The sequence below is a fragment of the Ochlerotatus camptorhynchus genome, unplaced genomic scaffold (assembly GCF_037179485.1).
Source record: "Ochlerotatus camptorhynchus isolate MF236.1 unplaced genomic scaffold, CSIRO-AGI_Acam_v1.1 ptg000498l, whole genome shotgun sequence".
Taxonomy (NCBI): domain Eukaryota; kingdom Metazoa; phylum Arthropoda; class Insecta; order Diptera; family Culicidae; genus Ochlerotatus; species Ochlerotatus camptorhynchus.
In genome coordinates this window covers 833,779-977,957 of record NW_027040983.1, presented here as the reverse complement: position 1 = coordinate 977,957, position 144,179 = coordinate 833,779, and the positions used below count along the sequence as shown (strand labels likewise).

At 40.0% G+C, this 144,179-nt stretch overlaps 1 protein-coding gene across 1 annotated transcript; it reads right to left on the bottom strand.

The window, feature by feature from the left end:
* Positions 1-33,056: 33,056 nt before the first annotated feature.
* On the bottom strand, positions 33,057-93,927 carry CCHa2 (CCHamide-2). Its single transcript, XM_065235589.1, has 4 exons — positions 93,505-93,927; positions 73,233-73,330; positions 33,972-34,303; positions 33,057-33,912 (listed from the first exon to the last, which is right to left on the bottom strand). The coding sequence occupies exons 2-4, from the start codon at positions 73,300-73,302 to the stop codon at positions 33,790-33,792; spliced, it is 525 nt and encodes a 174-aa protein (XP_065091661.1). The 5' UTR covers positions 73,303-73,330; positions 93,505-93,927; the 3' UTR covers positions 33,057-33,789.
* Positions 93,928-144,179: the final 50,252 nt, after the last annotated feature.

Sequence of the window (144,179 nt, the reverse complement as noted above, 5' to 3'; positions counted from 1 at the left end):
TAACAAAATAGAGAGTCGATGGAGAGAATCGATTAATGTAGATTGGTCTATTTGAAAAGCGAGGTGAGTATTAATCAAGAGTCAATTTTCATTATGTCAAAGTTTTTTTTTTTTCCTTTATTAACGAGACTTTCAGCCTTAGGCTGGTTCATCTCTATTTAGATATGTCAAAAGTAACATTCGCACCGATCCGAGAAAAATAAAGTTTTGTTTTGATGACCGAAAAGTTATTCCTATTTCACATTAAACACACAGGGGAGATGGCAATAATGTTGGCCTATGGATCTAAGATTGATATTTATCAATTTTATATATACGGACGGTGTTGGGACGGTACTAATGGATATTTTAGGTCGCTATTGAAAATTTAGTCGATTGCTGAATTTATGTATGGGCCCAATTAGGGGCATTTAGGCTGACATTACATCCATGTTCCCTATAATCACATAGTGATAGCAATGTTTAACATATTAAGCAGGATTTTATTCATACAAAGCAGAGCGCTAGCTTTCATGCTAAAAATACTGGTCAGTCAAAAGTTATTATTATTGGGATGGGAGGCAACAATTGCCGAACCCAGCAGCGCAAAGCTTGTTTGCGTGCTGTCATAGCGAAAGCACAAATTAAAATGAGGATCGCTTTCCTATGCGATCGCACCGTCTACTGCGATCGCCTATTTTGCTGATTATCGTTTCTTCTCTCGAACTGTACACATGTGTTTAATAAATCAGTCAAATTGCTTTTTGACGTAATCACCTTCCGATCAAAATAATTTTCGATGTTACTTAAGTCACCCGATTTCTATGGAGATGCCGTTTGACTTAAGTAAAAGCGCAGAGAAACCCGTGAAAGTGTACGTTCGTCGTTTCGCTTTCTCATTATTAAAGTGAATAAATCGAACTGTTTGTTGCTAAGATGATTTAGGTGGTTCTAAAATGATAAATGGGCTGCACGTAAGAAGTCTCGATTGATAATTCTCCCGAATATCCTGGTAAATACACTTTGACTAAGTAAGATTAGGGGGGCACCAAACGACGTATAATTATTGGGCCTCCCTTAGCTCAGTCGGTAAAGGCGCAGCTACAAAGCAAGACCATGCTGGAGGTGGCTGGGTTCGATTCCCGGTCCGGTCTAGGAATTTTTCGGGTTGGAAAATTTCTCGACTTCCCTGGGCATAGAGATAGAGTATGATTGTAACTGCCACACAATTATACTAATGCAAAAATGGTACAGGCATCGAAAGCTCTCAATTAATAACTGTGGAAGTGCATCTAGAACACTAAGTTGAGAGCACGCAATAAGCTAATAATGCCATACACAATAAGCTTGAAATGCGAAAAAGAAGAAGACCTATATTACTTTCGACGTAATGAAAATTTACTCTTGTAATCATTATCTGCTAGGATTTGCAATATCCTATCCCTGTTGTTTCGTCCAATCAGGTCACCCCGGGAGCTATTTGACAGCTCCAGTGTAATGTAAATGTACCCCGAAAATTCTGGAACTCTGTTCTGTCAATTCGAAAAATGGTGGAGTAAATTTACAATTTGTTTTATATAAGATCAACTCTTTTTTCACGTTTTAGAGTGTTTTTTTACTTTTTATTAAAACATTTATATTTTTCCTAATAGAGATCGCAATCGCAAGCGCGATCTCACGGTGGCGTAACTAGGGTAGGGCAGACAGGGCACTTGCCCTGGGCGCCGCAGTCGAGGGGGCGCCACGGCGCCCCCTTGGCTGCGGAAATTTTTTGGGTACAAAACCATTTTGGGCGCAAAAAGCGATCACAAAAAAACCCACTCTAATGATATCTAGAAATTTTCGCAGTCGAGGGGGCGCCGCGGCGAATGACATTTGGGCGCGTAGCACACCCACGGAAAACGAAAAGTGCGCCCGATGCGAATGAGCGGCGCCCGACGTTGCGGAAAGGTTCGTTTGGGCGGATTGCTCCCCCGCCGGGATCGCTGATCGGCGGATATTTAGTTTGTAAGGTCATAAAAAATTATCGCGAAAAAAACTAACTCATTTTTTCAGTATTCCATCGACTGTTCTCATAAATATTAACATGCTGATAATTATGACTGTAAATTGACAGTCCGCAATGCGCTGCAAGCGCGTAAGCTAACGAGATTTGTGATCCTATTCTTATAAGCGGTTTGAAATCTCCCGCATCGCGGTTGATACCAGCAGTCGTAACTGGGGGTAAGCAGTGAGTGAAAGGCTTCTACCATACCGACCTCTCATGTAGATGTCGGTTCAATAAAAACAGTAGAGAAACTCTGTTTACTTTTGCGCCCAGATTGTTCAGAAGCATTACCAATGCATATTTTCGTCGTCGTGCTTTTCAGCTCCGAGGTAAGCAATTGATCATGAAGTATGTTTGTTAATTAATGTCTGCAAGTAAGTATTTATGTTTGGGTATTATCGTGATAATGAAATACCATATATGTGAGAAGAATGTCTCACTGACGTTTTTAAATCGTTTCAACCACAGAGAACAGACGTTCAAGCTCGGTCAGAAACTTGTGTAAAATAAGTGGGAACGTCGCCGTTACGTGGTGTTAGCATCTCCTGATTTTCTCTATAAATTTTCCACTTTCGACCAATTTGGCGCTAGTATCGATAAATTTTCTGTTGAAAATTGCCACTTGGCGCTACCAGCACTTAGTGTCTAGTGTAATTTGTGCAACGCCAGCGTCATCATGTTGTCAAAGAGGATTTTTAAGTGGGGAAGTCGCCGTTAGTGGCGCTTAAGTCGAATAGGAATCTTTACACAAGTTTTTAGAGAAATTTTGTTCGAGCCTCCATGTCTGTTCTCTGTGTTTCAACTACGTTTAAAATGTAGTCGAACGATAGTCAATAACGATATGAGAATGTTTTACATAAACGTGTTGAAAAAGTTTTATGAACTTGAAAATCAAACATTTTGATTTGTTCACATTGTATTTAAACGGTTTGAACGTTTTGAAAACGTTTTTAAACTTATCTTATCTAACGTTTTAAAACGTTGTGTACAGTAACGTCCAACAGTCCTCAATAAAAATTCTACTTCCGTAATATCCTCGTTGTATCACTAACGCTGTTACTTTTGCTTCAGATTGTCATCTAAAACTTAGTTAAATGTGAGGTAAGAATAATAAGGGTCGTAGTTCGTGAATGTCAGGTTTGAAAATTATTCGTCTAATCAAAAACATATGCATATTATAGAGCGTATAGAAAACGGCGATGAAACGTACGCTTGTAAAGAAAAAGGAGTCTGGTGCGGAGGGGCGGAAAAGGCGCAAGTTGGAGACAGAGGAAGCCAAAAAGTCAAGTCAGCTTCTGAAGAGTTTTTTCGGAAAGCCCGCTCCTACAGATCCCCTTTCATCGTCGTCAAGTTTGGCTGCTTTGAACTCTAATGCATCAGAGATGGAGCCAGAAGACCAAACATCAGACAGATCCACCGAAACCACTGAAGATCACGCTGAACCGGACACTGCCAGTTCCACGGTTGGAGATGCTGGCGACGCTGCTCAAGATCCCAGGGGACCCGTCATTCCAAATGTCATCAATAGGCACGACATTGGACTTCTGGAATTCCACGGTGCTGCCGGAAAAGTCAAGGTTGCTGATTCTCTGAGAGTGGAAATAGTCCAGTTGGGTTCCACCTATTTCCAGAACGACGAAGGGCCGTTTGCACCAACAAACAACCGGTTGATGAACAAATCCTGGTTCAAAAGGACACTGGCGAACGGGGAGAAGGTGACTCGGTCCTGGCTAGTTTATTCTCCAGCAAAGCAATCAGCTTTCTGCATCTGCTGTTTGCTCTTTTCTCGATCAAACCCTCAGTCGAGTTTGGAGCAAGAATGCGGATTTAATCATTGGAAAGCACCTGAGCGCATGACTGTTCATGAAATGTCGAAGAATCATCGTGAATGCTTCACTCAATGGAAACAAATGGAACGGACTTTGACCGAGAACAAAGGATTGATCGATGTGGAGCTGCAGTCAGAGATTGATGTGGAGAAACAAAAATGGCGAGACATCCTGGAACGACTTATTCACTGCATCAAGTTTCTTGCGACGCAAAACCTGGCTCTGCGAGGACACCGAGAATCCCTCCAGTCGGACGACGCCTCTAACGTCGGGAATTTTCTTGGACTCCTGTCGTCCCGGATCGACTTCTTACCTCTCGGCAGCCACACAGAACGAGTTTATCCATTTGATGGCGTCTACTGTTCGCGAAAATATGCTCGAAACGATCCGTCAAGCGAAATATTTTGGTATCATGTTTGATTCGACCCCTGATCAAGCACACCGTGAGCAAGTTTCAGAAGTAGTTAGATATGTGGGGGCTTATTACGGATGTCACTTCACGGTGAAAAGTTGTCACTTGTCATCACGGTGAAGTGATTCCCATTTGATTTGTACGGTAATCACGGCTCTTATTCTGAGTATCACTTGCTTATCACCGTGTAGTGACACCCGTAATAAGGCCCGTGGACGTGGATTTTACAAAGAAAACGGTACGTGTTGCAGAATCTTTTCTAGGATTCATCCAGATCAACCTGAAAGACGCTGAGAGCTTAGTTGGGACCATTTTGAGCCAGTTGGAGAAAGACGGTATGGACCTCCAGGATTGCCGGTCGCAGTGCTACGACAACGCTGCTGTGATGGCGGGACACAAAAGTGGTGTTCAACAAAGGATCATCGAGAAGAATCACTTGGCAGTTTTCGTGAACTGCGACAATCACTCACTCAACTTGGTTGGTGTCAACGCAGCCAAACAGGACGTTATGATGGTGACTTTTTTTGTGACAATTCAAACTCTCTACGTATTCTTTTCCTTCTCGACTCAGCGCTGGGAAAAAAAACTCAAGATTGCTGTTCCTACACGCAAACCAAAAATCTATTACAATGAATGTTAGTTCCAGTTCCTATCATCCTCTGTTCATGAACATCGCAACGAATGTTAGGAATTGACCATGCAGGCGATGTAATGGTTTTTTGTCTTTTTTTATTTCGTGTTCCATCTACGCTTTCGACTATACCAGAAAGCTTGTAGAACGACGCACATTGTAGAACATTGTAGAACGACGCACACACTTGTCCCGAATCTCTCCAGCAGAAAAGCATACGAAGTCGAGCATTTTTATTTCGTGTTCCATCTACGCTTTCGACTATACCAGTAAGCATTTAGAACGACGCACATTGTAGAACATTGTAGAACGACGCACACACTTGTCTCGAATCTCTCCAGAAGAAAAAGCATACGAAGTCGAGCATGCGAGAAAATGAGCGCTTTATGTTTGCTTTTAGGCTAACCATATTCAGAAGCATGGAGAGAGCAGTGGAGAAAGCACAGGTCTGATAGTCGCGCAACGTCCGTGGTTCGAGTCCAGTTGCGGCAACCTTATTTCTATTTTTTCAGACATAATTAATTTCACTCACTAATACACTCCACATTTTTCGGTCTCCAATTTTCTTACATCGGACCGCAGCTAGGTATATCGCATCCTCGGTTCATGCGGTCTCCACTAACATCCTCTGATGATGAATCCCACATAATTGTAAGCGAATCTTACATCCACCGGTTGGGTGTAAAGTTGTGAAATCGGATTCAACAACCAGATGGAGCGCAAGGGTGGAAGCGGTGAAGTCCATCAACAACCACCTCGACGAGATACTCCAAGTCCTTCAAGCCATGATGGATGGTGCCACGGAGACCACAGACACACGGAGCGAAGCGAGGCAGCTCTACAACCGGATGTTGACTCCTGAATTTTTGACCCTACTTGGATTTTGGACCAACGTGCTTCTCCCGATCGACCGAGTCCAGAAAAGGTTGCAAGATCCGGCGATGAACTTCCACGATGCCGCGTTAGACCTGGAAAGCCTACGATATCATGTCTACAACGAGAGGGAAAGACTAGTGAGTAAAGCTCTGGAGGTTGGGCTTAATCTCTGTCAAGAGTGGGAGGTTGAGACGGAAAGGCGACCAAGACGAAAAAAGACAATGGCTGGCGAAACATCTAAAGATGTTTCATTGAAAACAACGCAGGAAATCGAACGAGCTATGAAGGAGACGATCGACCGCCTGCACACCGAGATGGACGACAGATTCACTCGTTTGCACGACTCTGATGCGAAGTTTGGCTTTCTTCTCGACGTCGAGGGATTATGTACCGGTATCAGCAGGGACATCTTGAAGACAAAGTGCGAGAACTTCGGCCAGACTTACAACCGTGATGTTGATGGTGAGCAGCTGTACGAGGAGATTTTGGACTTCAGAATGATGATCAGTACGAGGACGAACGTCAAACTAACACGACCTGAAGATGTTCTGCTGTTCATCGTGCAATACGGAGATGAGAGCGCGTTCCCGAATCTTCGAATCGCCATTCAGATCTTATTAACGATTGCTGTTTCGATTGCGAGCTGCGAAAGATCTTTCAGCAAATTAAAATTGATTTTAAACTATCTTCGAGCCTCCATGGGACAGGATCGGTTGAGCGACCTTGCTTTGCTGAGTGTTGAACGGGAAGAGGTCGCGAAGATTGATTTTAACTCCATTATCGATGCTTTTGCCGCAGCGAAGGCGAGGAAGATACACGTTTAGAACGGACGCAGACGTCAGTTTCTTCTAATGTACATGATTGTTAATATACATGATTGAAAATATACAATGTGATTTATTTTGTGGTTATACTTATTTTTATAGGTTAAAGATAATCGGTTGATACTTCAATGATTCAGTACATTTTCATGGGGGGGGGGGGGGGGTGCGATCTCAGTACTTGCCATGGGCGCCATTTCGCCTTGTTACGCCACAGACTCACGGGCACTAAAATCCAACATCCATATATAAAACGAAAAGAAGAAGAAGAACCAAAATAGTATCGCGATATTGTCATTTATGTTATATATTCAGAACCTTCACGTTTCTTATGCAAAAACAGCAGTATACCACAGAAGTGATAGGGTTCTGTACCGTTATGTTATGTCCACCGTAGAGCTACAAACACATACATACAAAACAAGGCTGACGGGATGAAGGAAAATTTGGAGAAAGAATGGCCATTGCCCAAAATCGGTCTCTTTCAATATCAGACGTCCGTGTGCTAAGACGTATTTCAATTTACTAGTGCAGTGGTTGGTGTTTTGAACGATAACCAGGAGAACCCCCCCCCCCCTAGCAGCAGCTAGTGTGCGCTAGGGAAATTTAAAGTTCAGGACCTCTTTTTTATATTGGACCTTAAAAAGGTCATCCGTCAAACACTGTTATCTGACCAAACGTAGGCCATAATCGTAAAGGAGTTTTCCCTTCTCGGCTTGACCAAGGTGGCCTTGCCACGGTCGGCCGATCGTGCCAACGAAGGACGACGCCTGCCATCCCATCGTCCAGCAACGCCCGCTGGCCCGTCATCCGCTCGCTTCGCCAATCTGACGAGAGTTCCGGCCGCACAGTAGGACAGGAGTCACTGTGTCGGCTATCCTGATTCACCATCAACGGCAGCAGCGGTATGTACCGGTACAGCGAACAACGCGATTAGGCTACACGACACATATTACACGAAATTATGAACACAGAACAACACGCACATAATACAGAAAGTGGCGAATAAACACAGAGAACAGACGTTGAGGCTTGAACTAAATTTCTCTAAAAACTTGTGTAAAGATTCCTATTTGACTTAAGCACCACTAACGGCGACTTCCCCACTTAAAAACCCTCTTTGACAACATCATGGCGCTGGCGTTGCATAAATTATACTAGACACTAAGTGCTAGTAGCGCCAAGTGCCTTTTTTCAACAGATAATTTATCGATACTAGCGCCAAATGGGTCAAAAGTGATAAATGTATAGAGGAAATCAGAAGATACTAGCGCTACGTAACGGCGACGTTTTGACTTAACTTTACACAAGTTTCTGACCGAACTTGAACGTCTGTTCTCTGTGGAATAAATGCGTTTAAAGAAAAGTGAAAGTTCTTCGTTTTTTGTATCGCAAAATCCTCTGATTACCCGGTACCTAGCCGACCCTGGGTGTTCCGGAGCTTGCTCTTGTCGCCTGAGTCGACCGGGTGCTGTATGTTTGATCCGTTTGATCTCCGAGTAGGTAATTGGTGAGTGCTGAGTTCTTACATCAGTTATAATATCACAACTACTTAAAAAGGTAGCGCGCGGTCTCACGCACACTTTTGTGCATCTGGAGAACTCTATGGGGTTTTCCTATGGTCTTCCAATCGACTCAGCTTGATGGGATCGGAAACTGTATGTCTGTGTATGTGTGTGAGAGAGCACGTAGAACAATTTTCTTAATCGTATTTCTACACATCCACTCTACCGAAATTATCGCAACAACCACCAAATGAAAGGTACCATGATGTTATAGGATGATATTTAATAGATTTTCAATCGATTAGCGGGTTCCGGATATATGGGTGGAACAAGACCCGAATATCGCGTAATTCAGGAACTAAGTGGTGTTTGTTGGCAACCACATAACCGAATTAAACGAAACAATCAGCAAATAAATGACGTCCAAGCAAGAGGAGCAGCGTGTCAAAATTTTGCTCGCGCAGCAAGCGAATCCAATGTTCTCACACGGCAAGTTGGCAAAATTGCAGGATGTGGCCAAATCGACCGTGACAAACGTTTTAAAAGTGTTCGGAGAGTGTCTGTCAACCGCCAGAAAGCCTGGAAGCGGATGCAATCGTAATCCGGACGTGGCAGCGACGCCGAAGAAGGTGGCGGTGAAATATAAGCGGAATCCTAACCTTTCTATCCGGGCCAAGAAACGAGCCGGGTTGTCGGTCGACTTTTAAGAAGGTGAAAGTGGCGAACCGAGATTACAAACAAAACACGTCGGCAAAGCAGCGGTCCCGAAAGCTGTATACGAATCTGCTCACAAAGTTCGACCATAGAGGCAACTCTAAGACCAGAAGGTCCCGAAGAAACGAGCTCAACTTTTTGGCTCAGCTCTGGTACTATCTTCGGTCCCAAGCTAATCGTCCCTATGATTCCTCGAAACATAGGAAAATCCACAAACCCCTCATTTTATCTGTCAAACTTTCATAGCAAATCAAAACAAACATAGTGTAGTACTGAAATTTATACTAGATTGGGGTACGTTAATCGATTTGCTTGGGACCAATAGCAACAATCAATACGAAACTAACGATTTTAAATTGGCTCACCACTTTAGTAGCCTATTGGTCCCAAGCAAATGATTAACGTACCCTATTCTAGTCTAAATTCTAGTACTACGCAATGTTTGTTTTGATTCGCTATGAAAGTTTGACAGATAAAATGAGGGGTTATTGGTTTTTCCAATGTTTCGAGGGGTGATTCGACAAGCTTGGGACCGAAGATAGTACCAGAGGTGAGCCAAAAAGTTGAGCACGTTTCTTTGGGACCTACTTGTCTTAGAGTTACCTCTATGCCAATAGGCTAGTCAAGTAATGAGCCAATTCAAAATAGTTAGTTTCGTATTGATTGTTGGTTCGACTGTGTCGTCGTGGATGACGAAACTTATCTGGAACTCAGTAATTTTATACCGCATCAGGAAAAGGGAGGTGGCTGAAATTTTCGAAACCATCAAACTATCGAAGTTCCCGAAAAAAAATATCTCGTCTGGCTATTGGAGGCGAACCAGCCTAAGGCTGAAAGCCTCCTAAATAAAGCTAAATAATAATAATAATAATATCTCGTCTGGCAGGCCATATGCATGTGTGGTTCAAAAAGCGTCATTTTCATTATTGCGGAAACCATCAATCCAGAGATCTACGTCCAAGAGTGCTTGGAAAAGCGGCTGCTACATAATAGACCTGTGCTGTTCTGGCCGGACTGGAGCGAACAACGTGGTTGTCGTATCCAAAGACCACAACCCTCCCAACAGCCCAGAACTCCGCCCTATCGAACGGTATTGGGCCTTGGTCAAACGGAATCTCAAAAAAACTAATAAATCCATGGAAAACGAGCAGCAGTTTAAATCTAACTGGCGTTCGGCGGCGAATAAGGTCGATGAGACCACTGTGTAAAATTTAATGGAAGGGGTTAAGTGGACGACTCGGCAGTTCGGATTTGGCAAACCAAAAGAATAAACGAACATTTTTTGCCTTTAAATATATGAATTGAACTACCAAAAAAAAAAATAAGAAGATATTTGTGATATGAACTTTTGCTTTAAAAAAAAACGATTTTTTATCGACCATTTTTTGCGCGTTCCAGTCTTTATGCAAAAATCATCAGAACTCAATTTTAGCTGATATTCTAGAAAATTCTGATCAACAACCACTTCACTGATATGATCACTACATTTTTCAGAGTTCTTCATGGTATATGAGTTGTAATTGTCACTATGCTCATAACTGTGTAATAAATAATAGAACATACAAACTTATGGACTCATCTGTTTCTTGAGGCTTTAAGTTTGGTGAGAAATAACGTTAATGATACGGATAGGTATAACAAAAGACAATCACTTAAGCTCATTATTTAATTATTTAATTTTAGTAAGACCCTTATATGCGTTAGTGTTTTTAATTTTATTTATTTCTTCAATTTTAAATGATTGTAAAAAATTGTCGTCTTTATCTAGGAAAACTGCAACTCGTCGAAAAATAGAATCAATTTTAACAATTTTAAGCATATGGAATTTTTTAGCATGAGCATGAGCATGATGGACTGCCCACGGTTGTTACTCTGTTATTGCCAGATCAGCTGTAAATATTTACACCGAAATCCAATAGACGACGCTTGGGACTTGCAATCATCCTCAATGTGTAAAAACTGGTGATCTCAAACTTGCAATACCAGCGCCGGCCGCGCCCGAACACAGGTCGAGAAAGGAATGGGTAGGAATATGTTGACGTGACACTCGCTTTGATGGAAGCCGAGAACACCTCTGCACTTCCACGAGGAATCACTGGGATGTTGGGTAGGAGGGTTGGGTTTGCAGCAGGGTTCGTTTTTAGAATTGATGTCCTAACGATCGTATAACGCGAAGGAGCTTGGGATTGCAACCCACGGTCTTCTCCTCAGTAATCAAAAACGTTTGCCACTAGTCAAACGAGCTCCTTTTAATAATTGAGTTGCTGTTTTTACCTTGTAGTCATATTAACAAATAAAACGATCGACCAATCTTGAATGTGGATGGGTTAGAGATTAGACTCACGATGTTCTGCTCAGTAAGCAAAAACGGTCGCTCTAATGCCACCGAGCCCTTCAAATCACATCATACCCCTATTCGAGTTGTTGTGACCATTCAAACCCGGCACCGACGACGACGACAAGTTTCGCAAAATGCACGATGAAAATCTCTTTAATATGATTATTCCTGGAATCGTATTTTATGCTCAGTAAGCAAGCCACTGCAAGCGACGGTCTTTCAAATCCGAAAACTAAAAGCTATGAAAAAGCACTTAGGCCTTCATTAAGTTCCACTATCACGCGACGTTATTTTCGATATGAAACACACACAAGAACATAGAAACACGGGAAAGTAAACTCTTTTTATTCATACGGCTCATGGCAAGCCTTCATCGCACAACTATGAAAAAAAAACAAAAATTATCTGAAGGCTGATTATATTCAAGAGCAAAATAAAATAGAAGACAGCAAAGTATTGCTATTGTCTTTTGATTATATAAGAAAATGAACCTCCATCAATCGGTTTCAATTCGTTTGGATTTATTTCATTTCATTATGAAAATCCTAAATTCGCTCTTGCCTTTTGTTTGTCATCCAAACATGGTGAAACAAAAAGTTGGTTTCCAATAGAGAAATACCATTGCAGCGGTGAAGGACAATACCTTTGTTTACGTTGATGCGACATCTACTATTTGCAAGCGGGTACGTGAAACTAAGGTTATCTATCACCATGCCGGGGACTTGTCTCGATGAAGCAGTCGATGCACATCTCGAGTGCCAATGACTGTGCCCAGGTGTGCCCAAGTTTTTGGCACACTGTGTGGAGTGACCAACCCCCAGAAATGTTTAATGGATCATCTTTATTTTCTTCTTCTTAATTACTTCATTTAACGTCGGGCTCTATTCCGTAATCTAGTGCCAATCACCGACGGACATCAATTGACGACAACCGAATGTGCTAGGGAGGCAAGTTCCCACACCTGCGAAGGATATCGCACCCATTAACACACATGAGCAGGGGACCAACAGCTGTATTTCCCTTCCGAAGGGACTTTTAAGCCTCAGAAAAATCCCACCGCCCTCGGCTGCGATTCAACCCAGACCCATTGGTGTGAAAAGTAGTCACTAGACTGATGCAAAATTTGAAATTTTCGCTCCACAGTGCTTAAATGGTTCCAAATTGGGCCCTGATTAGCTTCTCAAAATTTGAACTCATTTAGTTAGAAACTGACTTGGCACAAACCATTTGAAGTTTATATGGGAATTACTATGGAGAAACCATAATTTCAGTTCATATCTATCTCAAAATTCACCAGTTCACTCTACTTTAGAAAATGATAGCTGAGCTTGTTGAAAATTTTCTTAGCTACAACTTTGTTCAAAACCACTTTTCGATCAAATGTAAGGAACACAAATTATTAATGATTCAAGTTACTGATGTCTTATGATTATGCTCAATCAACTGTTCAGCAGGCAACATTGGTGTTTAGGCGCGTAGAATAGAGGACAAAAATCATGGCTACTATGTCACACTGCAGAATACAGTGTTGCCCACAATACAGTTGCTTAATCTTGCCATAAGATTATCAATCTCTTAAAAAATGAATAACTATTTAATTTGACGTTTGGCTGAAAAATAATCTTCTGCAAAGTTGTAGCTGATAAAAATTCCCATAAGAATAGCCTAGAAGACAATGAACAAAAAGTTTTGTTTTCCCATAGTAATTTCCATGTAAACTTCAAATGGTTTGTGCCATGTCAGTTTCTTATCAAATGAGTTTTCCCTTTTGGAGGCTAATCAGGACCCGATTTGACACCGTTTGAGCACTGTGGAGCGAAAATTTCAAATTTTGCATCAGTCTAGTAGTCACGCTTACCACTACATCACCAGCGCTGACAATCAGTCATCGAGAGCCTGAACAATTGTAATTAGTTTTTGTTTTCTTTCCCAAAGGTTTTTGGCCAAACCACCCTGAATCGCCATACAAAGAGCAGTTGAAGCTGAACTAATATTCAATGATTGTACTGAAAAAGGTAATTCGATTCATCAATAAGAATTTAACCATAACTTGATTGGTTTCCTCCAAGATTAAGCTGGTGAACTAATTTTAGAGGACGACCATAATCAAAGGTTTTGTCTTGTGTCTATAGACCCTTTGACAATTCTCTAAAACAGGCCTGCCCAACCTTCCGAAACATGCTTATTAAAAGGCTCTATCTTTGTTCGATGATCATGCTTCAAACTGCATTTACTTTATTTATTATTCATTCTGGACTAAAACTGAAAATGATGAATAAAATTGGGCTAGAATGAAACCACTGCTGAGATCCAGAAACCAGAGCACGTTGGGCAGTTCTGCTCTAAAACCTCTCAAAAAATGTCTGCATCGTTCATGGCCACCAATCTTGCATAATTTTGTTGAGTCGAGATACATGCACGACCGATGAGAGTAACTCAGTAGCTTAGTCGAATTCAACTCAAAATTGCAGAAAGTGGGGCTGCTTAATGAGTGAGTAAAATTATCTTCACTGCATGAATATGACGAAAATCTATCAAAATTTACTTAGTTTATGAGTATATTAATAGACTTAGTAAAATATAGAAACACTGAAATAAGAGACCAGCGGAGAAAAAAAAACATGAATTTGGCAACAAGATAAACATCAAGGCAGTCCTGGCATCACTTGCATTTGTAACTGCTTGCGAGTGACTTCGCCAATGCTTCTACGAGCGAGTTCATTAGAAATTGTTAAACGATTTTAATACTCCTCCCTAATTGAAGCAAACCATTTGTAAACATTGCAACAACATTGGAATCATAACAGTGTCTCCGCTGGTCTCTTATTCCAGTGTTTCTAGTAAAATATATCTAGATTTTCCTCACATTCAAGAACATTATCCAGGAAAAAAAATCTTAAGTACAGCTACCCCACGAGGAACGCGTTACCCACTGAATTTTATCCATCACTTTTTCTTGGCGGGTTTTCAACCAGTCGGTCTGATTTATTGACTTCTCGAAGCAACATCTCACTAATACAACCTAGCTAGTGTATCCGTGTAATATCGATTTGTTTATTATTTTCAACCACGAAATCAGCTGTCAAAGTGTTTGACTTGACAGCGGTTTGTTTTTCATTTTCAACCAGTAAAACGCATGTTTTAGTAAAACTGTTCACTAATACCAACGGTGGTAGAGATCTGTATTGCATTACAGTGCCAACATTTCAAAGGGGCGTAATTGCTTTTGTAAACAATGGCTTTTATTTGCGAGAACAGGACGGCTAAAGCCATTGTTTACAATTGCAATTACGCCCCTTTGAAATTTTGGTACTGATTTTGTTTTTAGTGTCAATGAAGATCTAGTCACACGCAAAAAATCAGAGCGATTGGTTGAAAACCCGCCGAGCAAAAGCGGTGGGTAGAACTCAATGAGTAATGCGTTCTTCGGAGGAAAGCTGTATGAGGAAAGTTTTTTTTTTTATCAAGTTCGTTAGCTTTACGGTGCAGTTGGACCGAATACTCGCGGCTTACCCGAGGTTAGAGGGGTACATTGTCGAAGGGTGTGATCAGGGGAGGAACTTGGGGGTGGGGTTTCATTGTCTCATCAGAGCGTTGTCACCAGTATGAACGGTAGTGCGTCTAGAGTTCGACCGGCTATGGTGACCAGTTGACGTCGATGAGACTCATCGAGACGGGGGGGAGAGACAAAAGACAAAGGAACTAAGTTCTTATACTAAACATCAGCAGAAACACATAAATCGACTGCATATAGCATAGATCGCGGGTTCCCAACACGTCTCTGATAAGGACATAGGGTTGCCTTTCTTGGGCCTCGATTGTATTCAAAAGTCGCTCTCTGGCGGCGTCATTATCCGTACATTGCCAAACTGCCTGATAGTTGTTATCGTAACCGTTTCCACACCAACACATGTTGCTGTGCAGGAGATTATTTTGAGTCAAATTTGACTCAATTTTGAGCTGCTCTCATTGGCCGTGTGGTAAGGTGTTCAAAAATCGGCACAGAACTTTACCATTCCTCTACGATGAGAATTTAATGACCCCATCAATTACCTTAATTATCCTACTCGCAGTCTTGTTTAAGCCTATGGTAATTTGCAATCTGTCCTGCGAATACTCCCAGTCCCAGCCCCAAAGCCTCAAGCATCGAATAGTCCTTAATGACGGAATATTTTTATTGTCTACCCTAGGGGAACGTCGTTGTCACCGTCGTCGTCGTCGGTTAGGTCAACGAACCTGACCTTCATAAAAAAAAAGAGAAACTAAAGTCCAATCCACCAGGGATGTTTGCCCAGGCAAAACCGCTTACCCCAATCAAGATGAAAAACTGTAACCTGACACACGTGGACCACTCCTCCGGAAAATTGCACATTTAGGTAGCTAGATGGCGGCGCACGGGCGTGTGTCCAACTGGATGGTTCCACATTCGGGCGGACAGGTCATTAATGCTGGGTGGTTTTCGGGTTTGGCTGCTTCCAACTTTCGGACACAAAGCCGACAGCCGTAATCGAAAGTCGAAACCCCCGTCCCCTTCTTGCTGTGCGGAAATACAATCGTTGCAGGAGAATCGGATGACGTTCATTGGAAAAATCATAAATCAAATCTTGGCTTCGCTATCCAGCAGTTTTGCGATATGCCTCAAGGTCATCACCCACTCTGCGAAGGCAGTCATATTTCATCATCCTATGATCTTGACTCCACCGGTTCCCCTCCAGACGCAGGGGAGTTGTGTTGGATCGCTCTTATGTTTCGCTCAGATCATTAGTTTCCGTTGATTACGGAAGAGGAAATGTGGATGGTACGTCATGAAACCGTAGAGCGAATCTTCATCGAAAAGAACGTTTCCGGATTTCTTATGGAACAATCGATCGGTTGCTAATTTAGTGCCAATCTCGAGGTTCAGAGGTTAACGGTCTGATCAATGTAAATACACACCATCTCTCCGTATGTCAAGCGGAATAATCGATTTGACTGCGATTCTGGCGAGGTGAGAAGCATTATCTAGATAGTTAAATATGTTCCAGCCAACCGGCCACACAGTTCACAGACATGCATCAAAGATTCACCTGTTGAATGTTGGTTATGATGCCACTCGAGCACACAACTACACACATTCATATGTTTTGCCGGGAAGCTATGATGGGTTGGAGCACCTTGCCTCCTTCGGAATAATAACAAGAAAACCCTGCGAAGCGATGCAAAACGATGGTTACACAACCGATGAGATCGACTCAAAATTGAGTGGTTTTTCACTCAAAATCGCAAAACCGTAGGTTACACATGGACTGAGTATAATTTTCCTCGCTTTTCCTCAAAGATCTGCTCGTAAAAGGTGGTAAATCGACCAAAATTTTACTCAGAATACGAGTATACTACTAGCTTTTCCTGGAAAAGTTGAGTTGGTTTAATCGGCCGTGTAGCCGCACATCATTGTTCGTATGTGTACCAACAGTGGGGTTGATTGAGTGGAGGCGTCCCTCCCACGTGCTGCATGGCTTTTGATGTGTAGAGCGATGGATGGTTAATGCAACTTCGGGGGTGGACAAAGTGGTTAAATCAAACCAAACTTTATGCTCAATGCAATTCATTTGTCCTACTGGGGTTTTGGCATGTCACGGAACAGAGGCCATTTTTCTACCGGTGTTAGGGTCCGGCACTATTTCGACATACCTCACTTCACTTCGGCAACCCCCTAAATCAGTCTTCCGTCAGCCATGTACATTTGGAGTTGCAACATTCGTAATTTAACTCGTGAACAACGAATTTGATTCATATACGTCATTACGATCTACATACGCTCTTATTCTCGTTTTCGATTGAACCGTATTTTCCGTATAAAATAAAATTTGTTACGGTGTGAGCGAAAACGACAATATTGGCTGGATTCCAAACGCTTTCCGATGTTGTACTCCAGAATCATTTTCCGACAAATCTGTTGAACAACTAGAACACAGCATTAAAATGCTAAATTAAAATGAACTATTGTTGGATTAATAATAGAATATTGCTATTTTTACAATAGTTGCAGTTGAAAAGTGTCTTATTAAAACAAAAAGAATCCTATTTCGAATTTATATGAATAAGTATTATTGAAACACCAAAATGCAATATAATTTCAACCGCAAATTGTTTTTTTTTTAATACAACTAAGGTTTTGTTTGGTTCAATGCAAACAATTTTCTGTCCGTGCGGAATGAATTCTGTGATTCCGTTAAAGTTGATCGGCAGCTGAACGAATCCCAGACACTCATGGACCTTTTTGTCCGCAGTAACTATTCGAAGTGGACTCTTTCGCATTCTTCTGTACGGAAACCCACTTTTTCTTCATGTCTTCTTTAGATTTGACCTCCTTGGGATGCTTCCGTAGTGCGTGCTTCATAATAGCCCAGTAGTCTCGATCGGCGGTGCGTTGGGGGGGGGGGGGGTCATGTCCTTGGGTGCGGAAGTGGCCCCGTTGGCTTCGTACCACTCCAGGACAACATTTGAATAGTGGCGCGAAGCAAGATCCGGCCAGAAGATCGTAGGGCCCTCGTGTTGCTTCAACATAGGAAGCAGACGCTTCTGTAGACACTCCTTTTGTCATCTCCAGATTCAACTTTTTGGCCACATTGCTGACCGAAGCATAGGGATTCCGCTTAAACGCTTTCGCGACACACTTGTGATCCTAATCACTAATAGAACATCCATTCTGACTGCATTTCTCCTTCCGTTCGATGCTGAGAGCTTCGTAGTAACGTTTAATCACACGACTCACCTTTGACTGCACGATTCCGAGTTGTTTTCCGATGTCCAGATGAGAGCGTTGAGGATTTTCCAGGTGCTTACGCAAAATCAATTCCCGACGTTGCTTTTCGGGTGACGCCATTGTCGTGACTGGACCGAGGTTTCCAGCCTCGGTTGCGGTTCCACGAATCTGCTGCTCCCTCTGTTGGCCCGCTAGTGCCGCTATCCCTTTTGCTGGTCGTCCACTCTCTCCACAGTCCATCCTAAGAATGCCGTCAACGAGCTTAGGTACCTCATATTTATACCTCTAGCTGTATCAAAATTCTCAAACCAATCATATTCCGTTTACATACGGTCTATCACGCTCGAGATCATGCTTCACGCTCACTCTATTCTACTCATTTCTACTACATTTCCCCCCTCTCCTACTCTCCTTAATTGACGATCGGGGGCAATTTATCAACCCTCTCGGGGGAATTTCATCTACCTTCTCGGAGAAATTTTTTCCACCTTTTCGGAGGAATTTCTTCTACCTTCTCGGAGGGCTTTCTTCTACCTTCTCCGAGGCATTTCTTCCACATCCTCGGAGGAATTTCTTCTACATCCTCGGAGGTATATCTTCTGCCTTCTCGGTGGAATTTCTTCTACCCTCTCGGAGGAATTTCTTCCACCTTCTCTGAGGAATTTCTTCTACCTTCTCAGAGGAATTTCTTTTATCTTCTCGGAGGAATTTCTTCAACTTTCTCGGAGGAATATCTTCTACCCTCTCGGAGGAATTTCATCTGCCCTCTCGGAGGAATTTCATCTACCCTCTCAGGGGAATTTCAACTGCCCTCTCAGGGAGCACCAGTTGCTTCCTCGCAAGAAAGAGGATGGTTCTCACTTACCGAGTTGCGCCCGGGGGGGGGGGGGGGGGGGGACACATCTAAATCTCAATTCTAGATGCTCAACAAATCTCACACTAGCGAATCAATCTTCGAAAAATCATCTTTCATTTCTCGCATCTACTTGCATCGTGCTTCATCTTTTTGCAGGAAATCTTTAAAATCGACATAAATCTTCCTTTTATCTACTCAGCGCGCGTGCAGCTAGCCACAGCAAAACACAATCTTTTCTGCATCGTAGATAGAGTCGTCCCCCTCGGTTGCGCCATTGTCGTGACTGGACCGAAGTTTTCAAATTTTGAAATTTTGTGTAAAACTAGTTTAGAGTGTAATGTTTACATGTGCAAAATTTCGTCACAATCTGTCATCTGGATATCGAGATGGCTTCAAAGCAAGAAGTGCTTCGACAAAAAATTATGGGAGCGGTCGTGGAAAATCCAGGCTACCCAAGTAACAATTTCCAGTTGAAGAAACGCTTTCGTTTTGATTTTGTTCAGCTGCATGTTGAATAATAATTGCACAATGTGTTCACCACAACTTTTATAAAACCCTTGTTTACACTGGTTTGGAGAACCTATACAACTGCAACACAAAAGTGTTGTCTAACGTATTCAGTAAAACGTTTACCCAAAATCAATTTCTTGTTGAAGAAACGCTTCCATTGTGATTTTATTCAACTGCATGCTGAATAATAACTGTACAATTTGTTTATTACAACTTCTGTAAAACTCTTGTTTACACTGGTTTGGAGAACCTGTTCAACTACAGCATTATATGCATACGCGGTATAGGAGTAGAAGCAACTTTTATACAACGTTTATAGATACATATTTAAACTCAAGCTCTATTGTTTTTGGTGAAAGCTCGTTTGTAGACACCTCCTAACAGCTGCTTCGAAATGTATTAGAGATTGAACCTGAGAGGCGTTTGTTGCACTCTTTTATGACTCCTAAATAATCACTATACAGCAAGCGGTGAAAAGCGTTTATAGCACTTTTTAATGACTCCTTAATAACCGTTGTGTAAGTACTCACAATATTCACAGAATAAAATTAGTTTAACAATTGTCGTGGTACGCCAAAATAATTGCTTGTACAGTTTTTATTAATTTAATTTATTTGTGCACATTGAAAAAATATGTAATTATGCCATAATTCACATTCTGTGATCATGGAGGAAGTAGTAACAAGCATCTGTTTAATCTTTGATTGATATTCTTTCAATTAATCTCTCTGATCATAAATTGAGAGAATTTATCTAGAAATGTTATCGTTGATTATATGATATATGTCTTAAATTAATGTTTGCATTTATTAACAACACCTATATATAATTTACCTCTATTCCACCGAGGGTTTCTCGAAGCAAGATTTGAACTCATGATCCCGGATTGCCAGCCACTTCTGGTTCCATCTGCTATATTCTTGAATACATATTTTGATCATATGAGAGAAGTATATGAAGCTCATCTTGAGTGACTTCTCTTGCAGTCGAATAATCATTGCCTTATGGTCATATAAACGTGCCTATCACTTGTGCTATTTTTAGCAACAAAATTGTGGTTGGTGGTTGGTCGAACGTAAACAATCATTTAAGAGTGCTCCAAGCAGCTTTTGAAGCTTTTAACCAAAAAGGCAATACAACTACATTCTTGTTCAACTCTGGAAGCTATTATTCAACGTTTGATCAACTTAGGTGTTTTATAAGAGCTCTCAATTGTTTGTTGGGTAGTCCAACAGGTGGATCGCAAAACAGTTTGGAATCGATAATTCAACCATAGAGGTAACTCTAAGATTAGTAGGTCCCGAAGAAACGTGCTCAACTTTTTGGCTCAGCTCTAGTACTCTCTTCGGTCCCAAGCTAATCGATTCACCCCTCGAAACATAGGAAAATCCACTAGTCCCCCATTTTATCTGTCAAACTTTCATAGTGAATCAAAAAAAACATTGTGTAGTACTAGAATGCATCGTAATGGACGACGAGATTAATGTACGTCACGCGTGCGGACGCCAAGCAGATCCCCGGCCTGGAGTTTTTCGTCGGCAAGTCCCACCTGGATGTTCCGGAAGAAGAAGGTCGAGAAGTACTTAGTGTGGCAGGCGATCTGTGGGTGTGACAAATTCAGCAAGCCGTACATAACGACGGGCACCATCGACGGTCAAATATATAAAGAAGAATGCCTCCAGAAGCGCCTGCTGTCCTTCCTCCGGTCCCACGAAGGTGACACTCTGTTTTGGCGGGATCTGGCAATTACGCGAAACCGGTGATGGAGTGGTACGATGTGGTTTTTGTGCCGAAGGAGGCAAATCGGTCAAACTCGCCAGAACTTCGCCCAATAGAGAAATTCTGGGTGATCATGAACGGCAAGCTGCGGAAAACAGGGAAGGTCTTGAAAAACGACAAGGATTTGAAGAAAGAGTGGATGAAAGTGTGTAAGAAAGATGGCGCAAGTGTTGCATAGGATTTAATGGCTAGCGTTAAGTCCAAGGTACGGGCTTTTAGCCTAGGAGAGGAGGTTGAACAAACCAACTTTGCAAAAACATAGCTAATATGTGTTTATTTTTCCCTGAGAGTTTCGAAATATCCGACTTAAATTATATTTTTGTTTATCATTTTTGTCTGTTACTTTTTTTCGAGTACAGTCTTTAGTCAGCTGGTGCATACCTTTCTTCCTGTCTGTCTCCGCTATCTCTTAATTTATTATACGGACGATGGGATGCTTGGTTAACGTAATCTCTGAACTTACTACCCCTTTGTTCACGTTGTCGATGGTCAGTCTAGAACCTTTCGTCTACTTTACGACCTCTGTCCTATAACGGGTTCCATAAGCCTTTTCTCGAGTCTAGAGAACGATCGTCATAACCACTTCCAGCCCCGTCAACCCAGTAGTGCTTGTAGCTCCCTGGACCTGTGCCAGTTAGGCTTTGTTTCTTCTTCTTCTTCCTTATTTTATTGTTCTTGTTCTTCTTGATCTTTCTCATTTTCGTCATCGGTCTTTGTTTGTCTTTCCTCTGATCCTCGCTTACTACCAAATTTGTTCAATAACTTCCATATTTCTCCTCCAAGTCTACTGCGCAATTGCTCTCCCGTGGGTTTCGAGAAATACTGCGCTCGACTCTAAGACCGTAATGCATAACCGTGACATGCAGTTCTCATCATCCCCACCTTCCAATTGGCGTTGACGGCGCCGTCGAAAAATTTGCACTTCCAGCAAATTTAGACAGTTTCTTATGGGAATTTTCGGTGGAGTGAAAGGATAGCACAAAGTCCGCCATGTTTCACGCACAGTCTTACGTTTGCTTATGGATTTTTCCATAGGAGTAAAGAGCTACAGAGTCGCCGTCAACGCCAATTGCTCCGCTATATTCTCAATTGTATCCGCAATATAATCAAATTCTTGATCGATTGTACATTTTCCTCTATAATGTTTCATCTCCTTACATCATCATAGAAAAGTTTCCTCAGCAACATCTGCATTACATCCAAACCATCCTTATTATCCTCTTCCCTACCCCTAATCATCAGCTCGTAATCAACCTCCTCATTTGGACGGGGAAATTTGTAAGCTATCTTTAATTATGTTATCTCAAACTGTAAGTTTCAAATACCCAATAAATGTTTTCTAAACTATCTGCAGAAAAATTTAATATTTTTAATAAATCCGAAACCACAGCACCTCAAAAACGTATCACCACAAACTTCAAAACTTCATCAAGAAACGAACTCTAAAGAACACAATAATCATATATAATTTCCAAGATTCCCGACAAATAAGAACACATTTTTAAATATTTGCTCCATATATAACGAAAGCTACATAAGACCTTTTAGTTGGGCCAATTTGTAGCCGACACTGGCCGATCTCGAATAAACATGCGCCACTCCGGTAAAGGAAACCGCATGCCAAGTTGAGGTTGCCCGGATGAGACTGCCTCAGGCAGTTCCACCTGCTTTCCGCCAGAGGCACAGCTACAGCAAAAAAGATATGCATTATAGTAAATCGGCTAGTGTCGTTTCGTTACTGGCATAGTTTTTGGCGTATGTATTAGATCTGTTTCATCCTAATTTTATTTATGGCTAATTTAATATTTACAACATGGAACGAAGGCTACAACTCATAGCTAATGAGTAACTGCAGGTTTTCCCAAATATGATTAAATTTCGTATGGAAAGAAAATGCTCTGAGTCAATTGAATTCCGTCGTTCTGGTTGGCCTGTTGAACCGCTCACGAATTTCATGGAGACGCTTTGTAGTTTCTAGCACTGATTTTGCTTTGGGAAATATACTGTTGCAGCGGTACGAAAGCACTTGTGTTCAAGTTTGCGTGCAGTAAAGTTACACGGCCGATGCGATAAGCTCAAAATTGAATTGGATTCGACTCAATTTAGCAAAAATGGATTTACTGACAAAGTGAGTTGAATTTTCCAAGATTTTCCTCAAAAATCTACTCGACTATTGTAAAATTTGACGTTAACTATACTCACTCTATAAATGTTCCACGTTGTGAGTAAATCCACTTTATACAAAATTGAGTCGATTCCAACTCAATTTTGAGTTGGTCTCATGGTGCCGCGATGCTGGTTGCAAAAGTGCTTGAAAGCTTTCTCATAAAAGCACAAGAAGGGATACACGGTCAACTACAACAACTCAGCGACTGAGTTCAATTGACTCAGAGCATTTTTTTTTCATACAAAATTTACTAAAATTTGGAAAAAAAAACTGCAGTTACTCGTAGGTAGTTTGTCGAAATTTGAGTAAATTTTGTATGGAAAGAAAATGCTCTGAGTCAATTGAATTCAGTCGCTAAGGCTCTGAACCATTTGGCGAATTATTTTAACTTTTGGTCAAAATTAGACAGATGGAAAGTTATTGATTAACCCTGCTATCCGAGCGTGGTTACTTCTGACAGAAAATAAGTTAAATTTTGACAACTGTGGGTCGAAAACCGGTCGATCAACAGCACGGGGATTTTCGAACATAGAAAATAACTTTCGAAATGTCACTTTTAACCACGAGTTAAATTTAACTCGGCAAATGGTTCACACCCTAAGTTGTTGTAGTTGGCCGTGTAGTACGTCCATTTCACCGAGTTAAATTTAACTCGTGGTTAAAAGTGACATTTCGAAAGTTATTTTCTATGTTCGAAAATTCCGGTGCTGCGATCGACCGGTTCTCGAGAAGAACTTAGCCAAAGTTGTCAAAATTAAACTTCCTGTATGTCAGAAGTAACCACGCTCAGTAGCAATTACGTTTATATAAGGTCTGGGCCAAAGGGCTTATTGGTGTTAGTGAAATGTGCAAATGTTTAGTGGTGTTCGTATTTTATTGCAATGTTTATCTTTCTACACGAAACAGCTGTTGGCAGTGACGTATTTCTATCTGTTCGCAGATGTTCAGCAATGATTACAACATTGTTGCTTCTAACACCAGCAAGCTGCCTGTTGGCCCAGACCTTATAATAAACTTAAACTTAACTCTTGATCGAGAATCCATAACGGTCGATTCAAATGTGCATCGATCCCATCTGTCGAAACCATAGAAATGTTTTATCTAGCTAAAACATAATTTGTCCGAAATAGATTAGACACGAACCATCTCATAAATTTTGTACGCGTGTTCGTGACTAGGATAAACATTTTCCGCGAACACGGCGGCAGATGTCAGTTTTGTGCTTTGAGCAGAAATTCCTTTGTAGGTTTGTCGGTGAGTTAAGTGCATGATCTGTCAAATTTTCGATCATTTTGCGTTTCACTTTCCTTTGATCTTTATATTCAGAAATAGCAAGTCGGGTAGAAAGTTCATATTATAACAGCATCATCGTGCAATTATGAAGTAACTTTATGAACTTTATCATTGAATCAATATGGCAATACATTAATATTTGATTTCAGAGCAGTCAAGTGCTAAAATACTCGGGTTTTGTCTACACGACTGTTACAATTTTTAAACGCTTATATTCTCTTACATTTGCCCAATAAATAAACGAGTCATAGTAATACCACAGACAAACAGACATAACTCTTAGAAGAAAATTCTTCAAAATATATCGTCAAGCGTATTTTTCATGCGTACTAGCACCAGCTATAATCCACATTCCCAAGCAATGTTTTGCAACCGGAGCATCCCTCGTGCATGCAATTTTTTCACTAGTTGCTTTTCCCTCGTTCTGTCAACGCGTCAGCTGTGTTGAATAAAAACAAAACAGATGGAAGTCAGTGATGTCGGTTCTAAGAAATTTTCCGAAGATCTATAGAATTGATTGAATTCTGCAGAACTACGGATCCGAAGGAAATATTCGCAGAAGTTAAGACTTTTTTTAGGGATTTGTTTTGTTTGCTTAGTATGTTTTTCTTTTGCTGGAAACAAGTTTTTAAACGAGGTAATGCATCACTTATTAGTGTCCTCTCTACCACCGCTCATCACTTCAATGTGTACACAGGAGAAAACATAATATGTATCAATCAATGATATTCATGGTGAAGTATTGAACATCAATAACTGGTAAAAGTTGATAGAATATTACAGTCATCAACATGATTTGTTCTCGAATTCTGTGTACATCATACAAGGAGAGTCGAGTTTCGAACGCCTTTGGATACGGTTGTGTTTTAAGTTTGTTCTCTGTTTTGTGCGTGCATTCATTTTCATAGTTTTTGGCTGCATTTGCCGGATTAGCGCTGGCACTCTGCCTCCCGGACGGTTATACGTGTGTGAGTGATGGTTTTCTCGCTTTCCGAGAAGTTTTAGAATCGAGAAAGAAAACATGATTCATCATGTTTGCAAAATTGCAAGCATCAGAAGATTTGGCGCTATCTGCGTGGTTTGATTTTTTCTCCCGGACCAGAAATTTGTGGCATCGCGAGTGAAAATTTTAATTTCAGTTTATTTACGCGGTGATGAGAACGGCGCTGATCTATTGTTAGGGTTTTGCAATGTGCATTGCTTTTGTGCACGGAGTGACTTGAAAAAGAAAAGCGAAGAAAAGTGATATTTAGTTGTTGTGTGGTTGGAGTCGCTGGAGGGGGAATTGTTTGGGGATGACTAGAGAAAAATATGCGTGGAAGCATCGGGAATGCGCCAGTTGAAGATTGTTGAAAAGTGTATTTGTGGTGATGCAAATTATGGTTTAGATGACGCATGGCTTCAAACATTTTGTGTATCCAAATAAAACATATTACATACTAAATACGCACAGGGCATCGTCTGCCGACCATTGCCGCGGGTTTATCGTGGGAGTCCCAGGTACCCGGTTCAAGCTTTAGTTGGCGGCGGTGGCTCTTCTTGACCTTCTACCCCCTGAGTAGTTAGTGTGAATAAGGGCCTCTATGTGATGTTTTGCTGTACCTGTTGTGGACATCTAGTGCATCCTGTTGTCTTAACTTGTTGAAGACACCCTGTCTTGCCTCAAAAGTTACCCTTTTTGAAGTACTGTAACAAGTACGCTTTTGCATTTATTTATTTAATTATTTATTTGCACAGAATTCCTATTTATACAATTTTCCACATTTAATTATATTGCATTAACTTTCGTTTTTCAAATAAATCCATAAATTTGTTCACCGCCAAGGAACGAACATCCACTAACGTAGAGTTACACTTGTCATACAAAAAAAAAGTAATGAGTTCCCTACGTTCAGATTGAAGCGCAAATTCAAATATGATAAAGCCTGTCGAGCTTGCCGACGCTACGAAGTTACAGCGTCGTAAGGTGGACATCGACCCGCCAGATTTCCATTGAAAATGCAATGACCTTTTTCCGTTCGGCTTTGCGCACTCCTACCGAATTTCGGGGAGAGAGATGACTGGACTCTGAATAGTCCGTTGGAAGAGATGCTGCAAGGCACTAATAATCGGGTGCACAATTGCGAGAGTTTGGTGGTCGTGAAATTGGGTTTTGTCCAAGTTCGCGACTTCCCGGGCAAAGGTCACAATCTAGCGGCTATCTGAGGAATTCCTCAGCTTTGATCGTCGACTTCGAATCGATCTGTGGAAGAGGCAAGAGTGGTCGGTGTTTTGTCTCGTGTCGTGGTGTGATTAAAAAGTAGTGTTAGCTTAGTGTAAAACCCTAGCAAGCTAGTTAGTAGGCGGCAAAGTGTGTGTCTCGAAGAAAGTACAAGGTTCGTGGCAGCGGAGGCCATTTGCCGTCACACCACCCTATTGTCAGAGACCGCTTTTGACCCCACCTATCGGTTTCGGAGGATTCCCGGGGCACACGTGGCCGGAAGAGGGTCGCTTTCGTCAATTTGCGCGCCCTGGACAGGCAGGCCAATACTCGTCCCATCTGTAGTCATCGAACAACAGAACAGCATACGTTGCACGTGTTCCAGTGTTCGGACGATCGAACGCATGTGCCGCGTTCAAGCGTAAGCCCGCGTTTCCGGTGAGTGAGACATTTCCAGCATCAGTCGATCGCATCCGCGATAGTTTCTGGGCCGAAGTAGTGCAATACGCAGCTTCGGTACCGCCGCCGTCTCCTCACCCATAGCACCGATGTAATTCCTAGGTTTTCGAGTGAGTACATGCATGTTTATTTTTCGTTGTGAATGTCCATGCGCTTGAGACAAACGAAAGCATTCGTGAAACATCACCGTCTCTTAAAATGGGTTACACGAAGCCATCCGTCGGCCCATAAATTGTGTAATTGAATGGGTTAAACGTGAAGCCGAGAAACACCAGGAGAGCAGGAATCGTACGGAGGAAACTCGCACCGAACACACGTATGGGAGAAGAATGAATAGTGCACACGCTAGGGAGTAGGATAGATGGTATGATAGAGGGAAAGGAAAGAACAAAGACCTAGGCAAACAGACATGTAGGGAGCAGGTGAAATACAATCCGTACCGAATAAATAGAATGGGAGCTTTTCTCTTAACTTTGTAGTTGAGCTTTGCTAGTACGGTGACAATTGTCATGTTCCGTAATAAATACAGTTAACCCCCTAAAGCCATGGTTTTTTGGATAGCGTACCATTGATGAACTGCCGAGTTAACTTCTTATGAAGGATTTTCATGTCGTTTCGTGTTCGTTTCCTGTAGTTTCGTAGAGTCAATTTACTGGGGAAGTCAGCCCTGAATCTGACATTTATTGTGCCGGCAACTCTCCAATCTTTTCGGATTGGTTCGTTTGGACTTTCAGGCTGGGCCTGTGATGAGAACATCCCCACACGTAATTGTTAGTGTTTTGTAGAGTTTCTGGACAACGGTAATTTTAGTCAGCCAGTCAGCTTTCTTCCCGTATTCGGGACATATTGACCCAATCCCTTGGATGGTCTCAGGCCGGGCAAACCTACAATCTGCTGGGTGGTCTCCTTCTAGGAGTGGCGCTTAAGCCACCCATCTAACAAACGGAAAGCTTGACGGGCTGGCGGGTTACAGTACTAGTCTTCACAACATAAAGGGCACCATTACGGAGCATGAGATTTGATCAAATTATTCGCAGTTCTACTTGTCCAACGCCCCCAGCTGGGTGAGGGATAGAGGATGACACACACATACACGCACAATTCTGTGTACATCGTACAACGTAATATTAGGAACGGAATGACTACTGTGAAGCAGTTTTGATGTAATATCCGACAACTTTTTTTTCTGTATTGGTCAGATGTGGTATGTGTCTCTAGCGGAATGCCTTGACCACTTATCATTTTCAAGAGCTGAAATCTACTAACTAGACGTGAAAAAGAACTGGCATCACTGATAAGTTCGAAATGTGGTGGCTTGCTCAATGCTTCAGTGGCGCCACCATGACAAATGAAAGCACATTCCCAACTAAAACATTATTTGCGATGAATGTGATTGTGAGTGTTATGTCTGTTTGAAATGAGTGTGAAAATAAGTTTGAGATACTGAGTTTATTCAGCAAAATGCTGTGCGCTGTCAGAATTTCTTATTGCTGAAAAATCAGTGAAGAAATATTGCTGAAACTTTTGCTGATTGTCAGTAAAATGTTGTCATTTTGACAGAAGTTGGAATTGCTGGTAAATTCTGTCGCATTATTTTGCTGGAAAGTTTGCTGATCTTTCATCAAGTCTAAAATCAGCAAAATTCTACTGAGTTTCAGCGATTTAAATTTAGTGTTTAGCTGGATCTGGAGTATTTGGTCAGGCGGATCGAGTTCTTCTACCACATCAAGACGGTTGTTTGTTGTTGTTTTGCTTGACAGCAGCTTTTCGACTTCGCATTTTTATAAGTTGCTGTGATGTGAAAAGTGAGAATGCAAATGACAGTGATCTTGCTCATTGAGCAATGTGAGTTACTCAAGGTGTCTCAAAAGCAACTCTAAAATTGCTCATGATTAGGAGCTGTCTTACCCCTTGCCCCGTTAGTGTGCGTGCGTTAAACGTCACTAATCTCTATACATGGTGATATTAACAATTATGCTTTGGTCACACATTTGAGTAACATTCATCGACAAGGCAAACCATGTCAATTGTCAATGACAATGCTGTCAGTGACGAACATGTGTAGATTTTGTTTTTAACTAAATTTGTAATGAAATTAATTGACTTGTTTCACACGAGCGTGTGCCTTTGTGTTTGTTATGTTTTGTTTTTGTTGTCATTATTTGTTATTTTATTCGAATAGTTATGTTAGGTGTTTTAAACTGTAGGATAATAATTATCGATTTAAATTGTTTCGCGTTGTATTAAAGTTAGGCCCCGTTTTTCCTCCCGCTGCAAAAAAAGACGAAAACATAATCAACATAATAGTCAAGCGTGGTTGTCCATGATTGTTACCAAAATAGAAAGTTTCGAACAACGAAAGGAGTACGACGCGTTTTTTGTCCCATCCGTTCATTTTCCGCTAAAAGTTTTTTTGACGTTGGATAACGTCTTTCGGCAACATACGGGGGTACAAACTTGAAAACAGTCATTTTGGATGCGGAAAAATTAAAAGATTTTGAACGATAATAACTCAACCGTCTCTCGATAGATTTACGAGATAATGGCATCAATCGATTGGAAATATTTCTAGCAATTTGCTGAATGTTTCAAAACTATTGATTTGATTCTGTAAACTATTGAAAAATGGTTAAAAGTAAACCATTGTCTAAAGATGGTGAAAATCGATTGATTTTTTTTATATTCTTATACTTTCTCCAACCGAGACATCAGATGCGAGTATCTGACACCTCTGATATTTTCTGTTCTACTATATAAGCGTCCAACAAGGTCGCCCGTTCCATCATTGTCTATCCGATCGTCGACCCAGCAGCAGAGCAGCAGAGAGCAGTACCAGAGCAGCGGAAGCAGAGCAACGGCAGCAGAGCCTGGGGGCGAAAGGGCAACTACGCCAAGTGCGTTGGTGCCAGTGCTCCAGTATACTGGGCCGCCGTCATGGAATGCCCAGCTGCTGCAGTTCTCAGTTGGTCGTATTCACCGTCTGCTCCGCAAGGGCAACTACGCCGAGCGCGTTGGAAAAATGGCCCTTTGGCGTTGGAAAAATGGCCACAACATTATCAAGAAAGAGTTTAACGTACGTATGCGAGTATCTGACACCTCTGATATTTTCTGTTCTACTATATAAGCGTCCAACAAGGTCGCCCATTCCATCATTGTCAACAACATCAGCCCAACAAAACGGCCCTTTTCACGGCCACCAAACTTTCGCAAAAGAATTATTAAGGAATATTCCTAAAATATAATATACACAATTAAGTACAACACATAACAGACGTTATCCAACGCCAACCCTGCGGTCGTATCTAGTATACAACCCTTCCAACTTTTTTTGTGCCGTTTACGTGGCGCGCGTCATCCCCAGCATTACCGGGTGTGTCAGTGGAGTTCCCCCGAAAACTTCCAGCCGTGGTTTTGAAACACAGCACAGTAGAGTGTAGGATCGCCATCGCGGGGAAGCTAATCATTAAGGATCTCTTCACTTCCCCGACTAAACGAAAAGGATCGATAATACACTCGCCGTTCTCGCAACAAAGGGTGAGCCGAACGAGTCAGATTCCCCTTCGTTGCTAATAGCCAAGGAAAGCGAGGCAGCAGGAACCGAAGGAGCGTTCCCCTGGATAGTACACTGCGGTGGCTATCAGGACTGTCAGCGTGGAGTTGACCGGTTCGGTGATTCGTCACCATCGTCACCGGGTGGTTCCGAATAAGAAGCCTTGCTCATCCCCCTGTTAAAAGTAAAGGACCGCTGCTAGGCAGCCAAAACTGAAGTTGGAGAAAACGCTCGGCACAGACCGTATCTGGAGCCAACGTGAACCAGTAAAACCGTAACCACCGCCGTCGTCGAAGGGCCCCACCGAGTGACACCGAGGACAGTGAGGAGAAAAAGGAAAAGGTCAGATTAGAATAGACGTAGTAAAATTACATCTCTCTCTATTTTCCTATCAATCCATCCAAATCCGATCGTTTTTGGGGGAAGTACTCTGCTTGTAGCTAAGGGGTAATCGGGCCAGATATAGGCTGGCAGGTAAGCCGAAACTTACAGATTCGTCAATCGTTATATTTGTTAATATGACTACATGGTAATAACAGCAACTCGATGATTAAAAGGAGCTCGTTTGCCTAGTGACAAACATTTTTGCTTAATGAACAGAAGACCTTGAAGAATTCAGCTTATCGTTTACCAAAACGAACCCTGCTGCAACCCCCAACCCAACACCAACATCTCAGTGATTCCTCGTGGAAGTGTAGAGGTGTTATCGGCTTCCAATAAAGCGAGTGTCACGTCAACACAATCCTACCCTATTCCTTTCTTGAGCTGCGTTCGGGCGCAGCTGGCGCTGGTATTTCCAAGTGTGAGAAAGGTCATCAGTTTTTACACATTGTGTATGAATTCTAGTCCCAAGCATCGTCTATTGGTTCTCTGTGTAATTACTGCTGATCTGGCAATAACAGAGTAGCAACCGTGGGCGGTCAAGCATGTACATGCTCTTGCTCATGTAGCTTACGTTTAGCATCCACGCCATAAATCGAATGTAGGCATGTAGAGTTGACAATCCCAGTTCCAATGTTTCTGAATTTTTCTCCCGTTGCAAAATTTCATCAATATTACTCATGATTTTGGGTGTTGCTGAATATACCGAACTATTTGGGATAATATATATCGTAGGTATATCGTATCTTACCAGCCCAGTGGCAGGCGCGTAGGCAACATATCAAGACCAACAATTGAAATGGATTTAACTCCATTTTGAAAACAAACCGTGTAAGGCCATTTTCTCGCGAACCGAAGTCCGCAAAGGCAAACCAACATAATGAACAGGTAGGGGAAATTCTCCTCTACCCGATTGTGGTTAAGGTTTGCGAATGAAGGTTTCGTTTCGCGAGAAAATGACCTTACAAGGTTTGTTTACAAAATGGAGTTAATACCCCGGACAGACTATGGCTTATATCATGTAATATAAGCTGTCTTGCAATGAGCACTCATACATCTAGTTTTCACTGGAAATCCTATGTATGAGTGCTCATTGCAAGACAGCCTATATTACGTGATATAAGCCATAGTCTGTCCAGGGTATAAGGCCATTTCAATTGTTGGTCTTGATATTATACAGTGACAGCGGGCCCAGCACAGCAAAATAAACGATTTGAACCCGGGACATGTTGCCTACTGTCAAGTGCTGCTGTTGGTGCCTTGTCACAGAGCTCCTCAAATCGCTCGTAGGCTCCCGGGTTGACAACTAACAGTGTAGGCAATAAATCAGTGGTATTCATAAGCCATCAATCATGGCAGAGCGTTCAGCAACTTTTAACGTTCTTATAATGTGACTATATAAAGAAATAGCGCCATAAAACACCGGCTTTTAGTTCAAAACCACTTCTTTCGCAGTCATATTTTTTTCATTGTGTCATTGTTTCTTGCCCCTCAACTGTGATCAGTACCCAACTATTTCTAAACATCAGCGATGAAGCTCGTTCTTACCATCATACCGTTTCTTACCGTTTTAAGCGTGTTCGTTACGTGCGAGTCCAATAGCTGTACTTATCACTTTTATACTAAATCAACAAAAAATTTAACCCATCAACCACTCCTTCCAGGGATCTGCGGCCCCAACGAACACTTTCTGGTGTGTACCAAAAAGTACGAGCCATTGTGCCAACCAGGTCCCGCCGACGGGCCATTCCGTTGTCCGATCGTTTGCAAAACAGGATGTTTTTGCAAAGATGGGTTCTGGCGAAACCAGTTTGACGGGAAGTGCGTCCTGCCGTCTCAGTGCCCCAGTGGAAAAGAGATTCAATAGATCAACTGGGGAGGTAGCGGTATGGGGGACGTTTCGAATCAGCAGTGAAAATTACATTGACAAAAAATTATTTTGGTAATAGTTAAATAAAACTGTTCCAGCCTCACGAGTTTCATTCAACTATTATCTCCACATTTTTTATTTGTATGTTCATGTTTTTGACTGTGTGTGCTTATTTTTCTTATCTCGTTTTCGGGTGCACTTTTTCTTAGTGTAACACCTTTTTAGTTATGTTTTCTCTCCTAAGTTTAAATTTCAACAACAACTTTTGCATATTGACATAGTTTTCCTTCATTTCTCCTGGGAGATTGAATGAAAGGATTCACTTTCTATACAATTACCTCTTACCGTTTCATCATTTCTTTATTTTATTTTTTTCTGATTGCACTCGAAACTGCTCTATCCTTCAGGATTTTTTGGTTTCTTTTCTCTAAAGTATATGTTTATACAATACATTGCACGGAAACAGTGCGAGAGAAAGAGATGTTTCGTGCATTCATACTCAGATTCATAATTTCTCTGTCGTGTTTTTTCCATCGTCACTTTTCGTAACATGGGGGGAGCATAAAACATTGGGATTTACGGGAAAAGACGCGCTACAAACGAACGAATTTAAAACAAACCGAATGAAAAAAATCGCTGCTCTTGATTCATTATTTATGTTTCGATGAATGAACCACCGCACAACTCACACGCTGCCGTAAAAACCACCATTCATCGATACAGTTGCTGCCTGTATTCAGTGTCAGTCAGTCTCTTCGTATCATAGCGGGAAATAGAGAGAGTGAGAGAGGGGGGGTGGGAGGGGAGGAGGGGGTAGTTTGCAGAATTTACTTTTGCTCGTTGTCCATTAGTTGCTGTTCCTGCTGCAGTTGGCCCGCTTCGCTGGGCTGGAAGTTCAAATCCGACGATGACGGTTGACGTTGAAGCGGACCTGCTTGGCTCTCTTCCAGCTATTAGGGAAAATTACAAAATTAGCACTGCTTTACTTTTCGCGAATCAACGCACTCACCAACTGTCGCAGGATGGCATTGACTGCATATCGTACACCTCGTTCGAACTTGTCCTGTCGTTCAGATCGGCTCGGAGCCGGGTAGGCTAGGGGTTCACCATTGTCCGTGGCCAGCTCGTTGGCAGTCAGTCTCAGTTCCGGTGCGCCGACGTCGTAGGGTTTGCTTCGGTTGATCAGGGCAAGCTTGGCATATGGGAGAGGTGGTATCCGATCGAGCTGACCGCTACTGAAGCCCCCCGAGCCACTGCTGCCGAGAAGAAGATTTTCCGGCAGCGATGAAGACCGTTTGCCGTGGCCCCCGTAGCAGGCATGACCGAATGCGGCACAACCTCCTGTTGGGGGAGGGAAAAGGAAATAACATAGAGGTAGGTGAGTAATTCTGAACTGGTTATGATTATTGCAAACAAAAGCACATTCACGTTCAAATATATGGGTAGGACAAATTATGGGGTGATGAAACATTTTGCAGTCTGCTACATAGCAAAACAATAATTTTGATATCACATGAAAGTGGATGCACTTCAATCGTGTGTTATACCTAATGCATGGTCGGTCCAAGGGGACCACACTCTGTAACCCTCGTCTAGGGTGACAATTGATAACCCACCCTTTTAACGTGTTTACCATGAGCGTGTGCCTTGTCTGTTATGATTTGTTTTTGTTTTGGTCGCACGCTCGGCAACATACTCACCACTGCTTTATTTGTAAATATTTTAATTTGTTATTTTCATCGTAGATTTTATTCGTGTAGGCATGTTTTTAGGATTAGAATATAGTGTAAAAATTATCGTTCAAAATTGTCTCGCGTGTAGAATAAAGCTAGGTCCCGTTTCTCCTCCCGCTGCAAAATAAAGCGAAAAACATAACCAGCACAACATTCGAGCGCGGTTGCAGGAGAACGATGGCGGTTGTTGTATTGTCGGTGATTGTCAAGTAGTACAGCGAAGAGAAAGTTACGAGCCACGGTAGGAAATCGACGCGTTTTTTGCCCCGTCCGTTTGAAGTGAAAACGAGAAGTTGGAGTGCCGTTTTCGTGGCGTGTGTCCGCTGGAGGGATAATTCCCAGCCCCGTCGCGTGGAAGTGACGTCTCCCCTAAAAGTGCCGTGGTTCGTGAGCTGAAGTGAAGGGTGTCGGATCGCCGCCAAGGGAAGCTAAATTTCGAGGATTTTTCCGCTTCCCGGCTAAACCCCAAGGATCCCCGAACACCCACCGTCCTCACTGCGGTGGCTCAGCCAGTAGAGCCAGTCTCGCCACCGCAGTTAAGAGCCAAGGAGGGACGAAGCAGGTCGAACCGAAGGAGCGTTCGCCTGGGTAGTGCACTGCGGTGACTACCGGGACCATCTACGGCGAGTAGTTGGTCCGGTGATTCGTCACCATCGTCGCCGAGGGGGTTCCGATAAAGGAGCCTTGCTCATCCCCCCCGCTAAACGCCAAGGACCGCTGCTACGCAGCTAAAGTGAAGGAGAAAACGCTCGGCACAGACCGTGTCTGGAGCCAACGTAAAGCAGTACGATCTGCAACCGCCACCGCTATCGTCGAAGGGCCCCACCGAGTGACACCGAGGATAACGAGGAGAAAAGGGAAAGGTTAGAGGATAATAGACGTCTTAAATTGTACTTTTCTTTCTCTTTTCTTAACAATCAATCCAAATCCGAACGTCTTTGGGGGAAGTACTCTGCTCGTAGCCGCCCCGCCGGGGTAAATCGGGCCAGCTATAGGCTGGCAAGTAAGCACCAACTTACAATTGGCGCCCAACGTTAACATACACAAGGAAAAAATATTCTTAAGGAATATTTTTTCTTCCGAGCGTGGGGTACTTCCACCAAAGTTTGGATTTTGGGTGGAATAAACAGTGGTGAGGCTTTTTCCACAATAGGCGCGGTTCGTTTAATATTATTTGTTGTGTTTGTCTTATTCCTAATCGGTGAATCGCTTCATTTCATCGTCTGCAGAACGAGTTGTCGTCATCTCGGAGCACTTTGTTCTCAGAGCGGGGCTTTCAAATCCTCTGAGCCGATTTGGGTTGACATTCGCAACATTTGGTGACCTAAAATCATAGGGAATCGTCAGTAAATGAAAAAGGGTCCTTACCGTATTCATACTCCACTCCACAGTTGGCAGGTTTTAATTTATCTCCGTATTTTGAATCTGTGATCCATTCATTTTTGAACATGGCACGCAGACCGTTGACGTTGACGGAGTTCAATGAGGCGTATCTGCATCTACGCGTTGATCATTTGCATCCCGACGAGGTTGACTTTGAATTAAACTCCCGTGGTGTTGTCATCCTTCCTGAGTCGGATAAATCGGGATCACAAAGACGTCGTCGATTGAGGGGATTGCTGAACAGCGAGATAGTGCTAGCTACGAATGCTGTTCGGTCGTTCAAAGGGGATGCTCAAGTCGAATTCGGAACGTGTCGTGGGAAGTTTGAGTCCATGAGGGAAGATTTACAGTATAGGTGTCCAAATAAGGAGATATTTCGGAGCAGGTTACTTCATTTGGGAGTCCGGCTCCAACTCTTGGAAAAATATGTTGTAGGGGAGGAGTTTTCGGTCACTAGGAAATGTTTACAGGAAGTGATCGCTTTATGGGACTATCACTTCGGGGACAGTCCTGCCCCTACTCCGCCGACCAACGAGGAAGAAGAGGACGAAGTTGGCGATGATGATTTGGTGGATCAAAATCCTGATCCGGAAATCACACCACAGAATCAAGATGGACAACAAGTTGTTGAAAATCCAAGTGACAAAACCGTAGGAGAAGAACTTTTGAATGTCTTACGTGATATAAGGGCGGAGATTAGAAGCGTACAGGACCAAATCTCGCTGAATGAGTCTCGTAGTGATATACGAGTAAGCTCTCTCCAACGTGCGGTCAAGAGCCTGAGCAGCGAGATAACTGTTATTACGAAGATTGCTGCTGATCTAAAGAAAACGAATCAGGAAGTTGAAGAGCTTCGTGATACGGTTTCGGGATTGCAGTGTATCATAAACCAAATTCTTCCACACGTTGTTGTTCAAGATCCGCCGCCCAGAAGGGATGATCTTGGATTGGATGAAATTCCAGAACATCCGGAACTGCATGATGTCCGGCAACCAACGGTAGAATCAGACAATCTAGTTGATTTGTTAAGGCAATATTCGATGCCTACAAATAAAGCAAACATTCAGAACATAGGGGATTCTGGTTTGTGGAACAGTTCAAAAAAATTCATCCAACCTGGTTATCATTCTCAGAATCGCTTCAAACAACCTACACTCCCTAACTACACTTACCCAAATCAAGGGAGAAGTGTAGGATCGGTTGAACCACCCGCGTACTATCGTCGACCACAACGGGTGGCCGACTGGAAGATTCATAAATACGCTGGGAATGATGAAGGGACTGGACTGAACGAGTTTTTGGAAACTGTTCACCACTATGCGGAATCAGAGCAGATTTCGGAAGAGGAACTTTTTAATTCAGCGATGCACTTGTTCATCGGGAATACTCTGGCGTGGTATAAGGCTATGCGGTCGCAAAAGCGACTCTTCAATTGGAATCATCTTGTATGCGAGTTAAAGGCGAATTTCTTTCACCCGGAACTCGACGCCACGCTGAAGATGAAAGCGTCTCAGCGTCGCCAACAACGGAACGAATCCTTCCAGCAGTTTTACCTGGAAATGGAGTCAATTTTCCGAGCCATGACTACGCCACTATCCCCAAGCGAGAAGCTCGAGCTTCTCAAGCGTAATCTTAGGCCTGATTATAAACAGGTTCTTATTACCAAACCGGTGAACACGCTTGCTGAATTACTTTGCCTCGGTAAATCAATCGATGCTTCTAGAACTCCCATTTACTACAAGGTATTCGGCAGTTCCAAAGAAGTCGCTGCAATCTCCGAAAAACCTGTATTAGCTGATTTTAGAGAGAATCAGAAACAGCAGGGTGGAAACGGGGATTCATCAAAATCAAGAAGTAGGATTTTTTGGAATAGAAATGGTCGACCACCTTCCCCAGAAATTCGAAATTCGTCGCCCAACCGACCAAGAGACGTGGATGGCCAGACGGATAAAAATCTCCACGGGAAAACCAATCAACATTTTAAATCCACACAGCCACAGAAAACCATTATCTGTTTAGACTTCTTGGTGAACCAACATCGTCCACCAAACCTCGGTGTCTGCTATAATTGCGGGACCAAAGGACACGAGCATGAAGCGTGTTCTAAACCAAAACGGGTATTCTGTGCGGTGTGTGGGTTTAAAGGATTCGAGTATTCCCATTGCCCTTATTGTTTAAAACATGGGATAAGGTCCAACTAATTCAATGGACAAGAACCCCTTATGTTCAAATTTTTAAAAATTTAGTTCGCCCCGGAGCTCAACATCTCTGTTTTCGCTTCTTTCTCAAAGCAATATTCCCTGTTCGAACTCCGGGATGTTTTCTCCAGCCAATATAGCATAACAGTGGACTCCACTGCATCGTCAATAATTTGTTGGGGTCGACCTAAAAGGCAAAAACATGAATTAGTCACATTTGCTCCTTTCAATTTTACTCCAATGTACTTACCAGAAGTGCTTTGCTACAGCCTTTCTACGACCTGCTGCTTCCTTGCGTTTGTTGTTTTCTTCCTCAGGTTGTTCACTTGGGAGCTTCCGAAGGACAACATTCGGCTGGGAAGTAGTATGGTAATCAGCGAACGAGCGGTAAATTCTTCTTCCCTTCGCTGATAGGCCCGATTCCTCGGATGCTGCCTCTGATCGCAGCAATTAGCACCAATCTCCTTATTTGGGAGGGTCACCACCAGTATCCTCCACTGTCGAGGAAACATCCATGGGAGATTCCCACGGTAGCTGCCTTAATTCGCAGCAAACACCAAAATACTGCCCCGTGAAACGCAGGTTTACTAACAGGCCGATTGAAGGCCAAATAAAATTAAATTAACACTCCTCCCATCAGCGGGAGGTAATCAAACACTCCTGTGGGGTAGTCCGTGTGACTATAAATTCACCAAAAGACCCCTCTTCCACGGGGATAATCAAAAAAAAAACACTTCCTTCCAGCGGGGAGGACTCAAACACACGACCGATGGTGCTTTTCATCCGGAGAAAAGCACCCTAAACCGACGAAAACGGGTAAAATCACGGTTCGCGACGATCGCGACGTCGCAGCCGGAATGTTTTTGTTTACTTTCCGTTTTCGTCATCTCCTTTCCTCTCACGACGAGTGACGTCATCAAGGGAATTTTTCATTTTCTCTTCCTTGTGACACTTCACCGAGAGGGCGAAGTTAGCCCTTTGTTTTGTATCCACTCAGGGGTTACTTTAAGCGCGTAACGCCTCAGTGATAAAACACTGGGCGAAATCGTAACCATCATTCCTTACACAGGGATGACAACACCCTTTTAATGTGTACAATTTTAATTTGTTTTCATTGTTTATTTTATGTGTTGGAATCAGGGCCATTCATCTGATTCTGTAAGGAATCAGATTGAAATAGACTGATATTCGCGTTTGAGGTCTTGCTCAAGTGATTCATTGGTGATTCACTTGATGCGTAAAAGACCAGCCCTTGCGTCCAGTTTGTCCAGTTGTTTTGGTATTTTAAATAGTAGGTGTGCATGAAAATAGTATGAATTTGGCCGCGAATGAGATTGTGTGAATGAATGTGTGAATGATAGTAAATATTTATGTGGGGGTTTAGTTCAGAGTGCTTGTGAGATCTGGTGGTGAACGCGTAGGCCAAATAAATGTTGAAGGATGAGTGGTACACTTTGGATGAAAGTGGAATGAATTAAAACCCCAACTGCTGTAGTGAGTATGAATACCGTCAGGACACGAAAACTGGACAGTAAAAAAAATAAGAAGACAAAACAAAAAAAAAACATGACAACCGTTCCACTGCAGGTCACTTGTGACTTGCAGGGTTCTAGGAAGCCGAATGCTTCCGAATGTTAATTTGAATTGGCTCAAGGGAATTGAAAATTTCAGTTCACCCACTGTGACCCGAATGCGAGAATGGTGAGCTGGCGTATCTCGATGGCGAGACCCAGCTCTTGTCTGTAGACCGATTTGAAGTCGAAGCACCGATTTAGAGTACCGGTCGGTAAAAGTCCCTGATTGTGACATTTTTAAATAATTGTGGAAAAAGTTGTTAGGATTAGGCAGATTTTTTATTTTCATATATTTATTTTTTTATTTTCATTTTAATTCGTTTATTTATTATTGTTTCGGTGTTAGGTGTTAGGGTTAGTAAAAAAAATTGTTGCCATTTTTTTTTCTCCTCGGTGTGGGCGAGATTGTAACCCTCGTCTAGGGTGACAATTGATAACCCACCCTTTTAACGTGTTTGCCATGAGCGTGTGCCTTGTCTGTTATGATTTGTTTTTGTTTTGGTCGCACGCTCGGCAACATACTCACCACTGCTTTATTTGTAAATATTTTAATTTGTTATTTTCATCGTAGATTTTATTCGTGTAGGCATGTTTTTAGGATTAGAATATAGTGTAAAAATTATCGTTCAAAATTGTCTCGCGTGTAGAATAAAGCTAGGTCCCGTTTCTCCTCCCGCTGCAAAATGAAGCGAAAAACATAACCAGCACAACATTCGAGCGCGGTTGCAGGAGAACGATGGCGGTTGTTGTATTGTCGGTGATTGTCAAGTAGTACAGCGAAGAGAAAGTTACGAGCCACGGTAGGAAATCGACGCGTTTTTTGCCCCGTCCGTTTGAAGTGAAAACGAGAAGTTGGAGTGCCGTTTTCGTGGCGTGTGTCCGCTGGAGGGATAATTCCCAGCCCCGTCGCGTGGAAGTGACGTCGTTTCCCCTAAAAGTGCCGTGGTTCGTGAGCTGAAGTGAAGGGTGTCGGATCGCCGCCAAGGGAAGCTAAATTTCGAGGATTTTTCCGCTTCCCGGCTAAACCCCAAGGATCCCCGAACACCCACCGTCCTCACTGCGGTGGCTCAGCCAGTAGAGCCAGTCTCGCCACCGCAGTTAAGAGCCAAGGAGGGACGAAGCAGGTCGAACCGAAGGAGCGTTCGCCTGGGTAGTGCACTGCGGTGACTACCGGGACCATCTACGGCGAGTAGTTGGTCCGGTGATTCGTCACCATCGTCGCCGAGGGGGTTCCGATAAAGGAGCCTTGCTCATCCCCCCCGCTAAACGCCAAGGACCGCTGCTACGCAGCTAAAGTGAAGGAGAAAACGCTCGGCACAGACCGTGTCTGGAGCCAACGTAAAGCAGTACGATCTGCAACCGCCGCCGCTATCGTCGAAGGGCCCCACCGAGTGACACCGAGGATAACGAGGAGAAAAGGGAAAGGTTAGAGGATAATAGACGTCTTAAATTGTACTTTTCTTTCTCTTTTCTTAACAATCCATCCAAATCCGAACGTCTTTGGGGGAAGTACTCTGCTCGTAGCCGCCCCGCCGGGGTAAATCGGGCCAGCTATAGGCTGGCAAGTAAGCCGCAACTTACAACTCGACACACTTATTTTTTGCCTACTTTTGTTCTCAGTGTGCCGCAGCTGTGCGGTCAGTGCCGAGAGTGCCAATCATCAGACTAATGCCGCGGATACACTTGGATGACAAACTGTGAGCATGAGCAGGTGCCAGTGGCACCTCAGCTGGACAAACTGACCCGACCGGAGGATCTCCTCAAGAAGGCGATCGAGTCCCTGCGACCGCTGTTTGACAAAAACTACAAGAGACAGCCCTATTGGGTTGTACGCAATGGGTTGTAGGACTACGTGGTCTTATATAATAAATGTTATTTGTTAACTGCAGCAGGAGCTTGTGTTTTGTGTAGGAATAGAAATTTGAGCGGGGTTCCCTCTATTTATTTATCTCTTTAGTATGACTATGATTGCCCTGAAAATAACCATTTGATATGAATTTTAGCTGGGACATTTTCAGAAATTTAACTCTTTTGTAAAATGCGACAGGTTGGAAGGCCGCAGAATATCAGTGTACACCCAACTAAATCTCCTTCCCTTCTTAGGTTTTCCCGTTAAACACCTTTCTCTCAACAAATTGGTAAATCTTAGCCTTTAGCAGAAAGACGTTTAACAAAATGTTACGCAATTGCATCTTCCCTATTCGCACACGCCCGAAGAACGGAGGCGAATGCAACTTCGAATTGTTCCGTCTACTAACGACTCTCTGATGACTGTGTTGGGGAAGCAGCATTGCTACATCGACATGTTTCGTCTAGAAACGATTCTCTGATGACTGTGTTGGGGAAGCAGCATATGCATTAGACTGATGCAAAATTTGACTTTTTCACTCCACAGTGCTTAAATGGTTTTAAATCAGGTCCTGATTAGCCTCCCAAAGTTACAACTCATTTGGTTAGAAACAGACTTCGCACAAGCCATTTGAAGTTTACATGTAAATTACTATGGTAAATCTCAACTTTTTGTTCATTGCCTTCTAGTCTTTTTTCATATTAAGCTGCGAAACAGTTTGATAGCCATTCTTATAGAAAATTTTCTCAGCTACAACTTTACTCTTTGTAAAACGAGACAGGAAAAAGTTATTAATTATTTAAGAGATTGGTAAACTTATGACAAGATCAAGCAGCTGCTCTCTAGGCAACACTGTATTTTGCAGTGTGACATAGTAGCCATGATTTTGTGTCCTATTCAATGCCCCAGAAACACCAATGTTGCCTGCTGAGCAGTTGATTGAGCATGATCATAAGACATCAGCGCATTGAACCATTGATAACTTTCGATTCTTTTCTTTTAATCAAAAAGTGGTCTTGCGCAAAGTTGTAGCTGGGAAAATTTCCTACAAGTACAGTTGAAAGCTTTTAAAGCAGACCGATATGGTGAATTATTAGATAGATATGAACAAAAATCTTGGTTTTACCATAGTAATTCCCATACAAACTTCAAATGGTTTGTGCCATCTCAGTTTCTCACCAAATGGGTTCAAGTTTTGAGAGGTTAGTCAGAATCCGATTTGGAATCGTTTAAGTATTGTGGAGCGAAAATTTCATATTTTGCATCACTCTAATATGCATGTACGTAATTGGTGGATTTGTCCGTTATTTCGACGCTCCACTTTTTCAATAGTTTCATGTTGAAAATCAACTGTCGGATGCTATCGATGCGTGGAAATATTTCTGATCGATTGGTGATAAAATTATTGAAATTTGTCCTGGGGCAGCTGAGTTATTCACGTTCAAAATCTTTCATAATTTCGTTACATATTCCATTGTCGGTTTTCACAAAGTGTACCCCCATATAAAAAATCACAGACGTAGTCCTACCAACAATCAATACGAAACTATCGATTTTAAATTGGCTCACTGCTTGACTAGCCTATTGGTCCCAAGCAAACGATTAGGGTATCCCATTCTAGTCGAAATTCTAGTACTACGCAATGTTTGTTTTGATTCGCTATGAAAGTTTGACAGATAAAATGAGGGATTATTAGTTTTTCCTATGTTTCGAGGGGTGAATCGATTAGCTTGGGACCGAAGAGAGTACCAGAGCTGAGCCAAAAAGTTGAGCACGTTATTTCGGGACTTTCTAGTCTTAGAGTTACCTCTATGGTCCTACCTCAAAACCCAAGGGGTGAGACAGCTTCACTCTGACTTGCTTTTTTTTTGCAATGTACCTCAAAATTTAATCGACGTTCATCGATTTTTTTTTTGTCTGTTTACTCCGTTTATCCCCTTCAAATATTAGACGTCAGTTTCGATTGTAAACAAACTAGAATTGTTCAGATCGGTTATTGAAACGATCGGAATTTCAGTACCACTTGTATCAATAGGAATTTGTCCAGAAAACGGCTCGAACGATTCTGGGAAAGCTTTCAAAGAGGGCCTCTGTCGCCAGCGTGTTGGCGTGGATTTTCATCTTTTTCTCTGAGCCGATTCGCTGCTGCTACTGCCGTTACTGTTTGGAAGTGCTTTTTGTTCGTATTCCTCCATCACGAAACGTTGGATATCAATTAACTGAAGGTAGGTGAAATAGGCTATTTGTTCTTCTAAAATAATCACGATTGCAAATCAATTACGTGGAGCCACCACCGGAGGTGCAAAGGGCCAACGTGAAAGACTTCCATCCTGGGCGGCTGCTCGCTTTTGCCTTGACCTGGGCCCAGGTCAGATTCCTATTGACTTGCTTTATTTTCTTGTTGAGGCTCCGTCGCCATGAGCCCCTGGGTCTGCCTCTGCTGCGATTTCCTGCCGGATTCCAATCCAGCGCTTGCTTGCAGATTTCGTTTCCGCCCCGTCGAAGTGTGTGGCCGACCCACCTCCACTTTCGCTCTCGAATTTCTGTTGCTATCGGCTTCTGATGACATCGACGATGGCGTTCGGCATTCGAGATCCAGTTGTGAGGCCAGCAGGCACGAATTATATACCGCAGGCATCGGTTGATGGCGTATAACAACACAGATTTTACGTTCGAGTTGAAAATTCGGATTTTGGTGCGTTGACTTATCTGGTTTGATCTCCATACGTTTCGTAAACTCGCAAAAGCAGCCCTAGCATTCTTGATACGTGCACCTATGTCGCTCTTGGTCCCGCCGTCCGACGCTATTTGGCTGCCAAGATATTGGAAACTTTCGGCCGTCTTCACTGATTGTACCGCTACCGTAAAGTTGGAAGGGTTGCCCGTGTTGACCTTCAACGGATTGTTCTTGTTGACGTTGATGGTGAGACCCGCCGCGAAGGAGCGTTCGAATAGGTCACTAAGCTTACTCTGCATATCAGAGAGCCGTTGTGCTAGTAGAGCAACATCATCAGCCAAATCGAAATCGTTTAGATGCTCCATGGTGATAGGCGGTATACGGTCAATTGCACCCACCATGATCTCGTCGATTACGATGAGGAACAGTAGCGGTGATCCTTGTCTCACACCAGCGACTACCCGGATAGATTCAGACAAGGCTCCGTTATGCAGAACTCTGCACGTGAAAGCCTTATACCAACGGGTGAAAACTAATGATTTTAAATTGGCTCACTACTTGACTAGCTTATTGGTCCCAAGTACATTTATAAGCGTACCCCATTCCATTCGAAATTCTAGTACTACATTATGTTTGTTTTAATTCGCTATGAAAGTTTGACAGATAAAATGAGGGGCATGTGGATTTTCCTATGTTTCGAGGAGTGCATCGATTAGCATGGGACCGAAGAGAGTACCAGAGCTGAGCCAAAAAGTTAAGCACGTTTCATCTGAACCTTCTAGTCTTAGAGTTACCTCTATGCTGATACTGTGCTTCGATGAGGTTGACGATTTCATCTGGGACTCCCTTGCATCTCAGGGCGCCCACAGATTCTCGTGATTGAGTGGGTTGAAAGCTTTTTCGTAGTCAATGAATTCCAAATAAAGGGACTCTTGGAATTCATTGACCTGCTCCAGGATGATGTGGAGCGTGACAATATCGTCCACACAAGATTTTCCGGCACGGAATCCTGCCTTCTGCCACTGGAGAGTCGCGTCGATCTTCTCCTGTATTCGATTCAGGATAACTTTGCACAGAACTTTGAGAACAATACACAGTAACATCAACAATCATTACGAAACTAACGATTTTAAATTGGCTCACTACTTGACTAGCCTATTGGTCCCAAGCAAATCGATTAACGTACCCCATTCTAGTATAAATTCCAGCACTACACTTTGTTTGTTTTGATTCGCTATGCAAGTTTGACAGATAAAATGAGGGGTTCGTGGATTTTCCTATGTTTGGAGGGGTACATCGATCAGCTTGGGACCGAAGATAGTACCAGAGCTGAGCCAAAAAGTTGAGCTCGTTTCTTTGGGACCTTCTGGTCTTAGAGTTAGTTAGCACCCTCATCACTATCACTCGCTGCAACCAGCCAAGAGACAAGTCCAAACACACCATCAGGGAACGGGTCTTCCCAATAGAAAATGTACATACATCTGTCCATAACATCTAGATTCATCATTCAAGATCAACGGCGCCGGTGGTGTAGTGGTAAGCGTGATTACCTCTCACCCCAGCAGGCCTGGGTTCAATCCCAGTCGGCGCCGCCGGGATGTTCTGAGGCATAACATCTCTGATCACGCCTTCCTTCGGATGGGAAGTAAAGCCGTTGGTCCCCGGTTCATGAGTTGATGGGTCGATAGGTAGGGTCCAGGTGTGGGAGCTGCCTTCCTGGCACGTCGGTAGCATTGGTGCTCAGCACGGAAAACAAGATCGACGGAAAAAACAAACCAAAGGAAAAAAAATCATTCAAGATTCCATCAGATTCGATTAGCAGGACTACTTTTGAATACTATCTAATCAACCCACAGTAGACTGATGCACAATTTGACTTTTTCGCTCCACAGTGCTTAAATGGTTTCAAATCGGGTCCTGATTAGCCTCCAAAAGTTACAACTCATTTGGTTAGAAACAGACTTCGCACAAACCATTTGAAGTTTCCATGTAAATTACTATGGGAAATCTCAACTTTTTGTTCATTGCCTTCTAATCTTTTTCCATATTGAGCTGCGAAACAGTTCGATAGCCATTCTTATAGAAAATTTTCTCAGCTACAACTTTGCTGCAGATCAAGCAGCTGCTCTGTAGGCAACACTGTATTTTGCAATGTGACATAGTAGCCATGATTTTTGTGTCCTATTCAACGCCCCAGAAACACCAATGTTGCCTGCTGATCAGTTGATTGAGCATGATCATAAGACATCAGCGCATTGAACCATTGATAACTTTCGATCCTTGCATTTAATCAAAAAATGGTCTTGAGCAAAGTTGTAGCTAGGAAAATTTCCTACAAGTACAGTTGAAAGTTTTTGAAGCAACCCGATATGGTGAATTATTAGATAGACATGAACAAAAATCTTGGTTTTCCCATAGTAATTCCCATACAAACATCAAATGATTTGTGCCATCTCAGTTTCTCACCAAATGGGTTCAAATTTTGAGAGGTTAGTCAAGATCAGATTTGGAATCGTTTAAGTATTGTGGAGCGAAAATTTCAAATTTTGCATCACTCTAACCCACAGTCTTGGAAGAATATATGAGAGACGTCATTTGTACTTTCAAATAATAAGTCTTGAAAAAATATCCGAAGAACTTTACTATTGTCTTTGTCCATCTGGAGATTTTTTGAATCTGCCCTGTGCGAAATAATAGCATGTAACCTATGTAACCCTGAACATCTACACAACTCCCTTCAGTTTTACAAAATTTCCTCAACTTCTACGAAATTCCCTGAATTTATTCCGAATTCTAATTTTTTTTATTCTACGGAGATCCCTGAACATCTTTAAACTTCTAGAAAGACCCTTATCATCTACAAATATTCTTGAGCATCTGGAAAGTTCCTTGAAATTGAACGAAATTCCCAAATCTCCCAAGAAGTTTATTGAGATTTGTGGAAAAAAAACATCTCTGGTAAACTGCAACGAAGTTCCCTAAGATGAAGCGAGGGTCCCTGAAGTTCTTAGAAATTTGCTGAACTATTTTTAGATCTTCTGCAAAATTCCCTACACTTAAATGATATCTTATGCAGCTTTTTAAAAATGCTACGACATTCCCAAAACCTCTACAAATTTTGCAGCACTTCTCGTTGATTTTCCGCGAAGTTCCCACGTATGGAATCGGTTCAACTTGTACGTAATACCCTAATTCTTACAACGTGTCGCGCCCATTGTTCCCTTCCAGCTTTAGCGACTTTCTGAATACTGGGTTTACCATAAAGTGGTGCCAATTCGTGGTTCATTCTTCTCCTCCAAACACCGTTTTCATATACCCCACCAAAGATGGTCCTAAGCACGCGTCGTTCGAAAACTCCCTGTGCTTGCAGGTCCTCCTCGAGCATCGTCCATGTCTCATGCCCGTAGAGTACTACCGGTCTTATCAGCGTCTTGTACATAGTACACTTAGTGCGGAGATGAAGTTTACCCGACCTTAGGGTCTTATGGAGTCCGTAGTAGGCACGACTTCCAGCAATAATGCGTCTCCGAATTTCTCTACGGCAGTTTTTATTGGACGTCACCAATGATCCGAGGTACACAAATTCAACGTATTCACCTTTAATCCAACCTTTTTTGCTTCACGTTTTAGCCTGGTGAACAATATCCACGTCGTCAGCGAAGCAGATGAACTGGCTGGACTTATTGAAGATCGTGCCCCGCATGTTAAAGCCCGCACGTTTCATAACACCGTCTAGTGCAATGTTAAACAGGAAACAGGAAAGGCCATCGCCTTTTCGAAGTCCTTTGCGTGTTTCAAACGGGTCGGATAGCGCACCCGATATCTGCACGCAGCACTGTACACCATCCATCGTAGCCTTAATCAGTCTCGTCAGTTTTCCCGGAAAACCGTTGTCATCCATAATATGCTATAGCTGTTCAAATCGATGAATAGTTGATGTGTAGGAGCTTGATATTCACGACATTTTTGGAGGATCTGCCGCAACGTGAAGATTTGGTCTGTTGTCAATCGCCCGTTCACAAAACCGGTTTGATAATCTGCTTGCTAGCGGCGATAGACGGTGGAAGATGATCTGGGAAAGCACTTTGTAGGCTGCGTTGAGAATGGTGATCACTCGGAAGTTCTCACATTCTAACTTGTCACTCATCTTGTATATTGGGCATATTACTCCCTCTTTACACTCCTCCGGTAGCTGTTCTATATCCCAGACCCTGACTATCAGTCGGGGCAGACAAGTTGCCAACTTTTCCGGGCCCATTTTGATAAGTTCCGCTCCGATACCATCCTTCCCAGCTGTTTTGGTGTTCTTTAGCTGTTTGATAGTTTCCTTAACATCACCGCACCGATGAAGCCCTTCCTCCTGCTGTCTTGGATCTCACATCTCACGTTCGTCCGTCAAGATACCTTCATCTTTATCCCGACACATTTCGGCTCGCGGCACAAAGCCTTTGCGGGACCCTTAGAACTTGTACAACTTGCGGGTCTGTTGTGAACGATACAGCTGTTCCATTTCTTCACACTCTGCCTCTTCCAGGCGACGCTTCTTATCCCGGAAAAGGTGAGTTTGCTGTCTGTTTATATCGCTCCACATTTTGAAGGGTATCTTGCTGCATCATCATCACCCACGCTGCATTCTTCTCGTCTAAATCGTCTGACACTCCTCGTCTAACCAACCGCAGTCGTCAAGAGGGGCTTCGGTCAGCTCTCCCTCATTCGGCAGCGCTGCTTCAAGATTTTGCGCGTAGTCAGTTGCGACTTCCGGTAACTTGAGTCGTTCCGCATTGTACCGTGGCGGGCGTCGGTACCGAATGTTGTTGACAACGGAAAGTCTTTGGCGCACTTTTGCCCTTACAAGATAGTGGTAGTCGATGATATCCGAGAAGTGTCTTCCATCAATCAAAACGTGGTTGATTTGTGATTCTGTCTGTAGTGGTGATCTCCAGGTGTACCGATATGGGAGGCTGTGCTGAAAATAGGTACTACGTATGACCATATTCTTGGAGGTGGTGAAATCTATGAGTCTTAGGCCGTTGTCGTTCGTAAACTGGTGAGCGCAGAACCTTCCGATAAACGGTCTAAATTCCAGTCTGAGCGTTTAGATCTCCAATAACGATTTTGACGTCATGGTTTGGGCAGCTGCGCGTAAAGCGTCGTTATCATGATCGTCACTTCCTAGGTGAAGGTTATGCACGTTTATTATGCTGACAGTAGTAGTAGTAAAATTCTTTTTTATTTTTGATTTGTTATGTGGTTTACAATTGCTAATACAGGGCAAGAGGTTAGCCAGAAGGGCTCTTCATCTTTGGTGAACTTTTTGATTTTGTGTTGTACATGTTATGTTTTACTGTGTAATGTTTTTCAATTTTCTTCTTGTGAAGTATGTTGTTTGAATGTTTTAATTTGTTATTCTACCTACTTAACCTAATTTAACCTAACGTGCCAAATCACTGACGATCTGTTGGTCGGATCGCCTACAGCAATCTCTGAACCTTGCGATGGAGGCAGCTCTCCGTAACTCTAGTGTCTGAAGACCAGACCAGGTGGACCTCAGGATCATTCTCAGGATCTTGTTCTGGATCCTTTGAAGTTTAAGATGGTGGCTTTTTGCGCAACTCTCCCAGATTGGCATCCCGTATTCTATTACGGGAAGGATGATTTGTTTGTAGACAGCAAGCTTGATTTTCAGGGGCAGGGTAGACCTCCTGTTGATGAGTGGATACAACGATCTTATCAAGATGTTGCACTTGGTTTTGGTTTTGTCAACGTGCTCCCTGAAAAGAAGCTTGCTGTCTAATGTTAGCCCGAGGTATACGACCTCTTTGGACCATTCCACCACTGACCCGTTTAAGCAGATCTTATTATTTTCAGACGGAACAAGTCTGGGAGATTTTGAGTGTGGAAAGATGATGACCTGGGTCTTTTCCGCGTTGATACGGATCTTCCAGCTGTTGAAATATTCAGACAGGACGTCCAGGCCTCTCTGAAGTTTGGCAGTCAGAGCTCCGATGACCCTACCCTTGTAAACGATGGATGTGTCATCTGCGAACAGAGACAACGATCCACCATCAGGGAGAGCCGGCATATCGGAGGTGAACAGGTTGAATAGAATGGGGCCAAGGATGCTTCCTTGTGGAACTCCGGCACCGATGTTGAAAGCATCCGATGTGATGCTATTCAGAGAGACTCAGAACGTCCTGTTCGATAGATAGTTGTTTATTGTCTTCACTAGGAAGATTTGAAGACCGTACTGCTGTAATTTGAACACCAGGCCATCATGCCAGACATTGTCGAACGCTTTTTCAACGTCCAACAACGCCATGGCAGATGTTTTCGAAACAGACTTGTTCCGTCTCAGAATGTTTGTCACTCGAGTCAGCTGGTGGACGGTCGAACGACCTTTCCGAAAACCAAACTGTTCCTCGAGTAAGATGTTGTTTTGTTCAGCAGATGTTAAGAGCCGGTGGTAGACTGCTCTTTCGAACAGTTTTGATAAGCCTGAGAGAAGGCTGATTGGTCGATAACTTGAAGGTGAGGACGGATCCTTCCCAGGTTTCCAGATGGGTATGACTTTAGCTGACTTCCAACACGAGGGGAAGTAGCCAAGTCTGATGCACTGATTAAAAATCAGTGCCAGATGGTTGTAGCACAGACAAACAGACGTAACTCTTCATTGTGTACCTTCGTTCATGCATTTAACGGTTGATTTGAATATTATCAGTTCCGCGAATTACTCGCCGCAGCGCTGGCATCGGATCACTTTGACGTTTCTATACATTCTATAGAACTTTTATGCAATATTGTTTACGAGTTAGCGAGCAAGCTTATTTTCCGCGAGAAGCCAGAGAGATGTCGTTACTGAGGTTATATGTTTTGAGATACTATGTTTTCAAGAACAAGTTTTTCATAGAGTTACGTCTGTTTGTCTGTGGTTGTAGAGTCTGGAACTCAAGTGTTTGATTTCCAGATTCAGGATGTTGTCGAAACCTGGGGCCTTCATGTTTTTAGATGATTTGATATAGGCCAACAGTTCGTCAGCCGTAATCTTGGATTCCCCAGGAAGAATGTTAGGAATCTGAAGAAGATTGGTTGCATTTTCAGCAACCTCAGATTTATGAGGGCTGACGATGTTTTGTCCGAGATTATGGGAGCTGTCGAAGTGTTGACCTATCGCGGCAGCCTTCTCTTCAGGAGTTATCAGATGAACCACTGGGTCACCGGGACGACACTGACCCGGTGGAATGGGCCTGGGTTTGTTTTTAAGAATTTTCGTTAGTTTCCAGAAGGGCTTTGCACAATCTGGGAGAGAGCGGATTTTGTTAGCAATATCTTGATTTCTGAGGTCCACCATCCTGGCTTGGATGGTTTTTGTAAGACGATTGCAATGGGTCTTCAAGACACGCAAACCAGAACGCTGGTATTGCCTTCGGATGGAGTTACGGAGTCTGATGAGATCTTTGGTAATTCTATCAAGGTTCAGAGCAGGCATGGAAAATCATTTGCATTCATTTCGTGCATTCATGTACATTCATTTGCCCCTAACTTTTTTCATCAACAGAATTCCGCAAAATGATGTATGGAGCTTTTGTAGGTTTTATTATTAGCTACAACTTTTGGAAAAAATTCAAAACCGTATCTGTTATGCATGACGAACCAGAGCAAACAGAATCCACTACTGTTTTTCAGTGAATGTATTTTACATTCACTGAAAAATAGTAACGAGTTCTGCCCGCTCTAATTCGTAATGCATAAGAGATACAGATTTGAGTTACTGGCAAAAGTTGTAGCTAATAATAAAGCCTACAAAAGCTCCATACATCATTTTGCGGAATTCTGTTGATGAAAAAGTTAGGGGCAAATGAATGTAAATGAATGCATGAAATGAATGTAAATGATTTTCCATGCCTGGTTCAGAGTATTGCTCACCTGTCTGGATATTGGCACGTGTTGGTCCCTGGCCCGGGATATCGCCTCCTCAATGGAATGCAAACACCGGTCAACGTCTTTGGGCGTCTCCGGAAGGACATCGTAGTCGACAGTGGAGTCGACACAGTGTTGGAACTGCTCCCAGCTGACACGATGGTAGTTGCGTCGGGAAGCTTGGAATCGGTTGACAGATGAGCCTACTTCGGCCACCACCGGATAGTGGTCCGAACTCAGCTCCTGATGGGTCACAGGAAGCGAGATGTTGTCTCCCATGTTGCTGATGAGGATGTCAATGGTGGAGTGAACGCCAGACCGGCTCAACCGGATGGGAGAGTCCGGCGCTAATATGGTGTAGCGAGCCTCTTGCAGGTTGTCGTTGAGGATGGTGCCGTTTTGGTTGCGTCGACTATTGCCCCAAGCCTGGTGTTTGGCGTTCAAGTCGCCAGCAATGATGTACTTTTCACGCCGTCGAGTTAGTTTGATGATGTCCCTCCGCAGGTCTGCTGCCGACCCGTCCCTGATGGTGATTTGCTTGGGGCAGTACGTCGCAATGATGGTGATAGGGCCGACAGGAGTGGAGACTTCTATCTCTAAAGCTTCGATGGTTTTCAGCTGGAAGCTCGGTAGAAGCCGACAGCAGATGTTTCTCCTTACAGCAATAGCAACTCCTCCTCCCCCGGAGCTGGTTCGATCTAGTCTTAGAAGCCGGAAGTCAGGAAGGTAGACGTTAACCTCCGGTTTAAGGTGGGTTTCGGTGATAACGGCAATGTCGATGTTTTGTTTGTTGATGAAGTCAATGAACTCGATGATCTTGCTCTTGAGCGAGCAAGCGTTCCAGTTGGTGATCTTGATGGTTTCACGGTCCATAATTGTCGATGAAACGTGATGCAGCAAGAATCTGCTCGGTTCTGGTTCTGCAGGAGCGCTTGATGATGATTGCTTCTGCCATGATGGTAATAAGTTCCTCTGTTGTGAGTAGCTCTTCGTTTTCATGCGATGGTAGGACATCATCTCGACGCCACGATAGACTCGGGGGAGGGGACGAAACCGTTGCCGCAAAGGACTGACGGCTCGGATTAGCCGGATGGTTTGGCACCTCAGCAGTTGGCGGGACCGATGCAGCAGCAGCAGCCAAACGGTTGTTGAGGACCTTTTGCGGATTTCCATGAATTCCGCACGCTTCGGACAAGACTTGCTGGTAGCTCGATGTGCTGCACCATAGTTGGCGCATTGTGGATCGGCGTTCTCCATGCCCTCGCATTCTTCGGCTTCGTGTTGTTTGCCACATTCGTTGCAGCGATGAGCCATGTGGCAATTTTTGGTCCAATGCCCAAACATGAGGCAGTTTGAGCATTGGGTGACGTTACGGGGGCGATGTTGGTAGCGTTCCCACTTATCCACGATGTGGAAAAGCGCCCGAATACACTGCAGGTCCTTCAAATACGTTGTTTTTCGCTTGAGGTGGACCAAATACAGCTGGTCACGGTACTTGCGGGAGGCGTCGTGCCGATTCATCCTGAAGACTTGCGATGGCCTTAGGCCGTTCTTCTTCAGCTCATTCGACAGCGCGGCGATTTCCATATCGGGCAGACTACGCACGACCACCTTGAGCGGCTTGTCCTCCTCGATGTCGTGAAAGAAATACTCCCAGCATGATGCCTTCAGAGCACAGGTGCATGGTGCACTTCAAGAAGCCTTTCTCGATGTAGTGCTCGATGTTTTCCCGAAGTCCAGGCGGGAATCCCTTAACAAAAAAGGGTGGTAGTTTCTCCTTCTTCTTTATTTCCGGTTCATCACCATTTTCCAGAATGGCGTACCGGTTGTTGGACAGCAGCTTTTTCGAGGCCGACTGAGCGTTGGCGATTTCCTGACGGGAACGCTTCCCGGACGAGCTTACAACCGCATCACCACGCGGCGGTTTTCCTATACTGGGATCGAACGATGTTTCACTTATCACCGCGAAAGGGAGACGCGAACGGACTGTCACAAAACTAATACTCAAGAGAGAGAGAGCGGACGAAACCGGACTAGACTGCTTGACGATCAAGCAGTGAATGAGATTATTTTTTTTATGCTGACATTGGAAAACGGCCTTTGATCCTCAACTTGTACATTCTGTTGTCGATTGGCCACCACCCAATCACGCGCATTTGCATTTCACCCATCACGATAGAAGCTATACCCAGCTCATGTGTGTTGCTTCAGCTCTGGTAGATGGTATATCCCTCCTTATACACGCAGAAAAAAATATTTTAAACGTAATAATATTTGACGTAAATTTAATAAGAATTTCATTTTGTTTTGGCTGCAAAAAGAAATCATTATTATTTCAACAATCCAGTATCTTTGTTTCTAAAAACCCATGGATTGTTAAATCAAAAAGAAAATATTTTCGAATTTACAAGAGAGCTTTTATGGTTTTGACGTAAGCTGTCAAATTTGGCAGCTAGGTCAACAAAAAAATATGTTTGTTTTTAAAAGAGATTTCTTGTTGATTCAATCAATTTATTTTATTTAGACTGACAATATACGCAGTAGAAATAAAAATATGTTTATTGATTCATTATTCAATAATTTGGGATTATTTTTATGTTTTGTTTTCTATTTGTAACAAACAGAATAACAATTGAAACCTTTCTGAGGCATAAAATCTCTCCGGTTCATGAGTTGATGGGTCGATAAGTAGGGTCCAGGTGTGGGATCGGCCTTCCTGGCGTCGGGAGCATTGGTACTCAGTACTGAAAATAAGATCGACGGAAAAAATAAAGGATAAAAAAGAAAAACTGTTTATATTTTGCGACTGCAGCATACTTGCTTACCTCTAGAGCTGAATCAAAGGAGAATTTTTTTGTTATTGTTTACATTTTTGTCCGGGTGGAAACGAGGGAATGGTTGGTAGTTATTTTTGCATTCATGGCCCGGGGAACAGACACAACAAATAAATGTTAAATTAAAATCAACTATTGTTGGCTTAATAAAAGAATATTGTTGTTTTTACAATAGTTGCAGTTGAAGAGTGGCTTATTAAAACAAAAAGAATCTTATTTTGAATTTATTTGAATAAATATTATCGAAACAATAAAATGCAATATAATTTCAACCGGAATTATTTGTTTAAATACAAATGAATTTTTTTTTGGTTCAATGCAAACAATTTTCTGTCCGTGTATGTATGCACCGACGATCCCTTCTAGCAAACCTCCTGCAGCGCTACAATGTCGAACTTGCGGACCCTCAATAAGTCGGAAAGAAATTGAGAGACTTGCAGTTCCATGTTCCGAGTTTCCAATCGCTAGTCCGTATTCGTTGCCTGGGTCTATGCCGATTGTTCCGGTCTGTATTTACATTGTTTGCTACCTGTACTTATTTGAGTTCTACGGTTGTACCTGCACCAACCCCCCGTCTCGCCGGAGGACCACACAACACAGCACAGTTCTGTTTAGAGTCCCAAGCTGGCACTAGGACGGTGATTAGCCGCTCCTAACATGGAGAACAGACGCCGTGTTGTGCCGCCCCTAACATGAAAAACAGATGCTCGGTTAGGCTACGTCCTCCGGAGAGAGAAGACCCAAGGTCCCACCGGGGTTGGTTCCCGATCTTTCCTATGATTACTCGTACCACAGCCGGCACCGTAGAGAGGTAGGGATAGGAGTTACTGGACAAAAACCTAAGGACCATTGGCGTCTATTTTATACCTGAATTCTGGAGGGGGCCTAGCCCCCATTGACACCCCCGTTAGCTACGCCAATGTGGGGAACAGGGGGTTGTGATCCACCATACAAACTTGACGCACCCTGCTGTGCATCGTGTTAGCAGTTCTAAACTTTATACTGATATGAATTTTACCTGCAATGGTTTTCGCTCGCCATGGCTATACCATTTGATTTCCCCCTGAGCCACCCAAGTACGGCACCGTTGGCAATAATTCCTCGCAAAGTAGCAAAATTTCCACCTAATAATAGTTTAGAAGATGTGCACCGCGTCTTGCTGCGCTCTTTCCCGGAAAATTGCATAAGCAGCGAACGCAGCTCATTGTACTATGTTGCGAAAATTGCGGAACAAAATTGATCGAATTATCCGACCACCCGGCATCCGCCAGTCGAGAGGGAAGACAAACGAGTGAAGTTGGTTACTTTCCCCTGATGTTATTATGCTTTTTTAGTAGCTGGTACCTACCTAACCTACCTTGGAACAAAACTCAAAGTGCGAGATGTATAGGTACAGGATAATTTCTGGTTGAAAAAAAGGAAGGCGGTGCCCCAAAGTGGAATTCGGGATGCTTCAGGTGCAACTTGGTAAAAGGTAAGCATAAACTACAATATTTTATACGCGTGGTTGGGTCAGTCGTTCGGGTACAGGTGAGCAGGATTTGGATTAGCTTTCTGCGGTTATCACAATGCTAGTTTGTAGGTATCAGTTTCGGATTTCTCACACATTAATGCTCAGGTGGTTTCGAATGCAATGGGGAATTGAATCCATTTCCTCGAACATTAAGAAAGACGTTTGAAGAAAAGCCTTCCGCTTCTTTTGTTCATCCCACAACCGGAAGGTTTACTCTTTTCAATCATCACATTGTTCCCATCCGTCGTCTTTGGCCGTTCTTCGGAAACAGAGACTCCACAGATGTACCTACACGGCTTTCGACACTCATTGACTCTCATTACCCTCAATGGTATTACATGGGGGATGTTTCTTTGCGAGAGCAGTTCCCTGAATCTCATGTGCCTGTCGGCCAGCCGGCATGGAAAGGAAATTGATTTTGCAGCCTCGTGTCTCACCCACATCGCAACAAGGTTGATAACAACTCATATGTGCTGGTCTTCATCGGTATTTGCTCAAACCTCAAGTGAATGTAGCTTAATAATGATACCCGTTGCGGGTATGGATGCCTCTGGGGTGGATTTTTATGCCCAACTATATACAGCCAACAATGGCATCAGACACAAAACAATGTCATGCATGCTGAAAAGTGTTCCACACGGAAGATTGCTGTTTCCTTGCGGAAACATCGGAAGAAGATGTCAATTGCGGCTTCTGTACGCCGTTAATAAAGCATGCCATGAGGAATCACTTATTGGCTGTTATTGCACGGAGGACGCGAATTTCATGAGTTCAAGCATAACTATTCAAAAGGACGTATGTAACATTTGATATGAAATTAGAAACATTGGATAGCAATGTCTATACGAGATTATTAAATCCTATTTAAAAGTTAATGCTATTTTTTTAAATCTGTTTGTGCTATTAGTTGGATAAAGGGATTGCGTTTAAGAGAATTGTGAAAAATGTTGAGTTTTGCAAACACGGACAAGACTTTTGATAAAACAAAATCATACACCTTTTACTTGTGTACTACTCACATACACCCTGATTGATTCGTCGGTATCACACCCTGATTGTTACATACACCCTGCATGATTCGTCAATTTGACAGAAGGGTTTTCACATACGTCAAATCAGATACACCGGTTTTTGCTTTGCAGTGAAGATACGTCAGCAGCTCGAAAAACATTGAGGAATTGTCGGATGGTTGGTTTATTTACATAACTAGCCACAGCTGTGAATTAATTGATGTTAAAAGCGGAGATGAGAGGGTCATCGCATTATCTGCTGTCAGATTTGTGTTTTTCGTATAAGGAAAGGCCTGGGCAGAATGGTATGTAAAGTTCAATAATAAAGTCAAGATTAAAGTGCAATTTTATTTGAATACTTTTGAACTAATAAACATGTTGCTCCTGGAAATACAAAAACAAACATATCACAGCGTTTTTTGCAGGATTCAAACAAAGACTTCATCGTAACCGGATGTAAAGCGGCTCGGATATCATCAACCGATTGTCGTAAAGCGTTGTTATTATTCTGACGAGGAGAAGCATCATCGTGAACGTTTAGATCTAGGCCTGGAGGCAATCCTTCTTGCGGAACTGTTTCCACTTCCTCGAAATATCCCACGCTGGGAATATGTGCAGATGAAAACTGTTCTGACTCATCAAGCTGGGTGGCTACATCTAAAAAAAATTATAATATTTATGTTTTAGTCAAGAATATTTAATAAAACATACCTAACAGTAGCTGAATCCCGTTGAAATCCATTTTGTATCTACTTAGAAATAACTTGACGCATCTGCTGATTGATAGTGGTTGCTTTGTTTTTTCACATACGACGCCTCACTGTGAGCGTATCTGCAGTTTTGGTGTTATCATCAAATTTTAACAGTTAAGTCATGTTGACAATAAAAGGGTGTATCAACATCATTTTAAAAACAATGAAAGCAGGTCACATAGGGCGTTCATTAAATATATTTTCCATAATGCATTACAATTTCAAACCTTGTTTTTCATCAACTCGTAGGAAAAGCATGTATTTTATATTCGTTTAGATGCAAAATATCGATTTGTTTATTATTGATACTTACGTCCTTTTGAAAAGTTATGCTTGAGTTCATTTGATTTAATCTTGTTAAGTTATTTAAAAACTCAAAATCCTTCTTTATCAACGTATCAATCCTCATGAGCATGACAGGGCTGGTAGCAGGTCACTTTTTAGTGGCTAGGTCACTATTTTCATGTCAGTCACTAAAAAGTAGCTTTTTGCAGTCAGTAATGTCACTATTTCTTCAAACATAGACACACAGACCAGGACTGTGTAAATGGTGTTGATGCAATCACTAATAGGTTGATTGAATTTGGTTGGACCTATCCAAAAACTGACGATGGTTGGACCTATTTTTTCAGTCACTAGTTTAGTTAATCTTCGCAATTTTTTGTTTTTTCAAAGATCGCTTGACTATCATAAAAAAAAAAACCAAGGGGTATTGAACTCTGCACATCTTAATGCGTGCCGAGTGATTAAATTGTCCCGAAAGCTGTGCCGAACGTATCGAAGTGTGCTAATTGTTATGTCATGGGATATGAGTTTGGCAACCCTGAAAGTAATAATGACTTTTGAGATTTTGTTTACATTTTCAATTTTTCTGATCATTCTTGACAAGCATTCAGCTTCATTCTCTCAAAAACATGAGAGATGGCGATGAAAGAGGAACTGGAAGTCATCAAACCTGTACCTGCAAATTCAACCAGTCCACAAGATTTTGGCATGATGTCCCTTTGAATTGCTAATTCCTTGCGGATGTGCAGAAACAAAGTCGTAACTTGATCGATGGTAGACGATATTGCCACCTCTTCGACTAAAACAAACCCAGCATAAAACCGGGTAGTTGTTCAAATCCACATTCCACCCTAAGAGCAACATCATCGATTCAGTTTTTCTGCTCGAGTCGGAAGTATGTGTCGATGAGTATGATGCCTAATACCTGAACCACCAACCGTTCCAGTCTACCAAGCTATCAAGTTCACGCAGTGGTACCTTATGCAATACCAATGGCCAATGTGTCACTGATGAAAATCACCAAATATTCCCCCAGTTCCAATCTGAAATAGTTCGGAAATGGGACAGTCAACGGAAGCGCTTCATCCAGTGCATATAGGACTGCATAGAACTCGAGAAGTTCCCACCCAGGTCACACAGATCACAAACTTAACCAGTGAGGACGATTCGTGATTCCAGAGCTTCAAGAAACAGCCTAGTAGTTGATAAACTCGGTATACCTTCGGTTGTTTTATATTTTATACGGAGAGATAAACGAAGATCATGAAATCAACGCTTTGACTAGTCAGTGTGGTCTCAGAGTCATCCCAGCAAGGAAATAAAAAAAAATCCATTCCGGAAGATCCTGCTCAAGATTGGGACCTGCATCTGGTGCTCAATTCTATGTTAAGCATCATTTAATTTATTGTTTATTATATAACAACAAAACTGTAAATGTAGTTCAACTCTTGAAGATCCTGCTTTGATTTGCCATTGAACGCTTCGAGATCGGATATCCACGACAGCATATCCTATAATTCTGGCGGATAACAGCAAAATATAGGTGTTCCGCCATCCCTGGTATACAGTTCGATTCCGGTATAAAGGATCTATTTCCTTCCTTGATGTTGTTTACGTTTTCTAGCGGATTATTCATCAAAGGCAACAGGCGGGCGTGCGCAGGCGAAACCGTGTTGGTCGGTTTGGCTAGCTTTAATTTCCTTAGCCATAGCATTACCCACTGTAGTCGGTATGTACGAGCACTTTACGATGATACGAGATCAGACTTCCTCAAAAATTTCTCCACAGGCGGAACAATTTTTATTACGTTCAGAGAATTTTCGTCCCTACAGGGATTTGTATTGCGAACGTGCATAAACTTACGTTGCCTGTTTACCGAATTGTTAATGATTTCCATGGACACGAGACCCAACCCGTCTTCACCATTTAAGTAAACTCAACGATTTCACCGACCCCATTTCGAACCGTACCATCGTCCAGGCATTTTAACAACCATCGCTGGAGATAACCCCATTCGGCCATATCGATAAAAACCCTCTCGTCCGGTCATGGAAGAAGGACTCGGTAGGTGTGAAGCTGTTCTGAATTAGAGCCGCTAAGATTTTCGCTGTGAATCGGATGAGTTTTGTTACTTAGTTCTGAAGTGATCATGGTTCAGAGAATACTTACAGCATTTTTCTAACTGTTGCAAGGAACGATCCTTGAACCCGTTGGGCATCCGTTTTCCATTTTTAAATCCTTGGTTAAATCGCTGTTTCACCAGTTTCAAGTTCCAAGTATGAAAAATATAATTTTCTAACACTAGGTTCACTTCGAGGTAAACAAAGTAGTCAACCTTTGCAACGATTGGTGAAACGTCAAAACTCAACAGTGATGCCGTTTTGTATTATATTGTTTGTGTCCTACTGGTCAGTGTGTGTCTTCTGTGCTGAATTGTGTCGATCAGTTCAGCGTGGCATACTGTGTTTTGGGACAGTGTACAGAGTTAATTACCCCTTGATAATTTGCCTTTTGAAAAATAATTATGCAAAAAAATAAATAAAACGAAGCAGACTAGGATCGAACCATGAACGTTGAGATTACGGAAAATCTAAAATCAAAATATTGCTCAAATTTCACCAAATCTCGGACTTTTTTAGATTGAATAATATAAAAAAAAACTTTACCAAGTTTGTTTGTTAATCTACTAGGCTCAGTCGTATGTTTGAATTCTCATGTTAAACAGCAGTTAATCTAATTTAGTAGGGGTGTCTGGGGTAACATGCATCCTTGGGGCAAAATACACTTCCTTCGTTGCAAGTAAAATACATGTTTACAACAAAGTATTTAGTTGCTCTACAATTAAATCTATGTTTGCGTTTGACAGTGTATCAATTTGGCAGCTCTATGATATCAGATAATGTCAAGGGGTAAGACAGCTCCTAATCATGAGCAATTTTGGAGTTGCTTTTGAGGCACCTCGAGTACCTCACATTGCTCAGTGAGCAAGATCACTGTCATTTGCATTCTCACTTTTCACATCACAGCAACATATGAAGGTGCGAAGCCGAAAAGCTGTTGTCAAGCAAAACAACAACAAACAACCGGCTTGATGTGGTGGAAGAACTCGATCCGCCTGACCAAATACTCCAGATCCGACTAGATGAAACTGCGATCGTGAAATGGGCCGTTTTCTGCGATACACCAGCTGCAGTCGTCGAAGGAAGTCTCCGTTGAAGTTGAACATAACTTCTATAAAGAAAATGTTTCATCCAGAAGGAAAAAAAAGTTGTTTTTTGAGAAAAAAAAAGGAGATGGGACCGACGATCAAACAAAGTAGACGCTAGTAGAGAAGTTCGGTAAAAATTTTGATTAGTGGAAAAAAAACGTCCGTGTGGTGTGATCGGAGTCTCGGCAAGAGAGATTGACGTGGGAGTGTCCGGAAATAGGCCAACGAGTCGTGACGGCCGAACCAGGTTCGTAGTGCCGAAATAGTAGTGCCAAGCCCAAGTCGGGCTGAAGTTGTGCCACGCTGGCCGAAAAAGACCACGTGGGAATATCTGGACCGTGGCTGAACAGTACCTCGCAGACGAAAAACAAATCGATCGGAAAAGTAGAGATCGAGTTGTCTTTGACGGTCCGTTGACGTTCCTTTGAGTGTACCACGAGGAAACTCCAACCTCGAAGAGCCTTGCCATCGACGGACGGTCACAGGACCTTGGTTAAGGTCAAGCAAGCCTCCTTTTCCTGGAATAGACGCCCTCCTGGTATCCGATCGGGTTCAACCCCAAGTGCAGGTAGCCACAAAGCTATTGACAAATCCAAGTTTTTGCCGGCCACCGCGGCGCTGTAATCGTAGCGGTGATGAACTTGAGATCATCTGTCAAACTGCATATATTTTCAAGTTTGTGATAAGAAAACTATGTTTACGTGTTATTGTAATCGCTTTATTCAATAACAGAAAGCAAAAATGAACAGAAAAGTAGCACCGGTAAGAATGGTAAGTAAATCCTAATTTTTAAATGCAAACTTATTGAGATTTCTTCAAAATGAAAAATATGTTGCTCTCAGCAAAACATCAACAAATAATGTTAACAATATTTTTACAGTATTCAAACTGAGAATCCCATCGGAGATTGAATTAAATCAATTAGTTTTGCTGTTTGAAGTGAGTTGTCAGAACAATTTTACATATTGAAGCAATAAAAACAATATATTGTTCCATCCGCAGGAACATCATCTTTCCTATAGCTGAAGGAATATAGCCGAACGGAAACCCTTTCTTCTCTGGCATAAATAGAATCTCTCTGGTAAATAGAATTAGATATTTAAGTGCTAAATTATTGAAATAGCATTGAAATAAAAAAAAATCGTAGAACAAACATGATAAAACCAACTAAATCCCTGCATGCTTCGATCGATGGTTGCAAATCGTATCCGAATACAATCCTACCGTATTAAACCAACAACCAGCATCGGGTGCCTGCATTGGAATACATTTTACAAAGGGGCTCTTCTATTTTTATTTAAGAGGCAACTAACAGTCAGCCTCAGAAGGTATCATCAATGATGATCATCAAAAAGAGGGAACGAGTTAATGAAAATAACCACCCACAACTTCTGAAGCTTTTTCCAGCATAAACAAGTGAAATACATCAACAACAAGTATTTCGAAGTTTGCTCCGATTCATTATCTTAATGTACCCACCTTTTCAAGCAACATCTCATTTTGTTGGGTAGATATCTGCTTTTCAATAACATCGAATTTATTTTTGACTTAGCACTACGACACACAAAAAATCATCACAATAAAAAAAATCCCAGCCCCAAATTGAACACCGCTTATTTTACTCACTTCCAGAAGGGATACAGTATTTGAATTGTCTTCACTACATCTGCACATATATCTACTTTCACAATCTAATAAGTTAAACCCGATTTATATTGAAAATTAGCTGAAAAACTGTATTTTTATTCACGATTTGCCGGTAAACAACGAAAGATCACAACAAGACTAACACATGCGCACAGTATGAATGTATGCGTTAAACTACGCATCCTATGTTTTGACGTAGAACTACGTCTTTGTCGACTATACTGGGGTGCAAGTCAAAAAATATGTGTGGTGAAGGAGTGTTAGGTTTTGAACGCTTGTAACTTTGTCATTTATAGATGAAATTAAAATCCAAATACGCCAATCGATAGGATATTACATTACAAACCTGTTGAAATAAATATGTTTCCAATTTTTCTGTAATTAAACTTTTGAAAATGTACAAATGATAATTTTATCACTGATTTCATGAAATAAGCCTTTTTCCCAAACCCAGTCATCATAAACGAATACCACTTGGTTGCACATCATTCTGCTTGAACCTGAAAAGATATAAATCAGCGCTGCTCTCATGCCACTGCTCATTACCGCTTCGGACGGCGTGGCACTAGGTCCTGCATCAAGCAGGACTAGGTTAGCGGTTAAAGGTGGATAACGGCGTGTCCACCACAATGATGAATGATACTTGTAAAAACGTGCATGAAGAACTCCCTCCCGCTTAACTACCCCCTCCCCTAACCCGAAAAAGACATGGACTATGTATGACGATCCTTTTTTTCGAGAAATAAATTTTAAGCAAAACCCCAATAATGTATGAACAATTAATTTTGTACATGCAGAGCCAACATTTTCAAAAAAAAAATATTGCTTAATAGGAGACATACACTCGATGAATTACCAACAACTGACTGTAAAACATATCTGGTACCTCTATATATGCAATTATATTAACATACAAAGTCCATCCTTTATTACATATTCTGCACAAAAGAAACTTTTTGCTCCGCCCCATTCATAAAAAAACTGCGGGAAATCCTATCAGGTTCTGAACCTGAAAAGATATAAAACAGCGCTGCTGTCATGCTTTTGCTCATTGTCGCTTCGGACGGCGTGGCACTTGGTCCTAGCAGCAGTAAGCAGGTCTAAATCAGCGGCTTAAGGTGGATCACGACGTGACCACAATGAGGAAAAGCAATACATGTACCCCCTCCTCCCTTCATAACAATCCCTCGCCCCCCCCCCTCAACAACCACTCGCCCCTCCCTCAACAATCGCTCACCCCCCCCCCCCTCAACAACCTCTCCCCCCCACCATCAACCTCTCCTACCCCCCCACCATCAAATGTGTAAATTGTTTTGAGTCAACCATAACCGAAACATTGAAATACTTGAAAATTTTAAGATAAAGTATAATAGTCAAAAATGCATGAAAAACATCAATTTTGTGTGGTTCTACGTCATACTGCGATCGTGTCTAGGACACAACCCTTTAATTTTATCCTAGCAGCAATCATTGGCCAATGTTGCCAAAACAGTTTTATGAAATTATTACATAAGATTCAGTAAAATAAATTCTATGATTGATAGAAGCATCTTTGTGCGTAGTAACTCAATTATTTTCTATTCAGAAATATTTTATTTATTGAAAAGATAAAATCATCGCCCTAAATGACACTTTTCTATCGAAATTTTGTTTTAATAAAATTACATATTTTCTCTTTTGGGTAAACCGGCAACACGACTAACCAAAATATCATATGTTCGACCATATGATTATGCTGATGTTTACAAACAAACAAAACAGTGTAGCTGTGCGTGACTTCCGTGTAATATACCTGATCAATATTCGAACGATGCCCCGGAAAACGAAAACACAAATAGGTGCACATAAACGAGATGCACTTAAGAAAATCATTAGAGCTGGTGATACAGTGAAAAGTGATAGTGAAGACAAGGAGTTTCCCGTGCGTGTCTTACCCAAAGGCAGAGAAAATGAATATCAGTTTTTGGACTTCTGTTGAGTTTGCTCGTCCGAGACAGATTCCGGATCGGAAATCGGTGAATTTTTCTTGGAACCCAGTGAAGTGCTAAGCCGTGAAGATGTGTATATCTGCGCTCAGAAATTTCTCCCTATCACTGGGAGATGTTGATAGAATCGACGACCTAGATGAAATGACCACGTTTGAAGAAAAAAATTCAAATTTTCGGGGCTTCACTCCACCAACAACGATACAACATGAAGTGTCCAGAGGTAATTCTAAAATAGTTACTGATTTACATAATAAAAAAAACAATTGTTGTTTGACAATGCATTCAGAAGATTGAATATTTAGATTCAGTGACTTTTTTTTTCATTGGTGTCGTTTCACCATTTGATCGTCAGATCACAAGTCGTTTTTCGTACTTGGGTATTTAATTGTATTCTTACTATTTCCATAAATAAATTGGCATAATGGGTTTCATCATTCGAGTACTTTTGGGACGACCTCCTACCTGAGATTTTAAGAAAATATACTAAACATACTAAGCAGCATGATTTCAATACTACCCATCTGTCAAATCTCATAAAATACGTAAGGTGTAGCTGTATTAGTTTTTCATGATTTGTGATATTCCCGATAACACCAATACCACCAAAATGGAAAACAAATACAAGCAAGTGATTGATTGATTGATTGACATTTGAGCCTTAATTTGGTTAGTCACGCCCCAATTAAAAATTACCATTATCGAACGATAACCCAAATCATTGAACTTCAACAAATGGTTTGGATGATACCTTAAACACGTCGTTAAACAAATTAACCATAAAATTTTATTTATGGTGTCTCCATATCAAAATTAATCGATGTGGTATGGCTGTTAACATAACCATGTCCATAACCTTAGCAGGTTCTTTCCATTTTTATTTGAAAACTAGTAATTTTTATTTTAGAGTAGACACATATCACAATAGTTTTTTTAGGTTTTGTACAAGATTCATTCATTTTAATAGCATATTTACACGAACTAGCAATGTAATTTAACAAATTTCCATAAAAATAATGAAATTTCCAAGGGCTGTCACTATCTGATCACCTTCGGATAGTGCTTATTTCTGTCACCAGGCGTGCATTAGTTTAAGTTAGATTCGTCAATACCGGAAGGTACATCTGATAACAAATTAACAATTTTTGAAGAATGCCCTTCGGAAAGTTGTGCCAACAATCAATACGAAACTAACGATTTTAAATTGGCTCACCACTTTAGTAGCCTATTGGTCCCAAGCAAACGATTAACGTACCCTATTCTAGTTGAAATTCTATTACTACACTATGTTTGTTTTGATTCGCTATGAAAGTTTGACAGATAACATCAGGGGTGTGTGGATTCATGCAGAACATGCAGGGGTGAGTGAAATAGCTTGGGACTGCTTGGGACCGTTGTTCTGGTACTGAGTGAGCCAAAAATAATAATGATTTTCTTCGGGACCCAGTGGTCTTAGAGTTACCTCTATGGTTGTGCTAGGTATTTGACGGAGTTGACCAATGATGCCAGGAATGTAAAATATTTTTTCTATTTTAATTTGGATTTTATTTGGAGTTTCTACCGCAGTTTAGCAGCTTGTACATCATTTTTGCTCAACACAATAAAAACAACCATATCAAACAACAATATCCATCGCTTAAAACACAGAGTGCACTCAATTTGTCAACTTTCCTTTCGCAAATATAAAAAAAATTATCAGTGCCATTGACGTCAACATTGATTCCGGCATCACTGCCAGCGAGATTGATGCGATCCCTCTGTCCTTTTTATTCCACGATTGCTATTCAGGACTTGGCTCGAATTTGACAGCAAATTGGCTCGAAATCGCTACCCGATTGTCAAGTCCCGTCCCAGCTCAACACTATTTCACTTCCATATTTCTTGTCGTGGCGTGAAGTGTCGTTTTCGAAATATTGTCCTTTTTTGTGTCTGGTACGCGGTAAATGATTTATTTCTAACTAAAATAACAGCCTTTTGAAGATTTTCGGCTCCATAACTCTTTTCTTTAGCTATTTTTTCAATCGCAGAAACTGAACACTTGGCCAACGCGAAATCGAATTTCAAATCAGCTGTGCATGAAGAATATTAACAAACCGAAGGGCACCTAGTGGTCGTCTTAGGAAACACATAGGTTCAACCATGATCATATTTATCTATTCAAATTTCGTCAATTATTCAAACATTTTAGTAAAACCAATGGATAAATGGCGTACTAACGTGTTGTTTACATCTTAAAGCAGTATTATACTGCCTGAAAATTAAAAAAAAAATGTAAAAAATATCCTTTTTTTTGTATGTTTGAAAGTAAGGCAGATGATAAGCTAATGCGTGAAAAGTGAACTGTTTTGAAAATAAATTGTTTTGAAGTTTTTTCATACATGCATACATACATGCAAATTAAAGAAAAAGAGTTTTTTACAAGGGGTAATCAACTCTGCACACACGTTGGTCCCCGGTTCATGAGTTGATGGGTCGATAGGAAGGGTCCAGGTGTAGGAGCTGCCTTCTTGGCGTCGGTAGCATTGGTGCTCAGCACAGAAAACAACATCGACGGAAAACAAATCAAGGAAAAAAAACTCTGCACACTGTGCCAAAACACAGTATGCCACTGTCGACTGATCGTCACAGCTCGGTAATTTAAGACACACACTGACAAGTAGGACACAAACAATATAATACAAAACGACATCACTGTTGAGTGTTGACGTTTCGTCAATCGCTGCTAAGGTTGACTACTTTGTTTACCTCGAAGTGAACCTAGTGTTAGAAAATTATATTTCATACTTGAAACTTGAAACTGGTGAAACAGCGATTCATCCAAGGATTAAAAAATGGAAAATTGATGCCCATCGGGTTCAAGGATCGTTCCTTGCAACAGTTGGAAAAATACTGTAAGTATTCTCTGAACCATGATCACTTAACAACTAGCAAAACTCAGATCAACCCAGAACAGTTTCACATCTGCCGAGTCCTTCTTCCACACCATGGCCGGACGAGAGAGTCAATTTGGCCGAATGGGGTTATCTCCAGCGATGGTTGTTAAAATGCCTGGTAGATCTGATCGTATTGGACGATGGTACGGTTCGAAATGCGTTCGGTGAAATCGTTGAGTTTACTTATGGTGCAGACGGGTTGGGTCTCGTGTCCATGGAAATCATAAACAATTCGGTAAACATGCAACGTTAGTTTATGCACGTTCGCAATACTGAATCGAGGATGTTGCTCTTAGGGTGGAATGTGGATTTGAACAACTACCTGGTTTTATTCTGGGTTTGCTTTAGTCGAAGAGGTGGCAATTTCGTCTACCATCGATCAAGTTACGACTTTGTTTCTGCACATCCGCAAGGAACTAGCAACCCGCATAATCGTAAACAATAAAGGGATGATTCACAGTATCATTATGTACCATAAATAAGTATATATGTACGATTCTAGTCAGCGTGTATAAAAATGATAAGCATACAATACCATAAATTGTCCTTAGGATACCATATATTGTATTATGCAAAACAACTATATGGGATAAAGGCGGTTAAGTATAATTACCATTCAATAAGGTCGATATTTCAGAACAAAATTTCAGGTGTAATACAAGACATATAGCTCTTGTATAATCAATTTTAAAATCATAAAACTATATGTCATAACATTCTGGAATATTTGGATTATTAAATTTGGTTTTAAAAAGGAAAGTAAACGTTATACTGTGTTAATAGTTCATGTAGGTAATTTAACATTATGGTGTATTTTCGTGTTATATTCAAACGATTAAATTCGATAAGCACTTACTATATTCCATATAGTTCGTATTTATTCCTTTTTCTTGGATCAGGGATTATGACTGACCTTAATCTTACAACTACTGACAGCATGATACCATTATTTAAGTGAACTGCTAGTATAGTGGTACCATGTTGACAGTAGATGTGAGATCGAATTCAGCCTTAGGCTAACGATTCAGTTTTGTGTAAAAACTAATTTATTCTTAAGAAAAATCCACCTTCAATAAAACAAAACAAAAGTAAAAAAACTACCGCTTTACATTAAACGTAACAACCAATAGCAATTCATTTTCATATAACATATCAAATGGCACTATTGTGCACAGAACACGATGTATAAAACATAACATAACATAAGTATACTCGGTCCATGCCGATCTTAACGGACCATCGCTAGTGGTTTCACACCGGTATTACCGGGTCACGGTCGCAACTGCGTAATCCACCACATCATGCCACTCGTCAATCAGCTGCAAGCACTTTCAGTACTATTTACTCAACTTGAAACGGCCACCACAAAAAAAAAACGAGTAAGGTCCCAAGAAGTCGCCGAACAGCGCCAAACGGGTGCCGAATATCTCACGGTTGCCATCCAGCAGCAGTAGCTGCCACCGATGAGGTCTTCCGGTAAAGAAATTCACAGTAACTGCAAAGGATCAATTTTGCGTAAGAAAAATGTAAGCTTATGATAGAATAGCTTTTTACCTTGTACATTTATTCACCAGCCTTGGTTGATCTTCCCGGGAGTCACTTCATACTGAAGACAACATAATTTATTGAAGATAACAATTTGTACATAATTGAATTAAGTAAAACACTTTTGTTTTACACTCTAGATTTTTAAATCAACATGGCGTGAAGCAACTGGAGAAAAACTAAAATAGGGTAAACTTGTTCACTAATACAAGTACATAAATTATTCCACTTATCATTTTATCATCATATTAGGATTCAGTAGATCCCAGTGTGCGTGTAATTTCGATCTATTGTGATTAATGGAGGATGATTAATGATAGTATTTGGATTATATACCGTATCATAGCCATGCCTGTGACAGTTCAGTTAGAATATTATAGCATTTTTTGAATGAGGGTTTTCTCAAAGGGAAAATAAATACTTATCATTGGATGGTATACCATATTTTAAGAATATGTAGTATTGACAACATAAAATGTTTAACCATACGTTACCGATAAGAGCGTACAGTAAAAGTATAAATGAATGATAACTCAAGAAGTAACGGCACGACTTAAATCATTTCTATAGTATGAACCACTTCATAAATAGTTTTTGATTATGCGGGAATTCAAAGGGACATCGTGCCAAAATCTTGTGAACTGGTTAATTTTCAGGTTCAGGTTTGATGACTTCCAGTTCCTCTTTCATCGCCATCTCTCATGTTCTTGGGAGAATGAAGCTGAATGCTTGTCAATAACGATCAGAAAAATTGAAAATGTAAACGAAATCTCAAAATTTCAGGGTTCTTCTTCTTCTTATTCGCATATCAAGCTTATTGCTTTGTGCATATTAGCTTATTGCGTGCTCTCAACTTAGTGTTCTAAATGCACTTCCACAGTTATTAATTGAGAGCTTTCGATGCCAATACCAATGCATGAAATTGTATATTGTGTGGCAAGCACAATGATACTCTATGCCCAGGGAAGTCGAGAAAATTTCCAACTCGACCGGACCGGGAATCGAACCCGCCGCCTCCGGCTTGGTAATACCGTGCCTTTACTGACTAGGCTATGAGGCCCCAGGGTTGCCAAACTCATATCCCATGACATAATAATTAGCACACTTCGATACGTTCGGCACAGCGTTTGGCATAGCCTTCGGCACAACTTAATCTCTCGGCTCGCATTAAGATGTGCAAAGTTGAATACCCCATGTAAATGATGAAACTTAATTTTATGAAAATGTTTCATCATGTAATGAAAGTTTCGCTTTTCAAGCCCACAACTGCAGATTGCTTGAAATTTTTGGGGTATTCCGTTTTGATTTTACATTCTTCTGGAGCACTCTTCCAGTCAACCGAGATATAAAATTCCTGCCCAGGAATTTGATCAAAAACTGCCAGGCAGTACGTTTCGTCGTCCATAACCATGCAATCGTATTTTGTTAACAAATGTTAACAGTTTTCTCGAGCGCTTCTTTGCCTTTAAATTATGCTTTGCATTCCGGTCCGGCACAATCTGGTCCTTCGGGTTCGCATGTGTTTTAGGATCCACGGTCTGCCATTTTCGACTTTCCCCTAACCATTTCAAAACGTTACACACTGTGGATTTCGACTAATTCAAAAGTTTTGCTAACTCTCGATCGGATAGACCGAGATTTTCGTTTCGAGCGTGCAGGATCGAATCACGACGTGCTTGCTCCGGTGAAGCCATGATGTAAACAAATGAACTTATCTTGGCAACCAATGCCTACTGTGATTTTGAAAAATTTTACTCAATAAATGCCTTAATAGCAGCGTTTGTAATGTGTCTGGATTTTTTCGTGTTCGATCTTTATTCTTAATTTTCAAGTTAATTTGCATTTCAAATCAAAATACATTCATGTTTTGAAATAGTAGTTTAGAAATGCTAGGCCGCTTTCATTCAATATAAACTCATAATGTAAGGGTGTTTTATTATGTTCACTAAAAACTCAGAATTTATACACCCAAGAGCATAAATAACTGAAGATACTGAAAATACATTGTGGTTCTTTCTTTCAAAGAGTACAAACTTTACCCTCTTAGCTCAGTCGGTAAAGCCCACGAAGTCTATGCTGGAGGCGGCTGGGTTTCCATTCCCGTCCTGTCTATTAATTTTTTGGGTTCGGAAAATGTCTCGACATCCTAGATCATAGGATGGTACAGGCATAGAAAGCTCTCAATTAAAATGTGGTAGTGCTTCAAAGAACACTAAGTTGAGAGCAGGCAAAAAGCTAATATTCTATAAGCAATAAGCTTGAAATACCATGCAGTCGTAATACAAATTGTATTTTTAAGCAATGAAAAAAGATTTTCATTTGTCGCGGATTATTATTTGAAGTCGTGGATTTCTTTTGAGAAATTGCAGATTTCATGGATCAACTCTTGAAGCTCTTGTAACAGCCCTGCTTTTGATTGCCTACAGTGTAGAAGGCGAATGAGAACGACCCAAATTTGAGTTTAGTTCACTCATAATCGCCAAAAGTGCAGGAACTCAGCGATGAGTAAAATTTGTCTCATGGTTTCCTGTGGAAAACCTAAAAAATCTGCCGGAAATGAGGAAATTGACGAAAATTTTATTCAGTCTTGGAGTAGTACCAATTGACTGAGTGAATCCAATCTTTACTTTTCTCAAATTCGGGAATTTTTCCCTGGAAAAACCTGGGAAAACCTGGGAAAACATGAGGCAAATTAACTCATCGCTGAGTTCCTGCACTTTTGGCGATTATGAGTGAACTAAACTCAAATTTGGGTCGTTCTCATTCGCCGTGTAAACCAAATGAACTAACCTGTAAGAATCAATCCAATGTTTTGAACCCTACAGGCACAATTTAAACCAGCGTAGCTAGGTGATTCATGGTAATTCATAATCCCTCTGATCCACTATCAGTCCGAAGCGTCCCCCGAAAAAGTTTCACATAATAGATGCGACATGATGTTGTGACTCTACACGCGAATCCTGTATGACATCATGACCAGCGTAATCATGTACTGATCTCCAATTATTTCATTCATAAATTTGTAACGAGCGATGGCCATGGCGTGCATAAACGGTGATTACCGATTCAGGGGAAATAATTGTCCAGTTTACCCCGATGATTGATGCAGTCCACCAGTTCCGTCCGGAATACACGGTAGGAGTATGGGAGAATTCCCATGCCACACTTCGGTTTACGTAATTATAGAGAGCGAACTGAATCGTGGAAGATGGTGTTTGTGTACTTACGCTTTCCACTGGCATTTTGGACCAGAACTGAAACGACGACCAGGATGCAGATTGCTCCTAGATGAGTCATTTTACCGGGATGATGCTTTGGGTAAACTCTGTAAAAAGGTAGAAGTGTGAAAATCACTTTCATTAGATAACAGTTTCGGTAAAGTCTCGTTTTTCATCTGTTTATGAAATTTGCATATTTCCAAAAACATAACCAAACAAACGCAAAAGAAAACTCAACAGTACAGAATCCAATTTGCTCGTGAGCCACTTATTTTCCAGCTTTAATCTCGTATTTATAAATTGACCATAACGACCAACAAGTGACTTTCTTCGTTTCTTCCCCCTTATCATGTTAATATAGAGAACCATCGTGGAGAAAGTTAATCACCCTTCCCTGGTCCAGAGTTTGTTATCCACCCCCAAAAAGCTGTCGGAAAGTGTTTTTATTAATTCATAAATCGTATTAGTATTCCATGCGCTCGTTTTCGCATTCATAATGTCATTCGTTTCCGTCCTTTTTTTTGTCCTGTCCCCCCGTGGAGGATTCTCGAAGAATGCATCGTCTCCGACGGTCCATCGGTGAATGGCAACAAGCATATTCAGTATGAGAATCTGGAAAATGGAAGAGTTTCCCCAGAGAGCCCTTAAAAACCTTGGTTGGAAATTCTGGGTCGCACTGACGTGACACTGAGGTTTGTGTGAAGAAAACAAAAATGGTCCAGCAAATGATGGTTTGAGTGGGAATCGCCTTTTCCAGTGAACTACTTCATACCGAAAGCTTAAAGACCAAAGCCTTGTTTTGTTGGGACATTCATTAATGAAAACCCACGTCCTGCGTCCTCCGGCCGGCGATTAATTATTCATCGCGTTCAGTTAATGGGAAATGTCTCAAAAGTAATTTTGCAAATGTTGATATATTCACACGTGGTGGCGTAGGGTGCCGTAGGGTGTGGGCAAATATTTGATGATGTCACTGTCGGCTAATCCAGCTGAAAGCCATAACCGGGAAAGATTTACCAGCAACGGCTGAATGCGTCCTACGTGGTTCCTTGATGGAAAATCTGTTGCTCCTTTTGATACTGGGATGGTTCTGATGACGATGACTAAGTCTTCTTCTTGGTTTGCCATGTTTCTACTGCAACTGATGCGTAATCTCTACAAAGAGCATTTCCAGGCAAAATAGCAAATTCGGCCATTTTTAATCTCTGAAAAAAAAGCATCAAAATGGCGAATTTGATATTTTTCAACCAATCATAACATGAAAACGTCACTTCGAAATTTCACCATAACAAACAATTATACAAAGCTTCATGCAAATCGGAGTTGGTCGTATCAGATAGATTCGTCATTTGGCGTAGAACTTCTCCATATGCTATCAAAACTGAGCCTTTTATGGCTAAAGTGAGTCACATAGAAGTTACCTCAACTGATCAGTAGCAAGTGTGCTACTGGGTTTTTTTTTTATGTCAAGCGAGAATATTCATCTCCAACAGATACCAGTACACAGGGTAACTTCCCAAGTAACAATTTTGGTTTCAGGGGGGTTCTTGAAACCATGAAACTTGTAGAATGCATTAAAACCTCGCTAAAATATGCTATTTAAATGGGTTCAAGGATAGTCCTGAAGATATTCTATTCTCTACTCCTGTAACTTTCCTTAAAATATATGCACATCCCTGAACTTCTCTGGACACTGGACCCTAAAGTTCCCTGAATTTTCCTAATGATCATGCATCTTCTCTGAATTCCCCGCTATTTTTTTGGAGTTCTATGATGTTCCTGAAGCTTTAACAATTGCCCGAAAGTTCTCGAAACTTCATCAACAATTTTGTAATTTTCCTGAAGTTGTTGGAACTGCCCGAAAGTTTTTTGATCTTCCCTGAAGACGTCAATCTATCCAGCGGGACAAACTTAACGAATTTCAAAGTGGATACGTGTTTTGGAATGTACCAATAGCGTACCATAGCGTACCTTTAAGGATTTTGAACGTACCTCAAAGCTTCCCGGAAAACTCGTGTCCCACTCGTGTCCCGACCAGATTTCTACGGAAATGTGACGTGTCAAATGCTTACTTTACAAATCTGTAATTCATTTTTAACGTACCTCCTATTTTCATTTAAATGCGTATACTAAACTTTTTAAATCGGTTTAAATGTGAATTCTGGGCACAGAATTGGATTTCTCGGAAAATTTTAGCCCGATTTCATATAAAAAAACATTATACTTAAGTGGATTCTAGCCAATTTGAGGACCAAAAACAGTTTTTTTATTTGCATCCCTTTAAAATATACTAATTTCGAACAAAACCGTTAATTTCATGAATAATTATGGAGACGCACGGTGCTGCTTGGAAAACTCCATCATAAGAAATGCCTTGATAACTTTTTGATCGGTCATGATCAACGTACCTAACTGGAATTCACTTTCTGATAGAATTTGCCAGTGATTTAAATAAACATTAATATTATTTTTAAAAATCCAGTTTTCCGCTAGATAGATTGACGTTCCCTGAAGTACTCGGAACTTCTCTAAAATTCTTCCACTTGTCCTAAACCTCATGGTACTGCCCTGAATTTAATAGAATCCCTTAACATCCTTTAAAATCCCTAAACTTCTGTGAGGTTCTCAAAATACTTCTGAACTTTTCTTAACATCTCTGAAATTGTCAAGATTTCCTGAAAATGTTGGAACCTCTCCTGGGATTAATGGAACAGCAATGATCTTCCCTGAGGTTCCCTCAATTCTTAAAACTGCCCTGAAGTTTATGGCACTTCATTCCCGCATTTTACTAATGTTCATGAAACTTTCCTGAAGTTCTCGAAGTTGCCCTGAAGCTTTCGGATATCCTCTGAACTTCTATGAAATTCCCGAAAAATTTTTGATGTTCTCTGGACTTCTGTGCGGTTCGCGAAGTTTTCCTGACGCTTCTTAACACCCCTGGAGTAATCGGGACTTTCCTGAATTTTCGGAAACTTTCTGAAGGTTCACACTATTTATTTATTAAATTAGAACTAAATTATTACAGTACTTCTTACTAGTTCTTCATTATCTTAAAATTTCCCTAAAGTTGTGGACATTTCAGATGATTAACATAGTTTAACGTGCTTTCTTGATATAAGAACAGCCCAAAAGATCTCTGAACTTCTAAGCTCTCTAGTCTGAGCACAAACGCTACCCAACTTTGGGTAGAATCGAAGACAACAAATCAAGAAGACTGGCAACTCTTCCATTGTCTCATACAAACGCTATGAGACAGGTACAATCGCGTCATCTGCCGCTCAAAGGTAAATGCTTCGAACGAATTTGATAGCAAAGATTACATCCTCAGAAGAAAGGTTTGTGTATTTGCCCATTTTTCTATGCGTTGCTTCCACCTTCACTCAAGCGCAGCGCTACTGTATCTGTCGCTTGGATTCTGGCAATTTTACCAGTCTTCTTGATTTGTTGTCTTCGGTAGAATCCTCCCAGATTGGTCAAAACTGAAAAGGGTAAACTATGTTGGGAGTGACAAGTTGACAAATGACCAAAGTCGATCAGATTTATGTCGATGTTATCCATTTGTCAACTTGTCACTCCCAACATAGTTTACCCATTATTGGGTAGGTTCAGTTTTGACCGATCTGGGTGGATTCTACCCAAATTTGTGTAGTTTTTAAATAGCGTGCACACTTGAAAATACCCATTAATGGGTAAAAATACCCATTTTCAATAAAAGTGGCTTAACTAATTAAATTACTAAATGTTTCACCCATTAATGAGTATCTGTTAGTCATTAATGAGTAACTGTTGCTCATTAATGGGTAACAGAAACTCATTAATAGGTAAAACATGTACTCATTAACGAGTTAAGCAACTTTTCTTCAAAATTGGTCATTTTTTTTTACTTATGGGTACTAATGGGTACTTTCAAAGTAGCGTGTGCGCAGCGTATGTGTCAAATGTAATAAACAGGGTGGTAACGATTTTCGGGATGACTACCGATTCACAGACGAAAGGTTCAAAACTACCGATTTTTCACTTTTCCTACCAAGAATCACAGTTTTTTAGTTATCTTGAAAAATGTTCAATAGAGATTTTCACGTCCGGTTGTATTAGTGTGATATGTGAGAGTGTGTTAGTGAATTTCCGAGGAAAATACATAACAAATCGATGTCAAACGCATTTTGACAGATCTACTTTCATACATTTTTTAGGTTAGCCGGAGGAAAATAATAAACAACTTTACACGGCGTTGCTCCCGCTAGTGTGCCTGCGTTAAACGTCACTTATCTCTATACCTATGTTTTGTTTTCCGTGTAGTCAGTTAATTTGATCGAACGCGATGCTTTTTGCAACCCGCATAAGCGCGAACCATAAATTGACCTTACCGATAATGGTTATAAATTGTTTATAATCCCTGCTAAACTTCAACTGAAATGGTTATGGAACTTTACATGAACGTTTAATGATAAAGTTTTAACCTTAAGTATTATAGTTTTTTGGAAGTGGACCTTACAAATAATGGGTTGTTAAAAACCATTACCATTCCAAATTCTTGTTTTCTCCATACATTTTCGGAAAGAAAACTTTACTAAAACCTTTTAACTTATGGTTTAAGAACATTAATGGTAATGGTTATGGTAACCAGTAAGGTCCATGAATAGTTTTGTAACATCGTCAACTTTATGTGGAATATATCGCGAATTGGTTGCCTGTAAATTACTGATTACCAATTCACGGTATATTTCACGTAAAGTTGAGTGATAATACAAAACCATTAATGGACCTTACTGACTACCATAACCATAACCATTAATGTTCTCAAACCATAAGTAAAAACGTTCTAATATATGTAGTTCTCTTTCCGAAAATGTATGGAGAAAACAAGAATTTGGAATGGTAATGGTTCTTAACAACCCATTATTTGTAAGGTCCGCTTCCAAAAAACCATAACACATAAGGTTAAAACTTTATCACACAAACGTTCATGTAAGGTTCCATAACCATTTCAGTTGAAGTTTAGCAGGGATTATAAACAATTTATAACCATTATCGGTAAGGTCATGTGATGGTTCGCGTTTATGCGGGAACTTCAATCCAATCGGATGAGTTTTTTTACGTTTAATTGACTTTCTCTGTCTGTCTCCTAGCGGATATGGTATTTTCTGTTTCTCCCTTTTAGGTTCCGTATTCCGTTCGTCCTACTCACACTTAAGGCCCAAGCGCAATGACAGCGGAAGCGGAACGGCAGCGGCAGCGGAAACGCCCGATATGGCTTACTTGTCGGATTGAAAACTAGTTAGAACCAAATCTATTTCGGTTAGGCATCTTGATGTCATTTGTGGCAACTGTCAAACTTTCCGTTTCCGTTCCGCATCCGCCCACATTGCGAATGAGAACGACCCAAATTTGAGTTTAGTTCACTCATAATCGCCAAAAGTGCAGGAACTCACCGATGAGTAAATTCGCCTCATGTTTTCCCAGGTTTTTCCAGGGAAAATTTCCCGAATTTGAGAAAAGTAAAGATTGGATTCACTCAGTCTATTGGTACTACTCCGATACTGAATAAAATTTTCGTCAATTTCCTCATTTTCCGGTAGATTTTTTAGGTTTTCCACAGGAAACCATGATACAAATTTAACGCATCGCTGAGTTCCTGCACTTTTGGCGATTATGAGTGAGCTAAACTCAAATTTGGGTCGTTCTCATTCGCCGTGTACCTATACTGAAAAAATTAATCTGGCCACCCAGGTAATAAAGGTATTTTTTGTGGAGTTTCACAAGAATTTTCCGTAGAAGTTCATCGTTATCAGTTTGCAGTTTGCGTGATCCATCGGACATATATAGCATATAACTGTTCGAGACGAATCGGTTGTAGGCCCTGAAGCCGAGCCTAGCCGCAAATCTATATGGCAGCTGCTGCAGCTTCGATTTTAAACGGCCGTGGAAAACGTTATTGATCTATCCGGAACCAAGTATATCGACAGTGGACGCGGTTTCCTGATTAAACAGTGTATCTGCGTTGATCTGAATGAGGAAAAGAAGCTGACTGACGAGAAGGAAGTAGAAAAGGACTCCTTCCCGGTGCCAGTAGAGTTCGATAATGTCTGGAGTGAGGGGATTGCTTTGCGGATTCGTATCTGTTGGCCACGTTAGGGTTTGCGATGCCTGTAGTAATTTGGTTGAGAAACTGAAGGATTGTGACTTAAACGGGAACCGGTATGGCGAGGAGTTGAGAAGCTTTGGAAATCCGGGGAAGGAGCTAAGGGAGCAAAAGTGGATCAAGGTGAAACATTACAAACAGTGCCTGAAAGCACATTAGCACAGCGGGGCTGACAGCATAGTGTACCGTTTTCTATTTGTTTCGATTGCAGTCAAGAACAACAACAGTAACGTTATCATTAAACAGATAATTCAATATGATTTGAAGCTTTTTTTTTACCTTTCGTATGTTGCATACACCGTTTATTTACCTCTGAAAAACAAATCATTGTTGACATAATTCAATCTTTATATTCTGACGTGAATTTTCACCCACTTCCTTCCAAGGATTCTCCAAACAGCGCACATTCTTATGCCTGACCGAAGCTGTATTTCATTCCACGCTAAGCAGATCAAAACTGAGTAACCGCTAATGATCATCATATAATGACACCACTGAAAAAGCTAGCTTTTAGCAGTGGAATACTTCCGTCACAATCTTCAGTGTCACCATTTCCAAATCCATCAATATTAAATTGCTTTAACTGCTTCTCATCAAGATCTTTCATCTCCGACAAACCGACATGAAACTTAAACTTAACTCTTGATCGATAATCCATAACGGCCGATTCAAATGTACATCCCAACTAACAATTTTCACAATGTAAACGCTTTGCTTTACTCATTTCATTTATACAGTCTCAAGCTGTATTCAAATGTTATACGATATGAGGAAACCTTTACTCAACCTCTATACAAGCAAATCTGGCGAACTTAGTCAGCTACTTATGGCTGTTGGAACGGTCGGGAGAAGCTCTTATTGCATATCCATTAACGCTTCTATACAGCTGTTATCCTGCTGTTTAGTTGTGTGTGAACTTGAAAGGCGCTTATTCAACCTTTTCCCGGTTGTCCAATAATCACTACACAGCTTTCTCTTGTAGCCGGGTTAAATACTGTTTACGCTTTTTTATGAAGGAATTTATTGAGTTTATTCTGCTGTGAATCAAATTAATCGAAATTAGTTACAAATCATCACCAAATTATTATTTACCCTGCACCGGAACCTGGAGTCGAACTCGAGACGACCTCATTGGCAAACCTTGACACTACCAACTGTGCTACGCCAACACTTTGAACTTATGTAAACAAATCAACATTCCCTTCTACAACAAAATCGCTGAGTAGAGGCTTTATAATAGTGCACATGAATCACTTCTCTCGACTAGTTATAAAAGAGCAGAGTAAAAGCTGTAAAACTGCACATGTCTAAAAATAAACCTAGTTGACTGTAAAAATGCTTCCGAAGTTGCTCTAACACAGTTTATAAGCTGAGAACAGGTTGTTTAATTGTTGAAAAAGCATTTTTGATGTTTATGTTATTCAGCAAGAGTTGTTGGTTGTGTAGAAGCCATCAAATGAGTAATATATTCACTTTGTTAGCTTTGTTTTGCAGCTACAAGTGGAAAGTTGATTAGTGTGTGTATAGAAGTGACATTAGCGTTTATTGGCTGATGTTATTCAGTGCGACTGACAAATTGAATAATGGTTGTGAGAAAGTTGAGTAAACGCTCTCCAAAACTATTTTGCTAGCTTTTGCTTGTAGCTGTATCTGCAGCTTCTTTTCAGCTACTTTACAGCACAACGCTGGAAAAGTTGGCTTACAAAGCTGAAAATGTTAGTTGGTATCGATCCCATCTGTCAAAACCATAGAAATGTTTTATCTAGATAAAAATAATTTGTCCGAAATAGATTTGACACGAACCAACTCATAAATTTTGTGCGCGTGTTCGTGTCTAGGATAAACATTTTCCGCGAAAACGGCGGTAGATGTCAGTTTTGTGTTTTGAGCAGAAATTCCTCTGTAATTTGTATGATCATTCATGTCAGTTTGTCGGTGCTTTCATGGCATTGAGCACCTCAAACCGTGCTTTCGCATTTTTCCGGTTTGCTGCCAGGAATCGATTGTTCTAAAGATTTCAACTGCAGCAGCTTGTCCCGGCGGTTGCAGATTACAAATGCAATTAGATGCGTTTATATCACCGACAAACCGACATGAATGATCACACAATTTACAAAGAAATTTCTGATCAATGCACAAAACTGACATCAAAACTGGAAAATATTTATCCTAGCCACGAAAACGCATTACAAAATTTATGAGTTGGTTCGTGTCTAATCTATTTCGGGCAAATTATTTTTATATCTAGATTAAACATTTCTATGGTTTTGACAGATGGGATCGCTGCACATTTTAATCGGCCGTTATGGATTCTCGATCAAGTTTTAAGATAAGTTTCATGTCGGTTTGTCGGTGTTTATATGTTGTCTTTGTCGAGTTCTTTGCCAAGCATCTTCTGAAGGAACTCGTACGCCTTTTGAAAGGTCGCTCAAGTTTGTCCGGTATCAGCTGGGGTGGTTGCACCGGTGGTGGTTGTGTTGTTCACTTACCTTCAAAACAAAACATTTGAACTGTCAAATTAACCGGGCTGCCACGCATGCCGTTATTCACAAGCAAACAAAGTTGGTCTGGTGGCTGGCACTCTCGGCACACAATAAGTCTTTAGAGTGACCACCCCTTGGTTTTCCCTAAATTTCGAAGTATTGTTTTAAAGTTCTCGCAATTTCCGCTAGGTTTCCTCAAGTTTTGAAACCTTCAATGAAACTCGAAGAACGTGCCCTAAAATGTCTTTTTTTATCTGAACTTTCATCGAATACCCTAAAGCTTGTGGTAATTCTTCCATAGACAAACCGAGATGGAACTTAAACCACCGACATGACACTTAATTCTGACTTATGCCCGAAAATCGTAAACGGTCGATTTAAATGTGCAGTGATCCGAACTGTCAAAATCATAGGATTTTTTGATCTAGATAAAAATAATTTGTCCAGAATAGATCAGACCCGAACCTTTTGCATGCGGGCTCATGACTTAGCTAAAAATTTCCCGCGAACCCGGAGCCAGATGTCATTAGTGTGCCTTGTTCAGAGATTTTATTGTTTTTGCTATGATCATTCATGTCGGTTTGTCGGTGCTTAAACTGAACTTTTACTTTTGCTCAAAAATATACAACGGCCAATTCAGCGATCTGATCTGTCACACCCATAGAAACTTTTTATCTAGATAAAAATTGTTTGTCCAGAATAGCCGACAGACACGAACCAACTCATACATTTTGCACGCTTGTTCGTGGCTTAGATAAACGTTTGCCACGAACACGTAGACAGATGTCAGTAGTGTGCTTTAAGCAGAAATGTCATGGGAATTCATGTCGGCTTGTCAGTGCTTCTTTGAAGTTGCCTAAATTTTGCAATGTTCCGAAAATTTTCCTGATATTCATAAAACTTCCCTGAACTTTTTGAAGTTTTCGGATCATTCCTGATTTATTTCGAATATCTCATATTTCCTCGGAACTTCTAGAAAATTTCTGCAATTTTTCTAAAGTTCATAGGACTGTTTTGAAGTTCATTCCTCGAAGTACTTCAATCTTACCTGAATCGGATGAAACTTCCCGAAAATCTTTAATATTGTTGAAACTGCTCTAAAGTTTCTTGAAAATTTGAGAACATCTAAAAAGTTCTCGCAATTTTCTTGAAACTAATGGAACTGCCTTGAAGTTCTGTAATCTTCGCTGAATTTCCCACAAATTTTTAAGTTCTCCAAACTGCCATGAAAATCATGAAATTGGAGACGACTCTCATTGTAGAGTAATTTAAAGAGATAACTTCCTGATGTCTTTCGAGAAATTCGGAACATCCGTATGGTCCACCGGAAGTTCCGGAACACCTATAAAAGTGATACATTAATCATACTGATCCTGGAGTTCCACCGTTTTGATCGAAACCGCTCACAGACGACTTATCTGAATGAATTCGGAGTTGTGACCGGAAGATCCGGTATATCCGTTAAAATGGTCAATTCATGAAACTGATCCTAGTGTTCCACGACTTTTTGTAACCACTCATAAACGTCTTATCAGAATGAATTTTGATATGTGATCCGAGTATGGACTCAGGGGACTACGCAATGGTCAGCATTGCTAATGCTATAAGCCTTCAATGAGCACTTCTAATGCTTCATGCACATAATCCTCTTTATATGAGCATTAGCCAAGGGGTAAGTCACTCAGCATATTGTGCTGAAATTAGTTTCGGCACAGCTTGGACACATACACCGGCACACCTATGACATATCTTCGGCACACCTTCGGTACAATCTCCTAGGCATTGGATTGTTGTAAACAAAATGGGAGCACTGCTGGACAACTGTCTTTGAAGTTGTTCACAACATTACGTGCTGTTTGACTGTATTCTCAGGAACATCCTCTAATTGAGTATACCAGAGGAACTCGTCCTACGGAAGATCCGAAACATCCCTAAAAAGTCAATTAATGAAACTGAACCTTGGACTCCGTGTTTTTTAATTCACTCACGAAAGTCTTATCATAATAAATTCGGAATTGTGACCGGAATACGGGAGCTGGGAACCACGAGATAGACCACTAGAAGTTTCGGAACATCCGTAAAAGTGGTCAATTCATAATACTGATTCTAGTGTTCCACGACTTTTCAAAACCACTCATAAACGTCTTATCAGCATGAATTCGGAGATGTGACCAGAATATAATCCCTATGGTCCACCGGAATATCTGGAACATCTGTTAAAGTGAGAAATTCATTAAACTGATCCTGGAGCTCCGTGTTTTTTCGACACCGCTCATAGACGTCTTTTCAGAATGAATACAGAGTAGTGTCCGGAATGTGGAACCTAGGGACCATGAGATGGTCCACCGGTAGATTCTGAAAATCCGTAAAAGTGGTGTTTGAGCAGGTCGAGGCTCACCTAGGTCTTGGTCATGCGGGAGCCACAGCACTATCGGGAAACGTAGGCGCAGGGACAATCACCAGAGAAATGCACTACACAATGCTGTTGTCATTAACAGACGCAATATATTTACTATCGTATGCATCGGTGGCTAGCGATAAACTGATTGTGAGTGGTCACCGGCTGATGGTCAACACCCGATCTACTGCAGAGAGTGGGACAATGAGAGTGTGAGAAAGTCTCCACTCGTTATCAGAAGAGGCATCAGTCCCTAATCTATAATAAAACTAACACCGCGCTACAACAGTGGCCAATTAATGAAACTGATCCTAGAGCTCCGCGATTTTTTCAAAACCACTCATAGACGTCTTATCAGAATTAATTTAGAGATGTGATCCGAATATGTGATCCGCAATGGTCCTCCAGAAGATCCGAAACATCCGCAAAAGGTGTCTATTAATGAAACTGATCCTGGAAGAACAATTAATACACGTCTTATCAGCATGGATTCGAAGTTGTGACCGCTGGGATTGTGGAATGGTCCACTAGAAGTTCTGGAACATCCGTAAAAGTGGTCAAATCATGAAGCTGATCCTCAAGCCACTCATAAACGTCTTATCAGAATGAATTCAAAGTTTTTGCCGGAATAAGGATGCTGGGAACCACGGGATGGTCCACTAGAAGCTTCGGAACATCCGTAAAAGTGGTAAATTCATGAAACAGATCCTAGAGCTCCGCAGTTTTTTCGAAACCACTCATAGACGTCTTTTCAGAATGAATTCGGAGTTGTTATCGACATATGGACCCAGAGGATCACGGAATGAACCTCTGCAAGATCCGGAACATCCGTATAAGAGGTCAATTCATGAAACAGAATCTTTAACTCAGTGGTTTTTTCGACACTATTCATAGAAGTCTTATAAATGTAAATTCGAATTTGCGAGCAGAAAATGTACCCTGGGGTCAACGGGATGGTCAACTGAACGCTCCAGTGAATGATCCGGAACATCCATAAAAGTGGTCAATGATCGGTTTTACATCCTAGACCTATGCGGATTATTCAAAATCTCTCATAGACGTCGTATCAGAATGAATTCGAAGTTATGTCCGGAACATGGACGCTGAGAACCACGGGAAGGTTCACTACCCATCTCTCCTAAAAGTACACATACTCAATGGATGGGAACATTATTTACCTGTTACTCACATTCATCGATGTTTTACGTGTACATATCCAATGGCACAAATGAGCAAATGTTGCTCAAAAACAATTTATAATGTGGATAACAATCATTCATTTTTGGGGATAAAATGTATTTCTGAGTAATTTGGTATTTGCGAGAATAACTAAGAGATATGATTTGAATGGTTGGACAGTTGGAGATCATCATAATGATACCTGATCAAGTTGAAGGCTTTAACAAATAGCTTTAGGACTTTTTGGAGATCTATGATCACCTGGAGGTCTTTCGACTAATTTCTGAGCAACTTGAAAAATATCTGGTAGATGTGATTTGAATTGCTGTGCAGTTGATGAACTTCATGTGAATTGTTGAACAGTTGACGATCTTCAGAAGGATGCTTGATGAAGCTGAAGGCTTGAACAAATATCTTTAGGACTTTTTGAAGATCTATGATCACCTGGCTTTTCAATAATTTCTAAGCAATCTAGTATTGAGAGAATATTTCAAGCATAATTTTTCAAAAGGACGTATGTAACATTGGATAGGAAATTAGAAACATTGGATAGCAATGTTTATATGAGATTATTAAATGCTATTTAAAAGTTAATGCTATTTTTTTAAATCTGTTTGTGCTATTAGATGGATAAAGGGATAGCGTTTAAGAGAATTGTGAAAAATGTCGAGTTTTGCAAACACGGACAAGACTTTTGATAAAACAAAATCAAACACCTTTTACTTGTGTACTACTCACATACACCCTGATTGATTCGTCGGTATCACACCTTGATTGTTACATACACCCTGCATGATTCGTCTATTTGACAGAAGGGTTTTCACATACGTCAAATCAGATACACCGGTTTTTGTTTTGCAGTGAAGATACGTCGGGAGCTCGAAAAGCATTGTTGAATTTTCGGTTGGTTGGTTTATTCACATAACTACCCAGAGTTGTGAAATAATCGATGTTAAAAGCGGAGATGAGAGGGTCACCGCATTATCTGCCGTCAGATGTTATACGTTTTGTGTTTTTCGTATTAAGAAAGCGCTGGTCAGATTGGTATGTGAAGTTCAATATTAAAGTCAAGATTAAAGTACAATTTTATTAGAATACTTTTGAAATAATAGACATGTTGCTCCCGGAAATACAAAAACAAACATACAAACTTGACGCATTTGCTGATTAATAGTGGTTGCTTTGTTTTATCACATACGACGCTTCACTGTGAGCGTATCTGCAGTTTTTGTGTTATCATCAAATTTTAACAGTTAAGTCATGTTGACAATAAAAGGGTGTATCAACACCATTTTAAAAACAATGAAAGCAGGTCACATAGGGCGTTCATTAAATATATTCTCCATAATGCATTACAATTTAAAACCTTGTTTTTCATTAACTCGTAGGAAAAGCATGTATTTTATATTCGGTTAGATGCAAAATATCGATTTGTTTATTTTTGCGACTTACGTCCTTTTGAAAAGTTATGCTTGATTTGGAAGATGTGATTTGAATTGTTGGGCAGTTGAAGACCTTCAGAATGATTCTTGATCAAACTGATAAATATCTTGAGGACTATTTAGAGATCTCTGATAACCTGGAAATCTTTTGAATAATTTTTGAGCAACCTGGGATGTTGAGAGAATATCTGAGAGTTGTGATTTGAATTGTTGAGCAGTTGAAGATCTTCAGAATAGCTGTGGGGAGCAGGGGGCTATTAATTTGACCCAACCTAGTGCTCATGGATCCACACTACCAGACTAGCACATAGAGTGTTGATAGATCCACTCAAAATTTTGGGTAGCTTCATCCTTTATTGAAGAAAGTGAGATGAAAATGGGTCGCTAAAATCAGATCGAAAGCTGTTTTCCAGTTATTGATATAGGGAGGATATGCCAGTTATCGCTAAACGTTCATATTATGGCGTGTTCCAATTATAGCACATGGAATTTCCATAGACCATAATTGAAGCACATCATAATAGGAATCATCATCAGGAAAAGGGACGAAAATAATTTTAAAACGTTCAATTTGGGCTCTAAGATCAATTTCATGAAATGACCCCTTTTACAGTTGTCTCGGATCTTTCGGTGGACCATCCCGTTGTTCCAAGCATCCATTTACTGGTCCCAATTCCAAATTCATTTTGATAAGACGTCTATGAGTGGTTTCGGAAAAACCGCTTATGATCAGGATATTCCGGATCTTTCGCAGGACCTGACTTGTTACCTACTGGAAACTGAATGTTCCCAAAAGGTGACCAACTATCTGCTTAACAACTTCTCCAAAGACATCAGGAAGTTATCTCTTCAAGTTGCCGTACAATCAATGTTTGGTCCTAATTAGCTCAAATCCCGTATGGTACGTGTATGCGTTAATGCCGGTTCGACCGTATTATAGGAATCCAGCGGCAACCGTACTATAGAATCCTTGACTGTATTCTGGAGGCCTTTAAAACTTCCCTGGAATAAATAAATTCCTGAAGTTCCCGGAACATCTTCAGGGTCCTCGATTTTTTTCAGAAATCAATGGAACTGTCTTGAATTTATTGCAGTCTATCCTTACTGATGTGGACTTTAATAAAGTGTTTGGAACTTCCCTGAAATCATTGGAGCTTCCCTTAAAATCTCTGAAAATCCATAAAGATTCCTAGACCGGAGCTACTTGGAACTACTTTAAAGATTCAACAATTCACCTCAAGTTCTCTCAACTTCTCTGATGTTCTCGTGACTTCCCTAAAATTCTGGGGATGTCCCTGAAAATCTTCTTATTATTATTATTAGATCTCTTTTTCTTTTTCTTCGCATTTCAAGCTTATTTCTTATCGCATGTTAGCTCATTTATTGATTGAGAGCTGCGTGGCAAGCACAATCATACTCTATGCCCAGGGAAGTCGGACCGGGACCAGGAATCGATACCAGCCACCTGCAGCATGGTTTTGCTTTGTAGCTGCACCTTTACCGACTGAGCTAAGGGAGGCCCCATAGAACTTAACAATTCTTTAAAGTTCCTGAAGCTAATGGAACCACCTCAGTGGCACCGGGTGTGTAGTTGTAAGCCTGACTGCCTCTCATCCCAAAGGGTCCGGGTTCAATCCCAGTCGGTGCCACCGGGATTTTCTGAGGCCTAACATTTCTGATCACGACTTCCTTTGGAAGGGAAGTAAAGCCGTTGGTCCCTGGTACATGAGTTGATGGGTCAATAGGTAGGGTCTAGATGTGAAGTCCATAAATGTTTCCAAAAGTTTTCGGAATTTCCTTTATGTTCCCGCAGTTTGTTTATGAAACTAACTTAAAATTCTTGCGATTTTCTTTCATTACCCATAACTACTTCAACATTCCTACAATTTTTGTGAAGTTAATGGAACCTCTAATCCGTCCTGATATTCAAGTGACTTTCCTGAAGCTCTCGCTATTCTCCTGATTATGTTCCTGGAGTTGCCATGAAATTAATGGCACTGCCATAAAGATCTCTAAACTTACGTGAATTTCTTGAATCTTCTATGAAGTTTCTGAAAATTTTCATAAGTTTACTGAACTTTCCTAAAGTTCTTTGAAGGTTTCCACTATTTTTCTGAAATTAATGGAACTGTCCTAAAGTTCTCGAAAGGTATCTAAAGTTCTCGGAACTTCCCCGAAGTTCCCGCAATTTTCCTGATATTCATGGAACTACACCACGGTTGACTGAGCAGTTTTCCTGAAGTAAATGGAACTGCCCTGAAGCTCGGTGGTCTTCACTGAGGTGAGTTTTCCTTCAATCTTTAGGGACTGTCCTGAAGCTATAGGTGCAACTTAGATGAAAGTGAAAACTGAACATGAGCATGAGCATGATTGACCGCCCAAGGATGCAACTCCGTTATTGTCAGGTCTGCTGTAATTACACAGAGAACCAATAGACGTAGCTTGGGACTAGCAATCATCCTGGTGATCTTAAACTAGGCAAAATCAGCGCCGGCCACGTCAGAATGCTGGTCAACAATGGGTAGGAATATGTCGATGTAATACGGAAGCAACAGTCTTCAATTGAGTGAATTCGGAGGTAGAGTTTAAGGTCATCTGCGTAAGATAATCGTGGTCCCTCAATTACCAGATTCACGTCGTTGAAATAAATCAGGAAAATCAGCGGTCCCAGGTGACTACCCTGGGGTATGCCGGAAGTGGCAGCGAACGTACGGGACTGGTGATCACTAATAACAACAGTAAGATAGCGATCGGTGAGGTACGACTGAAACCATTGCAAAAGGCAGCTGTGGATACCAAGCCTGCCACAGTTGACAGTCCTAGAGTCTGAGCAACTTGCGAAGGATGCCTTGATGGTGCAGGCGAATATTGGCTGGAAGCAATGAGCGGATCAGGAGTCGTTGAATCGATAACAGAAGTTGAGTTGCCTATGCTGTCGAGTTGGAAGACCCCTGTACTACTCCCACACGCAGGACCGGGACGACTGCTGAACGCTGGCTGGAATGGCTCGACTGTGGTGGCAGGTACAAGGGCTTCCATGAGGCCAACTTCGGTGCGTCCCAGTGTACAGCTGTCTAACTGTGGCTGATATGAAAAGCCAAATGGAACTGGCTGGACTGGCAAAGAGTTTGGATGAAGTTCGGTAGAGACAAGTGAAACATGTGTCAAAGAAGATGGCAATGACGAAACCGGCCATTCAGGAACAGGCTGGTTGACGAGCTCTGTGCAGCGATGGGATTTGTCACTTATTATGGCATGGCGTTGTCTTGGTGATCCGGGTAATTGGGTGACTCCATGCTGGGGGATAAATTGGCATTTGGCGTTCGAGAAGGGTTCCAAAAATTTGTAACATTCCTGTTGTCCTTGAACTCACGGAATAGTATTCCCTTTGGCCACGTTGCAGTCGAAAGAGCCTTTGCTTTCAGCTCAGGACTCATACCGAGTTTGAACGAAATGAATGACAGACTGCTGACATTCTTACCATTGGCGACTAGTCTGAATATCTCAACGTCATTTATTCCTAACCTCTGCATCGCCAGTTCACGTACTTGCTCCACTGTGACGTCACGAGAGATACGCGAAATGTAGAGCCAAAACTTCTGCCTTGGAGGTGGTACAGTAAAAGTGCCGATAGATGGAGATATTGAGCTTGCAGTTCCACACATCAAATCCTGTTGACGGCGTTCAGCAGCTTCAGGTTTACGGAACAATCGTCGGCTTCGCAAAGACCCAGCGGCATTCGTATTACTAGTTGATGCTTTTGGTGTAAGTGCACTGGAATTGATCAAAGCGGTGAAGTTCAGACGAAGTTCACTTTTGAGTTCATTCATGATTTCCGACTTAATTCTTTGAAAGATCTCATTATGATCGCCAAGGACATGTTCTTGCCCAGTCTCATAAGCGCCTCGAATGGAATTGCAGAAACGAATGTCATCCATTAATTTGGTACACGACCTGCACATCCAGAACAATTGCGAATTCCGCCTTGCAGAAGCCGCTGCATGAAATGGAATCGTCAATGACATCAGTAGCACAGGAGTGGCAAGTAGAAGTCATTTTCAGGATTGAAGTAATTCTCAGGATTTTATGCGATTGCCAAAGCAGCGCTACTACACAGTTTAAAGTAATGCGCCCAGAGTAGTATGCAACAACAGAGCAGGTAAGCTTGACGGCGAAAGTGCAATCTAACGGTAGAATCCAGGCGATAGCAATGCGCCAAAATGTTTGCAACAGTTTCACCACGAGCTCAACAAAAGCTCGCAAGGTTCAAAATTTGGATGGTAGATGGTGCTTCGGAAAAAATCGCGTGGCGTTTGCTTAGGAAAGTGTTTGTAAACAATGTTCAAAATGCTTCATTTTCCCTTTAAACCAGCACCACGAAAACACAACACACCGAAAGAAATTCACGGCACTTGAATGCAGTAGCACATAAACCGACGATCGAACGATGAAGGCATAATTTATAACCGTAATAACAACATAAACAAGTGCAAGTAATTAACGACCAAACGCAGCGGTATACGTAGCTAACAGTGTTGCCAAGTTCTAATCCACAAGAAATCACTGGGATGTTGGATAAAAGGGTTGGGATTACAGCGGAATTCGTTTTGGTAAACGATATGCTGAATTGATGCCCTAACGATTCAATAGCACGAAGAAGCTTGGGTTTGAACCCACGGTCTTCTGCTCAGCAAGCAAAATCGGTCGCCACTAGGCCACCGAGCTCCTTATATCACAAAACAATTACGATCAAGTTATCGTTCAACTTGCTGTTACAAGGTTTCGATCCCGTCGGCAAAACGTCCTTCCTAGGGGCAGAGTGAATATATTTGAACCGATTAAAATAGAGTTACTCTATATTACTCAAAGTTGATCTAAGGAGTCTAAAAATAATCGCCAGGATCTTCAAAAAATTTTAGAGGAAAGTAGCAACAAGTTGTGATGTGTCAGCGATAGATTATCTGGTTCTTGATTATTATACAAATTATACATTTTATTACTATCCAACGAACAATTTTAGCTACAGGCAAAAATCAGCTGCACAAACCCCTTTGTCCCGTTAAAAGTCATTCTGCAACTAAAATTATTAATTGGGTGAACCATGGCGTAATACGCTATATAAATTGTAATCTCAGCTCGTTATAATCTTCCGCTGTGTAATTATTGATAGTAGATGATGCGATATTCCAAATCAGATTAATGAGGTGAAGCAAATGCTCTAAACTTAAGGGACAATTTCAATTATGGGTCTTATTATGTAATTCGAGTCGATCGTCACTTATTGTCACTAGTCTAGTTTGGTAGTACTTCGGTGATACCAAAATAGACCAGTTACCATAAGTGAAGATCTTCATATTTAAATTTTGATTTCTTTCCCGACTGTTTGTTATTTTCACTTCTGATTGATAATGGCTTACCGATAAAGGAGCTGGAAGAATCAATTGAATTATTTCTATGCCACCTTAACGTAATCAATATTATTTCATTGTATTTCAAGACACCCATCAACTGTTCCATCAAGATCGTCTATAATATACAAATTTTTGTTTCTTTAAAACTGTTAACTAACACTATATTTAATTTAAGAGCAGATCAATTTCGATTATTCATTCGTACTAACAGTTTTATATTCGTTTGCAAGACACTTTAAGCATAACCACAAAAATCAGGTTTCTGAGTTAATGCGTGTATTGAATAGCTCAAAATTTGCTCAAAAATCAAAAGCTGTCTTACCCCTAGCGCCTTTCCTAAAATATTATTTCTTTACGTAGATTACTCAGAAAACAAAATCGGTCGCCACAAGGACACCGAGCTTCTTGTTAATCAATTGCGACCAAGTTCAACTTGCTGTTACTAGATTTCGATCCCGGCGGCGACCTCACCGACGACGACAACAGTTACTCATCAGAAAGGTTTGTAATAGATTTCCAATCAACACGTCTTTCCTAAAACTCGAACATTATTCATTTTACCTCCTCCAACCGAATTGCAATACGTTTTATCTCATATTAAGAAACAAATCCGATTTACACCAAAACTCTATAATGTTAGGAGCTTGATATTGAACACGTAATTTTCTGCTCAGAAAGCAGTACTATGGCGGCCGAATATTCGGTACTACTAATAATAATATGTAATTGATCGAAAACGATTTTATTTCGAATGTTTGGTCGTAAACAGCACTTTATTCCTAAATCTACCCGGAAGCATGCTCCTTCTCATAAATCTTATCCAAACTTAACCACAATTTATAACCGCAGCTCTATTAGATTTTGAAAGTGTAACCCCAAAATACATCCTACTAAGAGGTCTATTCTGCATCAAAATGTACCCCTCCTGCTGACGGTCCGTAAGAACGCACGTCAATCATAAATTTCACCGGGCACTGGCAGCATCACATGTGTAGGTATGTGCGACCGTCAGATTGTACCCTGCAAGGCATGATTTCTCATTTTCCTTAATCAAACTTAATTTCGTGTGCCTCCTTGTCTTTGTCGTTCCTTGGCCTCCACAGCGCAGGGTTCTCGTCTTCCGAAAGAGTTCTAAATTATTCACCTCTTGCGAGAGCGAAAATGGTCACCCAGGGGGAAGCCCCAATGTCAAATTGCATGTTTCCATAAGCCGTTGAGCAACTTACGTTTATGATTTTTAATAAGCTGAAGCCTGTCGATGCACGCTGAGCGCTATCCTTGCTTCCGGTGGTCCGCTGGGGTTGGTTAGCTTCTTTTCTTCAATCACCCATCAAACTCACTTATCGCAAGATATACAACCAATAACAGGGCACTGGTTCCCCCGCACTTTATCGCACTATCTTCAATGCTTCCACGCTGAATCACTTCCCACAGCCAATCGATGATGGCGATAACTTAATAAATCTGATTCTTTGCACTTAGAAAACCAACCGGGCGCTTCCTGTCCTTTGTGGCACCACAATTACCCAACGGATTCAGGATAGTCGTTCTTCACTCAACCCAAATCGCACCGAGCACCGGCCGTGGGGAATTACTCTAAGAACACGCGCGCACACACACCACACGCACTATTTCGGGAAGATCCTGTCGGGAGCACGTTGGAGCAACAAATGGTTGCACCTGAAGACAATGTTGAACCTTTTATATCGTCGGTTCGAGTCTGTCGGTCCAGCAGTAACAGGCGCTGCGATATGCTGCGCGCTCTCTTCACCCAGCAGGCGATGATGATGATTATGGTGATAGTGATGATGATGGAAGCACAGCAACATCGTTGTTAGGTTGGGAGTTCTCGTTTTTTGGGAGGAAAAGTACAACACCGAACTGATCGTAGTTGGACCGAAACAGGGGTTTCCCTAAATTGCCAACCTCTCGGCTTCTGCCTGAGTCAAAGGGAGAGCAAAGTCGTTGCTTTATCATTGACGGGGTGGGAAATGCAACGCGGTTATCGGGAAGATTTGTTGGGTGGCGTCACTGGTGTTTGCTGTAGCTTTGGTTTAAATGGGGGTGTTATTTTCCTTCGTAGAGTTGTGGGGTTGCAATTGAGAGCCATCAAAGATCGATGACTAATTTGGAGTGCATGGATTTATGAGCCGGATTTAAAGGATAAGTTAATAGTAATATAATTAAGAATCTCTTGGACCTTGGATGGATGGCGCCTCATAGCCTAGTCAGTAAAGGCACATTATTACCAAGCCGGAGGCGGCGAGTTCGACTCCCGGTCCGGTCGAGGGATTCTTTTAGGTTGGAAATTGTCTCGACTTCCCTGGGCATAGAGTATCATTGTGCTTGCCACACAAATATACAAACTCATGCATTGGTATTGGCATCGAAAGCTCTCAATTAATAACTGTGGAAGTGCATTTAGAACACTAAGTTAGCTCGCAATAAGCTAATATGCACTAAGCAATAAGCTTGAAATACGAATAAGAAGAAGAAGAATCTCTTGAATCAACGGTTCAAAAGTGTGACTTGTACATTCAGTTTTTTACGGTCACCATAATTTAATTGATCACCCCTCGGATTGACGTTAGACAATTATTGCCGATTTTATAGCTGAATACTTAGGAGGCTTTGATTGAAGAAATAGATCAGTGCACGGTCCCTAACCTCACTTTTTGCTCCCTATCATTTTGCTTCTGAGTAAAAGAGATAGCAACGAATGGGAGCCAAAACAAACCACCCAAAACTGTCAAAACTTACGGGTGAGAGAAGAGTGCGGCAAATCTTCGTGAACTGATCAATAACAACATTTTAAGTGACAGATGACCAGTTCCAGGCCAAATAGGATAACAACATTAACACTTTGACTCTACTTTCTCCGATTTGCATGAAACTTTGCAGAATTGTGTGTTATGGGTTATCCTTCACATTTTTACAAAAGTTCGGTTATTTTGAATCTTGTATTTTTTTTTAAATGCTTCATTGGAATTTTTCAACAAATTGTAGTACGAAAACGTTATTTCTGACCGAAATGGCGTCTGAGACAAAGTTTTTCCATACATGATGAGTCTTTTTGGGGGAAATGTACACGGTAATTTGTTTTTAGTCATTTTGAGTAAAAATTCTAAAAGTGTTAAAACGGAAATATTTCAAATAGTATATCTTCAATATTTATAATTTATTGTTTAAATAAAGCTCATGAAAATGCAAGCTTTTAGAGTATTTGAAACAATTGACGCAATTGGATTGATAAAAATCTGAGGTCATTTGGTCATATTTTAAAACATCTTGTTAACAAGCGTTTTTACGTAATTTATGCATAGATATTGATTTAGAATGTCTCAAACAGTCTTGTTAGTGGTCACCGTAGTCGACATATTTTCTGTGATAATTGACTGCCTTTGCTTCCGAAACTTGCAAAATAAGCTATCAAATTACAGTACCAAACTAAAATGTCATATGACAGGCTCTGTCATACAACACTGTTGCCGACGACCGTCACTAATGTATGTATTTTAGTTTTTCTCATAATAAGAGCTGCTGATGTTGTGCTTCTGTGAGTTCTGAAAATAGCAAGCAACGATGTCCTAGTAATAACATTTCTGATCAGAAATGGTTCAAATTGAGAAATTAGAACGAAATCACACATTTAATATGATAGTTATTTGAAAATTTTCTTATTGCTCGAATGTTGTTCTATCGTTTGTGTTGTAACCGTTGGTCCCAATCTTGTAGCTTGTTGGCTCCTCCACAAGCATCCCAATGTCATTTGTCACGCCTGCCAGTGAGAACCTAATTCCTTAATCCAAGCCTGAAGAATATCGGACAGCCTCACTGGCGGTTGCATCCTTAGCTGTCATTAGAAAAATGCGCAGTTTATTTAATGAGTACGCGTCACACAACTCTAACAGGGTGTTTGTTGACAGCGGTTGTAGCCAAGATAACACCCATCTTAGTAGTCGACAAAGAGTTCCTTGTTTGGAAGGGTTACCAACCGTAAAGAAAAGACATGTCAAACTTCGGATTTTCCCGAAGATATTTCAGAATATTTTAACCAAGGTATTAAATAACCGCTTCAAAGCATTGGTCGCTCTCATTCCTGTCCGTGACTTACAAGGTAGTCGAAGTGCGCGATAATTTAAAGTTGCTTTCTTGCAGTTAGTCGATAGTTGGACGGTCACAAAAAATTCATAAAAAGTAGTGCTAGTACAAAACGTTAATAGTACGGTCAGTTACAGTAGTAGTACGTAAAAGAAATCTATAGCCTAATTGTACGCTTTGTTAAACACAGTTAGCTATTGTTATCCGTAGTCAAAGCCGTCAGCGTCTGGTGTCAGCGTGAAGATTATAAGAAAAGGTCCATATTCGGGCCTTTTCGTTTACGTCTTCTGGTGTCATCCGGAAGGGTTGTATATATCCCACAGCAATAGCGTAGGCCGAGTGCTAGACGAAGCACATCGGTATCCTTGTAAGACGCCGATATTCCGTGACATTTTGGGAAGGAAGTTCGGTCAAATTGGATTGAAGGAGAACGTATTGCGGCCATTTTCCCAGCGCCATCTTGGAAGCTGACCAGACAACACGTAGCTGCCAACAATACAGGTCGTCTGCCTGATTAGTCCGTTGATCAACCCCCAATACGGTTGAACCGGGCCGTGACCATCACCCACTGTTCAGAAGCCACCAAGACGTTTCAATTATCACCTGCCGCCACCACCACCAATGCTAGCCACCGAAGCCATCGTTTACCATCAACACCACTGCAGAAAAAACCGCAAGTAGTACACCCATAAAGATGTCTCTCTCTCTTTAAAACAAAAGCCCCAGTATGGGCTAATAAAAACAAATTAGGCATGTAATCAGGTAGTAGTTGGCTTTCTTTCAAGCAAGCATTCCCAAAGGTAATTTATATACACCGTTCTCGTTCTGTATGATTCCGCATCCAAAAAGGGGAACCCAGGCCTCAACCTTTTAAGTCCACTATACCTTAGATATTTTTACCTGGGTGTTTTGATTGGTAACCGTTCCCTTTACCTGGAAAACTCAATTGTTGACGAAAGTATAGCGCCGGCTAAAATGAATATTCTGTTGACGTTGTGTGATAGTGCTCATTGAGTATTAGCGACCCAGTGCTCAGCATAACCTTACCCGTTTTCCCTTCTGAGCAGCTAAAAGGCTACAGTGTTATGTAAGAGAGACGACGGTAGAGCATGAGAGTACGAATAATAACAGACTGTCGCGCATGACAACGAAGTGAGTGTCGTAAAAAACGTCAATAGTCTCAACCCCTGGTCTCAAATATTGTTTTCTGATAATAAATTACATAAAACAGCATACAAGCAAAAAGTTCAAAAATTCTACTAAAAGCTCTTGTTCATCGATTTTTATCAATTTTTAAAAAAATATTTATTAAAAAATAGTAAATATCAAGCGGTAATCAACTCTGCACATCTCAATCTGTGCCGAGTACTTTATTTAACCAGTGTTTTTTTTTTTCATTTGCTGTGGGACGTCATTTATGATTATCCCCGGTCTCTTTCTAATTGTCTCATTATTTATGAACGGCCCTTATATTTCACATTGACAGTGGATGTCAAAATGACGTTTCACATTCATCTAATGATGTCCGATGTTGATTCGAATAATCGATTAACGAATTAAAAAAAACAATTATTTTTAATTCGTTATTTACATCATTCCAAGTAAGCATTAACTTCTCCAGATGATTATCACTCATCGTTTCAGTCATGTCTGGTGGAAAAATGACAGCACAGCGAATACAAAATAATCAATAGTTATTAATCGAGTAATTAAAAAATGGACATCTCTGTTTTTTTGGTGTGATTGCTTTGTTAAAAATGCACAAAATTTCAACTCTACCGAGGGGGCAGCATAGGCACAAAAACACCTCGCATACATTGGATGAAAGAGGTTACTAAAAACGAAAGTTGTTTCTTCGGACTGTTTTACCCTAAGAGGAAGAGGTGACAATTGGCTTCTTCCTCTTTTATTTCTATCTCTATCTCTATCTTTATCTATTTCTATCTCTATCTTACGCGCATGAAATCGGCCAATCAGGAGCTGGTTTGCGTTTGACAGAAAAGTGGTTCATTTTCGCCCCCGTATTGTCACATCTTCTCTTAGGTTTTACCTTAGCAATCTTCTTTGCTTTAACAGTCCCAAAAGTAGAGAGGGTCTAGTATAAGAGAGTAGCGGATTCAAAACAAACTGCCTTGGCAACCTATGCCTAGGTGATGTCTAGCAACACTGCCAATGCAATTTAGATAGGCACTGCTCGATTGGCTCTGGCTTTGACAGTTCATTTGGCTCAAAACCAGCCAGTTCGCTCCTCTCTTATACTAGACCCTCTCCAACCAAAAGCTGTGCCAAGCGTTCACGGAAAGACGAAACAACTCAAAATTAAGTCTATTGCACTCATCTTGACTCTTAAAGTACCACCCCATGCAACAATCACGCATTTCGGCGGAGCTCACATCAATTGGGTGAGGATGACTGCAACAGCCTACATTTTCTAGCATTCAGCACTGCGATGCAATTATGAAAGAGTAAGCTGTTTTGTTCTGTCGTACCTCCGTCAATTTTACCGTACTAGAAATACTCATGGGCGTAGAAAACAAAATATGTACTTCGCCCGAGCGGAAACCAATAGAGAAAGATTGCGAACTAATTTTACGGCAAGGAACAAAGAACAAGAATTGAGATCGACTGGAGGTGCCAAGGTGTTTTTATCCTAGGCAAAACATAAGTATCTTAATCGTTCGTTACATACCACAAGAGAACTTAATCGTACTTTAAAGCGAAGCGCTGTGTACTGTGAAATACCCGATGACCCTGGAGGGATCGTTTTTGCTTACTGAGCAGAAAATCATGGGTTTAGCCCCAAGCTCTTCCACAGCCCAATAAATCGTCATCGTAATTTGTACATTTAAGATTAACCATCAACCTTGGATACTATTTGTATTATCGAGTATTTCAGTCGTTCGTTACGTACCAAGCGAAAACGATTGTACGACTTTTCCCCGAAAACCAGTTCCCCGAAAACACTTTCCTCGAAAGTTTTATCCCCGAAATACGATTCCCCGAATGAACCAGTTCCCCGAAAGGAACGTTTTCCCGAAAACTATTTCCCCGAAAGAACTAGTTCCCCGAAAGATACAATTTACACTGTGCGATCTATTTAAATATGATCCTTGGGTTTGTTACAACTTATCTATATGAAATTGAGAAAAATATCTTTGCTGAATATTGATAAACAGAACAAAGTCGTTCAACACCCTAGATAAAGTTTGTGGTTATGACTTGTTATGACATTTGGCGGTTTATCAAATTGATATCTGATTGTAATGAGCATAAAGACTGAGCTTTGATATAAAGAAGGGAAAATTGTGTCAGTTTCATCAAATCTTTCGCTGGTTAACTACTTGTATCGAACAATACCACAATACACATATCAATGTGTGTCGAATTAAAGTGGACTCTACACGACTGTTTGTATTGACAATAATCGTATTGTCAATGCATTTTATATTGACGTCAATACATCGGTATTGACAATATAGTTGTATTCACATCATCAATATTATTGTCAATACTTTTAAGTATTGACAATATTTCTTACCGTGTGGGGTTCGCTTAAGACAATAGTTTGACTTTCGTTAAAACTACATGTAAAGGTCACACACTAAGATTATTTCACCGAAATCTGTGAAATTTTACCGAAATCTCAACAGCTGAACGGTCGGTAAACAGTTCGGTGATTTTTCACAGATTTCCTGTAATTTTTTATCGAATATTCTGAAATCGGTGCATGGTGTTTTCTTCTTGCTCCATACAATTTTGGATTCGGCCTATAAGGAGTCGCAAAGTGACTATAGCATGTATTGCATGGGGACGCATGGTATCTTTTATTTATTAGTATGGAGTTTTTTAACGTTCGTACCTATCCAACACACACACACACACACATACATTGTATGCAATTAGCTCCATGGAACATACCAAGTTATACGTCAAATAATCAACTAAGATAAAAAGAAGGAAAAATTCTTGCAACAAACAAAATTTTCCCTTCTTTGTATCACAGCTCGTTCTTTAACGTTTTGAAGAATAAATATCTTACTAATTTATAAAACTGATATCTAATCGTAATCAAATTAAAAAACCCGAATTTATCCACCTATAGTGTGATCAGACCCTTCTTACTTATTCAAGTTTATTTATTTTATTGTCATTATCAGTGACCAACCCAAGTAACAATTTCCAGTTGAAGAAACGCTTTCGTTTTGATTTTGTTCAGCTGCATGTTGAATAATAATTGCACAATGTGTTCACCACAACTTTTATAAAACCCTTGTTTACACTCGTTTGGAGAACCTATACAACTGCAACACAAAGGTGTTGTCTAACGTATTCAGTAAAACGTTTGCCTAAAATCAATTTCTTGTTGAAGAAACGCTTCCATTGTGATTTTATTCAACTGCATGCTGAATAATAACTGTACAATTTGTTTATTACAACTTCTGTAAAACTCTTGTTTACACTGGTTTGGAGAACCTGTTCAACTACAGCATTATATGTCTACGCGGTATAGGAGTAGACGCAACTTTTATAAAACGTTTATAGATACATATTTAAACTCAAGCTTTATTATTTTGGTGAAAGCTCTTATACAACGTTTGTAGACACTTCTTGACAGCTGCTTTGAAATTTAGTAGAGAGTAAACCTGAGAGGCGTTTGTTGCACTCTTTTATGACTCCTAAATAATCATTGAACAGCAAGCGGTGAAAAGCGTTTATAGCACTTTTCAATGACTCCTTAACAACCGGATAGAAGCAACTTTTATACAACGTTTATAGATACATATTTAAAATCAAGCTTTATTATTTTGGTGAAAGCTCGTATACAACGTTTGTAGACACTTCTTGACAGCTGCTTTGAAATTTAGTAGAGAGTGAACCTAAGAGGCGTTTGTTGCACTCTTTTATGACTTCTAAATAATCATTGTACAGCAAGCGGTGAAAAGCGTTTATAGCACTTTTTAATGACTCCTGAATAACCGTTGTGTAAGTACTCACAATATTCACAGATTAAAATTAATTTAACAATTGTTGTGGTACGCCACAATAATTGCTTGTACAGTTTTTATTAATTTAATTTATTTGTGCACATTGACAAAATATGTAATTATGCCATAATTCACATTCTGTGATCATGGAGGAAGTAGTAGTAACTAACATCGGATTGATATTCTTTCAATTAATCTCCCTAATAATTAATTGAGAGAATTTATCTAGAAATGTTATCGTTGATTATATGATATATGTCTTAAATTAATGTTTGCATTTATTAATAAACACCTATATATATAATTTACCTCTACTCCACCGAGGGTTTCTCGAAGCAAGATTCGAACTCATGATCCCGGATTGCCAGCCGCTTCTGTTTCCATCTGCTCTATTCTTGAATACATATTTTGATCATATGAGAGAAGTATATGAAGCTCATCTTGAGTGACTTCTCTTGCAGTCGAATAATCATTGCCTTATGGTCATATAAACGTGCCTATCACTTGTGCTATTTTTAGCAACAAAATTGTGGTTGGTGGTTGGTCGAACGTAAACAATCATTTAAGAGTGCTCCAAGCAGCTTTTGAAGCTTTTAACCAAATGGCAATACAACTACATTCTTGTTCAACTCTGGAAGCTATTATTCAACGTTTGATCAACTCAGGTGTTTTATAAGAGCTCCCAATGGTTTGTTTTGATGCGTTTATTCCGCATCCTTTATGGCTCCTGTCAAACAGTTTAACCGAACGTAAACAATCATTTAAGAGTGCTCCAAGCAGTTTTTGAAGCGTTTAACCAAATGGCAATACAACTACATTCTTGTACAACTCTGGAAGCTATTATTCAACGTTTGATCAACTCAGGTGTTGTATAAGAGCTCCCAATGGTTTGTTTTGATGCGTTTATTCCACATCCTATATGGCTCCTGTCAAACAGTTTAACCGAACGTAAACAATCATTTAAGAGTGCTCCAAGCAGCTTTTGAAGCGTTTAACCAAAATGGCAATACAACTACATTCTTGTACAACTCTGGAAGCTATTATTCAACGTTTGATCAACTCAGGTGTTGTATAAGAGCTCCCGATGGTTTGTTTTGATGCGTTTATTCCACATCCTATATGGCTTCTGTCAAACAGTTTAACCGAACGTAAACAATCATTTAAGAGTGCTCCAAGCAGCTTTTGAAGCGTTTAACCAAAATGGCAATACAACTACATTCTTGTACAACTCTGGAAGCTATTATTCAACGTTTGATCAACTCAGGTGTTGTATAAGAGCTCCCAATGGTTTGTTTTGATGAGTTTATTCCACATCCTATATGGCTCCTGTCAAACAGTTTAACCGAACGTAAACAATCATTTAAGAGTGCTCCAAGCAGTTTTTGAAGCGTTTAACCAAATGGCAATACAACTACATTCTTGTACAACTCTGGAAGCTATTATTCAACGTTTGATCAACTCAGGTGTTGTATAAGAGCTCCCAATGGTTTGTTTTGATGCGTTTATTCCACATCCTATATGGCTCCTGTCAAACAGTTTAACCGAACGTAAACAATCATTTAAGAGTGCTCCAAGCAGCTTTTGAAGCGTTTAACCAAAATGGCAATACAACTACATTCTTGTACAACTCTGGAAGCTATTATTCAACGTTTGATCAACTCAGGTGTTGTATAAGAGCTCCCAATGGTTTGTTTTGATGCGTTTATTCCACATCCTATATGGCTCCTGTCAAACAGTTTAACTAAGGTGCTATAAAAGTTATCGTAGGTCTTATAAAGCAAATAGGTAAACCGAACGTAAACAATCATTTAAGAGTGCTCCAAGCAGCTTTTGAAGCGTTTAACCAAAAAGGCAATACAACTACATTCTTGTTCATTTCTGGAAGCTATTATTCAACGTTTGATCAACTCAGGTGTTGTATAAGAGCTCCCAATGGTTTGTTGTGATGCGTTTATTCCACGTTCTGTATAGCTCTTGTGAATCAGTTTAACTAAGGTGCTATAAAAGTTATCGTAGGTCTTATAAAGCATATAGTTAAACCAAACGTAAACAATCATTTAAGAGTGCTCCAATAGCTTTTAAAACTTTTAATCAAATAGCAATACAACTACATTCTTGTTCAACTCTGGAAGCTATTATTCAACGTTTGATCAACTCAGGTGTTTTATAAGAGCTCTCAATTGTTTGTTGGGAAGCCCCCCACCCCCGTGTCATCCAGTGACGCTACGCCACTGCCTGGGGGTACCCGGAATATATCCGGGTGTAGTCTATTTGGTGAGGCTACCAATCACCTTATCATCGTATTTTAAAGTGATTTAATGGGTTTTAATTCAATTCATATTCAAGCAACTTCCCCGGTTTACCCGGAACATGTCCAAGTGTGTCCAATGTGGTCTGGAACACTTAACACGACTTGCATTGATCTTATTTTTGAATTCTGTAGTAATTTGATGTGTCGCATGATGGTTTTGATACGTTTTCCGTTAAATCCAGCGTGAAGGCCCATATTCACCGGATCTTATTCCGACGATATCTCCAGAACCGGTTCACCGATTCCAAAACCCTTCAATAGCGTTCAATGAGACCCCAAGACCTATCATTTGGCGCCAAGTTTGTCCAAATCGGTTGAGCGGTTGCTGAGAAACGTGAGCGCATTCATTCCGTTACATACACACACACATACACACATACACACGTACACACACACACACAGACATGTTCCGATCTCGTCGAGCTGAGTCGAATGGTAAGTACGATAGTCGGTTTTTCAAGTGATATCTATACCCTTCTTTGTAAGAAGGGTAAAAACGAGTCGTTAGGGGCCATACATGAATTATGTCACGCGAAATTGAGGCAAAATTAATCAATCACAGATTTCTACACGTCCCTCCTTAGGGCGTGACATAATTTGTACATCAGAAGAAAAATCGTTGGTTGTTTCAAGAAATGTTCCTTCTTTGTAGCACAGCTCGTTTCTTAACGTATCGCATAATATCTACCCTCTAATAAAAATGTTATGGTTAATTTGCTTAACGACGTGTTCTGGGTATCATCCAAACCATTTGTGGAATAGTTCACACATTTGGGTTATCGTTCGTTTATGGTATTTTTTTATTAGGGTATCTAATTGGTTTTATCAAAGAGATATCATTTTCCTTTCTTTGTATCACGGCTCGTTCTTCAATTTTATTACAATGAGATATCGCTTTGATAAATTAGTAAGATATTTATTCTTCAAAACGTTAAGGAACGAGCTGTGATACAAAGAAGGGAAAATTTTGCTTGTCGCAAAAAATTTTCCTTCTTTGAATCATAGTTCATTCTTTGACGTATAATATGGTATGATCCATGGAGCTAATTGCATACAATGTGTGTGTTTGTTTGATAGGTACGACTGTTAAAAAAAAAACTCCATACAGACAAAGAAAAGATATCATGCGTCCCCATGCCATACATATTAGTCACATGGCGACTCCTTATAGGGTGAATCTAAAATTGTATGGAGCACGAAGAAATCAATATGTGTTGAATAAAGACAAAAGTTTGACTTTCGTTAAAACTACATGGAAAGGTCAAAAGCTGCTGAAATAGGATTACACCGATTTCAGGAGCTTGACCTTTACATTTTGTTTTACCGAATCCATATGCAATCTTCACACTGCCGTACTCTAACGGAACTATCAACTCTATGCTTTCATCTACTCCATCTATCGTATAAAAATTACCACTACAGTCTGTTATTTGAAATTAGCATCTTCAACTAATTGCCCAATATTTTTCGATCGGTCTGAACTCAGGGCAATTCGGAGGATTAATCTCTTTGGCGACGAAATTACCATTGTTTGCAGCATACCATTCTAGTTCCTCCTTAGAGTAGTAACAGCTGGCTAGATCCCGCCAAAACATAACGTTGGTCTTGTGTTGCCGAATGAAGGGTAAATTCCGCTTTTTTAGACACTCTTTAATGTAAACCCTCGACGTCATTGTGTTAGATGTGACGATAACCTTGGTTTTAAGGTTACAACGCAGATTCCTTGCCAAATCATTAGTTTCCGAGCAAACTTATGAGCAAAAACAAATTTATACCTGGAAGAGCCATCCCCACGACCAGTTTCCAGGTATAATTTTCGTCCGGGGATTTGTTTATAATCCATTTTGACATATGTTTCGTCATCCATTAAAATACAGCCATCAAATTTCGTCAAAACTCGTTCGTATAGTAATCGTGCTCGCTATTTGGCCACTTTTGTTTCAGGGAGCGATTCGGATGTTCACTGGCACAAAAAGACTTATATCCTTCTCTTGAAAGGATGTTACGCACGGTGGAAAAGTTTTAATCGTATTTCTTTGCCAAATCACGGTTGCTTTTAACGTACCTCAACACCTTTCTCCTCAGCTCTTTGTCCCTAGTGCAACTTTTATGATCGATGCGCTGTGCTCTATCCACACTCAGAGTATCCTTGTCACGTTTGATTACAAGACTCACCGTTGACTTTGGGAATTTGAACACTTTTGCTATTTTTGAGGCAGACCACGAAGGGTTCTCTAGATGTTTGTGCACAATTAATTTTCTTTTCTCAAGTTCCATGATCCGTAATTTCGGGATGCGGCGATCAATCGAGAAAAACTTTTCACCAATTTCTTCGTCAATGAAACATCAACAAATGCCTGTCAAAAGTTTTTTGTTCCAATCACCAGGGGCGCGGTGGTGTATTAAACCGTGCGGCCAGATTTACTTTGAATCGAGCTTTACGAAGTATATCATAACAACGCTAACGCTATGTACAGTGGCCATTGAGCTTTCTGACGTTTATAACACGCACACTTGCGTAATCCCATTTTCAAATGCGAAGTTTGTTATCCTCACTTTCACTCCAGCCAAAAATGTTGGTTTGTTAATGTTATCCTCACTTTCAGACCTTCAATACCCGCGGGGTGTGGGGGGTGGTAGCATAGAGGTAGCTCTAAGACTAGAAGGTCCCGAAGAAACGTGCTCAACTTTTTGGCTCAGCTCTAGTAGTCTCTTCGGTCCCAAGCTAATCGATTCACCCCTCGAAACATAGGAAAATCCACTAACCCGATCGTTTCAAATATGCGGTGCACTCTTATTGGTGGAAAAATGACAGCACAGCGAACAAAAAATAATCGATTAGTTGTTAATCGAGTAATTAAAAAATGGGACATCTCTGATTTTGGTGTGATTGTTTTTATAAAAATGAGCGCAAAATTACATCTATTCCGAGGGGGCAGCAAAACCACAAAATTACCTTGAATACGGGGGGTATTCATTGGATGAGAGGGACCGTGAAAGAGGACACTAAAATAGAAAGTTTTTCTTGCGACAGTTTCATCTTAGTATTCAACTTTGGTTTGACGTCACACTCCTTCAACCGTTTAAACGGCGGGAGAACGAAAGAGATGACAAATTCACTGAGCCTTACATATTTACATCTCATTGATGGATGTTCAGTAGGCGGATTTGACAGCACATCCCGCCCCTGATACTCGCACACATAGAATGGACCTCGGAATGGACTATGTGTGTAAAACACGTAACATGTACGTGAAAGGCGAGCTGTCAAAAGAGTGTTGTTGAGTTGTTATGCGATAAAAAGGTGGATATGAAATGTGTTTCTTATGAATATCAGCACCATATTTGACGCGGTTCCTAATGGTGACGAACTTGTCTATTTTTAATCGCATATCTATTTTGGCGAGATATTTTTAAAAGCTTTGTCACACTATCATCCCTAGAGCACCGGAACTTATATTTGCGACGTTAACATTTCAAAAATATTAATGGAAAACAGTCAAAAATGATCAAGTGCGTCAAGTTAGGAACCGCGTCAAATATGGTGCTGACACGGTACTGACAACTGAATTGGGTTCTTTAATTTTGAAAAATATAACAGTTTTTATATATCATCTGAAAAAGCTTCGTTTTCTGAGCACAGTGATATTTTTTTCGAACCCACACACTTTCATCTCGATTTTTAAATCAAGATTTAAAGCAAAATAATAACTTCACTGTTTGACACTAAACTGACAAACTGACAGCTCGCTCCCATACAAAGTGGCACCGAGGGGTGCTAATAAGGTGATTTTTGCAAATGTAATCATTCTTATTTAAAATAGTTCCAGTGTACCAAAATTGATGAAATTTTGGGTTTGGGTTCCGTTTCTAATGCAGATTACAAATATGTATTTACCTCAATACCCTTAAAGAACCCAATTCTACTTGCTCCAGGTAAACTCACAATAAAAATTACTTATTCGGATCTATGTTATTTTTCACGTAACATTAAAGTGTAGAATTTTTTGAGTGTGGTAATTTACCATAATCAAACCATTTCCGCGACCTCTAAACCAAAGATGAATACTTAGATGAAACTGTCTGAAGAAAAACTTCCTTTTTTAGTGTCTTCTTTCACGGTCCCTTTCATCCAATGAGAACCCCCCGTATTCAAGGTAATTTTGTGGTTTTGCTGCCCCCTCGGAATAGATGTAATTTGGCGCTCATTTTTATCAAAACAATCACACCAAAATCAGAGATGTCCCATTTTTTAATTACTCGATTAACAACTAATCGATTATTTTTTGTTCGCTGTGCTGCCATTTTTCCACGAATGAGAGTGCAGTACATGTTTGAAACGATCGGCGATGATCCTGTGGAGATGTTAATGCTTATATCGGCATGATCTATTATTATTATTTAACTTTATTAAAGAGGCTTTCAGCCTTGGGCTGGTTCGCCTCCATCGGCATGATCTAACCGATTATAAATAGTCTACTTTTCGGCTCGTTAATCGATTAAACGATTGTTCGAATGAAAATCGGACATCACTAGATGAATGTGAAACGTCATTTCAAATATAAGGCCGTTCATAAATAATGATACAATTTGAAAGGGACCGGGGCTAATCACAAGTTACGTCTCCATGGTAACTGAAATAAACACGAGTGTTCACCGGTTGTCTAAACCTTCATCCAATCTTTGCCATTATTTGCACAGGCTCATATTTTGGAGTATTGAATCAAACTGGAGGGTGGCCTATTAGTCTGTAAATATTTTTTTTTCTACGTAGGATTACGTCTTTCGGCAACATATTGGGGGTGCAATTAAAAAACAAAATCGACCGCGTTACGAAAAGTGGTCAGGTCTTGACCACTTATAACTCTGTCAATAGCGGATGGATTTTAATTCCAAACAAGCCAATCGATCAGTAATTTTTCTACGAAGCTGCTAAAACTTGAATACTTTATCAATTTTTAATAGGTCCAGTGTTGGAAAAGTTCGCGATATTTCACGAAGTTCACCAAGGGAAAAGTTCGCGAGTCATAGTGAGTTTTCGCGAACTTTTCCATCACTGAATAGGTCACTATCGAAAATTACACAAATGTCCAACTGTTGCAATGGTGATCAAAATTATTACCGATTGCCTACAAATCTACGGTCGAGTCTTGGATACAACCTCTTACTTTTTTTTTAATTAATCACACTGGGATTGAGTGTGTGTGACAAATTTAAAATTTTTAAAATTTAATCTTCTTTATTCCTGGATATTTAAGGTTTCATAATTTCATAAAGTCGAATAAAATGAATTGAAGCTTTACTGATTTAGGAATCATATTTATGGGTCATTATTGTAATTTTGTGATTAAATGGAGCATTCAAAATTATGTTACGTATTCTTTACCGCCTTCTTCTTAGTTTCGTTTATCTTCTACTTTGATCACCATTATGTAACATAAAAGGAGAAGGGAAGATTGGAGAAAAGTATTACAATCAGTGCTGCAAAATATCAATATCAATACCTACAAAATGCTGAACTTAACTAATCACCTGATGTCAGTATCAGTTCAGACAGTTAGAATATCAATATCATTCGCCTCAATGTCAGTGCGCAAATCACATTGACATCGTAAAGGGACCATTGATATTCGAAGTTCTAACTTAAATGTTTCTTATATACACCAGATAATTGAGTATCGGTATTTAGAAAATTCATTAGTTATATTAAAACAATGCAACGTTATAAAAACAAGTTGATTTATTGAGATAAAAGTAATATTTTCAACTTTTCCCTAGTAATATTCATATCTATACTACACACTTAAACAGAGATCCTGAGTTCGGTAAAAAAAATACCGTCTTAGATCAGTAAAGCTAAAAATTACAGATGTTTTGGTATTTTCTCGCTTTATTGCTGAAAACTGTAAATGAAATGACCGAATTTCGGTAATTTCATTTTAATTTAACGAAAACGGTAAACATCACTGACTTCGGTGAAATATTTTACTGAAGTTTCGGTAATCAAAGCATTCCATTACTGAGTTCGGTAACGGTCTCGGTAAACGACAAATCCACCATATTGTGATTTTCGATCGACTTTGAAAACGTTCGTGTTTGTGAAAAATGAAAAGGTGAAATTATGGAGGCTGTTATGCAACACCAAGATGAGTGAATCGTAGATATTTTCCGTAATTAATTAATTTCTGTTATCTAAATATATACCGATTACAGATGGCCGATGTTTTTCTGTCGGTCCAAGTTCCATTCCCGTTGGTGACGATCTGAAAACAGCATTTGGAATCTTCATCCAATGCTTCCCTGTTTTCAGTGTAGCGCCGAATCCTTCCGACAAAAACTTGTTTTTGTTCATTGGTGGAGCAATTTGCAATACTACAATACATACTTGTCATTCTCCTCTGTGAGAGACAAGAGCTAACATTCTAATCTTCTCGCTCTGTTCATTCTAGAAAGAGCACTACATGCAGTATATTATTCACCACACCCATACTGCGTGTGAAGTTTTTGGGATGAACTGCGCGGTGAGATTAAATCACTCTACACTGGTGGGAACTGGTGAGCGACACAAGAGCTCTAGAATATACTGCAGAGAAGTCACAGAAGCTCACTCCAGAGAACACTGGAGTGGGAGAACTGGTTGGTGCTCTGGACATAGAGAAAGTGCATTTTTTAATGATTTGACGCTCCATTGCTAGTTTTACTTTTGATATTGGCGTTGACGTTGAGTCGGAAGGTTATCTATACACCAACGGTATTTCTCAGTTGCGTGTTTGGGAAAAAAAACAAAAACTCTTCGCGCCTTCACTTTTTCACAAAATCGCAAAGAAACTCAACACAGTCTTCAACGCCAATACCGGTAGCTTTGATCTGTGCGTGTCATCCTTGGGCTTTATTGGCGTGGAAGACACCGACTTTTCTTGTAGATATACAAGTTTACTCATGTAATTTCACTATGCGAGTTATGAGTTATAAGGTAATAAACAGGGATCTATGTTCTGGCATGGAAGTGTGGGTGTTATGTGTGTATTTTACAATGACGCAACCCCAAGTGGATTTTTCTTTTATAAAAATGCCATAGAAAAAAACACTTTACGCGCTACTATTTCATTTCATTGGGCAGCGCAGGCAAAGCTTAATTAAACTGTTTGGCGTTAAGAACTTTTTTTTTTTGTAATTTTTCATTTTATGAAAACCCTTAAATTGGTCGTCAAACTTCTGATTTAACCTTATAGTTGGTTGGTTGGGGGCTTCATAGAGGTGGATTCGAATCTCGGTCCGGTTGAGGAAATCTTTCGGGTTGGAAATTTCCTCGACTTCTCTGGGGATAGATGCTTTGCCATACAATATACATTCCATTGGTGATAATTAAAATATTGGTTGGGCGGTTGGTGAGTGTTTACAAACAAAAATACTTCCAGGAGGACCTATTACCTCTCGAAATTGGCATACGTATTTTATAAACAGCCTCTAAAGCAATAGATTATATGACAGCAACATCCAATTATATTGGTATTGCATTCAATTGAATTCTACACCAAAGCGAGGGATTATATATGGGTATTCGGGTATATATATATGGGTGAATGCTTTCTTGACATGATATAACCGCCTACAAATAATTTTACGGTTCGTTAATAGATTAATCAATTATTCAAATAAAAATCGGACACCGCTAGAAGAATATAAATCGTCATGTTTACATGCACCGTCAATGTAAAAAATAATGAGACAATTTGGAAAAGACTGGGGCTAATAATAAATGACGTCCCCACTGGAAGAAATCGAGTGCTGACCGATTGCTTTAATTCATCAATGTGTTACAAGATATTACAGCAAAGTGGGAGGAGATGGGTCTAGCAGTTTTTGTTACCTTGTTTGTTAATAATAATCAATGCATTTGAACTAGAACTGTCAACTATAATACTAACACAGTCTTATTAAAAAAAGCTTTACATATAACGGTGTGGGTGGGAGGGTTGTATTATATTTGTTACAAAAGTGTCACGAAGGGGTGGAAGATTTAACCGATATGTAATTTATGAATGAGCCCTTAGCTCCAATGTTAGCGAAAGCAGACCGAACAATGTGAAGTGTATTAGTGAGTATGGGTAATATTTACTTGAACGTTTGAATGTAAAAAATAAGTAAAACAGGTTGCAGAACGGACTCGAGCCATGAACGTAGGGATTATCACATCTTTGTTTTTTCTCTGCTCTATCCATACATCTGCTTTTTCTGCTAAAAAAAAGTGTTTGCATGTATTGGTATAATCAAAAATATTACAAGGAAAAAGGTATCTTACATTAATTGTCAATATGACTTATATCATCCACCGTGCGATTCATATACACAGAATGTAAGAACACTATAGTTACATTGATTGCTATAAATATTCCGCTAGAATGCATGATTTATTTGCGTTGTAAATAATTACTTACCGAAGTTGCCAATGTAATTGTTTTTCAGCAATAACTTTCCAAAAAAAAACAAGCATGATTGTTAATCAGTTTTTATTTATTTTTGCTATTTCTTTCGCAAATATAAATCAATTTATGTTTTATCTGCAGTCCTGCACTACCAATCTCTCTCTCTCTCTCTTTTTAAAAGAAAGTTTTTTTTCTCTGTGACAAATCATTATTTAACATCTGATTTTATGGATAAAAAAATAAAAAAAAAATCAACATATTGAAAGAAAATGTTAACAAGTATTTAAAAATCACTCATCTTACAAATCGTATTGAAAGTAGACATCATCAAAAATATCACTATTTGCTTTGACAAATAATATTTGTTCAAGTGGAGTCGAACCCAGCTTCATTCTGGCTTTCGTTAAAATGTGTCCAAGTCCGTTAAATGTTCGCTCAACGGATACTTGGGTACATGGTAGTTGAGATACAATTATAGCTAGATCAGACAGTTCTTTGTCTTCCAGCTTTTTTGCTTCCCACCATTTGATAACATCAGTATCCAATGGAGCAAACATCTCCAATGGAATTCTTCGAATCCGCTTTTCCATATCTCCAACTTCTGAAGATTTATGCTGTCGATTAGTGCATAGAAGTTTTTGAATACGTGAAAAAATTCCAGCACCAGTGGATGTAGACGGTACAGGGTTGTCCTCTGTAGTCAAATTTCCTTTCGTTACAGTTCGCAGTACATTCCAAGTCTTCAATAAATGTTGCTGAAAATAATTTTAATAGTCATTATTGCTATGTTAGAAAACAGCTAAAGCCAATAGGGGATCCATTGGGGTGCTAAATGTTGGTGCATTTTTCAATTCATTCAAGGGGATTTTTCGTTTGAGGAGTCTTCGTATTTTATGACAATGTAAATTTTCTCGAAAATGTTGGATATTTTTTTTACTTTTCCGTGAACATGACATACATTAAAAAATCAAATTTATTGAACTAAGTATCGTAAAAACAATATAATATTGTGAAATAAATAGCAAGTTATCCTAGGAGTTTATTGAGTATTTCAGCGTGGTATGTTCTACTGTTAGGGCTTTCCTTAGCTCAACTTGTAAAGGCAAAGCAGAACCATGATTGTTGGTGCCGGAATTTAAATAAAATAAAATCATTATCTAGATTATGATTTATTTGTGCTTTTGTTTTCGCTGATTTCCTTTGACTGTGAATTTTTTTAAAACAGTATTCTCTAGATTATATTTTTTGAGAAATCGCAGAGATAATTTTTTTTTATCATTTTATTGATTCAAAGCTTATGATTTTTTAACGTGTTAGTTCAAGTAAAAATTGACTAAACATTTTCGGGAAAATGGGTTTTTGCAATTAATATTCAAACGTATCTGCTTTCATAAAACCAAAAATTTCACCATTATACTTGGCCTTTTCATAAAATTCTGAGATTCGTCAGTCCAAACCTGTTCGATAGCAAAAAAGATCTCCGCAGAAGTAGCAACCAACGGATACGAATTATTAAAACCGGAACAAAACTGTATACATGTTCCCCTATTAACTTTGCTTCCATTGCACAGTGGTCCAGAACTGGAATGAAATAGTGTCTTCGGTAAAGTTTATCCAATTGTTTCACATACTTGGAGATGATTTACGTCAAATATCAGACTTAAAGTGGTCATTTTATACGATAGATGAGGAGATGAAAGTATATAGTTCCGTTAGAGTACGGTAGTATAAAAATTGTATATAGATAGAGAGTAGATAGCGAGCAAGGGTCAATTTTGAGGAAGGCACTAATCGGGGTGATGAATCAATTGTTTTATACAATCTTCTTATATGAGTGAACTAAGGCTATTCCTTACGGGTAATGAGATATAAGTATTTACTTTGTTGTTGTTTTTTAAAATAGACAGTTTAGAGCAACTTATGTTTAGTCTTAGTCTCAATAACTGAAAAGTTAATATTTGGAACTCAAACCCCTTACGAAGATTGGCTGAAACAATTGGAAACATTTTCTCAAAGACACTAAAATCCACTTCTGAAGCATTGTGCAATAATTGGTACATAAATAAAATTCGATTTTTAATGATTGTATTTGAAAAGTTTAAAACTTACGACAGCTTCCTCTTTCTGGTCCTGCGTTAATACTGGAGGATCAAACTCGTTTAGCCGTGGATCTACGAAAAGAGCGGCCATGAAGGCGGGGTTGTCAAACCACATACCTTGTCGGTTCTGCAGTGCTTCGAGCAGTTTATTTCCCAATGAGTCATTCATTTCGGCTAGTTCTAGGCAGCACTCCTTCCAATAAAGATACATCGTTCCACAAGTAAGGGACTCTTCTTGAATTCTTTTAGTTAATAAGTAAACTGGAAATGTCGCTTTTACGAACCGTTCAATAGTCATCCAAAATTTATCGTTGAACTCGCGTTGTAGCTCTGCCGGTAGAAGACCCTGCACGAAATCCTTCTGATCCTCAATGCGTTTAACCATTAGGTAGGCAGAGCCCCATCGGGTTTCTCCATCCAAAATTGGCATCTTTCGGGTTTTATCCACTTTGAAGGAATTAACATAGGGCTGAGCTCTCAAGATCTTTACTAACTTCCGCATTTTCGCGAGAAAGTTCGAAACAGTTTTCTTCTTGATCACATCATACACGGAAAGTTGAACATCGTGAGCTGCGCATCTAACACCCACTAGATGAGGTTGATCAATTATTGGAAGGTCGTCATCCGGGTTTTGATCAGGAAATACATTCTCATCGGCAGAGAAGTTCAGAAACTCAGTATCGTCGTCAATGTCGTCGTTTATATCTGCATCCCTATAGTATAAATTATCAATTTCATGATTGACATTTTCCATCCGGGTTTGAGGCCGTGCTGGAGTTAATTTTTATTTTTTAAACCCCCTCCCCCTCGAAGTATTACTTAGATTTTCAAAATTACCAAATTTAAAAATTCAATACATTATGAGTAAAGCGGTCATCGATCAATAAAATAACCTCATGCAGAAAAAAAAATTGTGACGTACAAAGGTTCATAAAGAAACAAATTCAGTACAATCAAATGGAGAAAAAAAAAACAATTGAAATAGTAATTTATGCAAGATTAAAAAAAAACCTTTTAAGGATTGTATTTTTTATGCTTTTTCAAAGATGAGCTATGAATGGTTCATGAGCTATGAATTTTCAAAGTACGATATTAGGGAAAATCCGAAAACTTCAACTAATATTTTTCGATGAAATCAACCACCCCAAATATTTTTTTTTAATATTGTTATCTTTTATATAACCATATAATCTAGCTGTGAGCAAAGTTTTATTAAATTTCTGAGACCCTTCGGCCCAAACCAGACCTACAATATAGAAAACAACGGTACCCGAACTGGATTAACCAGACAAAAGAAATAATATACCTACCAAAGAACAAAACCATACAAATGTTCCCACAATTTCATTCCATTACCAAATTTAGCAAATAAATTAGCAAAACGGTACTTTAGGTATTTTAGAAAGTAATTTGCATACATTATTTTGCAATCATTCGTTGGTATTTTACCTCTTATGCCAGCTTGGTCCACATTAAATGTTGGTATCAGGATCAAAATGAAGTAAATAATAGTTTTTTTTTTCATCAGCGAAAAATATTTTTAAAAGCATGAAAAAATTAGTTGGAAAAGTTGTATCTCTCAGAAATTAGTATTTCCTGATTTCCTTTGTGATTTTCCACCGTGAACATTTTCGAGGAATTTTTTTCGCATTGTACTTTTTTATGGATTGCTGAAACCATTTCCTTATTAATTCACCTTAGAAGATTTGTTCTACGATGTTACGATTAAAGCAAGATTAGTTTTCGGTTTGATTCAACAGTGTAAAAGTTTGCTCTTATTTTTGCTGTGTTAACCGTCAAGTCAACCAAAATGAGATCAAAATAAGTTACATCATAACACCAAACCAGGGCCAACGGATTCACTTCATTTCCAAAGGAAGATGTGTGTGGAGATTTTTTTTGCCTCAGGAGATAATATTGTCTAACATTTTAGAACTCTAGAACATACCCCACTGCCCCCCCCCCCCTTCCTTTCTCTAACGTAATTAGTGCAGAGCCCTTTATCAACTTCGAAATGTAGTGTATATATATTAAAATCAATCGAATACCTCTATTTGCGTGGTGGGTAGTACCGTCCACCCACTATTTCTCTGTTTCTCGCTGATTTTATTGTATGTAATTATTGTGCATTTTAGACTCCTGTGCAAAAAATATTTGCACAGAAAACAGTGCCAGAAAACAAAAAAAAAAACATAAATTTATTTAACAGCATTAGCACAAGGGAGGGAGGTTGCTGTCAAATACGAACAATTGTGGCCTACCTCGCATAACTGGTTCCAAACGTAAACAAGCCATAAGAAACATACAGGGTTTGTTTACGTTTGGAACCAATTTCATACAAGAATAATCAGTAGGCGATTTGACAGCACGTCCCACCCCAGCATTAGCAGAGTCAGAACAGTACTGACAATCTACACTGATGAATTCGAGCTCTTGAAAATTTTAAGATACTCAATATTTTTAGTGAAATCTGTAATTCTGACAACCAAAAACTTGTTATTTACAAATAACGAGCGCAATTGGTTCAAAAACAACATAGACATAGTGGTGGGTCCACGATACCACTCACCGCGGAGGGTACTGCATAGTACAGCATTGGAAGGAAAAAAGTAAACACCGTGGTGCCTTAATTAAAAAAAAAAATAAAAATCTGTAACTCTTCTGCCTGTTTATTAAAAATACAGAAATTTTGATTTCTGGTGGACAAAATATTAAATTTTTATCGGTACTGTTTTGAACTTGATTGACAAAGTTTTCATTACAGCCTTATTCAAATTGTTGTTTCTCGAAGAACCTACAATCAATTAAATGAGCTGCATTTTTTTAATTCATATGCAAAACATTATGCTTTCAATTGGTACAATATTTACTGAATTCTATAATTAAAGTTAAGAATTCCTAAATATACGCTACTAACTACCAAAATTTATGGTAAACGAATAGCATCGATCTAAAATGGATTATGACTTTCTGTTTTCAAAATAGCTTCAATAACCCTTTAATCTGTGTACTATTGGAAAGCAGAAGATTACACTGCACAATGGTCCCAAAGCCGTATTTAGGAAGACAACAATGTTTGCGCCCAAACCGATAGAGATGAAAATTTAGTGTCTCCAGCAAAGTTTCTTCGAATTGATTGTTCTACAACTTTTTTGAACACTGAATTGGTCTATCTCAAATAATAAAAAGGTTTGTTTTGTCAATTCGCCTATTTTATGGACCACCCTAATTTCACTAACATAAAAATATTGGCCAAATAAATATGAAGACACATTCTCTAAGACACCATTTACCTAAAAGGCGCAAATATTGTTGTCTTCCTAAATACGGCTTTGGGACCATTGGCCGAAAAATAAAACACAAAAGTGTTAACCGTAATTGTAAAATGAGTAAATTTTATTGTTAAAATAAAATAATAATCATGATTTCTGAACTTTTTTAAATTTTTTGATAAACAGACTGAAAAATTATAGCTTTGAACTTTTCATGAAATTGAAAAAAAATCACGGTGTTTATTTTTTCCGTTCCAATGTCGTATACACAGCAGTTTTTTTATATGAAAAAAAATAATTCACTTACGTAACAGATGCGAATACTTCATCTCCATCTTCGTCCTGGTTCCCCAATTCAACGATACTGTTCTCAATGATATTCTGTTCGGATTCTGGGAGTCCTTGTATTTCGTTTTCGTTTAACACTATCATTTGCGCGTTTCTCATTAGCACTGACGTTTTAAGAAAGTTTTTTCCATTATCCGTAGTTACAGAGTACACTTGTTTGAGGTCGATATCAAACTTTTCCAAAACCTTCTTAATGTCATTGAAAATGTTTTCAGCTGTATTTCGATCCGGTCGCTCAACCATTGCCAGGGTACGAACAACAATTTTACCCTTAATAACAACTTGGCAGTTTATTCCCAATACGGATCTACCTTTTCGTGAAGCTATATCAGCCTTAATACATACGAACTTGCCTTTCAATTGATCCCGTATAAAAGTTGTCATACGAGCTTCAACAACTTCAACATATCGCATTATGTTCCTTCGGCTGACACTGTTTAGTTTCAAAGCACTTTCAAGTGGCCACAAAACATCACTCGCGCACTTCTTTGCAAAAAAGTTCATTGGGATGTTGCATTCCGTAATCCATCGCACTAATGACGTGATGTACGTGTTTTTATCGATGGTTACACTGATTCGATTAGGCTTGGCCGGAGCATCTCCTCCGATCACTTGCTCTTCAGGTGCAGTAATTCCACTTTCTTCTGCTTCTTTTTTATGCTTGACCATTAAATGTCGCGACAAATTAAACGTCGAATCACATTTAAATGGCTTACCAGCCTCGCCACACAACGAACACCAAGATAAGAAAATCTCCTTTCCTTCTGTATTCAGCACTTTTTTCTTATTGAAGAATTGCTGCACAACATCTTCCCTTTTTCTTTTTTCAGCCATTTTTTTTATTTTCAATCACTCAAACAAAATTAACAACCGACACGCACGAAGCGAAGCACTCATCTGTAGAGGTCCTACAAGCTTAATATGCTAGTAGTAAAAGAATGCTTCAACAGCGCTCAAATCTATGCTCTGAAGAGTGGGCTCTGCAGTGAGGTCTCTCGAGAGGTAAACCCTCTAGAACTTTTAGGTGAGTGAACTCGGGAGCACATTTAAATTCATTTCTCTAGAGAGAGTGATTTTAGTTTTCACCACAAAAATTCTCAATAAGCACTCTCTCACACTGGGTTTGTTGTGTTCTCACCGTAAACGTGGTGATTTGCTCGTATGAGTAGCAATGCATACATCCTCAGAGGTGGAAAAATATACGTACGCTAGAGTCGTATTTGGGTGAAATGACATCACTGCTACAATACAATACTACTAGACGCAGGGCTCCCTTAGCTCAGTCGGTAAAGGCGCAGCTACAAAGCAAGACCATGCTGGAGGTGGCTGGGTTCGATTCCCGGTCCTGTCTAGGAATTTTTCGGGTTGGAAAATTTCTCGACTTCCCTGGGCATAGAAGTATGATTGGACTTGCCACTCAATTATACCAATGCAAAAATGGTACAGGCATCGAAAGCTCTCAATTAATAACTGTGGAAGTGCATCTAGAACACTAAGTTGAGAGCACGCAATAAGCTAATATGCGATATGCAATAAGCTTGAAAAGCGAAGAAGTAAGTAAGTAAGTAAGTAGACGCAGAGAAATGGATTGCACGTTCAACAAAATATTGGGTCAAAATCAACAAACATGTTTGTTATCTGAGGGCTAACAAACAATTTTGTTGATTTCAACCCGGTATGTTTATTGATTCGACAATCGTGATAGTTATCACCACCACTAGATATGATTGTCGTTACAACAATCTTTTTTGGTTGGGTCCACAATCATTTTTGTTAAATCAATTATAATTTTCAGTTGAACTGAAAACATTTTGTTAACTTAATAATGTTCGGTAAGGATTTTTTTGCTTACAAAGAAAAGTTCATGTGTGTTGTTTATTATTGACTTTTTATTGTTATTCTATATTTACAAACAAATTACAATGTCTGTAGTACCATTTACCGTTTAATGCATGCAAATTAATCGCATTCAAATTTAATGTATTTATGTTTTCGAATACTTCCGTTATGTTGGTTTTTAACATCTCGAAAGATTGTAAATGTTCGTTATAGCAATTATATTGAATTTTGGAACCAATCAAAGTTATTTTATCATCTCTATCAACTATAATATTGTTTATCTCGTAAATTTTAATAAAATTGCTTTGGCTTACCTACAGTATAGTACCTTTCGTGTACACTTTACCATATTTAGTGAATCTATTGATGCAATGGATTGAATTGTTTTGAATAAATTGTTCCACATTGATGAGAAGTTGTTCGTAGACTATTGTTGATTCAGTTAATACTCTTTGTGGACTCCAAGTACTTTCGTAACTGGAATTTAATTGGCATTAAAATTCCTGAAAAAAATGCATTAAAAATGTAATAAAATAATTTGTAAGTCTTTATACGCACCAGTTATTGGGTAATGTTTCATTTTCAGTTCGTTATTAACTACAGCACAATGCAGTTAATTGCTGATGACAAATTCTCTCGCATCAACATATAAATCGAGAGCTTCCAATCTCTGCTTAAATTTGTATTCCGTTTCGTTTTTACTAAAAGAATCTATCATATTATCAAGAACTTTCTTCCCTTCGTGAGTGAGAAGTCCTGTGGTCTCTAGCGTGTTAAATATTTGATGAAACGGAGTAAAAATTTTATCTTGCCAATCTTTTTGTAGCTCGAAAACTGTTTTTCTAGGCATAGAGTTTATATTAAGCCATTTCAAATTTAACTCGAGATTTAACTTGCTCATTTTTTCAGTTATATTATTTTGGATGTCGTCAGGTTTTGTCGTGTTGCTATAGATATTTGCACTTCTTACCGCTTCGAAAGGTGGAAAGTTGCATTATGGCATGCCAGCAGGTATTCGATCGTCTGCGTCTGCAATCGGACCTGAACTACCTGAGCTATCACTGCTAATGAAATGACTTTTGAAGTGTCTTATAAAAAATGATCGTATGCCGTAGGTCCTCGTACACTTTTCAATATTACACGCGTATCTAGTAAGCTCTCCGTGAAAGTTCTTCAAATGGTCAAATAAGCGGTCGTAAGTGGAAGACTTCCACGTGCATTTGGCAATAATACATCGGATCATTTCTTCAAAGGCAGTCTTTTTAAGGTGGCGCACAAGGCAGAGATGTTCGATGTGAAACTCGTATAGATATCCAGCCAAAAGGGTCCAAATATCAGCTGATTGAGGTGGGTAGTCTACATCATAGGCTCTGAATAGTTTCAAACAAATGTCCAATGTTTTCAGGAAGCAGGAAAATTTATATGAGAAGGTATTATGCCAAAGTGTGAATCCACTGATGCCAAAAACAATGATAATTGGAGTGAACGGTAAACCTCTCTCGAAGAACCTGTTGGTCAGTCGTGCCAGCTCACCTTCCAGTTGAGCAAAATCCGAAACACTTAGAACAACGGTTTCCTTCGTCTCGATTATTGATGGTTTCCAAGGTTTTGACTTGTCAGTTTTTGCTACAGGATGTTTACACAATAATAGATGAGCCAAAAGAGAGATAATGGCAATGTTCCGTACATCTGAAATGAAACCATTATAGAAACATATTTCTTTTGATGTTCAATTTATCGAGTTTTACCGTTGGAACATTCTTTATTTTCAATTGTTTTGAGCAGTGATTTTCCTTCGGTATCCAATATTTCTTGGTTGAATACTTTGAATACTTCTTGGTTGAAAACTATCCCAGCGTTCGAACAGACCTCTTGATTTGTCAGGAAATCTTTGTTCGAAATCTATTTGTATTAACTGATAGTCTTGGTGGTTCTTGAGTGTAGGGTAGTGGGCAACAATCGATTCACAGGTTCGGTTCTCTATTTTTGTAAGTTCTAGAAGGCGAATGTGGCTAGTTGATTTCCATTTTTGCACGCAGGTCTTCCCATTCATCTTGATTGTGAATGAACCATTGCTTCAATTTGCGGTACTCGTCACCTAAAAAAGAAAACGATTGTAAATAAAACGAATCCAACCAAAAAAAACAAAAAGTCGAATAAACATAGTGTGTTTACCAGTGGCCACAAGGGAATCCGTTAATTTATATTAATTTTTATTTACAATAAGTTTTTAGCGCTACTACAATATATGTTTTAGTGAAACGGTTTGTAAACAAAACAAAGCTCTCACTGAAAAAAATATTTAGTAGACAAAAATTTAGAAATATCAAGCTGAACATTGCATTAGGTCCTAAGTAACATTGATCGATTCTCTTCGTCGATTTTCTGTTTCGTTAATAACTTGAGCACATACACGTTTCTTATTGCGTTTTTTTGCTAGATAAAAGCTTCTTTTATCGATCTGTGTGCAGACAATACCTGATGAGAATGTCTTCGCATGGCCGTGGGGATGCCAAGAGAAAGTCGACGAAGAGAATTTGTCAATGTTACTTAGGACCTAACGCAATGCTCAGCTATGTCTACATATCACGATTGATTTTAGAATAGGTCCTATCTTCATTTGTCGATCAAATAATCGATAAACTTTATTCACTTTCTACTTTCTAATGACCTCCAAACACACGTCGAATTGCTTCAACAGCTTAACCACCTCCAGCTCTTCAGGGTCCAGTTGATCAAACTCTACTTCCTCAAGGAATTCCTCGGCGAGCGATTTCGCATCCGCTTCCACAATTTCTGGATTCTCGTTCATTTTGCGACAAAATGGCGCCAATATTTACACTTTGCATTTTTTGTACACGCTTCGAAAAACATACTCACTATCACCAAAATAATTTGTAGATTCGAATAACATCATTGTCGGTTCTACAAAATACGTTTGTTGAAACGCTAAAATGGGATTATTGATTTAACAAACCAGAGGGGTTGAATTCAACAAATAATTTTGTAGATCCAACTTAGCAAAATTTCTGTGCGTGTAACACATCACGACTGCAGCATGGGTTGCAGTGACCGCCACCTTGAAAAAATATTAAAGCAAATTACAGTTGAGTAGGTTACCTTTTTAAAAAATTACAGATCTTTCGGAAATATTCGATTTACATATCGTCCTCAAAATTACAGTTCTCCAGTATAGTCGACAACAAATCAAGCAATCCACATCGGTAAACGTTACCGATCGTTCGGTAAATTTGACAGCTAATTTTGCTAATCCAGTTTACAGATTTTTCGGTAATGTTCTCGATTACCGAAAACATTACCGACCGTTCAGCTGTTGAGAATTCGGTAAATGAATTACCGAAGTCGGTGATTTTTTTAAGTGTGTAATATCAAAGCCGTAGCGCCTGATAGTATGCCTACACACTTAGATTTTGTTTTCGTGTTCGGTATCAGAATAGCTGAACGTCCGGTAAAACTACACGGAACCGAAAAATTACCCAAAATTAAGTTCTTTTCACTCATCTCCCTTGTTCCGTTCAATAAGCTAATTTTCAGTAAACCGCTTATAGTAGTTTGCATTTGGCTACGGCAAAAATAATTACTTACTCGTGTGTATTTTCTACCCGAAATTAAGTTCAATTGACTCAAATTTGAGAATATCTCATATACTCACTAGTAGCTTATTGAACGATAGTCATGAGAAAGTCAAATCTCTCGTTCCGTTTTTGACAACAACAAAAAGTGAGAGTGGGATGCCAAACTGAAAATTACCCAAAATTAAGTAAAGAGAACTTAAATTTAGGGTAATTTTTTTCTCTGTGTATGACCACAAACGAAGTGACAGACGGAGCGGCTCGAAAACTTTGGTGACTAACCTGCTATTGCAATTTTTCAGTGTACCACATGGCAACACCACTACTACTGGATTGTACCACATGGAAACACTACTACTGGATTGAACTAGCATTTTCACCAAATGTACTAGAATGTTTTGGTTCTATCTCTTTCACTCTACTCAAAACTGAAATGTATAAAAAAAATTACAAAATGATACACTCTTTGCACACTGTCAAAGAATCATTGTACACAAAATCAACTTTGTGCAAAACCAAAACAAAAATACTATCCCATCTGGTGGATGATGGCACAAGCTTCCAAGAAAATTCTATTGCAGCGAACCACATTATTTTAATTGATTTCTTCGCCAGTTAGTCGTCCGTCACTTCGTTTGTGCAATGACCTTCATTTTAAAATCCATTAAAAATAGTTTCAAAACATGTTCATGCTTGTTTAAACGATCAAATCTTGTCATTTTAGTGTAGATTTAGTTTCAAAGTAACTGAAAATCAATTGAATTAAATTGCAAAAAATTTACCGAAAAGTTCAGCTGTTCATATTTTGGTAAAAATTACCGAAGTTGGCGATAATTTCTAAGCGTGTACTGCGAATATCAGTGTCAAAAATGAAATTCAGTGCTAGACCAATATCTTACGTCAATTGACCACTTTGTCAAGCAGTTTTGGTGTGACTTTTTACCAGCGATTTCACAAAACTGGACCAACTAATTTATATTTTTTTTATGAAACGCACAAATGTTGGCTACTTTTCTCGTGGTTCTAGATGAAAAAATCTCAAAACAATGTTTTATTTCAAAGTTCGAGTGGTAGTAAACGTCATTTTAACTGCTCGAATGAAGTGGTTAATTGACATTGATGACAGCACGCAGCACTGCTTACAATCAGGGATCGAGTGCTGCTCAATTTTTTGCGAGTGAAACACACGCTGTTGCGAGACTGCACTTTCATTTCCAAAGAGACGTGAAAGAGCATTTTAAATCGTGCAGCACATTTCATTCGTCGTGTGTTGGTGAGCTGTCGCTCAAACGGTGTTAAGTCTCTTTCTCTCTCTCTCTCTCTTTGTTTCTCCGACAGTGTACTCCCAACAAACAATTTTAGCTGCAGACTAGCTTATACAGGCAAAAATTAGCTGTATAAGCCAATTTTTGGCTGTATAAGCTAATCTGCAGCTAAAATTGTTAGTTGGGCTTTCTCTATAACTGTAGCGTTGTAGGATAGCTAGCATCAGTGCTGTTAATTTTCATATCTTTCGATTAAAGATGAACCAATACAACTATTAAATCGATTCTGTGAGAAAAAAATCTCTCGTGCCCATCATTTGAATAGCCCCTTCCTTATTCGAAGCTCAATGTCACTGTCTGTTGAGTCACCCACTATCATTTGATATACGGCAGTGGAGTGGTCAAAAAATGGTCCCGAACAGACAAGTCGACCCGACGTCGGATCAATGTAAGGCTAATTTAAGGTCGATGTCGACCCAATGTCGTGTTGTTGCATCGCTTTTAAATACCATACAGTCACTGCAACATATATTATATGAGTGTAAAAATATTCTACACCCAGCCTTAAATATGCAGTCACAGACAAACAGACATAACACTCGCAAGTTGTCCATCGAACAAGCATTTAACGGTCAATTTAAAAATATCATAGTTGGTAGTACCACCACCTGTGGCGCACATAGTCATTTTCCTTGTGTTTGACGTTTACACACTACCGCCTTCTGTTCAGCGTACTACCCACCACAGTGTACTCAACAGATGGCGTTAATGTTTCATCGACGATGTTTTACAGTGAGAAATATTAAATGTGTTACGTCTGTTTGTCTGTGATGCAGTCATTCTTGTAAATCTCTAATAGCGAATTCGTTTATTATTCAGTTCCAACCTGGATCGGGTATCAAGATTGGGTCTGCTTGTTTTCTGACAAACGTCAGTTTGCTAGTTTGTTTTTAAAACCTAGCTCAGGTTGAGGTTCGCACTGACAAAAAGTTCGGTTTCGCACTAATAATAAACGAATTCGCTATAAGCCACGTCTCTCCCGATTGAAAAGTGCTACCAACAATCAATACGAAACTAACGATTTTAAATTGGCTCACCACTTTAGTAGCCTATTGGTCCCAAGCAAACGATTAACGTACCCTATTCTAGTTGAAATTCTATTACTACACTATGTTTGTTTTGATTCGCTATGAAAGTTTGACAGATAACATCAGGGGTGTGTGGATTCATGCAGAACATGCAGGGGTGAGTGAAATAGCTTGGGACTGCTTGGGACCGTTGTTCTGGTACTGAGTGAGCCAAAAATAATAATGATTTTCTTCGGGACCCAGTAGTCTTAGAGTTACCTCTATGGTGCTACTCCCGGCATAACACCGTGCACTACTCGATTGTGCTCAATTGTGCTAGTAGCTGTCCAACTACTCTCTCCTAAATATGAAATCTCTCTCTCCTTAAACGCTGTCCAGACTGGAGAGTTATAACATGTTATAACGGTTGTCAAATAATTGCAACACAGAAACCACCATCAAGATAGCGCTATAACATGTTATAACTCTGTAGTCTGAACGTACTATTATACCCCGTACAGACTATGGCTTATATCATGTAATATAGGCTGTCTTGCAATGAGCACTCATACATCTAGTTTTCACTGGAAATCCTATGTATGAGTGCTCATTGCAAGATAGCCTATATTACATGATATCAGCTATAGTCTGAACGTACTATTAGTCTCTTTCTCCTTCCAAATATAAGGGACGCACTCCCTTATTTTAGAGTAGCACCAGTGTTTTTTGCACCACTCTGAGTTTTAAGTTGATCCCTGCTTACAATTTGTTACGCTTTGTTGAGAGGGAGGAGGAGGGTTCTTGGTAGAGTTCTGCGTAACAATTAAATTTTAAGAAATTTTGTAAGCGATCTCAGGGCAAAAAAAAAGACGAATCAAAGGAAAAAGAAAAACCCTTAATAATATCTGTACCAACCAACTCTGTAAAACCAACTCAAAATTGAGTTTCGTTCTCAGAAATTCTCAAAAACGTAGGTTGTTCTAAACTTAGTAAAATCTTACTCGAATTAAAAAATAATAATGTTGTAATCCTACGTCTGTGTGACGACTTCTGGATCTTTTTGGTACTTCCACAATTACAAATCGAATGCTTTTCAAGCTTCTCATTTCCTGGTTTAATTTTAAATACGTGGCAAGGTCATTCGCCATACAGAGAATCCTATTTACTATAACTGAAAAATGCTAGTAATAGACAAAGTAAAAATTCTCAGCTTATAAATAATGCTCCGGTAATCTAGAAAGCGTTACGTAGTTGGTAATTATGATAGATTTACAAACACAGTCATTACTCGTACGATCAACGGACTCTGCATAACTGATAGGTGTTTGTCCGGATGGAAGGTTCCGTTTGTTGCCCTCCTTCCTAAGGTTACCAGCCAATAGTGATTCCGATGGATCAGAAATTTATTGTTCTTGCTTCCACATGCTGCTGTTTACCGAAATGATGACGACGACGATGATGATGCACACGTTTGATTTATATTGCACATATTTTTATTATCTCAACCACCCGCTCTCGTTCGATCATTCAAAGTCAAGTGTACGCGATAACGCGTAATCACAGTTTCATTGCGTTCCAGAAAGGGGGATTATGCTGGAAAAAAAAGTCACGTGGATACCGTGGGAGCCTGATCCGGAAATACCATTCGGGAAACTATCTCACATCCTCGAGGAGCGAAAAACGGTAACTACAACAACAACTCAATGACGTCGACGACGACGACGACAACGACGACAGCCAAAAACTTCCTGTTTGTAAGACTAAGATAAACACCACCACTAACATCTCCACTGGCGATGTGGCGTTGGATAACGAATTTAAAGTTGAATACGGTCGGTAGCATTCAACACAGAACAGGAACCTTAATCTTTTGCTCCACTGCTCAGGGGACCTGAGCATACGAAAACGTGGCCGGTGTTAATATATATTAGAAACATTGGTTAAGATAAACATCCGCATGCCCTGCTGCCTCCTCTTTGTATATGTATCTCCGGGATGAGATGGATTTCGAAACCAGGGCGTAGGAGAAGATGCCAACGGGTTGAAAAGCATGTGTGTATAGTTATTTGGCGTTCGTACGCAGCGGTACGGCCATGAATTTTGCTCGGGATTATGCAGCTGAAATTTACTAGTGATGCCTTTCAATTCGAGAGTTGGAAGAAAATTCATTTTCAAAAGGAAATCTCCATTGCCAAGTGGTACTATATTCATGTTAAGGAGTTAATAGTTCACATGTGTTTGCGTTCATATTTGCGGAATACCTAGTTTGTGACACTTATCACTAGATGGCAGTCACATTCCATCGGACTCATCGAAGTTGTGCACGTTATTATCGAATGCAACTTTCGATAGATAAAAAAATAATTACTTAAAAACGTATATTGGTATTTTAAAAAAAAAAATCTACCATTGCCACTACAATTGCAACAGAGCCATCTGTTGCATCATGACAATTCGAATCGTGTCTTATTGTCTAAATGTTGGCTGATATGTAACTATTTTGCGTCAACTTACTCTGGGCCTAACTGCGATGATCGATTCTCTTCATTTTATTTAAATTACTTCACATAAGTGTACAAATTTTCCGATTGAATAGTTAGCAAAAGCAACACCAAACGCACCGAGAAATGGTAATCCAGCCGAATTATTAACAAAGAGAATCGAAAGCGAAATGCCCTAAAGATTCTGAACTCTAGATCTGGTTTGAATGTAATTTACAGGGGAGAAAAAAAATTGCATTGCAGAGCCCGCCAAACGGTAAATAGATTTTCAATTTCCCACTTTTCGAAGAAATCCAAATTTCTACGCATTGGCGTCACCGTCACTCAGCTGCCGGCAGCATCTACCAGTTGCACAGCATCATTGTTCCACGGACTAATCCTTCCACTGAGATTTCGCCTGTGCACATACACATAAAAGTCGACCCGTGACAAATCCAACCATTTTCGAGAAGTCGGAAATAAAGGCATCTATTATGGTAACAACGAACAAACTGAAAGAATCAGTTGTGCAAAATTTATCTCGTACAATAAGGTGGTAGTGGGTGGGTGTGCCATTGCCGGTTTGGTTGCGGCTTGCTCTCAAATGCCAATATGCAAGGCGAGCTTCCTTCTATTCAGTTGGTTCAACCGGGCGTGACCTCGTTGCTTGTTGCATTGTTACCGATTCCCGTGCGTAGGTTCGAGCAAAAATATTAATTTCCTTACCACGGGCAGCACCTGGAAGAGCTCCTCTATCCCATCATTGCGCAATGTGTACAAAGATGATGAATCACCAGCTACTAATATGGTAATGCTCTTTGCTTGGGAAAATCTTCTTAACATGACAATTGAAACAGGCCGAGCGCCTCCATCGCGTTGAGTGAATTCCATCTAGGGGAAAGTACCGCCGTCGGGTCACGTTCCCACGCTGTCACTTGTAACGGCTGTTGTTGTTGTCGTGGTTCAAATTAAGTCCTTCGGATTCCCCTCGCACCGACTGTGGAGTGGACAATAAAATCAGTTGTTGTCGGATGGGTTGCAGATAAACACCACGTTCGGTCACTAAATCAGCCACTTCTGAATGGCCTACTGAGATAAATTGATATTGGTTGCCCTTAGCGCCCCTATATTATCTCAACTGCAGCCGAATGGACGGTTGCTAGGGCCTACCGTGCACATGCTGTTGTTGTATGATGATATGACGTACCTACCATGAATTGACTGTAGCCCCCTGTTTACTACAGTCGGAGGTAACACTTCAAATCGATTATCGAAAGTCGTTTCCGCCAGCTGGTGACTACTGCTCTAATGAAGAATCGACACTTGTTACGTTTGTAATGAATTTGAATGACCACTCATTGTAGGAACACTTTCATAAAATTTGTTAAATGTTAGTCGTTACAATCCAAATTAAGAAGGTGAAACCTACATATTCGAAAGGTGCAATCACAGACAAACAGACGTAACTCTTTGATTTTTTTTTTTCTTGAAAACATAGTATCTCAAAACATAGGACCTCAGTAATGACATCTCTCGGGCTTCTCGCGGAAAACAAGCTTGCTCGCTAACTCGCAAACAATATTGCATAAAAGTTCTATAGAATGTATAGAAACGTCAAAGTGATCTGATGCCAGCGCTGCAGCGAGTAGTTCGCGGAACTGATAATATTCAAATCAACCGTTAAATGCGTGAACGAAGATACACAATGAAGATGTACGTCTGTTTGTCTGTGGTGCAATGATCTTAATCTATTTGTATATTGACGAAGACAGCATTTGAGGGAGTAGGGGATTACAATTTCCGTAAAGGGTGTCCTAAAATATGCACAATAAGTGTGGTCGATTGAATAGAGTAACTCTATGAACATTTCAAATGGTCCTATCTGCTTAGATCGATTCTCTTCATCGACTTTCTCCTTTCATAACCACTGCTATGCAGACAGATTTCGCGCTAATTCTACCACATAGTTTGATAAAGGATGTTCTTATCTAGCGTCCAAAACGTCAAATACAACAGGGAAAGGTTTTGTAGCTGAGTTATTGACGAAAGAGAAAGTCGATGAAGAGAATCGATCAATGCAGATAGGACCTTTTGAAATGTTTATCTAGAGTTGTCCACTGCTACACGCAAAACAAATCAGTGCCAACATTTCAAAGGGGCGTAATTGCTTTATGTAAACAATGCCGTCAATTTCTCGCGAATGAAATCTTACCTCTCCAAAATTACAATGCTAGCTGGTAAAGAAAACATTCCTCTACCTGTTGTTGTCATTATTTTCATGGGTGAGCTTTTATTCGCGAGAAATCGATGGCTAAAGCCATTGTTTACAAATGCAATTACGCCCCTTTGAAATGTTGGCACTGAAATTTCTCTTACATTCAAAGTAAGGATCAAGGGGTTGGTCAGTCCACACAGATATTGGCACACCTGGGTACACTCATTGGCACTGTTTGGCACCCATGGTTAGAATTTGTTTATAATCTTTAATGTTTCTGGCAGCACTGCACTATCAGTGCGCATGTGTCAAACATTTTATAATCAAAGTTGTTGACACAATCCAATTTTTTTGGAAAACGCAACCGTTACTTTTGTTACTCCCCGGCTACTCTGAAGGATCTTTGTGGGTAGTGAATTTTACTGAGCACTGGGTCGCTTAGTCTGTAAACACTTTTGCGTACTTTGTTCACACTAATCACTCACCTGTGCAGGAGCTCTTTAGCTAATGCTGAGAAGCCATTAATCAGCATTGCTAATGCTATAAGCCTTCAATCAGCACTTCTAATGCTTCATGCACATAATTCAAGGGGTAGGTCACTCCGCACACATATCTTGGGTCATCTTTTTTGTCAGTGTGCCGCAAGTATACCGATTGTGCCGGTCATAGAGCAAGCTGCGATTGTTTGTAAAATACCCATCCCGCCAACCCGGTATTTCAGACATGTTAAATATTTTGGTTTGAAATCGCAAGGATAAATCGGATTGAGGATGACGCGGGAAGTGGCGGGTGTGTGAAATTTTGATGTTTTGTGTTCATAGGATAGTAAAAGTCCTGTGTTTTAGGGTTTTATAATGCGCTCAAAGGCAGACCAGAAACCTAGCCTTTCGTGATGTGAAAGTAACGGTCAATCAGTGGCAGGAAAGAGTTGGAACCGGTGGGGAACATTGTTGGAAACCGACAATAGAGGATGATGAATAGACTTCTGTAGTTTTTTTGTGTGAGTTGCAGCGTTATTTTAATGAAGGGTACTAATGGGGTCTGATTAACTGCCTCTTTCTCTTGAGCCTACTCTAGAACCTACATTTCATATTTAGATCTATAAGTGAACTGCTGGTCTGAGTTCCTCTGGTATATTCAATTAGAGGGTGTTCCTGAATATACAGTCAAATAGCACGTAATGTTGTGAACAACTTCAATGAAAGTTATCCAGTTGTGCTCCCATTTTATTTACAACAATCCAATACCTACGAGATTGTGCCGAAGGGTTTGCCGATGGATGTGCCCAAGCTGTGCCGAATCTAATTTTGGCACAATGTGCTGAGTGACTTACCCCTTGACATAATCCTTTTTATATAAGCATTAACAATGCTTGATAATATTTTGACAGGAAAACCACGTAGTCAGTATTTGTGAGTTGTAATGAGTTGTGTCCCTCGAACATGCTCACAAACACCAACATAGAAATTTGACAAAGATGATTGAGTAAACGATTGATGCATGACTTTTCACACTCGATTTGTTTAACCACTTCGTATATTATCATCCCTAAATCTCTAGATCTACGTAATGTCTGCATTTGAAAATAAAACTCAGTGCTTGCATCAGGAAAGTGTGCATAACATTAAATTATGAGATCTTCACAGCTTCTTGATGATGAGATCTGAGACCATGAAAACGCGAAATGGATGACCTCCACCAATCGTGTGCTTAAGTAAGCCAATTTACAAAGCAATTACCATCATAATCTATAGCTTAGGGAGTACAGGCACATGATTGTTGTTCCAGAATGTCTTGGTTGGAGTCTCATTACAGGTAAGTTTCATATCATCTATATCCGTATCTTAATCATAAATATGAAACACAAATGATGAAACTTGACACAAAAGGTATCTGAACATAATAAAGAAATCATTAGTTATAATTTTTATTCCGTTCACGAGTTCCGGCATCGGGCGGTGGGTGGTATTCGTTTACTCAAACAGCCCAATAATTCGAGGGGACCGACACATCTAAATCTCAATACTAGATGCTCAAAAAGTAGAAGGGTCTGTGCCTAGGGGCACGAACGGAAACTTGACGTAGGACCGCTAGTGGACGGAACAAATTTGAATTAATTGATCAATCATCAATTATCTTAACTCTTTCCCTTTTTTATTTGTAAGCGTATCAAATTTGTAGTATTTATTTCAAAGAGAAAGTTGATGAAGAGAATCCAAGGGACTGTCATCTTGAGTATTTTCGATTCATCTACCCGACTTTAAAAGCTATATTTTGAATGTTTTGTTATTTATGAATTTTTAAGTTTTGTGCATTTTGGTATTCAGGTGTACTCAATTCACCCCTCACAGGATTTCCTTCCGAATTATATGAATGGGGCGGGGCGGAAAGTATCGTTTGTGCAGAATATGTAAAAAAGGAGGGACTTCGAGAGATTGAACTCGTGAGAGCTAATTTTCTCACAAATTTGATTTTATTGGCTTTCTGGGGACTGAATATACACCCACTTCTCTCAAATTCTATTGGATTTTTAACACTTCCTACCAGCGTCTTCTGGAGAATGGTCGGACGATGATTAATCTCACCAATACATTCGGGCCTACAATTCCACACCTTCTATAGAGACCAGGTTAAGCCTTGATAGCTAGCTGCTTGCGGGAACTGATGACCTTGACAAATGTCCAAATAATACTCTTAACAAATTTATGGTGGCCCTGAAAAGGACCGTTTTGTAGTGATGGTTGAGTAATGCTGAGCTGAGCACGACGAGCTACTGATTTCGATCCTAGCCTAGCGGTGGGACTTCCTTCCTCGTTCTCTATGGTTTCTCATATGAGCTCTGCAGCTCGCTGCTTGCAGGCAGCCTTTCGTTGTTGTTGTTGTTGAAAGCACTCCTGCTGCTGCTGCTGCTGCTTGTAAGAATTCCACCGAGATTCCGACACACCGACGCTTCTAATTTGCGGATGCGAAAACCTCCTCTGCCTCGTTGCTAACGGCGCAAAAGCATTTGTACTCAATCTTTTATCTCTCTCTGGTATCCACCATTTTATAAAAGAAAGAGCACGTTTCCTACCTTCCTTATTTTTTCTTTATCGACGGATAACCGTGCTAATGACAATAGCTTTTGTTTCAGCTGCTATTCTCTTCACTATGTAACGAACTTTTACATAACGGAACACTACAATCAATTTACTGCATGCAATGATAAGAGATGATAAATTAACTGGGCCTCACCTGTTTATGCTCATTGATTTTCCATATGTGAATTTGGTTCCAAACATTAACAAACCATCATTGCTTACGGCTTTGTTGTCGTTTGGAACCAGTTATTGCTAAGAGGAAGAGGTGACAATAGGCTTCTTCCTCTTTTATTTCTATCTCTATCTCTATCTTTATCTATCCCTATCTCTATCTTACGCACATGAAAGCGACCAATCAGGAGCTGGTTCACGTTTGACAGAAAAGTGGTTCATTTTCGCCCCCGTATTGTCACCTCTTCTCTTAGGCTCTGAACCATTTGGTGGATTATTTTAACTTTTGGTTAAAATTTGACAGATGAAAAGTTATCGATTAACCCTGCTATCCGAGCATGGTTATTTCTGACAGACAAGAAGTTAAATTTTGACAACCGTGGCTCGAAAACCGGTCGATCGACAGCACGGGGATTTTCGAACATAGAAAATAACTTTCGAAATGTCACTTTTAACCACGAGTTAAATTTAACTTGGCAAATGGTTCACAGCCTTAGAGTTATTGGGGTGTTTAAATCTGTGCGGATTTGCTTGCGCTAGTGTACTAGCCAACTAGCATTAATTTCAGTTGCTCCTGAAATCTCATACTGTTAGTCGCTGATGCCCTGTTTACATTACGCTAGTGAGCTTTTTTGCAGCTAGCTTATAGACGAGTGCACGGATGGATTTGAGTTCACTCACTCGACAAAAAGTGATACAACAGCGGGGCCCTGTTTACTTAAAATGAACACATGAATAATACTCGCGTCACATTTGAAACGGGTCTATAAACATTTGTACACAAAACTTGTTAAGCCTTTTTCGCGCCAACCGAATGCGCTCACGAAAACTAACAACACCATCAGGTAGGGGAAATTCTCCCCTTCCGGATAGTGTTCTTAGTTTTCGTGAGCGTACTTCGGTTCTCGTGAAAAGCACTTAGCAAATTATTTCCAAAAGTTGATAGTCCCTTTTCAAATTTTACGCGAGCATTATTCATGTGTTCATTTTTAGTAAACAGGGCCCCGCTGTTGTGTCAATTTTTTTTCAGTAGATGAACAAAAGTTCACCCGTGCACTCGTCTATTAGCGCTAGTGAAAGCATAAGTGTAAACACCCCATTAAACAATGCACGGAATGAACTGCACGAACAAAATTGACGTTTAAGTGGTGCCTTGTTTACTAAAAATGAACACATGAATTATGTTCGCGTAACATTTAAAAATGGCCTATCAACATTTTTACACAAAACTTGTTAAGCCCTTTTTGCGTGAACCGAAGTACACCCATGCAAACCAAAAACACCATGGGTAGGATAAATTGTTCGCTTTTTGATAGTGCTCTTGGTTTGCGTGGGTGTTCTTTGGTTCGCGTGAAAAGGGCCTAACAAATTGCTTATAAAATTGATAGGCCCTTTTCTAAAGTTACGCGAGCATTACATCATGACATGACATTGTGTTCATTTTTAGTAAACACGGCACCGCTCAAACGTCAAATTTGGTCATGAGTTCATTCCGTACATTGGTCAATAGGATGCTGCACGCTGACGTCACGAATGAACGCGATAAACCCGCATTCATCAGTTTGACATCCAGTGGTGGTTTGTTTACCTTTGCTTGTTAGTCGATTCAAGTGGATTTGAGGTTTTAAACAAGCTTTTAAATAAAAAGAATTAAAATATATGATATCCGACCGAGTATCCGACTATGTTCGTTTGAAAAATATTCTTTTCCAAAAAATCTAAAAAAACATTTAATATTTTTTTAAGTCCATGGAAACATGTGAGTCCATGTCAAAAAAGTGAGGTTAACCCGACGGTGCAGCTCCCTATATGCGAGGTAGGCGACGACAGCCAGCAACACTGACTGGGTGTATCCTATGGCTTACCTTTCCTACTAACATAATTCATAAATTCCCGAGACATTTACAAGGGGTCGTAGAGTTCTCTGCATCTCTCTTAAGTAAATGTTGGACTAACATACCTTTTCTATCCCTACCAGTTGTAAGGACGTGGCCAGGACAATCCTTAACTGTTGGAGAGGGATATGTCTTTATCTGGGAGATAGTAATTATTTCCTACTTACTATCTGTCCAATAATAGATACCCGTCTTGCTCTTAATAGTTTTGAATTCATACCACCTACGATATTGTGTTGACGAGGCTCGGTAGCTCAGTGGTTACCGTTTCTGCTTACTGAGCAGAAGGTCCGGGAGTTCAATCCCAGGCCCTTCCCCTTCCTTGCAATTTTTCACTTTACCTTATTCTATACCCACTAGATTTTAATGAAAACAAATTCTTCTTTAACACCGATCGCATCACTTACCACAGTGTGGGTCCTGATCTAAAAATAGAAATTGGATGAGTGCGCGCGCGTGTGTGTGTGTGTGTGTTTGTGTATTATAATCGCTCTACCAAAAAACGATCCCTGCGTGTGCGTTAGACTGATGCAAAATTTGACTTTTTCGCTCCACAGTGCTTAAATGGTTAAAAATCGGGTCCTGATTAGCCTCCCAAAGTTACAACTCATTTGGTTAGAAACAGACTTCGCACAAGCCATTTGAAGTTTACATGTACATTACTATGGGAAATCTCAAGTTTTTGTACGTTGCCTTCTAATCTTTATCCATATTGAGCTGCGAAACAGTTCGATAGCCATTCTTATAGAAAATTTTCTCAGCTACAACTTTGCTGAAAATCATTTCTATGTAAAACGAGACTGGAAAAAGTTATTAATTATTTAAGAGATTGATAAACTTATGACATGATTAAGCAGCTGCTCTGTAGGCAACACTGTATTTTGCAGTATGACATAGTAGCCATGATTTTTGTGTCCTATTCAACGTCCCAGAAACACCAATGTTGCCTGCTGAGCAGTTGATTGAGCATGATCATAAGACATCAGCGCATTGAACCATTGATAACTTTCGATCCTTGCATTTAATCAAAAAGTGGTCTTGAGCAAAGTTGTAGCTGGGAAAACTTCCTACAAGAACATATGAAAGCTTTTGAAGCAGACCGATATGGTGAATTATTAGATAGACATGAACAAAAATCTTGGTTTTACCATAGTAATTCCCATAAAAACTTTAAATGGTTTGTGCCATCTCAGTTTCTCACCAAATGGGTTCAAATTTTGAGAGGTTAGTCAGGATCCGATTTGGAATCGTTTAAGTATTGTGGAGCGAAAATTTCAAATTTTGCATCACTCTAGTGTGCGTGCAAGCTTTCCCCACATCCAACATCCCAGTGATTTCTCGTGGAAGCGCAGAGGATTTCTCGGTTTCCTTCACAGCGAGTACCACGTCAACACATTCCTTCCCATTCCCTAGTTGACCTGCATTCGGACACGGCCGGCGCTGGTATTGCTAAATATTAGATCTCCAGTTCTTACACATTGAGGATGAATGTTAGTCCCAAACATCATCTGTTGGTTCTCTGTGTAATTGCAGCTGATCTGGTAATAACAGAGCAGCAACCGTGGGCGGTCAATCTGATTTTTTTGATACCACCTACGATATTGTGCAACTTGTTCGATGCTAATGCTAGGACCACGCTGGCCATTTATGTTCCGGGGGCTCCCAGGCATAAATTTTCCTGAGCCCAATGGAACTTCTCTTGAGTTCTCGGAACTTCCCTGAAATTCACTTCAGAACTACTCTAATGTTCTCCTCAGAACTACTCTGAAGGTCTCCTCAGAACTACTCTGAACTTCTCCTCAGACTTACTCTGAAACTCTCCACAGAACTATTCTGAAGTTCTCCTAAAAACTACTCTAGATCTTCGATGATGTTTTCAACATTTTCCTGAAATGTACGAAGTTGTCTGAATATTCTCTTGAAGATCTTTAAACTTTCCCGATAGTCGGGACTTCCCTTAAGCCATCTTTACTCCCCAGAAGTTCTTCTAACTACTCAATAAATTCGAGTTCTCTGCACTTCCCTAAAATTCACGGAACTTTCCTTAAGCTCCCACAGTTTTTTTTCTGATATTAATAACTCTTCATAACTCTTGGGGCCTCCCTTAGCTCAGTCGGTAAAGGCGCAGCTACAAAGCAAGACCATGCTGGAGGTGGCTGGGTTCGATTCCCGGCCCGGTCTAGGAATTTTTTGGGTTGGAAAATTTCTCGACTTCCCTGGGCATAAAAGTATGATTGTACTTGCCACACAATTATACTAATGCAGAAATGGTACAGGCATCGAAAGTTCTCAATTAATAACTGTGGAAGCAATAAGCTAATATGCGATATGCAATAAGCTTGAAATTCGAAGAAGAAGAAGAAGAACTCTTCTCCGAAGCTCCATACGGTTTAAGCAGGGATGCCAGACAAACAGACATGTCTGTATTTATACAGACATTTGATGATGCATACAGACTTCATACAGAGTACATACATTATACAGAGATTGATAAAAAAAAGTTGCAGATTTATACGGACATTAACCAGCAACATCCAAAAAGGATATCAGTAAAGAATTGACTTGCTTAAAACATGCTTTTTTACAGCAGATATTTGCAAAAATCAGAGCTGTTACGACTACCCGGGTTTCACGAGAGAGACTTCGCAGATTTCACTTGCATTTGAATTTAGAATATGAGAATTTGTAGCCCTTCATAACTCTGAAATCTCTAAGACCTCTCCGAAGTTCACTGAACCTATCAATAGTTCTCCAAATGTATTAGAAGTTCTTAAATTATTCCCGATTATTTAGGAATTTCTCTGAGAAATTCAGAGAATTTCATATCAGCTCAGAGAGCTTCATAGAAGTTAACAGCACTCCATGGAGGTCTAGAAAATGCTAGATAAATTTCCTTAATTTTGAAGAAGGTCAGTGGACTTCAAAGAAACTCAGTAAAATTTAGAGAAGCAGAAATCTAAAAAAGGCTCAGAGATCACCTTTAAGATATTTGGATGAATTTCAGTGTAGTTTAGTGAACTCTACAGAAGTCTAACAAATAATGGAAAAACTTCTTGAATTGGAATAAGATCAATGGACTTAAGATAAATTCAGATAAATTTGAACGCATACTCAATGAAGTGAAGGAAATATCAAAAATACACAAGAAACACATCAGACAAGTTTTGAGAGAACTTCAGAGAAGCTTAGAAACCGTAGAAAGGTTACTCGAAGACGTTCAAAGTAACCTTAGTTCAAGTAGTTGAGGGTGTTCAAAGAAGTTTAGGGAATTTCAACAAAGTTTAGGAAACCTTGAAATTGCTTTGGAAACCTCTGTTAAAATCTAAAAATAAATTCAGGAAATGTAGGGAACTAAAGTAATTTTAAGACGTCCAGAAAACCTATAAAAAAAATCAAGGATCCTCAAAAATGCTTTAAAACATAAAAGAAGTTCAGGAAACCTTTCACAAATTAAGGGAATCAGATTGAAGTATATTATAGGTCACTTTATGAAAAATCAGAAAATTTTGGAAAGGTTCAAGATATGCTCAGAGAGGTTCACAGACCATCCAATACCCATTGAGATATTCCAGGTTGAAAATTTCTTATCTCAAAGTTTGCTACAAACCTTTGAATTATGGTTCGAGTGGATTTGGACTGGATTATATTTAAAATTTCTCGTAACTCAGCAATTGACCACCGCAGGTTTCAGATTTGTTGGTGCCTCTCTCATTGAATATGACTGTAATGTAATTATCACGAAATTACGAAAAAAAAAAGGTTACGCAAATATGCATTTGCAATTGCAACCTTGCTCAGAAATGACATTCGCATCTTCCACACAACTCTCCCTCTTATACCTACTCTCAGTATTCAAAATGTATGGTACAGACAATTGCAGATATTTTATTAGCATTCATACAGACAATTTGCAAAACCATCTGGCATCCCTGGGTTTAAGGTACTTCTTCAAAGTGCTCCCACATTTTTTTAAATTAATGCAAATTCAGAGACGATCACTGAACTTCGGAGCCTCTTGGATATTTTTACAAGAATTCAGATTGATTAATCATTCAGAAGACCTTCTACTGATTTGTCTTCACTAATTCAGCTAAATCAGAGATTATTCAAATAACAAATAACTCAAACTGCAATCAAAATAATCCGGTTCAAGCTGAACATTGCATTAGGTCCTAAGTAACATTGACAGATTCTCTTCGTCGACTTTCTCTTTGCATCCTCATGGCCATGTAAAGATATTCACAGGTATTTTCAGCACACAGATCGATAAAAGAAGCTTTTATCTAGCATCTAATATGACAAACACATCAAGAAACGGTTCTATGCTCAAGTTATTAACGAAAGAGAAAGTCGACGAAAAGAATCAATCATTGTTACTTAGGACGCTTAGGACCTAATGCAATGTTCAGCTTGCGTTTACGTGGTTTGTTTACGTACAGCATGCAGCGGAAGAGGAAAAATAAATAGATTTTGTGTGCATTCATTGTGGGTAGGAATTCGGCAAAGCGGCAGCGGTACAGCGGTTAGCATTATAGATATCTATAGATTCCATCTATATGGATGGAATCTATTGGCAAATCAAAGTTGGCACTTGTGGAGAATAGAAGAAGTATGAAAGTGATGATGGTTTCAAAATTTTCCACGGCGAGGTATACGAATTCAATCTTAAAATGCTTTTATTTAGCAAATGAATCATTTTATTTAATTCTGGTTGCTGCTACAGTGGTAGAAAAGCTAAAATCTATGCACACACCTAAAAATCTGAAACGAAATTATTTTTTCTATGTTATATGTCTTTTGAGTAGTCCTTAAGTTTTCTACTGACGTAGCAATAACCAGATTAAAATAAAATGCTTCATTTATAAAATAAAAGCATTTTAAGATTGCACTCGTATACCTCACCGTGTAAAATTTGGAAACCATCATCACACTCTTTGTTCATCTATTCTCCACGAGTGCCAACTTTGATTTGCCAATAGTATCTATAGTTAGCATGAGTTTAGGCTGTGAACCATTTGCCGTGTTAAATTTAGGCAGTTTTCCATTTGAGGAATTTTCACTTAAATTTGACAGATAAAAAATTTTCAAATAAACCTGTTATTCCAGCAGACTTATTTCCAACAGACAAGGAATCAATTTTGGCAGACGCTTTCTCGAAAATTGGCCGATCAACAACAGAGGGATTTATAACATTAGGCTCTGAACCATTTGGTGAATTTTTTTAACTTTTGGTTAAAATTTGACAGATGGAAAATTATCGATGAACCCTGCTATCCGAGCATTATTTCTTACAGACAAGAAATTAACTTTTGACAACCGTGGGTCGAAAACCGGTCGTTCGACAGCACGGGGATTTTCGAACATAGAAAATAACTTTCGAAATGTCACTTTTAACCACGAGTTAAATTTAACTTGGCAAATGGTTCACAGCCTTAATAGGCGAATCCAAAAGAAACTAAGCGATCGTTTCAGCCTCTGGCGGTTATTAGGGGAACCCTCAAAATGGTGATGAGGGTGGACATTTTCACCGTGAAGCATAGGAGGAGGGCAATATTTTCACCTTTTCTGATTAATTTATCCACCGCAGGTGCTTGAAATCATCATCCACGTGGAATATTTTGTTTTCTGTATCGGGTTTGCAGTGATCCGGCTGGTGCTTCCATATATTTTTGATGAGAAAAATTAAGATTTATTAAATTGTCCCAGCACGGAGAACAAATTATAGCAGACACAATTATTTTTCCGGTCAAAATAACTATATTGTTCAATTGTTTTAGAGATAACCCGAAACTATAGTTGATTTGACTATATATAGAGGGCAACAACTATAGTCCATAGTTGGCTCCTCGGTTGGCTCAACTATATTTTTCAGTAGATGAACAAACGTCAAACTCCAAAATACAACTATGCTTTAGTTGATTCAAGAAAACTATTGTTAGGAAAGCAACATTTTACAATGTTTATTAAACGAACTGCTCTTCATTATCGACATATCAAGGAAGTTTGTTTTGCTTCTTTATCGATCTCAAAAACACAACTGCAAAATCATAAAAAAGTGACCAAGAACATTCAACTTAGATTTGAACCGTGTTCATCTGCGTGAGAGCCAGCTATCTTATCGCCTGCTCTACGCATCACAAGTTAAAAGTGTGTGGATTTATGATGATCACTTGAAACCAAAGTATATAAATAAATTACATTTGGCGGTTGTTATAATTGATCAAAGTTATAGTTGAATTGAGTATAAGATGAACAGTTGAATCTATTAGGTAGATATGATTGAGTTGACGGTAGAATTAATGTTGAAATAACTATAGGTTTCTTTCAAACAACAATATTTTTCCATGTGAAATTAACTATTAGGATTGTTATCTTAACTTAACGAATTTGTTCTCCGTGAGCGGTTATGATCTTCCGGATTTTTAATGTGTGGTTATTTCAGCTGGAAATCAGTTCAGATCTGTACATAATCGTCGTATTCACTCCCGATGGAAATTTGCAAGTTGTGCAATAAAATCAGGCATAACATTTGATAACGGCACAACAGCATTTGTAAACAAACTTTCTAAGGCCCTTAACACGCCAACCAAAGTACGCTCACGCAAACCAACAACATCATCGGATAGGGGCAACTATCACCTTTCCGAAAGTGGTATTGGTTTGCATGGGCGTACTTCGGTTCGCGTGTAAAGGGCCTTAGAAAGTTTGTTTACAAATGCTTTTGTGCCGTTGTCAAATGTTATGCCTGAAATGTACATTGTTTTGAGTTTTGAAAATCGTCATTATGATGTAAACAAATGGATTGGATGACATTTCCTTTCAAAATCGGCTAGCGCACTCTACATTGATGGTGCATGAAAAGAGCTTATTTATTTTCGATGCGATGAAAATTTTCCAAATGGAACACAGCTTTAACTCGTGGTCAAAAGTGAAATTTCGAAAGTTATTTCTTATGTTCGAAAATCCCTGTGTTACCGATCGATAGGTTTTCGAGCAGAACTCAGCCACGGTTGTCAAAATTTAATTTCTTGTTAGTCAGAAATAACCACACTCGGATAGCAGGGTTAATCGATAACTTTCCATCTGTCATTTGGTAAATATTCACTTATATTTGACACTCCGAAAATAAATTAAGATGTTCGAAAATCCCTCTGTTGTTGATTGGTCGATTTTCGAGAAGGTGTGCACGGATAGAAATTTCCTTATACCTTTTGGCAAGTTTCTATTGCTGATTATTCATAAAATGTATAAGTCAACTAATAAGCAGACTCCTTGCAAAAAGTTAATGAAGATCATGTGTCAAATGAAATGTATAAGCGGTCACACATACTTTTTATGCATTCTTATAGGACCTATGTTGTTTGCGTATTGAATGTATAAGGCTGATGGTTTGGCAAAAATGTATAAGAGTAACACATGAATAAGGTAATTGATTTTCGTTTCGTGTATGTCATAATTGATTCCTTGAAATCAGCGTTGCTTCCACTCACTTGCTATAAAAAAATATTTTTCTGAATTATAAAATCGTTAGATGTTATTATCATATTTTCGAGGGGGACGACTCTATCTACGATGCAGGAAATATTGTGTTTTGCTGTGGCTAGCTGCGCGTACGCTGAGTAGATAGAAAGAAGATTTATCCCGATTTTGAAGATTTCCTGCAAAAAGATGATGCACGATGCAAGTAGATGCGAGAAATGAAAAAAGATTTTTCGAAGATTTATTCGCTAGTGTGAGATTTTTTGAGCATCTAGAATTGAGATTTAGATGTGTCGCCCCCCTCGGATATTTTGTACTTGAAAAGTTGAAAGAAGAGGTTGCAAAGTATGTGTTTGACACATGAAACCTGTCAATTTCGCATTCAGAGTGTCACAATCAGCGATTTTATGATTCGTGAGCGTTCACTCAGAGTGAGCGCTCGCGAGTCGTAAAATCACTGATTGTAACTATCTGAAAGCGAATTTGACAGGTTTTATGTACCAAACACTTGCCTTTCCATCTCTACAAGTATCTAACAAGTACAAAATATCATTATAACATCTGAAGATTCCAAAATTCTTAAAATCATTTTTTTATAGCAACTGAGTGGAAGCAAGCCTGCTTGAAATAAGTCTGCTGGAATAGTAGGTTTATTTGAAAATTTTCCATCTGTCATATTTAAGTGAAAATTCACCAAATGGAACACAACCTTAGTACATTGCGCGTTTGCCGGATAGCAGGAAAAGTTAAAAAAAATTCCAAATGGTTCAGAGCCTAAGTGGCCTATGTTACCAAATAGACAAGAAAAATTATAAAGGTACATCTATCATTTTCCAGGATGCTTTCAAAAACTGGCTTGATGTTAGATTAGATTCTCAGAAATTATGCAGTTTCGAAAGTTTCTAAAACAAAACTCTCAAACTGTCCGAACTGCTGGTACATCCATTTATGTTCCTTGCACTTGCAAACCCCTGAAGCTCACACAACCAAAAGACTGTAAACAAACAGGCTTTTTGCATAAATCTGAGCCATCCGAACATCAACTAAATAACAATCAACCGTCGGAAAGAAGAGAGGATGTCATGGTTCATGCATCGCCTCTTTTGGCACTCTCTTCGTCAGTCTCAACGCCACCACGATTAAAAGAGCTGCCCTATCGATAAAATAAGAGTTTAAAAGTCAGTCCCGTTAGTTAATCACACGCAGCTATACGTAGCACAGTGTTTTTTCGATTTTGTCAGCCCCTCGCCTGTGACAGACTTTTCTCTCTCCCGA

What these genes read in the sequence shown, in the direction of transcription:
- CCHa2 (XM_065235589.1), bottom strand. Translation starts at nt 73,302, where the DNA reads ATGACTCATCTAGGAGCAATCTGCATCCTGGTCGTCGTTTCAGTTCTG. An exon ending in CCAAAATGCCAGTGGAAAGC is followed by an intron (nt 34,304 to 73,232) that starts GTAAGTACACAA and finishes CTCCCCCAACAG; the next exon opens with GAGGTTGTGCCGCATTCGGT. An exon ending in ATGCCATCCTGCGACAGTTG is followed by an intron (nt 33,913 to 33,971) that starts GTGAGTGCGTTG and finishes TTTCCCTAATAG; the next exon opens with CTGGAAGAGAGCCAAGCAGG.